The sequence below is a fragment of the Varanus komodoensis genome, unplaced genomic scaffold, assembly GCF_004798865.1.
Source record: "Varanus komodoensis strain SLA01 unplaced genomic scaffold, ASM479886v1 scaffold13_3, whole genome shotgun sequence".
Lineage (NCBI taxonomy): Eukaryota > Metazoa > Chordata > Lepidosauria > Squamata > Varanidae > Varanus > Varanus komodoensis.
The window spans coordinates 14,349,405-14,469,534 of NW_025335409.1; the positions used below are offsets into that span (position 1 = coordinate 14,349,405).

Here is a 120,130-nt window from a genome sequence, read left to right on the forward strand (position 1 = left end):
CAGAAAGTGAAGAGGAACTAAAGAGCCTCTTGATGCGGGTGAAGGAGGAGAGTGCAAAAGTTGACTTGAAACTCAGCATTAAAAAAACTAAGATCATGGCATCCGGTCCTCTCACTTTCTGGCAAATAGATGGGGAAGAAATGGAGGTAGTGACAGATTTTATTTTCCTGGGCTCCAAGATCACTGCAGATGGGGACTGTAGCCAAGAAATTAAAAGATGCTTGCTCCTGGGGAGGAAAGCTATGGCAAATCTAGACAGCATACTAAAAAGCAGAGACATCACCCTGCCAAGAAAAGTGCATATAGTCAAGGCTATGGTTTTCCCAGTTGCAATGCATGGCTGTGAAAGCTGGACCATAAGGAAGGCTGAGTGCCGAAGGATTGAGGCCTTTGAATTGTGGTGCTGGGGAAGACTCCTGCGAGTCCCTTGGACTGCAAGGCAATCAAACCGGTCAGTCCCAGAGGAGATCAACCCTGACTGCTCTTTAGAAGGCCAGATCCTGAAGATGAAACTCAAGTACTTTGGCCACCTAATGAGAAGGAAGGACTCCCTGGAGAAGAGCCTAATGCTGGGAACAATACATAGCAAAAGAAGAAGGGGACAGCAGAGGATGAGGTGGCTAGATGGAATCACTGAAACAGTTGGTGTGAGCTTAAGTGGACTCCGGGGGATGTGGAGGACGGGAAGGCCTGGAGGAATGTTGTCCATGGGGTTGCGATGGGTTGGACACGACTTCACGACTAACAACAACAACAACACTTTCATAAAATCAAAATGGTCCATTCCCCTTTTCATTTTCATGTCTTTCTTCATCAGGACTTCTGTAAGTTCAAGTAAATAAAAAATAGAGAATTTTGACCCTATCTAGCAACATAGCAGAAACGCTTGTAGCCTTCACCCAGCTCCAGCCAAAGTGCTGCAAATATTCCATTCAGATAACATTAATGCCTTCCATGGTGGATTTCTTGACCTCCCAATACTGGATAGTTGGGTGAGCACTATCTTAGGAACAGTCAGAAGCAAACAACTAAGAGAGCCATTCCAAAGATCACACATTTGACTGGACCCAGGGTTTATAAAGACATAGCCAAAGGCTCTTAAAGTTTCAGGATATTGCACCAAGACATGTGGTTTCAACCAACCAGCCAACCAACCAAGAGCTATTTAGTGCAAAGTTAACATCCCCCATTGCTCTTCCCCTCCTAATCAAATTTAGTTTTGTAATTTATACATAAACAGACCACATCTGGTCCTTCATTGTCACCTTCTGGGTAAGTAAACAATGCCCCCAACTTTAGTTTCCCAAAGTTTTCTTTCTTTCTTTAAATCAAAACATGCCTGAGATATAAAATGTGCCAAACTCTGCTTAACAAAAGCCTGTGAGGTGAACCTTTTCCTGCTGGGGGAGCAGGAAGAAGTTGTTTCAGATCCTACAGCCAAGACTCGCTGCACCCTGGAGGATCTAACTCAGTTCGATCAAATCTTTATGGGGGTGGCTAGGTAAGTCAGGCCTGTGGTTAGTATCTCTTCCCTTGTCTGAGGACTAGCAGGAATTGACACCTGCCCCTTACTTTGGTGTGGAGTGTCAGAGTATTTGGTCCCTAAGAAATGCTCCAGTCCCCTACCTTGAAGTGGAACTATTTCATGAGCCTAGAGCAAAATGCTATCAGCTACATTATTTATGAAGTTAAGCTTATGCTATGAGATTGCTGTAATAAAAGGATCTCACTAATCTGTAATCTGCTATGTGAGCTTGCTAGAATGTGTAATTGTAGGATCAGGGCTGCAGGAATTACCTAGTGTGTGATCTATGGCTATTGCTTGGCAATTGAAAGTATTCAGTTCAAGGTCTTATTCAGTTCTGTGATCAGAAGGGTCATGGTCCCACTGATGTTACTGAAACAAATAATCTAGTTTTCTTTCACTTGCAAAATCTTTTGGATGCTTTCCAAGTTGATTCGTAGATGTGATTAGCCACCTACTTTCAGGAAGCTAGAAGACTGTGGAATACACCTGCAGCACAGTGGAGCCAGCAAGCATGGGCCCATGTGTCTGGGGACTGACCCTGACATTGGTTATGAAGAATTGGAAAATGCATGTTGGCTTGGAGACAGAGGCAACTCCAGTTGATAACCACACTCTTTTTGACCAATAAGTTACCAAAATTACCTCTCTGCTCCCCAGACTGCATTGCTGAAGAACTCTGGAGAGATTTGTAACAGGCTTGCAAGTCATATTGGAGTCCTTAGAGTAACAAGCACATTTAGGGTTCACACTCTGTCACAAACTTGTGAAGCATCTATGAACAGCTGAACGGGGAGGCAAAAAAGTTCTACTTTCAAAAGGTCAGAACTACAGATGGAAGAATTTTCTGGGAGCTTATGTTCCTCATTTCTCTCTTTACAGTCCTAGTGACTCAGGCAGTCTACTTTGGTTTTGCCAACTCCTTTCACAGCAACTGCCATTAAAGGACTATTGGGGGCACATTGCTGAACACCGAGGATGTTTTTTGAAACAGCAATCTGGTTTGTGTTGCTTGTGGACATTGTATGGGTGCTTTTGTCCCAGTATTGCATATCTGAACCAGCACATGTTCCCCGATATACAGATTGGAAGCTGGCAGAGCTGGATCAATTACTTGAATTTTGAACAAAGTTTTGCTGTGACTGGACCCCACAACTACCTCTCATAGTTGGTTCCCAGCTCACTGCCTGAAAGTTGAGGTTATACCCTGTGTCAGTGGTACATAAAGGTAACACCAAGCTACAGTCTCCCCATGGTGAGACAGAACAAACTGTTCTATTTAGCCTCAGCTTGAAATAAAATCTGAAAGGTCCACAGAAGTCTATTCAGGCATTCCTGTGATCATGTGATTGCAGGAACTACGTAAGATCAACTCAGATGGATTTTGCAATCAGTGTGATGGACATCCGAAACCTCTCTCTCATCTGGAAAATAGAACCAGACAACTCATTAAATGGATTTATTAGAAATATGTAGCGATCACACTGCTGCGTAACCAGGATACCCTGAAGTCTGTGTTGTTGAAGACAAGGCGAAATTAAATACATCAGGTAAACCTGAACCTTTGCAGATGAGTTTGGGGAAACCTTCTGACTAGAAGAAAATTGAAATGTAAAGGGTTTCTATCAATAGAAACTGCTCCCATAACCACATCTGCAGTGCTTTTGGAGCCTTTTGTGTGTGAGAGAATATAGATATGCTTCCATGAGATTCATACAGGTCAAAAAGTCCCTTCACTAGGCAGTCTCTGCTGCTGTCATGAGAATTTCCACTGACTTGTCTGTCTGTTGAAGCCAACGACAGCAGATAAAGTTGAGCTTCTTTTAAAGTTTTCAGAAAGAGATAACTGATTAATATTCTGAATACTATGTTAGTTTTTCTTTCTTTATGTTGGCCTTGAATTTGCATTTTGGAGAGAAAACAAATATGTTGACTGAGTTCACATGACATTGTAAGCCCAGGTGGTTTAGTATACTATTGAAACATGGGTTCACTTCCTAGAACATGGTTTATAAGCCCAGTTATAAGCTACTCCTTGAAGCCATGGCCTGTCCTGGGGCTTCTAAACCAGCCAAAACCCTTCCACAGCTGCCTGGCAAGGGGAGGAAAGGCACGCCACACTGACCAAGAGCTCTGGATGATAACATCTGAACACACTTGGAGGCAGCTGTCAGAGCCTCTTTGTGCCATGGTAGCCACCAGCCTGAAAGGGTTAAGGCATGAGATAAGCCTTGTTCTACTCAGCCTCCTTTAGAGGAGGTTGAGCAGAACACCCCCTGCCCCATTCATTGTGTGGCCATGGTAGCAGGCAGGGCAGGGGAAAAGCCATGGTCTGCTCAGAAAGACAGAGCATGCCACTTGGGAAAAGGAGGGAGCGCCAGCAAGTTTGTTGGAACTGCCTCTTCTTTACCACCAGCCTGAAACTGCTGTAGGGCAGTCTCCTTATCCTTGCAGACCCCACCTCTGACAGTCACTGGGTGACCATTGCATTGAGTAAGCTGTCATTGGGCAGCAGGCCAATGACAGTGTGGCTCACCCCACTATCCGCCATGTGGTTGCCAGGACCCAACAGTGAAGAGTGTGAGAGACATGCTCTCATCAGCCAGGCCAATGACAATGTGGCCCAGTTCCCATCTGGTTCCCAGGTAGCCACAGTCTGAAATGGGAGCAATGTGGCAGGACAGCTCTGCTCATGATGTTGGCAGAGGCCTGAGTGAGTGAGCTCTTTCTGCCAATATCTGCAGTGGGGTGAAAAGCCCTCTCTGTGACTTTTGAAGTCAACTCTTGAGTTGGGGTTAGGGCTGTCAACAATCCCTTCTCTCTGCTCTGCTCCCCTTGCTGCTGATGTGGTGCCTCTGGGATGCATATGGGTGGAAAAGGAGAGAAGAGCATGGAGGAAGTAGCTCATGCTCCTACTGTTCCCAGTTGTCCCTTGGGCACTGCAGGACCCCCAGGCTAAATGGAAGCCTAAATTTGAAGCTTAAAGGGAGTGCTGGTCACTGCCTGGAGGAAGTGAAACTGCAAGTAGACCAGTTTTCCTTCCCCAGTGCAGCCCCTTCCAGGTTGAGGAAAACTTCGGAACAGTTTTAGAAGCTGCAATGCTGAAGGGAGGACAAGGAACTCCCATTGCTCCAAGAGATGTCTTCTCACGATAATAGATCCACCACATACTGAGGAATGCAAATGAGTTCAGGTTCAGGGGTGGTGAACCTGTGGTCTTCCAGATGTTGTCAAGATTCCAACTCCTATTAACCCCATTTAACATAGCCAGTGGTCAAGGATGATGGGACCTGTAGTCCACTATCCAGGGGGCACAGGTTCTATATTCCTGCACTAGACAAAGCTTCTTAAATGGACTGAATTGCCCAGGTGCCTATAGAAGTCCCTCCACCCAGTATTTTCCCTAATGCCAGCTGGATATAGGCATCATACCAGAACCTGTGAAGTCTCTGAAATCCCAAATGTAAAGCCACCGCTTAAGGATCATATTGGGGACTTTGGGTGGCTTCTGATCATATCTGTAGACCAATTAAATAATTCCTCTGTATAATTTGTGTGAACATTTCTGAAAATCTCAGTATATATATTTTTATAAAATAAATAGCAGCTAGATATAGAGTAGTACTGCAGAAGCTCTTTCAACCAGAGGGCTGAATTTCATTTTGGAGGAGTATGTGCATTCCAGTGGTGAGCAGGAGAAAAGGGGCAAGACAACCCCACCGCCAGCACACTTTAGCATAAAGCTCTTACTACCAGTAACTAAGCTTTAGGGAATGCATTCCAACCTTTTAGGGTGCAATCCTATGCAAGCATTGACAGAAAAATGGGCTAAAGTTCCCCATATGTCCCAGCTAGGAAGACTGGATTTCGTAATGGATAAACTTGCAAATTTGTCAAATATGGCAGATGCAAGCTTAAGATGCTGCATTATTTTTCCTGGGTCATTGTGAGAGAAACTATTGTTGGATTATGTATTTAGATCTAAGAAAATGGAGCATGTATGTTAATTCTACTGCAGTGTGCAGAACCCCATCATAGTGTGATGACTTTTAAGAGCAAAGTGAAGGGCCTCAAAGGGGAAGATTGGATCAGAAAGCTCACGTGTTGTTTCAATGGGGAGGATAGGAAGAGATCTAGTCCCCAAGACTAGAAGTACAGAACCTCAGGCCTAGAGGCCAGGTATGTACCCACTCCCCACGGGTTCCCCCAAAACCATGTCCCATTCCTCCATCTAGAATTTGCTTTTGTGGCTCTTGTGCAGTTCCCTCTCCCTCCCCTGAGATCTTGAACTTCCCTTTGGACTTAGTTGCTAGCAAGAAATTTTAAGCTGAAAATGTCCCAAGCCTCCAACTCAATCCACCATAGAGTGGTTTTGGCCTTCAAATGCCAACAGTTCCAATCAGCACAGCCAATGGTCAAGCATGAGAGCACCAGCTTAGGAAAGGTTCTCCTAGATTTCTTGCTCCTCATATGGAGATAGAATCACATCAAGTTTTATTAGACTGGAGTGCAAGTGAGGAAATTTTGTTAAGAGTTCCCTCCTCAATTTTGAGAACTTCTTGGAGGTATGGAGAGACAATCTAATAGCTTCCACTCATTCTGTGGTGCTTGCATGCTTTTTATTTAAAACCTAATGGCCCTACTTACTACACCTAGCCCTTGAAACTGGATGAGAAGAGAAGGGGATTATTCCCATCTGTTTTAGCTTTAAGTTTGACTGTGGGGCAGATTCAGTTTCCAGATCCCTCAAGTAGCAGCCATTTTAGCAATTGACAAATTCTAGGTGAAGGCATTCACCAGCAGGCCTGCTTTACTGTAAATAATAAACCTACCTGTTTCCTGATTATTGGGAGGTGCAAAACCTGAAAACAACCCTCAGTATACTGACATTACAAGATGTATAACCAAAGTTCTGAAAAGTTCAATTTGCTTGGCTATATTATGCTAATTGTACTCAGCATGCACAATACCTTGCATCAGGATGTTTCTATGCAATACATTCATTTCCAATAAATCAAACTTCAAAGAAAATTCTTGCTTTTAGACTTATTAATTTTTTATTTAAGGTAAGAGCTTCTCTAAAGTAAAGATTATAAAATGGATGAATCCAATACAATTCTCATCTTCAGAAACTGTAACAGAAGTACTAGTTCATTTTAGCTAAAAAACATCTTATACAAAAGCATCTGAACATTAGATCAAATTTGTGTAGATTATTGAGTCCAACTCATTTACATAAGAATGTTTTAAAAAGGACAAGGAGTAAAACATTTTGCACCATCAAATCAGCTATGAGCTGTTAAGTCTTCATTCCTTGAACATCCTTGGTCAAAGCTTGTCAGTCAAACATCCAAAAGTGAAAACACTTGGCATATTCAAGTAACCCTGAGTATATAGTGCAATAGCACAGAAGTCATACATGAGAAGTCCATTGGCTACATCTTAAAGAGGAAAAATCAGTTAGCAAATTATTGTGCTGGAAGGATATAAAGTTCCTTTGCAAAGGAGGAAAGCAACTGGTCTCTTTCCTAGACTACTGAGGTAGTCCAAGGAGAAGAAAGAAAGTTATGAGGCTACAGGAAAGTGGAATAACAATGGATTTCTTCTTTGTGCCAGGTAGTTTTCTCAGCCTAAGGTGATGAGGGTCAGCTGTCTTAATGTTAAGTCACAGCCTTGTGTAGGAAGCAGGTCAGTAACCAACAGGGGGCAGAGTGGAGGGACAGCAGAGGGGCCACCTCCCTCAGTCTTTGCCCTAAAGTGCAGTTAATTGAATAGGAGGACACAAGCCAGAATAAAGCAATTGTAAACAGGTGACTGACATTCATCTCCATTCGTTTGTTCGCTACATGGGGATGGGGGAGACAAGCAAAGCCCGGGTTTTTTCCCCCCTTTCTTCAATACTCGGAGGGTGACAAGAGGGGGCGGGCAGGGGAGAGGAAGAGTACCGCGGTTCTTTTCTCCGTCATTCTTCCTCAGCAGCCGGCCAGTGGGAAGCGACGGAGCCTCACCAAGGGCGCCAGGTTCACCCGCAAGATGCGCTCCGCCCTGCGCCGGGCGGCTTCCAAGCTGCGCCGCTTCCACACGTTTCCGCGCACTTTGATGGTGGGGAAAGCGGTGAGGCTGGGAGTGGCCTCCCTCCAGATTTCTTCGAGAGACCTGCCCTCAAAGGGAGTCCACGGGGGAAAGGTCAAAGCCCCCGGGCCAGGGGACGCCTGCTCCTCCTCTGTTTGGGGCTGCTCCTCCTGCAGCCCCTCACCACCGGAGGAGAGCGCCTCTGGGGGCGACGGGGCCGCGACCAGCACCGCGCTGCTGCGCTTTCTGGCCACCTTTTTTGCACCGGCGCCGCCTCCTCTGCTCTTAGTGTCGCCTCCAGCAGCAGCTCGCAGGCGCCTCCCCCTGGCGGCGGCTCTCCTCCACGGCCGGTCCCTTCTGCTCGCTGTCGCCGAAAAGCCCCCGGGCACGTCTGGCACCACGGCCCGGCAGGAGGCGTATCCATAAACGTCCTTGCTGCGGAGGATGACCGGCGAGAACTCGTGCTTTAGGCTGCACAGGAAATTCCACAGCTCGGCGTCCGAGCTCATGAACTCCGTTGACTGGGGCACTACCAGCTTGAAGGCGTCGCCCAGCGCTTTGGTGCCGTCGCAAAACAGTACCTGCGAGCGAGAGTGAACAACTTTCTCCGCCGCCGCGGCCGCCACTTCCGAGCTCGGCGGGTCCAGCCTGGGGTCGACGGCGGCCACTGGGGCAGCAGCGGTGGCAGCTGCCGCCGCCGCCCCATGGCTAGCGGCGGCTCCAGCTCCTCCTTGCTTCATCCTCTTTCTCCTCCTCCTCCTCGCGCCGTGGCGCTGGCGGCTACTACTGCGAGCTCCAGTCCTCTCCAGCGCCGCCGCCTGCCGTCGGGCAGCTATTGCGCCCGGGAAAGTGGTGTGGGATCAGGGGCCGCTCTCGATTTCTGCCTCCTGCTGCTTTCTCCACAGCTCCCCCTTTCTTCTTCCCTTTTTTAAAGCTACGTAGGAAGAGGCACTTTTTCTTTGCAATCCTTAACTTCTTCCGTTTCAACAAGGCGGAAGACACTGATCGATATCCTACCGCCTCTCAGACAGCCGGCACAAAATGGTGCTCTTTTAAAGCCCTTCGCGGGGAGGTTGCGTTTTCCACGCCTTTCCAAACCCTTGGCTTTCTTTAATTGGCCGGTTTGAATTGCATCACTCAGGGAAGCCCCACCCCCACGAACCACATCAGATCAAATCCATCATGGAAGCCATTATATTTCCTGAAGAGATGCAGGCTGAAGGAGTTGGTGGTAGCTTGGGCTTCTTGCTCTTTACATCTTTATTCTTACACTCAAGTTCCATCCTTGTCAATAGGAATTACTTCCAAGGAAAAAAGGCTAGGATTAAGGAACTTGAACATACCCAAATATTGCATCCATCATCCGTACAAGCTTGTAAGATGCTTCTATGAAATGAGAGAATTTGATCTACTTGTAAAAACATTCTGCATTTATAAATTTATATTCTTTCCCCCATTTAATGGATCAAACTATACTGAAATCAGTGGGATTTGTTTTCTAAAAAATGCACATAAGGGTGGAATGGGTGGCTTCAATATTAAATACATTTACAGGTAATTTTAGTTCAGCTCAGTAGTATTTACTGCCAGACTTGTTGGCTTAACGGATTCTTAGACTCTTCAGCTCTTTGCTTATGGCTCTGTGACTGACTTCATGCATTTCATCAGTACTAGGAGGAATGCCTAAACTATGTCCAGGTAATTGTAATTTGCTATTATTTTGTGTAGTTTGACATGCTCACAACAAGTTAATACATAAGCATAATAGTTTGATAGCTATTTCCCAAAGAAGTGCTTTGTTAGATTGGAATTTTAAATAGGATTCTGAGCATGTGCTCAGTGCTCAGCAGACCAGCCATTAAAAACCAGCTTATTTGTCAGAACTTTAATTTGAATCACTCTTGTAATATTCATTTAACAACAGCAGAAACAAAAATCTGTACACCTTGGTCACATTCTCACTGATTTCTGGAAAACAGTAAATTATAAAGCCAGTTACATCTTTAATATTGCCTGCATAGTCTTGAGTGAAACTGTAGTTCACTGATCTACCATCCAACCACCTGATGACACAGCTTTTTGTGGGGTTTATGTATCTTCTTCATCACAGTAAGTTCTCCAAATTGTTTATTGTGAATGTTTCTATTTGGTGATTGGTCCTCACCCAGATCCAGTGTTTTTTTTGTAAGAAAAAAGGTGCCAGAACTCATGAATTTATTTACCTTTTGCATGTAGTCAATCACTGTACACACACCCACACACATCAGTTGTGTAACAAAACATAACAATCGCCACCCGCAGTAAGCACTCAGCGCGCGACCATATGACCAATCACAAGCCAAGCAGTGCCACAAGCTAAGCAGCGCCATCACAACCAGTGTGGATGAAGTACACATGCATCGGACTCGACGCACAAGCAGCCCGCATGCACCGTTTTAATGATTTTGCCGCCGACCTGCTACGCTCGACAGGGCGATTCAAATCCACATGGACCAAACATCAAATTTTCAAAAGTTACTTTTAAAACTTGGAAAATTTGTTGAAAAAAGGTGCTGGAACTCTGTTCCGGTGCGTTCTATGACAAAAAAAGCACTGCCCAGATCTAAAATCTGCTTGCATACACCATCATGGCTGGCGCTCTGGAATGGTTGCAGGAAAGATGAAATTGAACTACAAATTCCAGGGCTAATTAAAAAATGCACTTGAATACAAAATCAGTATGCTTTTGCCTGCATTATGTGTTAAAAGAAGGCTGTTGGGAAACAGATTAGCTTTTTCAGAAAGCTTGTAAACCGTGACCCATTTCCAACATGTTGGTGGAGTTTATCACTAATTCTAATCATATTTACCTGAAAATCAGAACTGCAGACTTTGTTCCATATCTTCTTATTCCTTTCCTGTGCTCTGTGATGTGTATCAAGAAGTTACTCCTTCCTTCTATGTCTTCTTGATACTCCCTCAGTTACTCTAAGTCGATGCACTCCAAAACCACCTCTTTTATTTCTCCAGAGGAAACACCAGATACCAATCAGAAGCATCACTTTCATTTTTTGGTAATTCCTTACATGTAAGGTTTTTCACCCCTTTTTCATATTTTGTATCCTGAAGTGTTTGTGGAATCAAATTCTGATAAAAATGAGTATAATGACTGCAGATGAGAGGGGAACATATACAGGAAATGTACTAAAGGAAGTAAAAAGGAGAACAATGTGAGTCTTACAAGAGATGCCAATTGTGCATTAAAAAATCTGGATTTTTTAATTGCAGCTGGTAACGCAGAGATAGAGAAGAATGAACAATGTTCCTCAGGAAAGGTTTTTACGCAGTGGTCCTGAATGGAGAACTGAACATCCTGAAGATTAAGAAACAAGGGACTTTCACAATAATTCTAAAAGCAACCTTGTAGCCTCTTACATTCAACAGTGTAAATAAGCTGTGATGCAGTTTTGAAAGTTCAGTGATTGGAGGCTGTATAAGAAAATGGATTTGTATTTGCATCTCAACTTTTACATGTACAAAGAGATGCACTATTATTTGGATTCTGCCTGCATGATTATTTCTGTGTAGGTACCTTCAGAGTTCAGCTAATGTGGAGGTATATTTTTCATCATTTCCTAAAGAGGAGCATTGAGACCAGGCCTAGTGTCAGCCAGGCCGGGCAGCAACTGAGGGCCTGGAATCTCAAAATGGACCATCCCTGCTGACTCCTAAGACCCCCTACTCAGCCTCATGACTGCTTGTCCCCTGGAGAGCCACATCAGCAGAAAAGTTACTGGTGCAATTCCTCAGAGGGCCTCCCCCACTGAAATGCCTACCTGAGAGGGTACTTCCTCAGTGCCAGGCATTTTGGAGATTGGAGAGGTGTCCCAGGAGATTGCCTGTGCTGCAGAGGATCTGGCTTATCTTTTCCCAGGAGCAGCTGCATGCCCCTGTGCAGTCAAAGTTAACAGAGGACAGAGAGATGCCCCAAGAAATTTTGCATGGCACATGTGATCTCCTGGGAAGCTGCTCCAGTTTCCACAATGCCTGGCTCTGAGGAAAGACCCCATCCTGGTCAGGCAGCTGGTGGTGGAGGGCAGTGATTGGAGGGAGTTGGTGGCACTGTGGATGATTGGAGGTGAAGGGCAAAGGGGAAGCAGTGGCAGTGCAGATGAGTAAAAGGCATGAGCAGAGGGGCTGTGGGAAGCAGTGGTGCTGGTGGGAGGAGGCAGCAGTCACATGGGCAAGCAGTGGCGGGAGAGGAAACAAATGGAAGCTAGGATAGCTGAAGCCTGGGAGTAGAGGACGGCCTTAACCTGACACTAAGCAGATGAGCGTTTCAGTAAGACACACCTCAGTGGGGAGAACATTCCATGATCAGGGGCCACCTCTGAGAAGACCATCTCCCTCGGTGCCATCTTCTGAGCCTCCCTCAAGTCAGGAGAGATGCTCCATGAGGGATTCTGGTCCTGAGCCATGTAAGTCTTCATGGCTTAAAAGCAGCACCTTGAAGCAGGCATGAAACATGCAGGCAGGCAATGTAAGTGGCCAGAATTGGTCTTACGTGTTCAGACCTTCTGTTCCCTGTTACATTAATGTGAATGCTGCATTAGCACAAGTTGCAGATTCCTAACAGTCATCAAAGGCAGTACCACACAGAATACCACTGACTCAAAGGCTAACAGAAGATAGACTACTGAAGCCAAGTTATCCCTGTCCAGGTAGGGGCAAAGCCAGTCTGCCAGCCAAAGATGTTACTCCATGCGCCATGTTACTCCAAGGTACTGAGGTGGTTTCAGGAGAATGCCCCAAACTATGAACCTGCCCCTTCAGGGAGAACGCCATTCCCTCCAGAACAGGATGAGCACCCTCTATCTGGTCAGGAGGGTCATGCAGTAACAGCATCTCATTCTTGTCTGGACAGAGCTTCAGTTATTAGCCCTCATCCAGACCATTGTCACAAGAAGGCACTGATTCAGCACATCCACAGCCTCATCTGATAAAGATAAAAAGAAGTAAAAATGCTAACAGCAGTACACTCCAAAAATCTGTATGCCTTACCCACAGTGTTATCATGCAGGTGTTAATTAGCATGGGAGACAAAACCAATCTCTAAAGAACCTTATGCTAAAAAGTCTACACTGTATCACCTTCTGTAGCCATCCTTTCTAGGAGGACCAGAACCTCAGCAACTCAGTAATCCCACTCCCAGCTCAGTCATTTTAGAAGGTTACCTTGGTCAATAATACTGAAAGCTGCAGAGAGCTCAAGGAGACTCAAGAGGGTCACATTCCCCCTGTCTCTCTTTGACATAAGTCACCAAACAGGTTGACCAAGGCTGTTTTCATGCCAAATCCAGCCAAAACCACAACTGAAATGGATCCGGTTAATTGCTCTGATCAAGGAGTGTCTACAACTAGTTGTCACTTTCTCAGGAAAGGAACATTGGCCACCAGCTACAATTGTTAAGATTCTTCAAGTCCAGGAAATATTTCTTCAGAAGTGATCTCACTACTTCCTTTCACAAGGTGGCATTAATCATCTCTGTAATCCAGCTCTTTTTAAACTGCCTGCTGGCTTTTATAAGTGAAGAGGAGCAAGAATCCAATACAGAAGAGGTTGCTTAAACTGGTCCAAGCATCTTGTCAACATCCTTGTGCTGTTGCAACTAAGATCATCCAAGAAAACTGGACTAGACTGTTCTAGATTCATGGCAGTGATAAAGTCAATGCGTTGTGGTGGTTAGAGTGTTGGACTTGGGATCTGGGAGATCTGGGTTCTAGTCCATGAGACAGTCACAGACTCAGCCTAACCTACTTACAGGGTTGTTATTGTGAGGATAAAATGGAGCCATGCAAGCTGCCTTGGAACCTCACCAGAGGAAAAAGGGCTGGATGTACATGCAGTGTAATAAAAATAAAGGATTTTGGAATCAACTTAGTGACACCATGTCCAGAGGGAGATATTTTCAACATTTAGATAAGCAGAGCAATATGGTAAGAGTATTATATATGAATGAGCATCCTTTGTCCATATGGACTGCATTCGAACCCTTCCTGTGACTTTCCTCATCTATCATACAGCATGCAGATATAAATGGCTGGAGGAGTTCTGATGCACATGTTAAAATAGCCATAGATACTATCTTGTTCCCCTCGAAGAACTGAAAAGTTTAAGGATTGTTTAAATAGGGATCCATTTTTATAATAACTATGGTTGAATTACGTAACTGTATAGAATTAGGTAACCGTATAATGTTTAGAAATATTTGAAAACATTTTTGCAATTTTCTGTTGGTTGCTCCAATTAAAAGTATCATGTCGCTTGCTTTATTTCTAATGTTTCCCCTCCCCCGATAACATGGTTGCCAACCATCTTGTCTATGCTTTATATAAACATCTTTCTCTCTTTGACACAGTGCCAACATGTTGCATAAATTGCTTGCATCTGATGAAGTGCACTCTAGTTCATTAAAGCCTTATATCACAGTACCTTTGTTGTTAGAATTTAAGGTGCTGCAGGATTTTGTTTAGTTTTTGCTACAACAAAATAAAATAGCTTTCCTTCCAGAATATCATCTTTGCTAAGAATTCAGGTTGCTAACAATCTACAACTCCTCAAAAATGACTGTTATAGTGATATAGTGCTCATCTATTTGGGAAAAGGTCCCAATAAAAATATGAACACTCTGTCCTATTTCTAGGGAATCTATAGAAGAACTTTTCAATCATTCTCCACATTGAACTCTTTTTGTCTCTCTATCTTTGTAACTTTAAAAAAAATAAAATCACTTTTTCTATGTCAGAACTTTGAGTTCAATACTGGCACTTGTTTTAACCATCCTCTCATTTTTGATGGCTACAAATATAGAGGAAGGGGATGGAGGGAAAGCAAAAAAGTTGCATAAGTTGGCTGGCTAGATGTGGCCATGAGACCCGTAATCTAGGCCCAGTCTCAAGATGGAGACTGCAGACTCAGTGGGTGGGTTTGCACAACAATCCAAACTAGACTGTTGCAATCAGGTTGGGAAGCAATAGCACATGATGCATCTGGCAGATGACCAAGCATATCATGGCCAGGGTGCACCATTCCTCCTCCTCAGTCCTCCCACAGGTATTCCATGGAACACCATAGGAACACTGAGGTCCCCCCTTCCCCGCTGGGCAGGCCTTCAGCCTGACTCATGAGTAGAACTTGTGAGTTGTGGTGAGGGCTGCTGGGGGGGAGGGGGGGTGCTGATCTTGGCAGTGGCCGTTCCATTAAGCTGCCTTTGCTGAGATCGGTAGCAGCACCACCAGTCTGCATTCCTTCTGTCTGGTGCCGCTGCCACTTGGGGATGGCATTGGATTGAGGAGCTAAGCCTGCCCTGCCTCACTGAATGCTGTGGCTGCTTGGCAGTGGCAGCAGCAGACGGGGAGGGGTGCTTGGGCTGCTCTAGAATGGGCTGAGTGGAATCCCCCTGCTGCCCAGTGCTGTGGTTGCTCAGTGGTGGTGTAGCCAGACAGGGTGGGTCCAAGCTACATACTCCTTATCCTACTTTGCAGCAGCACCAGATTTGGAGTGAGGCGTCTACAGGGGAGTTACACTCTTGGATAGAGGCACTTGCCCTGCAGCCAGTTGGCCAGGGTGTCAGGGATTTCTTCCACTGTTGTCAAGCAGTGGTTTATGTTACCACTGGCCTTGTATTATCTGTCTCACAAGCCCTAAATAAATGCTGAATTCTAAACACGCCTGTTGGTGTGGCTTGTAAATCCAGGGCTTTTTTTTCCAATGGATTTTACAAAGTGATTTTGAATCGTAGCAGTTCAGCAGCAAGCATCATTAACATAGTGCTTGCAGGCTGCTTTTGTGTCTGCTATCTGCTATCTGATAGTGAGGGCGCTGCTCCCCTTGCTTCTGCTAGGCTTGGGATTGGTGTGTGTGGTCGCGGGCTTACTGCAACTTGAGTGAGTTCCGGCACTTTTTTTTTTTTACAAAAAAAAGCACTGTATAAATCTAACCCAAATAAGCCCTGGTGGGTTCACATGACTGAAGAAGCTCCCCTGTAAATCCAGTCAATTAGTAAGTGTTGCAGGCATCAGATTACACCAAGCATGCATTTTGGGGGAGAGAATCATCAATGATTGATCTCAGTTTCTGAAAACAACCCCCCTGTTCTTAACTCTGATCTTGCTCTTGGGAGAAACACATGGGTTCCTGATACAGAAGGTACGTGGAGAAACATGACATTCCAGCAAAGGAATTTTTAAGAGCTGTAGTAGTTAAAAAAAAACAAAACAACTCAGTTGAGTCCAAACTCTGTGTATAGACCAGGGGTCGGCAACCTGTGGCTCCAGAGCCACACATGGCTCTTGAACCACTCTGCTGCGGCTCCGTCGCTCAAAACACCTGCTGGCACAGCCGCTGATCTGCTAAACAAGCTTCCTGCAGGCTCTCATGTTACACGAAATGCTGCTGAAAAGATTCTCTTTGTCCCAATGTAATCTCCTTCATCTGAATGTTAAAAGCTGTGCTTGTGACCTGTCACAATTTACATCACTTGACTGTTTATCTGCTAATCAGTCACTAAACACACCTATATCTGGGACTGGGCGCCTATTCACTGAGCTTTCCCCCCTCCAACCACGGATAAATCCAAAGAAAAGAAGAATTTCTGAAGAAAACCAAATGTTTAATGGTACGTGGGTAGATTCATTTGCTTTTACTGCTGACGAACTTATGGGGTTTGCTGTTTAATGCATGCAGCCCTATAGCACTGACTTTGACTATTCAGGAAGCTGTTCTCCTATTCAAAATATATGAAGGGAGTCCTACTAGTTTATAATGTAAGATTAAAAATAACAGGTTTTAGTGACTGAACAAGAGCTGCAGCTAAATCATAATGAAGATATATATAGCATTAAGGTAAAAAACGATATATGCAGCGTTATCTTCATTTTAGATGTCAAAGGGGTTTTGCGGCTCCCAGTGTTTTCTTTTGTGTGGGAAACGGATCCAAATGGCTCTTTGAGTGTTAAAGGTTGCGGACCCCTCGTATAGACTAATGGTTGGAGGACAGAGAGAACTTCAGCTGCTGGACAGTATAGAAATTAAATTATTATGCATTAATATAATTAATTATAATCATTACTACTACTACTATTTATTGTTGTAAGCCGCCCCAAGGCATAAAAATGTTTTAATAAATAAATAAAAATAATAATAATATGGAACCTTCAGAGAAAAATATAGAAAATTTTCCTGCTGGTAGATTCTGTACTTAACTGCCAAGTTCAGAATTTACCAAAGCACATAAAAAGTAAAGATAATCATGCTGGTCCATGAGAATGAAAAAAGTCCAAAATCCACAACTGGACAATGCTTTTATTAGGCCTAATCAGCATTCCATAAACAGATACAAAATTTCTAGTTCTCCAGAACTCAGAATATTTCAACCTTTTAATTTCTTTTTTACTCCCTGCTTTTTATATCATCTTGATGGATGAAGAGTTTTGTAGAGCTCAGAATTGCACATTTTTGTAGGATTTTGATTAAGCCTAATAAAGGTAGTGCTCATCTCTAGAATTTCTTCTCAATGCCAAGCATGACTGTCTTTGCTTTCCGATGTTATTTATTTACAAAATTTTTATACTGTTCCATCATCCAGTAAGGAGATTTCAGGGTGGTATACAATAGAAGTTTAAACAAAATAAATATGGGAAAAACAAAACAAAAATAAAAATTAGTGGAATAAACTGGTAGTTTTAAGTAACAAAGGATCCTATGACTGTTTAGACAGAAAAAAACATGCTGCAATTCTCATCATTTCCCAACTAGCCATGCAGGGTGTGTGGAATGCTGGGAGTTGTAGGATTTTTTTTTCTGTTTAAATGGAAAACTGTGGCTTTGCACAGGCCAGCAATATATTCCTGCACCATTCCACTAGTAAGTCCCAATGAGTTTAATGACAATTCTTCCCAGATAAGTGTGACAGGGTGTCTAGACAATCTCTACTGAGTTACCAGTTCTGCTTGGCTCAGAAATTTAAAAGTGAATGGTTTCAGATTCATCAGTTTGTGCACTTTAATCACTAATCAACCTTCTTGCTCTTTGATAAACATATGATCAACTGGTTTCTGCTTAATGGTTATTATTTTAACATCTCATTTGTGTGATCATGTAGATGATTTGTGAAGTGTAAGGAGAGTAGACTTAACCAGTGCAATGTGAACTTTGGTCTACCATTTACTGCAAAAACTAAACTCTGTTTAGATCAGAGAGGCCATCCTAAAACTGCTCAGTTTCTGGCATCTTGCTCCCTCTCAAGCTTCACTACATATACAAAAGGCCCTCTTTTCTATACTGGTCAGGTTGCAATCATTAAATCCACTACATGTGGTGCTGCTGCAAGATTATAAAAACTGCAATTGGTAAATTATTAATCAAAAGTTGGTCCTCAGCTGGGTATATTGTTCATCCATACAAATGCTGAGCAACATTAATAACTAAATAACCATCTTATCACCTTGTACATTTCATTAGCTGCCTACATGAAACTTGCACAACAGTAGACGTTTCCTAAACTGCCTAATACCAAGCAGTGATCTCAATGAGCCTGGAATCTTTGATGGAAAAGCTCAGGTGTCAGATCTGGTTGTCTGTCTAAGCCAGACTCTCATATTACAAAATGGTATCCTTTAATGTCTTTGGCAAATGGAAGCAGCCTTACTATTGAACCTTCTTTTGTTCATTTATAATTTGATGGACATCATTAGGAATAATAATTTGTTTGATTATTATGATTATATTTTGCATTTAAACCTGATTTTACTGTTTTGCTCAATAATGTCTTTCATCCTGTAGTTCATGATTGACTTGTTTCCCTTTCCTGTTATTGCATTTGTACTGGATTCCCTCTACCATGCCCATCTCAAAAGATTTAGGAAACACTTTGGCCCTGAGTCATTGTCTGAAGGCTGTAGATCATTTGGATTCCCAGCTCTGAGGTCAGAGCTAGAGCTCCATCCTCAGTGCTGGGAATCGGACTGCGATCTCCTGTCCTCTTGCAGCTCATGTGGAAAGAACTGCAGCAGCTGCTCTTTGAAGTTTGGAAAGACATATTGGAGAAGTTGGAAGTAGGCAAGGAGAAGGAAGCAGCCAGATATGAGGTGTTCAAAAGCTGTTCCAGTTTCCTCCCCTTCCCCTCCAAGATGCCACTGGTATATGTTCAAATGTAGGGTGTGAGGATGGGAGGCAAAGATCACCCCTCCCTACACCACTCCTCTTCTGCAGTGGATGCCTGTAAGCTTCCAAGTGTGGGGGTTACAGGCATCCCAACAGGATTGCTGCCTTACAAAGAAATTTGGTAACCATACTGTTGTCTACTGGTTAGCACCATTCTCCATTTTTAATGCTAGCTGTGCTAATGCCATTTTAAATTTTCACTGCAAGTAATACTGAAACCATATGAAGTGTCACAATGGATAAGGTCTATATCCAATGGCTATAGTCACAATGGATAGAGACTTTCAGTGTTGAGATGTAGACTACAGATGACCGTTTATTTACAATATTTGATGTAAATACAATTGGTTAAAGAGCCAAAATGACATCACCTGTGCCCAGTGGTATCATCAGTTTGGGAAACTTCAAGGTTTGCAGAAATAAAATATTAGTGGGGGGGGGCCTAAGGTGGGAGCCCCAAAATAGTCCAATAAGGGCTGAGTGTGCTTTGTGGCAACTGAATGCTGACATTGTGATAAAAATGGATCAGTGGGAAGGTGGAATTGAACAGAGTGTCTGGAATCCCAAACAGGAGCACTCTACACTGCAACATTTTGTTGCAGGTCCCAATTTTTTGTACGTATAATTCTCATAGGTGTCTTAAAACTCAGTAGATTTTAAAAAACTTCTATCACAGTATTTGTGATAGAATCTACTGGTTAAAACAAGAAATCAGACGTCATTAATTTAAATTTGCAATAGTTACTGATTTCACTGGAGACTCTGTAATAGTGTTGTATATCACAGATCCCTTCCAGATGGGTAGATTTAAAATCAAGTTATTTACAATGGAATTTTATTGAGAAATATTAGGTAGGTAAACTACCAATTTATTTTTTACCTGTCCAGCAGATGTCACTATCTGTTGACTTTCTTTTTAAAAATAGATGGTATGCTCATAAACACAAGCTCCTGAGAGAATGACCCTGAAATGAATCACTTTTAGCAGTAGTGTGGTTAGTAGTGGCACCTACACATTGCTCAGAATTTAAACCCTCTCGGTCCAATTACAATAAACCTGAGCATAGGACCATAGCCTTCAACCCGACAAAGTAATCAACTGCATTTGCATTTGCATTCAAACTAGTTGGGAGCCTTCATAGCTCCAGTGGCTATAACAACCATGAAACTGCTAGTATACTTATGCCACAGCTGTGGGTAACCATAAGGCTCTGTTAACATGGCTCAATTTGGTTTCATTCTTGGATTCATATCAGTCCCACATATAGTCTGATAGCAAAGCACCAGCTGACAGGGCAGAGTTGGAAAGATTTCCATGTTCTAAACTTAAGTCTCTTTATCCAATAGAATTCAGTTTTTAAAAAAATCAATTAAAATGTTAACATGGTAGAATCCGGTTTTTAAATTGAACTTAAGCCTGCCTGTAGAAAGTTGATCCAGGTACTGCCTGTTGGTCATAGAACAGCATCTTTCCTCAATCTATGATTATTACTATTTTGTTGTTGTCATTGTCATCATCATTATTTCATCAACAAAAAATGCAACATGGAAAACTGAGACCAGGAATGAAACACCCTATCATCAATGGCCTGGTGCTGAGGACCCCCAGGATGTTGGTGGCCATCTCCAGGTCGAGAGACACCCTCTTCAGGACAGGCCTGATCGCTGCCTCCTTCAAAGGGGCAGGAACCCCACCCTCCCTCAGAGAGGTGTTGATGACCTCCAGACCCAGGTACTTATCCCTTTTTTGACTTTGATGAGGAGCCATATGGGGCAAGGGTTGAGTAGACTGGTGGTGGGTTGGACCAATCCAGGCATCTTGTCCACATCCTCAGGCTGCAACAATTGAAACTCATCCAATAAAAGTGGACTGGATGGTGCTCTAGATGTTCCCTGTTCTGGAGCCATATCAACTGTGGAGTCTAGCTCGTGGTGAATCTGAGCAATTTTATCTTTCAAGTGCTGGGCAAAGTTGTCACAGTGAGCTTCGGATGGTGCAATAAGATCCTTTTTAGGGCCAGAATGTAATAGGCCGTGCACCACCTGAAAAATCTCAGCTGGACGGTACTGTGAGGATGCAATGGAAGTGGAGAAGAATTCCTTCTTCGCTGCCCTCACTACTGTAGCATAGGGTTGATAATGAGTTCTAAGATGTGCTCGATCAGATTCATTCCCAGGATTTCCTCCACCTATGCTCTAGTTGTCTCCCAGCCTGCTTGGCCCTGAGTTCAAACTTCACGAGGAAGTGATCTGACCACAACAAAGGGGCTACAATCAAATACCTCATTTCCAGATCACCATCTTCCTGCCCTGTCTCGGACCTGGTGTTGAGGACCCCCAGGATATTGGTCCTGGGGGAATTAAATTTCCATGCTGAGACTGTTCTGGCAGCTCAGGATTTCATGGGTGCCATGACAGCCAAGGGGCTGTCTCAACATGTCACTGGCCCAATGCATGAAAGAGGCCACACTCTAGACCTGGTTTTCTTGAGCCTCTACATGTCCACAACACACAAATGGGAACTCAGTTGAGAAATCTGTCACCACCTCTTCGACCAGTGGGGAATGTCCTCAATAGTCTGTTTGCAACCCATCAGAACAGAGTATGTAACACCTACTGCTTATATGGCTTGAAATAGAAATGCTTTACACGCTTTGCAACCAGTAACAACTTTTTGCCTGAATCTGCAACTACTGAGAACATTTTATAATTCCTCCTCTTGCTATATCAAGGGGGCCTAAAACTCTCATCCATCAAGGTATACCTCACAACTATATCATACCATAGAAGACATACAGAAGGTCCATCTGTGTTCTCACACCAACTAACACCTCAGTTCCTATGAGGACCCCAAATCCTACACCCTCCAATTTGATTGATCATACCAACATGGAGTCTGTCAGTTGTCCTGCAGACCTTAACAAACCCTCAATTTGAACCATTAGCCTCCACTGATTTAAGGATGCAGTAATGGAAAACGGCATTCCTGGTAACTATAACTTCTGCCAGGAGAGCTAGTGAGCTATGTGCCCGTCAGGTCAACCCCCGGTATCTGAATTTCCATAAAGAAAGGTGGTCTGCCACATGGACCCAACCTTCCTTCCAAAGGTAGCAACAGCGTTCCATCTCAGCCAAGATATTGTGCTACCAGTATAATTCCCAGCGCCATCAACACCGATGAATGGTCACTCCACAGCCTCGATGTCCGCAGGTTACTTGCCTTTTACTAGTCCCGAACCGAACCGTTCTGGAAAACCAAGCGACTGTTCATCAAGTACTCTGAACACAACAAGGGAACACCAATTGGACCCCAACACTTGTCAAAATGGATCATGGAAAACATAAAGCAGGGATCCTCAAACTACACGCACAGGCCAGTGAGGAGGGGGGGCCTGGGCGCACGGGCTGGTGAGGCGTCGTCAGGTGCGCGTGAGGTAGCGTTGGGCATGTTTGGCAGCAGCTTGCTCGCTCAGAGATCTCCCAGTGAGTCCAAAATCATCTCCAAGCAAGCAAGCCACCGCCTCCAGCCTGCGCTGCAAGGCAGTGGCGAGCGTGCGTGCATGGGGGAGACAGGCAGCGGCAGCTTGCTCGCTCACTCAGAGATGGTTTTGAACTCACTGGGAGATCTCCCAGTGAGACCAAATCCATCTCTGAGTGAGCAAGCCACCACCTCTGACCCGCGCGGCGTGGGCTGGATGAATGCGCATGGCGGGCCAAATCCATCCCGTGGGCCATAGTTTGAGGACCCATGCCATAAAGCTTTAATACCAATTTGCTAAATTGAACTTGCCAATCCTTCCAAGAGGTCATTTGACTAGAGCTGTGGCCACCTTGTCAGCCTTACGTGCAGGCATACCTGTACAAGACTTACGCAAAGCTGCTACATGGTCCACTCCATGCACCTTTATCAGGCATTACCATCTTGACATAAAGGCTAGAATGGACTGCTCCTTTGGTCATGCCATCCTTTTGACTGTCCTTCAATAATGACCTCAGTCCTGCCTCGGAGTTTGGTAAGCCTGCTAGTCACCCATATGTGTGATGCACAGAGACCACGACAAAGAAAGGCAGGTTGCTTACCTGAAACTGTCATTCTTCAAGTGGTCATCTGTGCATTCACACAACTCACCCACCAGCCCCACATCGGTGTTGGTGACTGGGTTCATATGATGTAAAATAATTTCTATCATGTTATACCTATCATGCTGGTACCAGTTGGGGGGGGGGGGAACAGGCGGTCTCCAGCTGGACTGGCAAGTGGGTGGGAATTCTGCCCATTTATACAAGGGGGTGGGAGAATGGAGTTCCTGCCAAAAAAGTTAATAGTTGAGAGAACCTCCTAAATACAGACATTGTGCAGGTGCAGACCCATATGTGTGAATGCACAGATGACCACTTGAAGAATGACAGTTATAGGTAAGCAACCTGCCTTTCTTGCTTTTGAACAAGTCATGATATACCTAATAGCCTCCAACTTTTTAATTTCACTTTGTTTATCAATGGGAAATAGGTTAGTTTATTTTGTGCAAGTTATTTGATATTTGTACTGCCAAATATTAATTTTATAAGGAGAGGTTGGTATGATGGTTACATTTGTATCTAAACAGATAATTTGATGTTTTATTTACTTACATTAATTCTTAGTCCTGTAACTTGACCATAATAATTGTTCAGCTTCATAGTTTGTACCAGCTCAATAGCTGATTCCAATAGTGGCATGAATATATTATTTGCAAAAATGCTTATTTTATTTAAAGGGACTGACAAATAATAGTTCATTATGTCTTTTTTCCTTCATCAAATTTGCTAGGGGTTCACAATTGAAAGCAAACAGTAGCGGAGACACTGGGCATCCTTTGATAAGTATTTTCTTGATAGAAAGAAAATATTTGAAATAATTTTTATCACTAGGTTGGATCACTGCTGCATTATGGCAATAGGTTTTTCCAAGGTATTCAAAGGATTTCTCTCCAAATACTGACTTAATCCTGTAATGTAGCTCCATTCTAACTTGTTGAATGTTTAGTAGCATTCCATTCCATTCTTTCTCTAATTTATTTATTTATTTTGGAGCAGTGATGTGTTACACTGAGTAACTTCTAGACCAGGTCTGAAATTGCTCTAGTTTTAATACAATGGAATCGACTATATTTGGCATACTATAGGGCTATTTCATTCAACTTTGCATGGAAGATACTGGTAAATAGTTTATAATTTTGATTTAGAAATGTAATCGGATTGTAAGAATCAACTCACTCTGTATTCTTGCTGGGTTTTAGCATAGGTATTATTCTAGAGTTTTGACAGGTTTGTGGTATTAGGTTACCTTTGATTATATCATTAAATGAAATATGTAGATAAGGTGTTTTCTTACATTGCTTTACAGCCAACTTCTCTGAAATCTGCAGCTGGGGCTTTTTAAAATTTTTCAAAATGCTTTTTGATCTCATCTATGGTTCCACCCCAATTAAAATATGCCTGATAATTTGGGCCTCACTTGGTTTCTCAGATAAGATATTGCATTCTATCTATTGAAAACTGGAGTAATCAGCCATGTGTAGCAAAAGGAAAAAATATCTTGTGAATTGGTCATTGCTTTAAGATAGTATGTTTCCCTCATCTGTCATCTGTTTTTAAGACCAAATTTCTTTCTTACACCTATTTTTAAAATTCAGTGTGCTACAAATTTAGCAGCTCATTAAATTCACAGAATTTTTGCTCGATACACTGTAGGTTGATTACTATTTTATTTGTTTCTAGTGTGTTTAGTAGAGTCCACTTCTGTTATCTTTTCCTTACTTTTTGTGCTCTGCTTTTCTACGTTTTGGATCTTTGAGAGGAGTTGGTGTTCAGAGGGTTGTTTTGATTGGATTGGATTGTTTTAGAGAATGTTCCCTCATGAATGCATATTGTCAGTCTATATTTGACATTATTATATTTATAGAAGTCATCTAGTTATTCTTAACTTATCCCTACATTTCTGATGCAATCATAGGGTGGGATACAGTTTCCAGGAATACAATATATGCTGAGTATGCAGTATGGAAAGAGTAACTCATACTGAGGCATGATCAGACTCAATAACTGGATTTGTACAACAAACTAAACTGCTGGGTGGAGGGGGATGAGGTGACTTTATATCATCTGAACCTCCCTGCACTTCCCATGGGTGGTTTATAATCACCCCAAGTAGGCTTAGCTTATTCTTAGGCTTAGTACACTCAGTGTGGCTTAGTGTGTCATTTGTTTTCAGATGACACTGTGGCTTGATGTGTCACCTCTTGTTGAATGCTTTAGTAGTATTGCATGTTTCTCCCCTCCCCTCCCCCCTCCCTCCCTCCCTCTCTCTCTCTCTCTCTCTCTCTTTTAATTATCCTCAAGCCCCTAGGTGGCCAAATAAGGTCTCAGGGAAGAGGGCTGTCCTTATCAGGGTCTGAAAAGATGACAGATTCCTCTTGTCCTGTATATATAAGAATAATGTTACATGATGCACTAAATATAGCATGATGTAAAAACTGAAAATGTTTTCACTGTTGCAATTTGAAGGATAGGCATTTCATAAGAGAAAATAAACATTGCAAGAGGTGTTTTTGAAATGTTTAAGATGGCTACATCTAAGTCTTGCTTGGTGTATTGAGACTGACAAGAGAGAACTATAACATTCTGCTCTATACTAGACCAATAAAATGAATATAGCTAAACCAGTCATCATCTTAGGATGAATGCCCAACTCCAATTCTGTGACCCTAGAGAAGGGTAAAGTGAAACCAAGAACATTAGGAGGCAAAATATCCTCTCCTGACACCCATGTAAATATTAATGTATTCAAGGTGAAACACAATGTATAGCACAACTGTTAAGTACTTGAGACTTGAAAATCCCTAGAATACATTTTAACTGTGCCCTTGATAGAATTCACAGGACTGGTTAGGATTAATTGTTGACTGTGTTTTCACTGAGATTGCCAATCAAGTTCTTTGTTGCTGGTTTCTTATTAATTGCGCTCTTTCCCTATTTCTGCACTAGATTTTCTCCAGGACTTAGATTCATGTGCATATGGAATTGTCTGGCCTCCTGATGCGATGGAATAACTGTGGTAGTGACATCCATTTTAATTATTACTTTAGCTGGGTGTCCCCATCTGTAGTATATGTTTAGAAATCTAAGCTTTTCAGCACAGTTTTTAAGCTCCTATTGTCTCTGAAGAGTGTCAGGGCTCAAATTGATATGGGCTATTATAGCGGCATATAAATCCACTAAATAAATAAAGTCCTCAAATAGTTGCATGGGGCTGTTTTCATACTGACATTGGATATCCAATCTGGATCCTGCCAAAATGGCTTATTTTTCTGCCTTTTTAATGAAGCATACAATGGTACCCCATGGATACGCTCCTACTGCAGGTTTAGCTTGTAGAGCACTGTGAGTCCATGAAATAGCCCTCTATATTTCTTTGGGGGAAAAGATGTCAAAATCCAATCATTTTCACGTGTTCCTGGAGTCATCAAAATCTCAGATTTAGGTATCTGTAATAATTTTCAAGGTCCTCCAACTTTTCCTACAATTCTGAATTAGACCATAGTAGCTTTCTTTTTCATTCCTCTGCTAGACCAAAATCCATAGCTGCGGGTTTGTGTTTTTGCTTTTTTTTTTTTTTTGGCAATTTTATTTATTTATCACATGTTTAAACTGTCCAATAGCCCTGTTGAAAGACCTCATTTATTTACTTTTCCAAGGGTCAGACAGGGGCTTACCATTCTTGCCTCAGTTCCCTTACTTTGGAAGCTGGACCAATGGCAGCTTAACCACCTTTGTTGCCTTTGTCATATGGCTGCACTTTAGGGCCCACTGTCAGGCTTTCAGACTCATTAGTTCTAGGGCTTTTAAAAGATGAGCTATTTTTAGCTTCAGATTTTACAGAAAGTCTCAGTAAAGATTCCTCCGAGTTTCAGAAAGTACTGCCTGTTCTCCTTCCATCTTAAATGCCAATTTTGTTTAGCTATTGTGTTAGAAGAAGTTATAATTTGTATGGGAATCATATAATTGTTCCCCAATCTGATGCCTTCAGGTGTATTGAAATACAGCTTCCAACATATGCAGCTAGAATGAAATAGAACAGACCCTGCAGGGGAGAAATTAAAAACAGAATAAGCAGAAGGGTCTCCAAAAGTGGCTGGACTGATTAGCTATATTTAAAATACACATTAATCTCATGGGGGTGAGGTGGGATAGGATAGGGTGTAATCTAAAAACTGCACCTCAATCAAGTCCTAATGAAAAAAAGTCAACTACTTACAAAAATATTACTGTATTTCAGCCATCTAAATGGTGGTGGTTATACCACTTCTTAAAAAGCAACTCCTGGATCCTGGGGATATAAATAATTATCAACTTATAGCCAATGAATGTTCCCTTCCTAGCAAGGTGCTCAAATGAGTTGTGGCCAGGCAACTCCAAGCACTCTTAGAAGAAACAAATTATCTAGATCTATTTCAGTTGGGCTTTAGGCCCAGCTTTGGTAAAGGAATTCCCTGTGGGATGAGCTTTGTGAGGAGACAGGAGAAGCAGGACCCCGTTGATTGTCCTGAACCTCTCAGCACTTTTCAATACCATTGACCATGGTATCCTTCTGAGAGGCTGGCTGGTTTAAGAACTGGGGACACTGCTCTGTGATGGCTCTGCTCCTATCTGGACAACTGTCTCCAGGTGGTAGACCTGGAAACTGTAGCTTTATGCTATGCCACTTGAGCCATGGAACTCCACAGGGCTCTGTCTCTCATGCTGTTTAATATCTACATGAAACCACTAGCTGAGGTCATCCAGAGGTTTGGGCTGAAGAGTCACCAATATGCAGAGGACACTCAGCTCTACTTCTTGTTCTCATCTAATTCAGGTGAGGCAGTGACTGATCTAAAATGGTGCCTTGGCTTGGTAATGGATTGGATGAGACTATTACACTGAAACTCAGTCCAGACAAGATGCAGATGCTGTTGGTGAGTAGGCTGTCTGTCCAACTGGGAAAGCTTATTTATTTATTGGGATATTTCTAACCTATCCAATCACTATGCGTCTCTGGACAGCTTACAAATAAATTCAATAAATACAACAGTATAAAAAAATCATAAATTTTCAACCTCTCCTGGATGGATTGTGCTCCCTCTAAAGGGCAAGGTTCATAGATTGGGGGTGCTCCTTGACCCTGAATTGTCACTCAGGTTTTGAATTATTACTTTTTTTGAATTTTTGAATTCAGGTGACCTTGGTGGCCAGGAGTACAGTTCATCAGCTCAGGTTGATTTATCAGCTACATTCCTACTTAGATGAATGGAGCATAGCCACAGTCATCCATGCATTTGTAACCTCTTGCCTGGATTACTTTAATGCACTCTATGTGGGGCTGCCTTTGAAAACGAACTGGACACTTCAACTAATTAAAACAGAGCAGTGTGGCTGTTAATGAGAACTTGTCCTAGAGAACACATCAAGCTAGTCCTCTGTCAGCTGCATTGGCTGCCTGTGCCCAGGCCCAATTCCAATTGCTTGCATTAACATATGAAGCCCTAAATGGCACGGGGCTAGGATATCTGAAGGAACACCAGTCTCCATGTATCTTTACTGGACCCTTAAGATCTTCTCTGGATGCCCTTCTATGTGGGCTCCCCTACCCCAAATGAAGGAAAAGGGCTTTTTCTGTTACTGTGTCTTATCCTTGGAATGCCCTTCCTAAAGAGGCTCAACCTGCACCCTCATTACTCAGTTTTTGTCACCAGGTGATATTTTTACTTCATACCTATTTTAGCATAATTTATGGTTTTATGATGTCTTTTTACTGCTTGCTTTGTTATCATGTGGATTGTCTCTTGTTCCCATGCAAACTTTTAGTTTTATGATGGGGTATTAGTTTTAAATTTGTTGTTTTATTCTCTATGCCATTGTTGTTTGTGAGCTGCTCAGAGAGCCCTTGGGCAGCATACAAGCGTCATAAATAAATATATAAATCTGCAGCAGTTCAGAGGAGGAAGGAAGAAGGCTGAGGCACCATTAAGATGTCATAACTTGGTGGCACCAGCTTCCTTCCCTCCCTACCATCCTGGAATGTCCTTTGCACTCTTTCTCCAAGCTCACTTTTATGATCTCAAGAGGCAACTAGTGTGGTCTTTTCCATGCCAGCTTCTAGGAAAGGGGAGGACATTGAGAGCAGATCCCCAGCTCTGAAGATGTTGCTGTTTTCTAGCCTTGGAGCTGGAAATATTAATGAGCTTATAACTCTCTAGACACTGTCCATGACCCATATGGTTCTTTTTTCAGGAAACTTCCTCAGTACAAACATACATCTTCCAGACCAATGGGATTTGGCACTGGTTTGGCAATAATGTATAAAGAATCATAGTAGAGTTGAAAGGGGCCAAGGTGATCAGGTCCAATCCCCTGCTGTTGCAGGACACCAATTTATACCTTCCCACTCAGATGACTGTCCAGTTTCATCTTGAATGTCTTTGGGTTGAGACAGCCCATGACCTCTCTAGGCAACTTGTTCCACTGTCATATGGATCTGAGTTAGGATACTTTTCCTGGTATCTAGCTTGAAATCTTTCCTGATAGCTAGTTTACTGCAACTTGTGTTCATTATTCCATGTTCTCTCTTTAAGATGACTGAGATCTTGTCCTTCCTCTTTGTGACAGCCTTTCAGGTACTTGTAGATGACGTAAGTTCTGTATATGCATACTTGGCACTGTAAGAAGGAATAACAATATGTAGCATTCATTGTTGGTGTTAAATGTCATTACTTTTTAAAAACCATTGTTTTTCTCCCAGTTGGAATGAGATGCCTTTTATAGGCATTAGTGGGAAAATCTTAATTTGACATTTTTGCTTGACAGGAGCCATGTTAGGAAAACAAAACTGGCAACTCTACTGCATTATGGCAAATGCTATTCAGTGTGAAACTGCTGAGAGGTTAAAATACAATTTTTAAAATTTTGATCAGGTAAGCATAATAAAAAATTACTAGTATGAAAATTACAATGCCAACATTCTTTGCAATACATTATGCATATTTAGGCTCATGACCACAAGCCCCATGTAATTATTTTCACAAATGAAATTCAGATCAAATAAATACATCTTGACTGTTTCCTCTGATTTACATTAGCAAGCTGATTGCTGGTTTGCATGACTAATTTTGATTAAAATTGCTTCATCTGAATACCAAATCAGGGACTTTACTTTCATTAATCAGTGGAATTCTTGTGCACTTAGATAGTGTCCTTGGATTTTTATTTGTTTACTTAAACTTCTAAGAAAACATGTGTATATTTCTCTGGTCAATTTTAATACTAAATAATGCAAAACTCCACTCTGATGGAAATTTAAAGCAGCACATTGTGATATAGTAAGAATTTGAGTTGCCAACAGACCAGAAAAAAAACAGCTTGCCCTAGTGCCTTTTAACAACTTGATCAGCTTAAGTCTGTAGTAAAGCCTTTTCAGGATTCAGCAGCAGACTTTAGAACCTACTAGTATCTGAGGATCAAACTGCTATTATAGGCATCAAAAGAATGGCTGGTTGAAATAAAAAGTAACAAAGCAAAACTGGGATCTTGAATAAGAATGTTCGTGTTAGTGTGTGTGTTTTATACTAATACCAACATTGCAGACCACAATGTAACTTACAGGCACAGCTTTATGTTCCAATTCAATACTATATATAAGTAGTTTTGACTTCGCAGAAGGCAGGAATCTGTATTGAAATTGTCTGAAAGAAAAATGAGCACCACACTTTTCCTTATGCTGTCTAGGATGTTGGGATAGCATTTGGGAGGCCACAGGATTCAAAGCCCTGAATTCCTGCAAACTTGGAGAAGGACGTTGAGGGCCAAGCCCCTGCTCTACCCACCTTGCACCCACATGGAAAGAACCACCCAGGCTGCTTCCCCACACCTTGCAGGTTACAATTAGGCCTCAGAGTAGGGAGGAGGCCAGTGGTGCATACTTGGATTTATGCTGATTCTAATCAGTGTCCCAGTCTCCTTCCCTTCCCCAGTGCTAAATCTAGACCACTGAAAACAGCCATCTAAACAAAATGCTTATTAGAAAGTACCACCACTTTGGAGATCACTGTTGCTGTACCTTATTCCAGGTTCAGAGGCTCCCATGCATCAAGGCCATGGGGCTGGATAGGATTGTGTCCTAAGGCTCACCAGAAAAGGTATGGTGAAAACAAAAAAGATCTAACTGCAAATCCCATTATACAAACCATTTATATCTATTTTAATGTTTTACATTTGTTATTGATACTGACATAAAATATGAACATCACCTTTTAACATGGAATTATTCATGCAATGATTATTCATGTGTAAGAGAGATAAATAAGTAAGCAGAACTTTGCTACCAAATTCACAAGTAAACTTATTGGTCAATTTCAGATGTCTCAGCAGGACTCTAGCCTGTGCGCCTCTCTGCTACAGTTGAACTGAAGCAGACCAGAAGCTTAAACCACAGGTATTACATGATTACTTATAGTGTAGCATCTACATCTGACCACTGAGTTTTTGTAAAAGCTGAGGATGAATAATTGTTTCCCCGACTGTGCTCACAGAATCTAGTCTTCAAATGTTTGGTTTACATTCAATATTTTTTTCGTTAGACCAGCCTTGGGGTAAGGGACAGAGGGGTAATTAAATTTGGGCACAATTCTATAATCCCATGGTAGGCTAGGACATTCTGCCAGTTGTAGGCCTTTTTTCAGTAACAGCATTCACCCTTTAGTTGCCCTTTTCCCAATTCTACGATATTCTTTAGGCATGGTGTCTAGAACTGTACAAAGTATTCCACATGTGGTCATACAATAGAATTGTATAGGGGGAGTATAGCTTGGTAATTTAATTTTTGATTCTTTTCCTAATTATAGCCAACATGGAATTGGCTGTTTTCATAGACACCATTCACTGGCTTGACATTTTTATTGAACCCACCATAACCCTAAGAACTCTTTTTTGGGTGGTCAGTCACCACTCACTCAGATCCCATCAGTTTATATTAGTGTTATAATTATTACATTCTTCTTGTAACGAACCCAAGGTAGTTTACAAGTTCCTCCTCCCCATTTTATTCTCACAAGGACCACCCTATGAGGTAGGTTAGGCTGAGAGCTAGTAACAGACCTAAAGTCACGCAGTGAATTTCATAGTTCAACGGGAACTAGAACCTGGATCTGCTGAGTCCCACACCAATATTCTTAGTCACTACACAACATTAGTACACTTAAAGTTGGGATTATTAGCGTCAACCGGCATCATTTTATGCTTGCTTACACTTTGCTCTTGCCTTCAAGTGAAGGCTGCAATCATCTTCGCATTTAGTGAAAGCAGATCCATAGGAGATAGGAAGGGAAAACTTCTAAATATGTGCAGGATCGGGCTGCACCGGAGTGTATTTAATAGGAAGAGAAATCCTGTTGAGCTTATTGAGCAGCGCTTCTGAGTACGGGCCCCCTGTTCTATTACGTTGCGGAGGAGGAGGAGGCGGCGGCGGCGGCGACGACAGCGTGAAAGCGACCCGCAGGGCCTCGTCGCTCGTCCGGCGCTGGCCTTCCGCGGAATTCCCGTCGGAAGAGGCGCATTCAGCGGCCCAGCCCGCCGCGTTTCTCCGGCGCTTCCTACGCTCGCCGGGCACCGCGTTGCCCTTCTGGTCAGGGGCTGGGCGTCCCGCCGCCCGCAAGCGAAGGTGCTGTGCTCCCACTCCCGAGGGAAGTGCGAAGGGAGCCGGAGCGAGCTTGCCGGGAGGGGCCCGCTCGGGTTCAGTCCGACTGCTGCCTGTGGCGCCTCCTCTCGGGCAATAGCGGATCCGCGACGGGTCGGCCATATAAACAGCTCCGCTGAGGGGCGGAAGCGAGCTTCGCCTCGCACCTGTGAGCGGCGGCGGCAGGGGGGACGTCCGCTCGGTTTTCCTTTCGTGGCGCCAGTAAGTAGAGGGCGAAGGAGTGGAGGGGGCGTCTCTCTAGGGTTGTGCTCGACTGCTTCCTCTTTTCTCTGTGCCTGCCGCCTTGCCTTCCAGAAATCGGTCCGCGGGGAGCAGAGTTGCTCCCATGGGTGACTGGAGTCGGCAGTCTCACCTGAACACGCTGAAGTAGAAAGGTAGCAGCCTCCAGTCCACCCTCCTTCCCTCAGTACCCTTACCTGTGGGGTCGCGCTCCATTTAAACAGGGACTGACTGCTTCAAACGGGGCTGTAGGGTGAACAAAACGCTGGCTTGTTTTGCTGTAAATGGGAGTCATAGGATAAAATTAACTCTAATTCTGTTTTTATTTATCTATTTATTTTAACAACGCTGAGCCCAACTGAGGTCCACCTAGTTTTAACATTCCTCCAACTTTCTATGGGGATGTTACAGGATGGATGTGTTGCCTTCTTTTTCATTTTTAGGTATGTCTGTGGTTGAAACTGAGGACGTACTAGCAGATATTTTTGTGTGCGTAGGTTTAGAGCATAATACCTTGCCACTCCCCAATCCTCAGTATGCCCTGGCTGGTGTGGGCAACAGGAAATTCTGGGAGTTGGGATTGCAAGGCCTTTTTTTGGTCTAAACATGCATAGGATTGTGTGTTTGTGATTTTAAAAAACTAACTGGAATTAATGGGTGTTACCTGGAATGAATTAGCCATACAGTATGGAGTAGAGCAATTCATGTAGTAGCTAGGGGGGCAATCCCAGGTAATTTTAAGAAGACCACAGCTCACCTCCCAGCATGCCCCAGCCAGCCTTGTTGGGAGTTGGATTACTTCTAACAGTTAACCTCCTAACTGTTAGGATGATTGCATCCTAACAGTGTGAGCCACATAATATTGTAATGGCGTGTGAACCAACTATCTCTCCATACATGTACTCAGTAGGTGGCCCAAGGCAAGCCAGTCTAAACTGCAGCAATACTACCCTTGTTTGCAATATGTAGTAAAACAAAAATAAAAATACTTACTTCACTGGTTGCTGTAAGGGTAACAGAGAAAATGTATACAAACCATTCTGACCATTTGGAAATGTATCTCAGAATACTTGGCAGTAAATTAATTTAGTCCTGATTTCATGTGGATGTTCTGAAGGAGAAAAGCATTTTGCTCCTCTCATAATACCAGAGCATGGGGTGGTTTCATACAACTGAGTGGTGGCAGTTTCAGGATAGATTAAGGCAGGGCTTTTTTTGTCATAGAACGCACCGGAACAGCGTTCCGGCACCTTTTTTCCCAATGGATTTTACTAAGTGATTTTGAATTTGCCTGTCCGCTTAGTAGCAAACATCATTAACATATTGCCTGCAGGCTGATTTTGTGTCCTCGCCGCCTGCCTTGGAACAGCTGCTTGGCTTGGGATTGGTGTGTGTGGTCGCGCTCTGAATGCTTACTGCAGGCGGTGATGTGAGCTCCAGCACCTTTTTTTAAATTTTTTTACAGAAAAAGCACTGGATTAAGGGAAATACCTATTCACACAGCACAGTTAAGCTAAGAAGTTCACTTCCACAAGATGGAGTGCTGGCCACCATGTCATGCGCAGAGCTGACTGGAGCTGGGTGTCAGACTAGATGGCTTGGGGGACCTCTTCTGACTCGCTCTGTTTTTATGTTTCTATGTTCTAACTTGGATGGCTTTAAAAGGGGAGTGGACAGATTCATGGAAATTAAGGTTTTTGATGGCTATATATCACTTCTAGTATCTGAAACACTATACCTATGTATGCTAGTTGCTGGGGAGCATGGACACTCATGTTCTACTTGTGGGATTCCTATAGGCATCTGACTGGCCACTGTTGGACTAATAACCCCTTGGCTTGATTCAACAGAGCTCATCTTATATTATTCAATTGTACTTTGTGTGTCGAAATACCAGAGCCCCCATTCTCAGAGTGGGGGGGGGCCTTTTTTGGCACATGAAGCTAGAAGTGCCTTTGAACCTCTGTGCTCCCACCTCCAGTGTTTATAGTGCATATTAAAGTAGAGGAGGAAGAGAGCCTATGTAGATATGCAGCCATATTACTGGGAGGGAAAACCATATGTTAGTGTCATAAGTGAAATAACCATTGTCATATGGAGGGGAGATTTTGGTTGAGCACTAGCAATTGCTTAATATTTTAAGATGAATCATGGTGAAAGTAAAGTATAGCTGTAGTTGACTTGTATTAGATTTTTTTCATACTTCTGCTACTTCCTTCCATGTAAAACCGCCCATCGTTTGACGTCTGCAGTTGTGGAGTTTCTCCAGATTCCTCTGTCTTTGGGGGTTAAAGGGTAACCCATCTGTGGTGGAACCCTGGTTGCAGAATTCCAACTATAAGCAAATTTGCCTGGTATATTTTTAAATTGGCTGTAACTGTTTTTATCAGTATTAGCTATCACTGTATATTTTACTTTAATTCACTGCTGTTTTAAACTTTATCTACATTTATAAGCCACCCTGAAGGCAGTTATGGTGGTGTGATAGATATATACCTTTTAAATACCTAAAGAAGGAGTAAGAGGCTTTCCAGCTGTGGTGTGGGATACATAGGAAGGCGTCTGTAGTAATAGTTTGCTTTAGCTTTACTCTAGCTAAGCGCACCTGTGGTGGGTTGTGATTATCATTTGTTGAGTAAGATTGCTGTAGATAACTTTATAGACATTTATCTCTTTATTATTGTGTGACATACCATAAGACAGAGTGTAAGAGAGGGTAGTCATAGGTTTTCGATGGAGCAAAGTACCTACCCATATTTAGACAGAAAAAAAGTCCTACAACTCCCAGCGTCCCCAGTTAACTGTGCAAAACATGCCTAGGATTTAGAGTGGATAAAAACCCATGATTAAAAACAATTAAAATTTAAATTGGATTTTTTAAAAAATAAAATGCTTTTTGAGGAGAAATCTTTCTGAAGATAGCTTTCTGTTTAGGATACATTATAGTTCAAAGGTTATTCATCATGAAAAGGATTTTAATTATGTAACATGGTGCTGTATATTCATGCAATGTTTAAATTTGTTGGTAAATGAATTCCATTAAACCATTCACAATGTCATGTTCTTCCAGAGATTTCTGTAAGATTATTGAGCAGTTTTTCAGTCTAGAAGATATCCCAGATGCTTAGTTTTACAGTTCTCAGAACTGTGAATTTGTGTCTGCAGAGATCACATGCCTCTTTTCACAGCAAAATGCTATAAAATAAACATACAGAGTTGAGAAAAAGATCTTAATCCCATTGTTCATTTGCAAATCTATGTACACAGAATCAAAATCCACCAAGGTCTTTAAAGTGGTGTACAATTTAAAACAATGCGATAAAATCAGGACAGAATAAATTTAAAAATAAAATATTACTGAAACCCAACTAGAATAACATTTAAATCCTTCAAAGATCCCGTGAAACAATATAATTTTTACTGTCCTTCTAAAATTCAACAATGATGGGGCTGAACAGCTGGGATGATGCAACCTTTTTGGTTCCTGTTGCTGAAAAGATGTTACAGAAAAGACGATATGTCCAAGATGATATGGTGGCAGCATGTGCTTAACTTTCTCTGGTTTGATGCCTTAATTGCAGTTGGCAACTAGATTTTTGTTCGTTTTAAACCAAATAAGCTGCAGAGAAATAGCAATGTTTGCTTTGCCGTTGCCTTTTCAACTACTTGCAAAATGGGCAAAATTGACTTTGATAGGATACAATCCTATGAATGCTGGCAATTGTAACTTTTTTCTGCCTATGCATGTATAGGTTTACACCTTTAGGCACATAACCTACACCTTTAGGTGCATACCATTGCCACATTTTATTTTATTTATTTTTTGATTTATATCCTGCCTTTTTTTCCTACAAAGGGCTCAAGGCAGCTTACATCTCCTCCTCCATCTTATCCCCACAACAACCACCCTGTGAGGTAGGTTGGGCTGAGAGTCTGTGACTGTCCCAAAGTCACCCAGTTGGCTCCATGGCTGAGTGGGGACTCGAGCCCAGATTGGCTGAGTCCTAGTCCCATGCTCTTAACCACTACACCACACTGGCTCACATGTGGTAGTTTGCATATGAGCTGATAATTTGTGTACAGCTTCTGTTGTTGGAGACTGCATTGAATCTAATGAATTAATCATCTGCCTTCTTACTGACTAGTCAATTCCCCACTCTATTTAAATGCTTTATCACCCACATAAAGTAATCCTGTAGTAGATGAATTTAGAATTGGAAGGCAGAGTCCAATGTTGCTTGAATGGACATCTTCTCATTTACCCGCAGCTACCTGTGTCCTCCAACTCGATAAAGCTGATTTTGAGGGAACTGCCAGAAGGGAAAATCAACATTCTTGTGAGTACAGTGAGTTAATTAGGTTCCAGCTGGAGAAATAATTATCAGTTTAAATTGCACTGGAGGAAAAAACAAAGCATTTTTGGCTTATACTTTGTGTGTAAGGTTTTGTACTCTCATGAACTCTGCCCCCATTCTTCTGTACTAATTTAAGCACCAGTTCCTGGGCTGCTGGGTGGGATAAGCATTTGCATGACCAGAGATTGCATGAGTGTCTGGGCAATGTGTTCTTGAAACACAACTCTCTTCCTGCTCAGAGCTTAGGTGATTTCAGATGCCATTTTGCAAATATATTTTTGTATACTCTGAAAAAAATAAGTTGAAGTCATTAAAGAGTTTTCTTGAATGTAAGATCAGGTGTATAATAAAATGTTCAAAGTTGCTTAGGAATTAATTCCCACAAATGAAAACATCTGTTTCCTTCTTACGTTGTCATACTGCTTTTGGAAGGGTACCTTCAAGATACCTTCTTACAAAATGAATGTTATAGCATCACAATATTAAAGTCACAATAGAATAACATAGTTTGGGAGTAATATGTTTACATGAATAAAGGTGAATAGTATTATGTCCTTCTGTGCAACTGGATAACGACAGGAGCCTTAAGCCTTCTGATTTGAGAGGAAAAGGAGCTAGGGGATGCTGCCAGTTTTAAACCACAGGAAATGGAATTTTGACACACTTTCTTCCTGCCATTTTCATGATGGAAATCAACTTTACCAAGCTGCTTTTCTCCTCATTGGGGTAGCAGGGGTCAATGAACAGGCCTTTTCCTTAACCTCATTGGTGAGAAAGTACCTGGGAAAGGACTATTCTGATTAGACAAATGGCAGGAAGAATAATGGTTAGCTAGCCCCTCTCTTCTATTATTTCTCCACTTGGGATTGCAGAGTCTCGTCTGTTGTCAATTAAAACAGTATATCAGAGGTCTGTTTATATATCTCCCGTGAAGCATTACCTTTGTATATAATTTGCAATGCAAATGTTTCCATAAGAGCTTAGTAGTGACCCAGATCTGTGAAAGGGTGTTTGCTGATGAAAAGCTCCTACTACTATTTGTTAGAAAGCATTGTGCATCTATTCTCTTTCTCTCTGCACATCTGCTAGGGGCCATAGGATAATTTAGATTCCCAAATGTGAGGTCAGAGCTGTTGATCTACATGCTGATGTTCTCCCATCCTTGCAGCTGCCACAGAAAGAACTACTCTGGCTTTTTTTCCAACGACAGTAAATCCATCTCTGAGAGGGCATAAAGTGGCAAGGGGAAGAGATGGCGGCCTGTAAGATATGATGTATTCTGATGGCATCCCTCCTTTTGCCCTTTGAAGTGCCTCAGCTGGACAGCTGAAAATGGCTGTTCAGCTAAAATACAGAGAAGTGTAGGAAGGCAGAGATCACTTCTGCCACTCCTTTGGTTCTATATCGGATGCTTGAAAATCTCAAAATCTCAATCTTACAAGCATTGAGGGCACAATCAAAGAACAATGGTGAATGAAGGTCTTTTCTGGAAGCACACTTTTGGGGGTTCTACTTTTTTTTGACTCTGTCCTCCTTATTGGTTTATTTCTTCAAAATGCTTGTACTTGCACATTCTCTGCTAGGACTACTGTAGACTGTTCAAAGTCTCCTACAAATAAATTCTCAAGGAAGGCTCTTTTCTTGATTAAACATTATTCAGCTATCTTTATTATTCAATTGTACTGATGGCATTACATGGACTAGTTAAAAACCTGTGCAGCTAAATAGGTAAGGTATTTGATCCTGTCCAGTAATGATAGTTAGTTAGTTAGTTAGTTAGTTAGTTACTGGTTTTGCATATCATTCACAAGAGAGATCCTGTCCTTTTCCTAATCAGCAAGATTAGGCTCCATTGCCAGTAGTGTACCCTGATCATCTTGCCAGTAGCTTGTCTGACTCCTTCGGTGAGCAACAACAGCCACTGTGGCAGTGTGTTCTGCCTGGCCTTGATGGAGAGGTGTTCTGATCACAAGGGTGAGCCCCCATTGTATGAGGTCAGGAGAGGCCATTGTTTCCTACACCTTGTTAGGAGCAGTCCAAATGTCAATTGCCTCCCTGATAGGATGTTCAGCCTTGGGAGCTGGGTACAGGATATTGCTGGGGCCTTGGCAATTACAAGATTTGCTTCACATCATAGCAGCTGTTCAGCAGACATCTTAAGACATTTTTGTCTCAGCCTTTTAAATACACCATCCCTTACACATTTTATTTTTTACAAAATGTTTGCTGCCTCTGAGGCACCGAAGGAGGTTGTGCCCAATGGAAAGTGAGATGTGTTGAATTAGTCTAAATTACTGGGGTTTATGCTGCTAGTTCAGCCTATAACAAGGCTGAACCTGGCAGAAAGTCCTTGCTTCTAGAAGCCTGGTCAGTGGGTTGGATCACATGAGTTGGCTGCTGTGTTTATATTTTGTTTTGTTTTATTCCCTTACAGATTTGCTCTTGTCAGTTTTTACGTCAACAGAGGAGTTTGGTGAAGATGATTAATTATTTCTGTGAGAAAGATTGCTTTCATTTTCCTTGTGGAGCCTGTTAGTTTCCAAGCTCAGCTGTGCCATTTTTGGTTTACCCTGATAAAATAAGGTATAAACTAGGGGATGGAACCCACCATTCTGTCAAGAGTCACATTCTCTGGAGGTGCATGCTTGCTGTGTGGCTGGAGCCCAAAGTGGGTGGGGTCACCTTTTTTTCCCCCTTTAAATCCATGTTTCTCTTTTCCTCTTGTAAGGAATGAAATCCAAGCAATGACGATACGGGAGGCAAAGTACCAAGCAGCAACAGTTTAATACGTTCTGGCCAGACCGGGCACTCACCCCAAAGGTAGTGCACTGGCGGAGCAGTTTACACAGCCTCTTATTGCCTACTTCACGCGCAAAGTCCCTGCCTCCTTTCTCCCATTGGCAGGATACTGGGAGTTCACATTCTTCTCGTCCGCCTTCATCATACTACTCCTTGGTATTTTACCCCCCCTGCTCATACGTCCCATGTTCATGTTAATAACCCTCTGAGTCATAGTAGGAGGCACACTAATATGCATTAGCTTATTACGCAGCCGTACCTTGGATGCTAAGTACAAAAGTTTAATGCCATGTCTGCCAATTACATCTTGCAGTCTATTAGTTTGTGTTGGTCACAATACTCTTATTAATCACGAAGTGATCTGTATAGCTTTACCCATTCTAGTCCTTTATAAGTGATCCATAGCTTTACCTGTTCTAGTTTGTTAGTCACAGTAATCTACTTCTCACACTCTGCTTCCTCCAAGCAGGCTGCCATGGAAGGGACAAATGTGTTGATGAAGGTCTGAACATGCAAAGATCTCCCCACTCTTTTAATCACACCATCCTATTAACCTTCCCTCCACTTTCCTTTCCACTCTTCTCCATCCAAATGTCAGCATGCAATTAGCCTGAGCACTACATGAGGACAGTGTGGGTTGTCCCCTGGATGAGTGCAATAGTTGACTTAAATATTCTTAACAGTAAGCATTTTTGCTCAGGGAAGGGAAAGTTAAGTGATTTTTGGTAATGTATGTAATTCAAGGTGACACTATGGCTATCCAATAAACGTTTAAAATAATGGTGCATTAGGAAGTTCACAAAAGAGTTAGAGGCAGTGTGGTATAGTAGTTAAAAGTATAGGACTGGGACTCAGACAATCTGGATTCTAGCCTCACTGGGTACTTTGATATACTGCTCAACAGCATGTCTTCCAGAATGGTTTACAAAAAAAGCAGTGCTAAAAATATAGACAATTACAATATGATATCCTGCAACAATTTCATCATTAAAAACAATAAAATAAACACAATCACAAAGGGCCATTGTAAATAAATGTATCCCAATTGTCAACCCACCAACCATTTGTCCTTACTCCAGTGGCATATTAATGGTGCCCACATAATCTCAACTCTGCTTAACACAATAGTAAAATTAAGTTTAAATAATTAAATGAATTCAAATAATAAGCAGAACAAAATTAAATACTAATAAATAAGAATAATAGAATGCCTACATCATAAAAATGGTCATTCCACAGCAGTCACAATTAGCATAAAATATAAAGTAAAAAAATTCTAACAATTAAAGTGTTGAGAAATAAAAGGTACTGGTTGGGTGCTGAAAAGTATGGAGTGATCTTATTGTGAGGTTATGATCAAGAGGATGAGGAGAATTATGTAAGCCACTTTGAATTCCTAGGAAGGAGAAACGTTGGGTTATCAATAAAGTTTCTTAGACCTTGTTGACTTTGTTTCCTGTTTTTATATTATGATGATGTCCATAGAATGACAGTGGCCCCATTCACTGATAGCCTTAACAAATTACTAGCTGGGCAATTGTTTCTCAGACCTTTTAAATTTGATCTTGTTCTGGTTCCTCCTTCGCCCATACTAATAATTTGTTCTGCTTGTGAGCACACAGTCGTCTTTACCTGCATTTGTGGGAAATAAGTTTGCTGGAGCATGCAAGGATCTTGGGGCTGTGGCACAAATCCAGCAATTGCATTGGAAGAAGAATAGGATATTCTGCCCCTACTGTGAAACCATACATATGGATGGACACACTGTTAGTACTGAGCAAGCACTATTGTGTTGGGATAATAGACCATGTGGAGGAGCATTTCCTCTTACAAATCTATTCTGGATCAATTAGGATCCTGTGTAAATATATGTTCAGTCCCTGAGAATTAGCTGATAGTGGGATGGCCTCTGGAGCTTATCCTTCCCTGGAACATTGCACTTTTGTTCAAATGCTTGGTGCCTTCTGGCACAGTTTGCAAACCACAGTACTAATAATGGTTTTTACCAAATGTGAGACATAGTTCTCTGTTTTCAAACATACTGAATGAATTCATTTCTTGATTTTTCTCCAAGGCAACTTCTGCCACATGTCCCAATACATAGATTTCAAAAATGCATTCCTCTTTTTTCTGGTGCTATGACGGTAAGTATATATTTGACTAACAGGAAAAGCACTGACTATTTTAAAAAAAACCTATAAAACCCCCTCCACACACACAACCCAATCATGTTTATAACCAAGTTGGTTAAAGCTTCCTTCCTGGTTACTAGAGCACTTCCTTTGCATCTGCTTATGAAGACAAGAAAAGCAGAACAGCTCACATTAACAACTCTTCATGTGAATGGTTGTCATTTTAAAGGCTTAAAAACTGTACAAATGAGTCTTCTCCAGCACCTCAGTTTCTCGTTTGCAGTCAGGTAATTTTTTTTTGCTAACTGTTGCATCTTTTTGCTTTTACTTATTTGGATTTTAGAAAACTAAAAAAAGACTGTTCAATAATTTATGCTGTCCCAGTGTAGTTTTGTTATATTCAATTTCTTGTGTTAAGTTTTTCTGGCAAACAAAGACAAGGAAGGGATTGCCAAAAGGTGGATTTGTTCTGGAAAAAAGCTGCTGTTGAGCAACATAGTACCTGTTAAGGGGAAACTAAATCAGAAATGCTCTGTGTCCGTTATCCTTCATTTCCTTTGATGTAGTAGAACTGAAACCGAGTGCAAATTTCTATTTTCTTGACATCAGTAAGTCAAGATGGTAGAATTTGACTGAGACAAACTGAGAATCTTTCCTTTCCTACTTGTGATTGATTTTGTTCTGATCATCCAAGGCAATTCTGAGTACAATACAATTTTTTATGCAGTCTTTTCACTGCTATAGTTTTATTAAAACTAGAAAAATTTATACAGAAAGTGGCATGCTAAACAATAATTTAAGTATGCATAATCTAATTCGCATACTGATTAAATTAGTACAGGCATTAAAGGCATACATCATTACATTTAACCCTTGGAAATAGCTGTTATTAAGCAACATGAAGCTGCTAATTTTAAAGTAAGCCTCAGGCATTGTAGCAGATCTTCAAGAAAGAGTGCCAGTTTATAGAAAGGGTTGACTGAATTTCTTATGAAGACTACAGGACATTAGATACTGTGGTAATCATGGGGTGGCAAGAATTTATATGCTTACCATACTAGCATTTTTGGGTAGTGATGTGGTGGGAGGGGCAGGATCAGATTCCTGAGCATTAGCAACAATATTTTAGGAGCCAGAAGCAAATTTTAGTGCTTAAGCCAGATCCTTGGATCTTCCTTAGGCCAGTCTTTGTATAAAAGGCGCATAAGTTCAGCAAATGTTTTTCAAATATGATGTTTTCAAGCATTTATATTGTGCTTTTGTGTGTGTAAAGCATTTCACGTAACTGTTGAAAGAGAGGGTCTAAAACAAAACAGCCCAGTAGTGATAGTGGGAGTTCAATTTGTTGAACTTCAAAGAAAGTGCTTTAAAGCCACCTTGTGAAGAATTTTCTATTCCTGAAGTTACATAGGGTTTGTCCTGGCTTGTGTCTAGATGAATATTCTATCTGTACTGCTCCATAATCTTGAAAGTCAGGTGGTTTAATAATAAAAGAGATAACATGATAAAATGGAAAACATTAGACAAGAAACTTGAGGTTTAGGTTCACAGAGTCAGATCTGAGGTTTTTGATCAGCATAGTGTTGTGGTCCCTTCCTCTCCCCTCCCCCCATATATGAGAAAGCTTTTCTGTATTTCAGTTAGTTCCATTTTTGGGCAATAGGCTACTTAGGGAAACCTGCCTGAACACATATCAACATCCTATTCAGATACATGGACTGGACCATATTTCTCAAAATGAAACAATTTTAAATCTCATCGACTTGAATGGGAAGAAATGAAAGGGATTTAAAAATGCTAAACTCTGGCTGGTTTGTGACTGATATCATTTATGAAAGTTTAGCAGCAATAGGCTGGTGGCAGCCAGAGAAAATTGACCTGATTCTTTTCTGTGTTTTCATAGATTTCTTGAGGCATGGACAGCAGTGAGCACCCTGTTGTTATGAGAGACGACAACAAACGGAGGAGGAGGAGAATGAAGCCACACTGTACGGCAAGCACTTTGTCTTCAACAGAACAGATAACCATTGAATTTGTTCTACCCACAAGCAACATGTTAATAGATGTCGCCAGTAACTGTACAGTAGAACAAATGAAAGCACAGGTTTGGATGCGAGCAATAGAAAGGAACCAGACCTCAGATTTCTACCATAAATTCACCCCTGATCAATTTGTACTTCATTACCAAAAGAAGGGACAGTGGTATGAAATTTATGATAAACATCAGATAATACAGACCCTTGACTGTATATTGTATTGGAAGGTGTTACAAAAGAAGGTGGGGAAAATTCATGTGGTCCAAAAGCAAAAGCCCACAGAAGAAGCCCAGGAGTTTCAAAAGCAGCTCAATTACTTGATTGGCTATGATGTCACTGATGTAAGTAACGTCCATGATGATGAATTGGAATTTGTTCGTCGCAGGTTAGTCACTCCACGAACGATTGAAGTATCTTGTAGAGATCCAAAATTATATTCAATGCATCCTTGGACTACATCTAAACCCCTTCCAGAGTATTTGCTTACCAGAATTATTAATAATAACATATTTTTAAATATTCACAGAGGAACAACTAGCCAGAAGATTAAAGTAGGTATTGATGACACTCCAAATGTAATCCTTCAGAGCTTTTTCACAAAAATGGCGAAGAAGAAATCTTTGATGAACATTCCTGAAGATAACAGTGAGCTAGATTTTGTGCTTAGGGTGAGTGGAAGAGATGAGTATATTGTAGGAGAAACACCTATCAAAAATTTCCACTGGATAAGGCAGTGCCTTAAGAATGGGGATGAAATTCACCTGCTCTTGGATGAACCACCTGACCCTAATCAGGATGAAGTACAAAAAGAAGAGTGGCCCTTAGTGGATGATTTCACTGGAGTTTCAGGCTATCATGAACAGCTGACCATAGATGGCAAAGATCATGAGAGAGTATTCACTATATCACTGTGGGATTGTAATCGGAAATTCAGGGTTAAAATAATTGGTATTGATATTCCTGTTTTACCAAGGAACACTGACCTTACTGTATTTGTGGAGGCTAATATTCAACATGGGCAGCAGCTCCTTTCACAGAGAAGAACTACAGCTAAGCCATTTACTCAGGAAGTCCTGTGGAATGCTTGGCTTGAGTTTGATGTCAAGATTAAAGACTTGCCCAAAGGGGCACTGCTGATGCTGCAGGTATATTGTGGCAAAACACCAGCATCATCCACAAAGGCTAACCTCCAGTCAAATGATCCTCCCACCTGTGATCCTAAATGCAAAACCCAGCTTCTCTATTATGTAAATATTTTGATGATAGATCACCGTTCCCTGCTCCGGACTGGTGACTATGTGCTTCATATGTGGAAAATTCCAGGCAAAGGGGAAGAGCAGGGAAGCATAAATGCTGATAAACTTACATCAGCCACCAATCCAGATAAAGAGAACTCAATGGCTATTTCCATTGTTCTTGACAAATACTGTCATCCAATAGCCTTGCCTAAGCATAAGATAGCATGTGATCTACAAGGAGACAGGGTTAGAGCTGAAATGCCCAACCAACTGCGCAAACAGCTTGAAGAGATCATAGCTACTGATCTACTTAATCCACTTACACCTGAAGACAAAGAATTACTGTGGCATTTCAGATATGAAAGTGTAAAGCACCCTAAGGCATATCCTAAGCTGCTTAGCTCAGTGAAATGGGGACAACAAGAAATAGTGGCTGAAACATACCAGTTATTCGCAAAAAAAGATGCCTGGGATCGCAGCACTTTGGATGTTGGGTTGCCAATGCAGCTTCTAGACTGCAACTTTGCTGACGAACATGTGAGAGCTATGGCAGTGCAAAAGCTGGAGAGTTTAGAAGATGATGATGTTCTTCATTATCTCTTGCAGCTAGTTCAGGTAAGATGGATATGCATCCTTGCACATCTGGTGCTTGGTATACATGCCCAATTGCAACAGTACTCTGAAGACAGGAAGCAGTGGTGTGTGCTTTTCCCCCTCACAGCAGATCACGACTGCTGCAGTAATGCCATTATAAGCATATCAGTGATATTGTTCATATATGATGAGCCTCATGTCTATCTCTTGATTACTTTTCACTTGATATGCTGCTATGGAGAAGGTTGAGCTTCATGATGTGCTAAAATTCAGGCGTTTATTCCAAAATCTAATTTGCTTGAATTTTTGACATTCATGCAGCTGTTAAAGTGTGAACAGCCAGGCCTGGAAAAAATGGGAACCATACTCATTTCAAAGGAATGTTTTGCCCAAGAAATGGATTTTGGAGTAGAAACGGGAGGAATGACCTATCCTTCCAGCATTGGCTGAGGCTCCTGCATCTCCACTGGATTCCTCTAGAGGCAGAGAGGAGGGTCTTTCCTGGGGAAGGGCCTGGAAGCTCAAGAATGCTCCAGGAGGCAAATGCATCCCTTCCTGAATCTCTGCAGGCCAGAGGTTGTGCGTCCCTGTCAAAAGTGGTAATTTAAGCTCTTACTTGGCATGGGGAGGCAGAAGTCCTTACACATGCAGTTTTCCATGATGTAACTGGGAACTATAGCATGAAATAAGCTATAGCACTAGAAATAAGGGATTCAGAAATTCCACTATGCAAATGATGCTTTCTACATTTCTAGATTAGGCTCTAATGATAGAATAATGCATTTTCTACTTTCCATGCGTTATCATCACATTCAAAGTCATATGGAGAAAAAGGAGAAGCAATTCTATCAGCTTGCTTGCTTGCTTATTTATTTATTGCTTTTATATACCGTCCAACTATTAGCATCTCGGGATGGTATATACTCCTGAATTATGTTACATACAGTTGAGGCAGCCTTATTCCTTTCCAGGAGTGAATAAGTGAGTGACTACTATGTGTTTAGACCCAATTGAGGAAAAACTCCAGAATATTAGTATATAACTAGACTAAATGCTTTTGTGAGGAATGTTTAAGTTGAACAAAGCACAACCTTCCTGAATAACAGGAGTATTGGGTCTTGTTTGTCTTAAAAAGCTTTAAAGGTGCTTTTAATTAGGATTGTTCATCTTGTAGGTGGCACAGAAATGTCATTGGAAAGCTGAAATAACCCCCTTTTCCATTTACTTTTTTTATCAGGCTGTGAAATTTGAGCCTTATCATGACAGTGCATTAGCTCGATTTCTTCTAAGACGAAGCTTAAAGGTAAGTATTTGATATTTAAAATGAGAAGACATCTACACATATTGCCAAAATAAAGTCTGTTAAGAAGATGTCTCATCTTTTAATGTGTTCTTTGCCTGGCACTCATAGAACAAAAGAATTGGACACTTTTTGTTTTGGTTTTTGAGAAGTGAGATTGCACAGTCCATGCATTATCAGCAGAGATTTGCTGTGATCCTAGAAGCATATCTGAGAGGCTGTGGGAAAGCAATGCTACAAGATTTTATGAAGCAGGTTCAAGTAACAGAGTTGTTGCATCGAGTGACAATGGAGATAAAGTCTATTTCTGCTGAAAAGTATGATGTCACTCCTCAAGGTATGTATAATTTTAATAAGTACAATCTTATCTGCCATATGTTTGGTTTTTAGTTTGTTAATGAAAGCTGAGCTGCAAAGTCCATGGTGTTTTTGCATCATCAGTAGCGAGTGCAGCTGCAGTTTTAAAAACAACAGATCATTGGCTAGTTGAAACATTGAGATCAGTGTGACAGTAATGCATTTTGCTACAATTTGAGCTGCCAGGACTGTTCTTTCTATCTGGGCTTTGAATGTAGCTAATGCCTCAGGAAGGGAGGTTGCAGTGCCTGCACGCTTGGAGGGAAGGCTATGCTGAGGAAACACAACTTGGACCCAAATGGTTTAAATAACAAGAACCCCACTGTCTGCCTTACTTGGACTAGATGGCTGAGCTTATTCTGGCACCTCAGCATCATATATCCCTTGACAAAAGAGATCTATTTTTATCCTTTTCAGTCTGGGTAGCACTAAGAACTGCCAATCTGGAAGCATCTCTTGAGATCAGCATCAGAGGCCCTGCTCTCCATTCCATTTTATGTAAGATCAGACAGGCTGGGACAAGAGAAGGCCTTTTTGGTGTGGCACTAAGATCATAAATATCCTCCTAATTCCACTGGGCGCCCTCTTTCTGTTTTAGATGGCTTTGAAGCATAGTCTTTTTCTATAAGTAATTGAGCTGCTATTTTAAGGGATGTTTGTGGTCTGCTTCTTTTAAATTGTTGTGTTTTATTGATGCTTTATGACTGTCTTGATGGTGTGTTGATGGTTTATTTCACTTTGTTGATGTGTATGTAACTTGCTTTGTTAGGAAGCTGATTTTATTTTGCTCTGCTAGGAAGTTGCTTTACTATCAATCTCCTCCTAGCTACTGAATTCTGACTGTTGAACCTTTTTTTTTTTTACTCAATGGTAAATGTTCAGTAATCACACAGCTCAAACAGAAACTTGAGAAACTACAAGACAGCAAGTTTCCTGAGTGCTTTAGAGTTCCATATGACCCTGGCCTGAAAGCAGGGGCACTTGTGGTAAATACAATTCTTTCTTTAATAGTGAACTCAGGTAATGACTGAAAACAGCATTATAGCCAAAAGAGGGCTACTGAGAATCCGTGAGAGGAGGTGGTATTATTATTATCATCATCATCATCATTATCATTACTGTTACTACTATTAATTTTATTTCTATACCACGCAGTCACTAAAGCTACTGGGGGCTACTACAGAGAAAGCCGTCCCTCATGTTGACACCCTCTACGATTCCTCAGGAGTTGGTGCTTGGAGAGCCCTGGATACTGAGTGTAGTGTTTGGGTAGATTGTGGTTGGAAGAGGCATTCTGTGAAGTATTATTATCTTAACCTGTTAAAGCCAGTACTTGAATTGGGCTTGATAGCATATAATGTAAGAGGGCCACAGCTGGTCGTAAATGTTTAAACTTATGGGTTACTATTGTGGCTGTTGCATTCCCCACCAGTTGCAGCTTCTGAAAAATCTTCAAGGGCAGTCCCACTTTAAGTGCACTGTAGTAGTTTAATTTAGAGATCCTAGAGCATTTTTAGAAACCAGGCTGTCCCTGTCCTTATAGTGCATAGCAGGGCCATTAGTGGAAGCTGATAGAAGACACAGTGCCATTGAAGCCACCTGAGCTTCAGATGTCAAAGACAGATCAAGAAGAAGCCCTGAGCTATGAACCTGCTCCTTTGGGGGAGTACAACCCCATGCAGAATAGGTTGAACAACCCCCATTGTCAGAGGAACCACTCATTAACAGCATCTCAATTGTGTCAGGATTGACCTTCAGAGGGGGGTTTTTTGCCCTCATCCAGTTGTTTGTTGCAGGCAGGAACCAGTTTTGCACATCCCCAGCCTTACTTGTAAAGGATGAAAAGGTGAAATATAGCTGCATGTCATCAGCTTACTAATGACAATGCACTCCAATTTTAGATGACCCTACTAAGCTGTTACATGTAGATGTAAAATAGTATAGGAGACAGAACAGACCCCTCAGGAGGTCCATGCTGGAGAATCCATGGGGTCAAATAGTATTCCTTAGGCACCACCTTCTGGAGATGGCACTCCAAGTAGGAGTGAAACCACTGGAATGTATTACCCTCCTTTTCCCAACCAAGAAGGTTGCCCTAGAAAGATAACATGGCTGATGGCATGTTCAGGTGAATCCTAAGGCCTTCAGAAAAGAAGATATATCTTGACAACAGCACCATATCCCTGCAAAAAATGGCAGTTTTAAAAATATTAGTGAGGACTGAGAATGCTAAATGTTATCAAAGAACCATGGAATGTTGAGTGTGTTGCTGGAAAATAGAGGTGGAAAGCTGGCTGGGGCGGGAAAGGAGAGAATTCATCTGCTTGTGTTCCTGTAGAGCCTAGAGACACTATAGCTGGTTGAAAACCTTTTCATTCCATTCCCTTTATTTCATTTTTGTACCACCCAATACGTGAAGCTCTCTTTGGCAATCTCTGGCTAAACCTGAGCAGGAGTGTCCTTGTTAGGACAAGGGCAGGGAACCTCTTTCACTTGAGGGCCAAAATCAATTGTGGAGAAGTTCTCAGGCTGTATTCCAGTGTTGGGCAGGGCCAAAGGCAAAAGCTGTGGGCTGCAATTCCAAAAATACCAGCAAATTTTAGGTTAAAGCTTAAAGCTAAGCTTCAAGAGAGGGATTTCAACCTTTTAGAATGTGTGCATGTTGCAGGAGAGGGCTGCAGAAAAGCAGATTGATGGTTTGGGGAAAGGTGGTGTGCCAAGGGAGGTGACATGGCCATTTGAGGGGCCTCAGAAGGACCCATGGAGGGCCACATTTGATTCCTGAGCTGAGGTTCCCTACTTGTCTGTTAGGGGGTAAGGATATATTATGATATATTATTGCAGCTTGCTTTATCTAAAGATGTCTAAAACTGCTAGGAGACAGGAACATCAGATGGAAAGTAACAAAGCAAAACATAGAGAACCTCCAGACATACTGAAACTAATATACTATGAGGTCATTATTTGCTCATCACCAGGTTCATGACTATGTCTTCTCAATGGTTAAAGAGAAATCAGTGCTATGCAACTTTCTGGGTGTATTTCAAGATGACTGCTTTAGTTTTTGTTGTGATACATTCTAGCTTCTACTGTACCTTAAACCTCTAGGCCATGGTTGGGCAACTTGTGGCCCTCCAGATGTTTTGGCCTACAGCTCCAATGAGTCCTAGATAGTACAGCTAGCGGTAAGAGCATAATGCTCTTATTTTATCTTCTATCCACACTAGCCTGAGTTCTTTAAAAAAATGTATATGTTTGCTTGGGAATTCTTCCCAGGTATAGTTATTTAGGAGTAAATCACACTAAGTTCAGTGGGGGTTATTCCCAAATAACTGTGTATAGGAGTGCATTTGACTCACTGATGGAATAATCAAATTATTATCACAATGCACATAGTTGGTTGGTTCTAATTATTCCTTTCCTCCAGTTCCTCTCTTCAAATAGAGAAAGGTGAAATTTGGGCATAGTACATTTCATAAAGATGAGTTTGACCAAAGGCAGGTCTATTTCAAAACAAATTCTTAATTAAGTCTATTTGAAAGTAGATGTATGACTGATTTTTAATCAGTTCTGGCTATAGGAAACTTACGATTTTATATCTTGCAGATAGACAAGTGTAAAGTAATGGCTTCCAAGAAGAAACCACTTTGGCTAGAATTCAAATGTGCAGATCCTACATCCTTATCTAGTGAAACAATTGGCATCATCTTCAAACATGGGGATGACTTGCGACAGGACATGCTGATTTTACAGGTATTATCTGGGTTACATGCTATTGAAAATTAAATTCTTCCTTAGAGAAGCCCCCCTCCCCCCACTTTTTGCTCAAACTGGAAAATATGTATGCAAGCATCATATGTGGACTGCTTATAAATATGGGAGTGAGTACTGCTGGATGACCTTTTAGCTGCTGGATGATGTTGTACTGCTTTTTGTGCTGGTTGTTTTTTTTAATGGCCATGTATATTAAAAAGTTGCCATTTAATGCTATATGTTACGGCTTCTAGTCTACCTAACTAAAGATGAACATATACCACTGTTTCTAGACTTTTGATACTGGTTGTTTTGATAAAAATCAAACAGTGGCTTTGATGAGAAGGGGATGTGATGAAAACACTGTCACCCTTCTTCAGTGTCATCTGGACTCTGTGCTGTGTGATCTGTGAATCCTGGCTGAGTTTCAGCCTAAAGGGGGCACATTACCATGGTAATGTATGAGGTAGTTCAGGTAGCTTTCATTATTTTGATTGGATATTGTATTAAAAGTTCTGTACAACATTGTACAATGGTTTATGGCCTGTCTTATTTATGATTCCTTTCTTTTTTCCCCTCCTTTTCCATTTCATTGTAAATATCCCTGGTAAAAAACTTTCCTTTTGCTTCCTTCATGTCTGAATGTTCCTCTTGGGTAAGGTCAGTGCTGATTTCGGTGCTTTGAGCCATTTGGTTGTGCATTCAGGTTGAAGAATGGAACAGAGAGTAGTGGCTTGTTGCATTCTTACTTCATTTGTCCAAAGACGGAGAGCCCCATGCCTTGGACTGGAGTAGATGGTCTGGCGGTAGAAGCTTACCAGTTAATTTTGTTGTTGCCTCCCAGAATGAAAGCTGGTGAATTTTTACTTTCCTTTACAGTAAAACTTCATATTAGTGTTTTTTCTTTTAATTAGATACTTCGCATAATGGAGTCAATCTGGGAAGAAGAATCCTTGGATTTATATTTGTTGCCATATGGCTGCATTTCTACAGGAAATAAAATAGGTACTGAATTTAACAAGACCAAGGTTTCAGCAAATCTCTGTACTGGCAAGAATTGAAATACTTTTGTGTTAGACTTTGTTCTGTTACTTTTCCTTACATTTGGAATGGCATTCTAGGCCAATGAGTAAATGGAGGAAATTGACTGAAATGTTTTCTCTAAAATACCTTTTCTGTTGACTCTCGTTAGTAGAGTTTGCCGTCCTCTGAATACTTCACCCACTTCTGCTCTGTGACCTGGATGCCAGTTTAATTTTGCAGTGGTGGTTTATGCAAGATGAATATTGTACACAGTCACTTTTGTTGAAAGAACTGTAATGAGTGACATAGGTGTTTCATCATAGCATCTAATCCAGTTTGAATGTCACACTTGGATTTATCTGTGGCAGAAATATTCTTTGGTATCACCTAATTGCAGCAAATACTTGGAACGGTTTCAGTTGTTATGAAGTTCTCCCAGAGAGCGCCTTATTGTTTATAATCAACATGTTAATTGTGGTTGCACAAACAGCAAGGATACGTGTTGGCTACTGCTCACAACATGATTAGTGACACACCTTTTCTCTCCTCACTTTCTGATTAGGCTTGCCCCATTTAAGTGTTAGGGTGGATGGAATACTTTATGAACAAAGCAAAACATGGGTTGTATATAGCCCATGTAATTTAATTCAATTTAGTGACATGCGTCTGACTAATATTGGATAGACAATATTAAATTAAGACAATACATATCTTTTAATTTATAGGAATGATTGAAATTGTCAAAGATGCCACAACAATTGCCAAGATTCAGCAAAGCACAGTTGGAAACACAGGAGCATTTAAGGATGAAATACTAAATCAGTGGCTAAAGGAGAAGTGTATCATTGAAGAAAAAGTGAGTATTCCTTTTTTTGTTTGTTTGTTTCACAGTGTAATAATTACAGAAATCTGTTTTTTGCAAGTTATGGTGTGGGTAAAACTAGTGCTTCTTTTTAACATTTTCAGGTTTAGAAATTAACTTCTATCCATTCCATGCCAACAGGAATAGTTAAATAACTGTTTAAAAATTGTAGTGGGAAACTTCCAGTGAATTGTTTATTCTTGTATCAAGTATGCTGTATTTTATGACTGGGAAACCATTTTTAAATTATCAGCAGAAATTGATCAAGTGTCATGGGTTGCTGGTGTTGGAGCCAGTAATGGGCAGAGCCAAAGCCCAGATGAGCAGGGACAAAGCCCTCCATCATTGTCTTTCTAGTGTGCATCACACCCCTTCTCTCTCCCCACTCTTTGGGCTGAGATGCAAGAAGTGGGATTGGGAGGAAAGGCCATGAACCAGATGGGAGCTTTCTGTAAATCACATCTGAGTTGAAAGTTCCCCACCCCTGCTGTATATGGAGTTGTGTTTACCTTTCCGTATGACATCCTGAAATATTAGCCTTCTAATATTTCAGGTTGTGCCCCAGGTCGCTGCCTTAAAAATATCAGAAGTGGTTTATTTGGAATTTTCCAGACTTCTAAATTGTGTTAAAGGCTTGCCATTTTCTTTTGCATGCTTTATTAATGTTTCTGTCTTGTTTGATCATTTGTAAAACAGCCACAACAACAAACATTGTAGAATGTTAAGTTCATTAAGATGCCAACACTAACGTGCTGTTTGGCCTTGATGGCTTTATATAAGACTTGGAAAACAGAGATTTGCACAATTTATTTTGTTTTACAGTTAAAAAAATATTCTTGTATACCCAGTAAGTTAATAATCAAATCTCCTCCTCAACAGCTGTTTTCTATTAGTTTCAGGCAGCAGTGGACAGATTTGTGTATTCTTGTGCTGGTTACTGTGTGGCAACTTTTGTACTTGGAATAGGAGACAGGCATAATGACAACATCATGATTACAGAATCAGGTGGGTTGATCCTTACTATTTACGCCTCAGCAACAGCTATTTCAGTGACATTTGAAATAGCTAAGTCTATATTCAGTTGCTACTCTAATATGACCAAGTCTTTCATTCACCTTTCCTTTCCCTGGCCTTTTTTTCAAAATGCTGCCATTTACATCAATAGAGAAGGGACCATATATAATAATATCCAGTAGGAAAGAATTGTTGATGAATTGGAAATAGAAGATGAAAAACACCTTTGGACAAAATGGTTGTTTAGGGCAGTTGTTTTCAACCACTGGTATGGGGACTGGTGCTGGTCTGTGGGAGGTTTCTCTTCAGTCTGTGCGGGGTGCATCCCACTCACTGTGGACCAGCGTAGGGGCTGGCTGTGCTCCACCACCTCTTCCTTGGTTCACATCACTATCATGGGGTGCACTGGAGGGACTGGGAAGGGGAGAGAGAACTCAGTGGGAGCTGGCTGGGAGCCACACGCCAGTTTTGGTATTTTGTTGGCATTTTTGTTGCTTAGTTTCTGGCTGTTCTGGAGAATTTTCATTTTGTTGGTATTGTGTTTGGAAACTAATATACATAATAATGGTGCCTTCTTTTTCTGCTTCTGTGTTCCTTGAGGTGGTTTTCCTGTTTTTGCAGGTCTCCAGCTGTGGAAAGGTTGAAAACCACCAGTTTAGGGTGCAATTCAATGCATGTTTAAAATGGAAAAAGGTCCTACAACTACCAACATTCCCCAGCCAGTCACAATGATGGAAGAATTCTGGAAGTACTGGGACTTTTTTCTGTCTAAAGATGCATAGAATTGCACTCCAAATTATATTACGTGTCTGATGGCAGATGCAAAAACAATAACACACATCACCTGTGTTGTAAACTCAGCTTTTGCACAATATCATTGCAAGTCAGCCAAGCATTTTAGCCTTGGTATTGTGCATCTCCTTGCATATAAGGCAGGCTGTCTGCCTCTTTTTTTTGCTTAAAGATTAACTTAACTGAAAAATGAAAAATCACAGACTTGAAAATCAGTTGCATAACTGATTGAAGTATGCTGAGGATGTAGTGGGCACTAGAAGTGTCCTCCCACAGCCAGCTATTTTCCAATTCAGGTTGAACCACTCAAACCTTGCAAACCTATTTTTTCCCCAGACTTCACCCCCAGAAAGAAAGAAAAGTTTACAGAGCAGTGGAGCTAGTATCCACCTACTGCTCTTAGAACTTTGTCTACAGTTTCTTGGGATCCTTAAGAATGGGAAGAAAAAGGAACTGCAGAGTGCAGTCATTAGGTTATAGAAAAGTTTTGACAAAGGTTTTGACGAAGCTAGAGCTATTTCCATGGAAAAACAAGGTAAATTGGGGCCACACTGAGGTTTGGAAGAGAGTTCAAGAGGGCTTACTGTATTTGAAAGAAGGCACAGTAGAAGGATGGTTGAACATTTGTAATTAGGCTAAAAAAGTATACACAATCAAAATCTACTTTGCACCTGTAAATGGGTCTTTTTACTGATTGATTTCTTAATATTGATTTCTTCCCAAGGTAATCTGTTTCATATTGATTTTGGGCATATTCTTGGAAATTATAAAAGCTTCCTTGGAATTAATAAGGAAAGAGTTCCATTTGTGTTAACACCAGATTTTCTTTTTGTTATGGGAACCTCTGGAAAGAAAACAAGCTTGCGCTTTCAAAATTTTCAGGTACGAAAACATAATCTATGAGTCGAAATGAAATTATAAGAGTAGTGTGCAGCACCTCAGACTTAAACCTAGCCAAAATCTTCTTAGATTTTTTTTGTGAAGGAGGAACAGTTTTTCTCTGTAACAAGGCTAACCCACTCTTTACTGCATGTATTTTAATGGGACAAAATATTATTGCACAAGTGATTCTGTATCCTGGCTAGACTACTGCAGCTTCCCTCTTCTTGTATATTTGACAGTTTTCTTCATGTTACAAAAAAAAAGTAGATGATACCAGGAAAGTAGCCCCCTTCCATTTCTGCCTTCTTCATGACTCTGATGCCCTGTTTGCTTCTCAAATCTTGTGGGAGTCTAACACACTATATCAGTTTCACTCATTGTCTTTAAACAGTTGGCAAAAATGAATCCTGGTGGTTCCTACAAGTTAACTGAATCTGGAAGCCTACTTGCCTGCTTTTACTGATCTTCCCCTGTAATAAGCAGCTTCAGGAGAGACTGCATCCAAAGTTGCATGTTTGGCAACTGCAGGGCAAGAGTGAAATGGAAAAGAAGCTTGACTGGCTTCTTGCACAATTCAAGTGCAAGGAATCTGTCTCTAAATCTGTCTCTAAAAACTCTGAAGCCTCTAGGGTTCCTTGTTAGAAAAATTCAATGTAAAGGAAGTTTAATGATAAAAGGAAATTTAATCTATGGTTTTCAGACACGCCCACCTCAATTCATATACACGTGTGTGCAAAACAATCTTCTCCAAATTTATTAGCCACAAAATTCATTGTACTGGGACTTCTTGCATCCTCCTTGGGTTCTATTTTCCATGTTTCTGTGAACCCTTTCCCAATTGTAATATGTCTGTATCCCAGAGCAGGAGTAGAATGGGCACAGTGAGTACAGACAAGTGATCAGCATAGTAGCAGTTAATGTGAAAAAGCAGTTATTGACTACACACAAGACCGACAAAAACCGACTCAGAATCAACCCTAATTCAGAACTGAGGTTTTAGTCCTGTTGATTTGAAATGCTCAGTCATTTTAATATGCTTTGTTTTTTTTTTTTTTTTTTTTTTGTAGGAGATCTGTGTGAGAGCTTATCTTGCTCTTAGGAAACATACAGACCTTCTCATCATTCTATTTTCCATGATGCTAATGACTGGAATGCCTCAACTGACTAGCAAAGAAGATATTGAATATATCCGTGATGCATTGACGGTTGGCAAAAATGAAGAGGCGGCTAAAAAGTATTTCCTAGATCAGATAGAAGTTTGTCGAGATAAAGGCTGGACTGTGCAGTTCAATTGGTTTTTGCATCTTGTCCTTGGAATTAAACAAGGAGTAGAAAAACATTCTGCCTAACTATTGTGCATACAGATAACCAGCAAGGAATGTGCTGCTCCTTTTGATGGTTTTTAACTGGAATGATCTGAAAAGGCTTCCAGGGGCATTGTGGCTGTCAAAATGCAAATTTCCTTGCAGCTGTCTGAGTTTTAAAGGTACTAATACTGCAAAATGATAATTTAATATAGGCAATTTTTCCCCTATTTACCACAGGTGATAAGCTAAAGCAGTTTTTCCAACCTGGCACCATCCAGATGGTCTTGGACTGAAGCTTCCAGCCAATATAGCCATTTGCCTTGCTAGCTGGGAATGCTGGGAATTGCATTTCAACACACCTGGAGGGTACCAGGTTGGAGAAAAGCTGAGCTAAACAAAATTTAGATGACAGCACTGAGAAGGCAGTTTGTCGGCCTCTTGTTTTGTTGGCTAAATAATGTAAATCTTAGGGAGGATGGATCTCCTTAAGAGTCAGAAAAAAAATATTAAAACAGTATTTTTGTTCTTTCTCCTTAAGCCATGTAGAGTGCTATGCTATGCAAGTTAGCCAGTAAAAAGGCCTAAAACTCCCAATGTGCTCCAGCCAGTAAAGGCCTTTTTTGTCTAATCTTGTATAGGATTGTGACTTTAATTGTCTTAAGGTCTTCAGTAATACATTGTTGCCTTTTCAAAATTGCACTTTTAGGATGTTTCCCTGGTTTCATAATTCATTCCTTTTTATTGATTTGCTTATTTAATCTCTATATCACCCAATAGCCAAGGCTCTCTGGGCAGTTTACAGCAGCACGTTAAAAATGGAGTATAAAATACACCATATTAAAACATCATCATAAAAAAGCTCACATACAGAATTGTATTAAATGCATACATTTTATTTTCCATGGACTTCTGCATGGAGAATTAGAGAGAATGCCCTTCCCTTTGCAGTAATCCTGATAAAAATCCATTCTCTTGCAAAGCTGGTATTTCTCCCAGGTAGGAAATTCATCAACATATAAGCAATGCCTGTGCAAAGTCTAGAACAGGAGGCCAATGAGATTACATTGCCAGGCAAGCTGAATTAACAAATTTCTCTGGAAAACTCAATACAATGTTTTCACTTTTAGAGAATCAAAAAACATGTTCAAAGTTTACTGTAGACAAATGTTCCTAACTATACAACATTCTTGCAATTTTATTGACTGCTTTCTGTATCAGACCAAGAAGAATAGTGTTGCATCATTTACTGAGGAGAGCCATAGATTGGATAATGGCAAAAGACTTCCATTAGAATTGATTTAAGAATAGAAGGCTGGTGAGGTACATTTTATAATGATGTCACTGTAAGGTCAGTCATTCATATTTATCACTGGAAAGATGGAAAGAGTAAACTGGAACTTTAGATGAATCTTTTTGGAAGCAAAAGCAGATAGTCACTGACTGATTCTTGTAATTTCTTTGAAGCTGGAGAATTAAATTGTAGCAGCTAATTTGCACTGGCGGGGGGACGGGACTACCAAGAGTCATAGGCAGTCAAATATAATCCTTACATGTGCTAGAGCAGGAGCTGGGCAGTAACCATTTCCATGTGGAGTATAATTCTGTCCCTACTGTTGTATGATGTGTGGAAATAACAAGGGAAGCCCTACATTAATATTTTTTGCTAAGACAAGAGAAACACCCTGTGGAAAAGATTTTCCTCTACCTGAACAATGACAGTGAACTAATTTTAAATATGTCAAGCTTAAGTCATTTTTTGAAAAACACTGATATTTTTCACTGCATTGAGCTTGACATATTTATACTAATTGCAGAGTAAATTCAGTCAAATATTACCAAGTTTGTAAAGTTTGGTACTTGTTCTTTCGAAGAAACTACCCAATTCCCTGTTTTACCAAATGTTTGAAAAAAATATCAAAAGGTTCTATATTTCCTCACTACCCATTTGTTCATGTGCAAGTACATGTATGTGTGCCACAGTCAGGGAGCTACTATGACCATATTCAGCAGTTTGTATATAGATGGTGTAACTTTGATTGTGAGCAGCAGGTGCCTGCTGCATCAGATAGCCTCTTGCATTCTTCTGAGTTTTGAAACTGCTCTGCCATGCATTGTGGGGATTTATGATTGAGAAGCAGACATTCAAACGTTTACTAGGCACACAGACCTGATCACAGGATTTCCTGGATTGTGGCCCAAATCAAGAAAACTTTAATATTTTGCCAGAGTTCTTTGTATTTTACAAACTGAGCATTTATTTCCCAATATGGGAGAATTCTTTGACTTTAGTAGTGCACCATTATGAAATAGGGTCTAAAGAGAAAGTGTGGTCAAGATATCCATGAGGTGTATTAAAATCTTTTAATCATATATTAAATGTAGAATGATGCTGAGAATGTATAATTGACTCTGAAATTATAGGAACCTTGCGAAGAGTATACATTTTGACTTTGAATTGGATCATAATACTGGATACATCTATACAAAGAAAATACAGCTTGAAATATTTATTTCTATGTGTTATGTAAAATACCAATTTAGTATGCTTTACAGGATTTTATCTATTGTAAGTTCTATATAAAGCATACCTATGGAAGTGAGACTTAAGATTAACACTGGATACAAACTATAGTTTGCATATTATATACAAAAGCAACATGTCTTCTTTGTTTGCATAAGTAATGACATTGCTCAGATTTTAACAAAGTAATTCACATAGGGTATTGAAAAAATGACCTTGTGCTAACTTGGCAAGCATTTTATTTTCTTCTTTGTTTACATTGTTGCCCTATGAGCCCTGATTTTCATATAAGACTATACATCAGAAAGACTGCATTATTGGAGCTGGACTAAATGGGAAGACCTCTCCTAAACATACTTTTATAGGTTTTTAAAAACTCAAATCATTTGTACTGTACCTGTACTGTTAAGTTTAAAAATTGTGTATTCTAATATTGAAATGAATTGTATATATGAATCATTAAAGAATACTCACAAACATTTTTCTTCCATACTTTTCTTCTGTATCGATATCAAAAAGTGGGTTTATACTTTCCTATAGTAAATCAAGGGTTTAAGACATTCCACTGCTAATGTGCAGCCCCAACATAACCCACATTCCCTTCTCACTCTCACACATACACACTTGCATGCACCACCACTTCCCCACCATTAGCCCTTTAAAGGCCTCCACTGGTGCCAATGGATACCTTCATTGCAGAATGGGATGGAAGAGGGGATGGAAGTGTTGAGAGATGGAAGAGTTATCTCTGAACTCTAATGGGACGTAAGTGAGGAGGGAAGCTGGTAGACAAGGTGGAGATCTGCTGCAGGCTATATTTGGTCTATAGGCCAGAGGATCTCCATCCTTTGCTTAAGAAGTGGAAGTACACAGTGATGCTACAGTGATGTAATCCATGGCTATTTTTCCTTGAATGCCAAATTAATAGTTTCACATCAGACATAAAACATTTCTCATATTTTCCATCATGTATCTTGGCACTTGTAATTGCGTTTCAGCTAGCCATGCAAAAGGGCCCAGAACAATGCTGAAACTTTGTCTTGCCCAATGGACCTGTTATTCAGCACCTCCTTTGGGTCTTAAGACTTTATTGGGCTTTACCCATCTATAGCAATTATCTGTCTGGACATTTTATATATGGGGGGGTCTCTGACCTTCATGTTGTTATTTGAGTGGGTTTATGCTGCAAAGAAAAAGATCACATTCCTCTTTTATTGTAGCAAAATATGAAAGGGACCTTTGAGTAGTATTTAACTCAACCAAAGAGACCAAAGAGGTAAGTTGGAATGGTTCAAAGTGGGATATCTAGCAAAGCATGGTTACAACCAATGAGACTAGCAATGTTGCAAAGCTACAAAAGCATAAATAATGCATACGGTGAAAATAGTTTATATGAATGAGAAGATTAAATAGTAAATGCAATTGCCCTCAAGATCCTGCTAAATAATCTTGAGTAGGCGGCTTTCTCTCAGCTCACAGATCTGCAAAATGGTATAAAGGTGTGGGGCTATCAATAAGATACTTTCAAGGGTTTCAAAGTGCTATATAAATGGCAGTGGGGGTTTTTTGGCAAACAATATATAAATGTTAATACATAAATATTACTACAATTACAGTGGTACCTTGGCTTACAAACTTAATCCGTTCCAGGACTCTGGTTGTGACCCAAATTGGTCATGAGCCAAGTCAAATTTCTCCATAAGGGTCAATGTAAACAAGGTTGATCGTTCTGCAACTCTTTTTTTTTTACTCACAAATATTTGTAGTAAAATGACAACAACAAAGATCATGTCCATCTTCCCCCCCCAGCGATCGTGCGCGGGGGAGGGGGAAGACGGGCGCAATCACAGATGTGCTGGGGAGGAGGCGGGTGCAGGCGAACGGCGAGGTGGGCACAATGGTGGGTGCGCTGGGGGGCCATCCCCCCCAGCACGACCACTATCATGCCTGTGCAGGGAAGGCGGACGCACTTGCGATTGTCACCCGATGCGGAGTTCGCGACCTGCTGCAAAATTTTTATGAAATTTCTGTTAGCGACCCAATTTGTTCATGAACTGAGGCATTCATGAGCCGAGGTACCACTGTACTAAGTTCCACATGTGGCTATTGAATATTTGTCAAGCTGTATTTTTAAAATGAATGAGAGGGGGACAAGAACCACAAGAAATCTCTTTCTAGGTTTATTGACACAAGTCCTTTAAATGCTCAAATACTGGCAAACATTTGAAATGCAGAAAGAGCTTTCTATTAAGAGAAAGGGTAAATGTTCATGAGAAGGGATTTGAGAGGGAAGATAGTTTCTTTATATGAAGCAATTTTGACCTCATGAGGGAAGTCATTCTGTTTATAAGCAATATTTATAAAGTATGGTTTGAAGCATTTGTGTGATTGGGGGACTGATCCAACATATCTGGGAAATCTATGACAACAAAAAAAGAGATGTAGCCACTCCAGAAAGATCTCCTGGGTACTTAGAAAGAATAGCTTGAAACTGGTATGCACTGAGGCAAATATCTCAAAGTACACTCTAGTAAATGCAAAACTAGGGCTGAGCTAATTTGCATAAATTTTATGTGCCAGCAAGTTGCCTCAGATTCACAGTGACCATATGAATCAACAGCCTCCAGAATATCCTGTCATTGACAGCCCTGCTCAGATCTTATACACTCAGTTTCGTTATGGCATGAGCCAGCTCATGTTTTGAATTCCCATTCTTCTGCCTTCAACTTTCTCTACAATTGTCTTTTCCACTGACTCTTGCCTTCTTATGATGTGCCTGAAGCACGACAGCCTCTGTTTTGTCATTTTGCTTCCAGGAAAAGTTCTGGCTTGAGATTTACATCAGTAGTAAAATGGAAAAGACCTAATGCTTATATGAGAAATTTCTGTTTGTTTTTACTTGTTTTGGGAGGAAATATTGCCACCTTGAAAGTAATTACATGCTACTGGAATTACCAACTACCCTATCTTGAACTGACCAGTAAAATGCCATTATAATTAGTAACTATGAAGTTTGAAAAACCATGATAATCTCATTTTACCCTTATCTTTTGGTATGGGCTCTGTTAGACTACATTTCTAACTTGCCAGATTCTTCCCCTCCTTTGCCCCACCTTTGGCAACTTCATAACCATGCTTAAGGGACTGAACTATTCTGTCAGGAAAGGGGAAGGTATGCAGGGAAAAGTCAACTAAGGAGGTGCAGGGAAAAGATTTATATTATGCATGGTGTGAAGGAGGTGAAAGCAAGTGCTTCATTTTGTCATTATGAACCTACTGCAGAACAGTTAGGTTTATCAGAAAGAAGGACCTCACATAACACAGACTTTGTTTACAAGATTTGGTGCCACAAGGTGAGGCCGGAGACTTTGAAGGCTTTAAAGAGGGTTCACACAGATTAAGAACAGACCTATGTAAGCAATTTATCATGATTTATTTATATATTTGAGGATTTTATATCCTGTCTTTCTATGGTAGATAAAACTTGAGAAAATCCGACTATTCTTTTTTAAGAGATTATTTAAAGCTATAGAATGGCATATAGTAGATATTTGAAATAACATAGTCATGCAAACTGATTCCTCCCATAAATGTGCATATTCAGATAGGAAAAATCCTACAAGTCCCAGCATGGCTGTCTGAGGAATGTGGGATTTGTAGGACACTTTTCTGTCCAAAAGGTATGTGCCCTAGAATTCTTTGCGTTTAGTGTGTACTCCCAAAATTACAGGAAAGCATTGGCCATCTGTTTCTGTCATCTGCCTGGAAATATAGGAAGCTTTAAGTGGCCAAAATAGAGATAGCATTAAGCAGAGAGATTAAATTATGAACAGCAATTTCATGGAAGATGGAAGTGACAGGAATCATATTAGAACTAGACTATCCTGTTATTCAAAATTGCACTCTCTCTCAAGGGTTTGGGGAAATTGCATACAAAACAATAAATGAGAGGATCCGAACAAGAGATAAGTGAACTTGTTTCTAGTTCATCTCATTCCTGCATTTAATGCCATTTGTTTAAAAATCTCATGATACCAAGTTTAAATAAATTTATATTTTCTTTCAAGATACTCATTCTGACTTTGTCTTGATAGGTTTTAATTGACAATAACTGTGTGACAGCATTCAAAGGAGTGTGAAAGTTGGTGGACACCAAAGTCCAATCTGCATATGAGCCTGAGAGGAGCAACTTAGGTAATTTTATTAAGGACCTCCAAAGACTGACTTCCTTAAGCATCCTTGCTTCTGATGAATGGACCCTTATAAGCAGTGACTATTCCAACTCCCTGGAATGTGTCATACCCATCAACTGTAAGCCTTGTTTGAAATTTCCTTGAACTCCTGAGGGCAAAAAAGCTGCAGAGAAACAGAGCTGCATCTGCTTCTCTGACCATCCCAGTGCATACTGGGCTTGGACCTCAGTTCCTGACCTTGTTGCACTGAACAGCAAAGTATGAACAGAAGTTCTAATTGCATCCATTTTAATACATGAAGAACTCTCTATGTACTAAGCCCCTCTTCTTTATTAGGGTCCCTGACTGAACCTGTGCTCAAATAGGCAGAAAAACGTTGGATTCCCCTGCTAAATGATGGATGCTCAGGAACTGAAAGAGCAGCTATATTGATCCATATCAGTTTCTACCAGCTCTCTTTAAACCTTTAGGTCTTAACTATCCACTCAAGACCGAGATGCCACCAAAAGCTTTATAGTATGACAGGGATAGCTTACAACTATATATTGCTGCTGGGAGACTCCAGAAGGAACAGGGACACCCTGGATCCATTCATTGTCTTTTAATGTCTTTTATGCCATTTTAAAATAATTTTAATTCTTGTTAATGAATTGCATTATTTATTGTATTTTATTGTTTTTCTACTTTGTTGTAGGCTGCCCCGAGAGCTTTGGCTGTAGGTGGTATAGAAATTAAATGAATGAATAACTAATCTTAGCATTCTTGGTGCTGCCATACTTGTTCTTTACTGTCATGGGCTTCCTAAGTTTAGCAATATCACATTCCTTGCCAGTACAATTCCATGAATGACATACAGCAATTCCACAATGACAATCATGTCTGGAAGTGTCTGTTGCAAAGTAAGTTCTGAGGAAGACGAAGTTGTCACAAATGCTGTTTTTAGTGCTCTGAAAATACCTATGTGTACTAATTCTTGTTTGTGAAATAAACTGGTTTAGCCTAATTTAACTTTTCTGGATGAGAAACAGGAATATGTTTTAGAATATTTATCAGTTTCAGGAGTGAGATGAGGACATTCCACCAAAATATATCCAGTATGCACTGTCAGAGGAGGACTGGGGTGATCTGGGTTCAAATCATTGCTCAGCCATGAAGCTCACTTGGTATTCTTAAACCTGTAATTATCCCTCAACCTAACTTACTTCACAGAGTTGTTGAAAGGATAAAATGGGAAAGAAGAGACTCATCCATGCAACTCTTTGGAGGAAATGGAGGAGAGGAATAATAGTTCCTTCACATTGTCCAGTCATTTAGTTTCTACATATTGGAATTGAATTATAGGCATGCTTGTGTTTGTCTACATGTTTAAGAGCACAAATTATTCTGGTCTAGAATGTTGTATTAGCCTTCAGACTTGGAGGATTCTGGGCATCTGATGCCAGGCACAGGAAGCAGTGGAGGCAAGCTCTGCCCTTCAAGCCAGCTGGACAACTGATTACAGCCATTAGCTGCAGTGCTTTGTAGGAGCTGGGAAGGAGGGTGGAGTGCTATCGGGATATGTCACATATCCCGAAACACCCCCATTAGCCCTTCTGTGAGTTCATTCTCATGACCACATAGAAGCCAGCAGTGAAGGCAGAGGAGGGAGAGCAAACTGCAGATCCCCAGGTCTGAGGTTGGAGCTGTACCTCTGACTGTGGACCTGGAAATCCAAACAATCCTTTCTAAGGGACAATAGGATCACTCTGACTAGAATCTAGATGGGAAAATATTTTTAAAAACAACAGCACTGCACATTAGAAGACCACATATTCCACTGATGCAGGGAATGTTGCCTGGTAAGCAGTGGACATGGCCTGAGAAGCTGCAGTTACTCTATATCACACATCTATAGATGTGGGTTTCCCTTCCACACATTACACTGTCTTACCATGAAGCACACAATGAACATGATGATGTGCCTACTACATAATGTGTGACTCGGCCCTGATATCTTACCATGTTAAGCACCTTTACATCTTGGAAACTGGTCCAGCAAGGGAAAACATAACACCATTTCTGTCATGCGTCAACTCCATGGTGTCAGTGCTAAAAATAGCTCACACTGGTATGCTGGTTGGAGCTACTTAAACAAATAAAGAAAACATGCTCTTAGATAAAAAGTGAGGGATGCGATCTTGAGGCAGCAAGCCACAGCACCATGGTGTGTGTCCCAGTAGCACTGAATGAGTTTTGCAGTCCAGTTTTGCCAATGAATAGAATGGCAAGGTTAACCAATGAGAGCTGGAATCAATGCCACCTGCTGGTTATATTTTGATTTGTAGTTTTGTAGGACCTTAGAATAATTCTCTAAATACAGTTGACTACCTCCCTATGTTTTTTCTCTTTTGATTCTTCCTGTTGATCTCTGCCCCACACTTCTGCTTTGCTTGTTTCTTCTCTTCTGTCTTGCTTGGTCATGGCTACTGTGGCTGTATATGCTCAAAAAGCAAGGTGCTATCCCTTATCTTTTGTGGTAGCTCCAGATCCACTGTTTCTGGAAGGTTGTGCTGACCATAACTTGGTCAAAACAGGTGGAGAGAAAGCTGAACATTAGAGTCTTTCAGAATGTGGGAACACATAGGGATAGATTGAAGTTGTAGGGACATATACAATCTTCACATGTTGGAAAGTGTTCAAATTAGGGATGGGAAAAACAGGCCCTTATTGAACTCCATATCACCACCTGAACATCATCCTCATGTTAGTCAAATCATCCTGTCCCCCAACCCACCCACCATGGCCTTTGTGATCAGACTAGCAAGAAGTGTAGAAACCAGGTTCTTTGCTCAAAGGTTGAACAAGCTTGGTGTGTTTAGCCTGGAGGAAAAAATAATAAGGGAGTTATGATAGCAGTCCTAGAATGTCTGAAAGGTTGTCATGTAGAAGCTTGAGCGGACTTGTTTTCTGTTGTTCTAGAGCTGCAGTATTCAAACTGTGTTCCCCAGAACCTCAGGGTTCCATGAGAATCATCCAGGGCTTTACTCCTATGATTACAGCAAAATTGTTATTTGTCTTCATTCCTTTGTTTCATTAAAAAAGAAGTGACAAGGGAAGGTATTGATTCATTTTAATTCAGAGCCTTCACAGACATACCTTTAAAAGCAAATAAATTCATTTTAAAGTCAAAGTGGTTTCATTTCAGTGGATTCAGATTGCAAGGAAGAAAGTTCACCCTGGCTCAATACAGGAATAAAATGGATGCAGAACCATAAAAGCACTTGCAACTGTCATCAGTAACACCAAATTTTTATTTTCTTTGTGGCAAAAAGCAAGCATATTCAAGTTATTAATATGAAGTATGATTTTTCTAATGAGTTTTACTAACATTTAATATATATTCAGTACATTTATATTATTTAGTTACTAGGTAATAAATGGGTTTCTAATGCACTTACAGTTTATGTTTACATTGTATGAGTTGCATTATTGCAACATTCACTGTGACATTTTCTTCAAATAAAAGGTATTCCATGAAATGTATTTATTAATGGCTTCCATTCTGATTTTTCACACTGAGAAGGATTTATAACTCCCACTATCAATTATCATTGCAGTGACTAGAGCTGATAGAAGTTGTAGACAAAAACATCTGGAGGGCCACAAGTTGCCCAACTCTTCTCTAGCGGGCAGGTCAAAAATTTTGGCCACAGGGTAAGAAAAACTTCCTCAGCATTAAGTGACAGTGAAAGTTGGTAGACAGACTCTCTTCTCTGAAGGTATTCGAGCAGAGGTTGAGTGGCCATTGACAGGAATGCTGCAATTCCAAGATTCCTTCACTGAGGAGGGGGTTGGACTAGATCAGTGATGGTGAACCTTTTAGAGACTGAGTGCCCAAACTGCAACCCAAAACCCACTTATTTATCGCAAAGTGCTAACACTGCAATAAAACCTGAAAACTGAGATTTTAGTTTAGAAAAAACAACTCAGAGTCAGTCCAAGCAAATATATATATCCTTGGCAGCACACAGGCGGGCCATGTGAAAGCTCAGATGAGCCACAATTAATGAGTCATGGCTTGTGATGTCATCACCTGGCGCCACTACTCCTTTCGGAGCATGCACATGTCCCCTATGTGTGCTGTTATCTGATGCTTGGCTGCTGGGGCAATGCTGGGGTGACTTGGCTTGCATGCTGACAGAGGGCTCTGCATACCGCTGTGGCATGTGTGCCATAGGTTCACCACCACTGGACTAGATAATCTTTAAGGCTAATTTCAACTTGAAAAATTCTATGTTCCTAAAGCAGAAGGAAGCCTGATAAGGGGCTGGTCCTCCTCTAGTCTGAGCATTATAGGTGGACACCCTGCCCTCCCATCATCTGGTGAACGAAAGAGAACTGTTCATAACATACTGAACTTGAACCTCCAGAAGAGTTCATGAAAATCTTAACTTGGATTTATTCCTTGCTGCTTCTTTGTGGGAGGGGAGGAGAAAGGGAAGGGGGATGTGATTTTCAATATTTGAGCTGAGCAGGGGTGTTCACAACTTTTGTTTTGTTTTTTTGGTGCCACAGTTGCACCAAGGCATTTTAGGAATTCTTGCAATTTTTCTGCCTTTTAATGATAACAAGTCCGTCACCCCCAAACCTCACCAAATTAGGAGCCAGGTTTTCTTTCCGAATTTATAATATTTTTTCTCTCTAAAAAGCTGCAACCCAAGACTTGTAAGCCCCTTTCCCTTAACCCGTTACGAGAAACGTAGCCATTATTGGGTTGCCAACTGTCCAGGAGGGGAAAACAAAGAAAAGGGCCTTTAACAGAACTCAGTCTGCAGAAATCAGCAACAGGCCAAGCTTCTCAGGGCAGAGAGCATCAGCTTGAATAACTGAGCAAAAGCCGGTAAAAAAACTGGCAACACCAACCCTAGTAATGAGGTGCTAGCACGCTTTTACATGCTCACGGATACGATTTTCATCAAGGGTGCCGAATTCTCCAACTTAAATCCTGCCTCATTCACGAGGACGGAAGAACACGTCTTGCCAGGGTGCCCAAGAAAGCAGGAGCAACAGCAGCAGCTCTTCCCCGACCCCAGAAGAGGGCCGCGCCTGCCACTGCGTTTGCAACGTTGCAGCGGCAGCAGCAGCCCGCGCGCGCGGCGGAAGGTTGTCATGGTTTCGCGGGTCACATGCACGCGAGGTTTCCCCCAGCGCCGGGGGCGGGAGATGCGGCTGCAGCCACCGCCGGGACTGGCTCCTTCTTCTCCGCTGCACGGAGCCGGGGAAGGACTCGGGAGGGTCGCCGCTGCAGTCGCGAATTGCCTTTGCAGTTAGGCTGCATTTATATACTCCGCGTCCCCCACGCCGCCGGGCGTTCTCCCCACTGCACGGCGGGGGAAGGGGGAGGCACGGGACCCCGCTGGGCTCCCCGCCCCGTCCTGCCCCCGCCCCCACCGCATCCCCGGGATGAGCATCTCCGTCCCGGAGGGGCTGACGGAGCTGCTGCAAGGCTTCACCGTGGAGGTGCTGCGAAGCCAGCCGGGAGACCTGCTGGAATTCGCCCTCCAGTACTTCGGACGCCTGAAGGCGGAGGCGGCAGCTGCGGCAGTTGCAGCGGCGGGTCAAGGTGTGGGTGAAGGGGCAGGAGAAGGAGAAGAGCCGGGCGAGGAGGAAAGCGGCGGGGTCGCCCACCACGATCGTTTCAATGCAGCGGCGCCCGGCCCTGGGAGGGGGAGCCGCCTGCAGCTCGGCAGGGCCCCTTCGGAGAGCAGAGGGGTCAATTTCGCGGAAGAGCCCATGCAGACCGATTCCGAGAGCGGCGAAGGGGACGACGACGACGAGGCGGAAGAATTCACGGGTAAGCCCAGCCTCCGTCAGAATCCTTCTCCCCTCCCCGAGGGGTGGGCGTGGGAGGCAGGCGCCAGGCGGACCGGCCGGGTAGAGGGATGCTCCCGTGAACCAAACCCGTTTGCTGGGAACGAGGAGAGAGGACTGGCACACACCCTCCCACCCAGTTCACAGGTACAGGAGCAGACAACCTGCCACTGCCACGTTGGGATGCCACTCTCCTTCCCTCACACTTGACTATCAGCAGCTGAAGCTTTTCTTGGCAGTGATTTTTTTCCTTACCAGCAAAAAGCTTCAGCTGCTGATTTCTGTCTCAGGAGCCCTGCCCGTTTTAGTGTGTCTCGATTTCAAGAACTACCTGTACCTGTTCCATTTACAGGTGTTGAGAGTTCATAGTCATGGGCGGCACCCAGTCAGTAAAACCTTCACGTTGAGGTTGCCAATTCTTGGACTGACCCCTGCTCCTGTGCCTTCAAGTGAAGCTTGATTTGTGGACCTTATAGCAGGTGGTATGTATTCCCCTGAGGTCTTGGATCTCTGCAGGGCTAGTGTCCAGCTAGGGAGTAGGCTGGGGAACTTTTCTGGCTAGCTGATAATCACAGACACAAGTACTTGGCTTTTCCCAGGGCATTGCATAGGAATTACAGGTTCTCATTCACAAACTGTGCTCCCCCAGTTCCTTATGAATGAAGCTTAGCAAACGTTTTACCCTGCCTTGATAAACATTTGGCACTACTGCCCATATCTCTTTTATTTCCTTTCTTCATGGTCTGGTGCTCGCATGGCATACTGCTTGTCCCTCCTCTTTGATTTGTGGAATGCTGAAAGCTCCCCCTAGAAACTGCCCTGCAGCGCTTGCTGGCTGTCACACAGTTCAGGGAGGAGGGAGACTTACAAGATTCATTCTCAGCAAAGCAGCCAGGAGGAAGGAGCTGCTAACTGGCTGGGCTTTGTCCTTTCCCTGTTACAGCGTGGGGCTAATTGATCCAGCTCTTTCCCTTTCCAAACTCACAGGGTTGATCAGTCACAGAAACCTAACAGTGAAAAGAGCAAAGCCAAGATGATCTTGGTTTATTGAATGGAGAGGAACTAACTTTGTATTTTATTTCCTTAATTTTGAGATGAGAAGAAATTAAGATCATAGGTTTTGATTATCTGTAGTGATAAGTTCCTTTGAGCTTGTTCAAAGTCATTTTTCTTGGCAATAGTGCTCTGCTAAATCTTCCCAAATTTGGGCTTTAGGGAAGATTGCAAAGTAATAGGATTTTTCTGTATGTACGTTGGAGCTCCAGTCTCTCTCTCTCTCATTAACCTTGAGCTTTCCTTAATTTTGGGATGTAAGAAGCATGTGAAAATTAAGAAAAGCCTGAAGAATTACTTTTTCCTTACATTTTGAACTCCAGCAGTTGACTAAACTGACAATAAGGCAATGTCTTCTCAGGAAATAATGTTCCATGGAAAAGGCAGTGCTGGTGATATTTGCCTCTCTTCCTTTTTGGAAGTACACAAGAGTTTTGTAATCAGCAGCAAATTTCTTGGTGACGGATGTTGGATGGCTAATACACTGGTGACCTATTATAGCATAAGCATCAATCATTTTGGTACTGTGAAATAGTTCTAGTATATTTCCTAAAAGTTGGCTTGAGCTTCAGTAAGAAAGCGAATGAGCAAAGGTGGAGAGCATGGTGATAAAAAAAGCTGGAGAATGAATTGCCTTGGAAGGGGAGGCATCCACTCAATGCCACTGTTGAGCTGGGTTCAGTTGCCTGTTAGTCTATGTCTTAGTTTGGTTGTTCATCAAGAAATGTTTAGTTTGGTAAGATTTCTCTAAGATCCTCTTGCCACTACAGCTACAGGAATCATGATTGTTAGCACTGTTTCCACATGGAGAGCTAGCACTGGGTCATAGTTTATTGTGAGAAGCAACTTTTACAGATTGTAACGTGTGTTTGTTCCCAGGAAGCTAAAGCCAGCACTGGTTCTATGACTATGGTATTCTATGTTGCTCATATTTATTGCATCCACACTTTTAAGTAAACATCTGAAACAGCTTCCATTTTACAGCTAAAGAGATTTTGAGGTAACAAGGATTCTTAGAAACCTGAGGCTAACTGATGGATAAGAGTGGCCTTATTAGGTAGCCTGCACCTTCTCTTGATTCTCCTTGCACTCCAGTCTCTTTAAAAGATAGATAACTGAAGCCTGGCTTAACCATGCAGTGGTCTGCTCTTATTTACATTGCAGGAGGTGATCAGTGTCTTTGGAGACTTCCTTCCTTTAAAAAACAAGGAAGATGTTTAAAGAACATCTGGCAGCAAGAGGACTAGTGCAGCAGGTCACAAGCTGCGTTTTCCTCTGATCAGTTATTTCCTTTATTTATTTTTTATGCATTTGTGTAATATTTTCAATTGAATACATCTTGGAGCAGAATACAGAAATGCTGAGCTATTATGTGGAAGCACTTCAAAGGAAAAGGCATTACCCACCTACTACCAGAAGTGATATTGATGGATTTACTGTGCTTTGTATCCCACCATTCTTCCAAACTTGGCACTCAAGGATTGTCCATCAGGACTTCCACCACCTCATTCCACTACATGCATAGTCTAGGTTTATGAGACTATGTACACATTCCATAGAATAAGGTAAAATTTTGGGCTGTACAACTACCGATTGTTGATGGGAGGTTATTTGTTTGCTACTTTCCCTCCCATAAAAAACTACAGTGTCAGGGAGGACGCTACATGAAGCAGTTTTGGCCAGTTTATGATATGGAGAAAGCTTTTATATAAGTGGGGACATTCATAACTATGGACTTCTGCCTGAGGTCCAGAATGCTATTACCAACTTATTCCATGAAATGTATAGAACAGACTTCCCAACCTGATGTCTTTCAGATGTTTTGAACTAAAACTTCAGCATTCCTGGCCATTGGCCATGATGACTGGGAGTGATGGGAATTAAAGTCCAAAACCTTTGGACAGTGCTAAGTTGCAGAAGGCTGATGCAGAACAGCTCTAAAAGATGGAGATACCAGAGCCAATGATGTGATACGGAAAATTTTCTTCTACTGTGATTTTCCCCATAATTTTGAACTTTTAGAAGTGCAGTGTTTCATAGTACTTAAACATTCCTTGAGGCATAAACACAGTACTGGAATAAATACACGTGGAAGAGCAAATAGTCCCAAATAAACATTCTTAATTTTCTTTTTAAGGTGCTTATCCCGAGGAAGCACATATCTATATGCACAGCACTTCAGGTATGCTAGCACTTGCTACCTAATGGTGCAAGCTGATGGGTTACACCTTGAGACAGAAACCTTTAATCTCGGAGATGGAAACCTCTGAACCAGTGGCTTGTAGCACTGCTGCCAACAGGGTATGAAGAGTGATGGGTAGTGATTTTCACTTCTCTATGTCTGTTTGGTTGTTTTTCCTCTAGACAGACCTCTAGAGAAGGTGCAAGAGTGGAACTGGGGATGGAGGAGCCATAGGGTTTCCATGTGGCCTCAAGAGATTGGAAAGGGGGTGTCCCAATGGGCTGGGTGCAGTTTTTTCCAGAATGGCTGAGAGTGGGTGTGGGGAAGGATGAGATGCTGGAGTCCTCCTTCCAAAGTTGTAGCAGGCTCTTTGGCTTCAGACAGGGGGCTCTGAAGTATCCTATGGTCCCTGGGACACTCCTGGCTCTTCCCTAATGGGTTGTCACACCTGAAGATATTTATTAGTGTTCATTTTTAAAAAATTAAGTAAAGGTTTGTCTATAACATTTAAAGCATACTAACAGCACATACGGAGGAGCAGGTTCCATTAAATTCAATGATACTCCCTGGTTGGTATGTAGAAGATTACGATGTTCTCATTAAAAATGCCTAGTCACTTAGTTCAGTTCAATTACTATTGGAAATTCTGTTCAGATATTTATACAGTTTGTAAAATTGACATTATATGCTTTCCTTGTTAACAATTTCTTCGCAAATAAATTTAGCATGGTAAATTGGATTTTCAGCCATTTCCCCATCACCACCAAAAACACACATTACTGACCTACGGTGCAAAAGGGCATGCATGCCACCTTTTCTTTGTAGAACAATGTAGGGTGCTGAAAGCAATGTTCAAACAGTTGTGGTGGTGGTTTCCTATCTTCACTTTACTGGAACCAGTGACCTAGGGAGGTTGTGGGCTCTCCTACACTAGAGGCATTCAAGATGAAAGTGGACAGTCATCTCAGAGGATGGTGCAACTTGGTGTCCTGCACTATGCAGGGGGTTGGACCCAATGGACTTCTTGGCCCCTTCCAACTCTACTATTCTGATATTCAATGAGCCAAAGGACCTTTATGGGTAGAAGGGAGAATCAGGACTTGCAGAGATAACCTGTCAAGCAGTTCTCATAAGCCCGAGTTAAATTGTACCTTTAAAACATTTGAAATGAAATAAGTGTAAAATAATGTGGCTTTCTTGACAGCTGCCCTGTCTAATAAGGCAAGTTTCCCCTCATTATCAGTTCAGTTTGAATGCTGCAGTTAATAGTTGATTGTGTAAATCTTAAGTATGTTGGTCTTAATTGGACCATGCAGTTGTACACAGCTTTGAACTCTCCTGAAGCCTGTTATATCATCTGTGAGGATGTGGGGTGGGATGGGGAGGAAACAGCTCACAGCCTTGAAGTCAAGGTGTGCTTGAAGGCTGAGACAGAGAGACAGAGAGAACGGAAATGGATTAAAATATCTCTCTTCTTTGATGCTGAACATTATGGCTGTCAAACTTGGGACTTACAGTAACATTAAGAAGTCAGTTGATTTAACTGTTGGTAAGTGAAACCCTGTCACTTTGTATTAGTAATGGTGGATTTTACTGTATTTATATGCTAATTTCTTCTGGTAGGTGGTTGTGAGGGAGCTTTCTAAGAATTGCAAGTGGGTAGCACTGAATTAATATTTTAGGTGACCTAATTTTTATGGAAAAGCCATTGTAAATGCTGTTTGTTTCAAAACTATTTTTAAAAACATGTTAAAAACAAGGCTTACTTAGTTTGCTTTTTTATAGCTATACAACATTACCAACACTACTAATATGGAAACAAGTCAGTTGAACAGATGAAACTGTCTCTTCTTATTTTCTGAAAACAATTTGTGAAAGAAATTGGGAGTTATGTGGGTTAAATTGTGGGTTAAGAGTTAAGTTGAAGTTTTTTACATGCTTGCTTGGTAATAATTCTGATCAAATTCAGTGGAACTTATTTCTGACTAAGTATGCATAGAATTATGCTGCTCGGCTTGCAAGTATGTGAAAAGTATATATTATATCAGTGCCCTGATGTCTTTATGTAGAATATAGTCTGTATTGTTGAGTCATATTAAAGGCATTCAAATAACCTCAGATGCAGCTAGCTGTCTCTATCTCTCAAAGAGCCGTAGTGGGTTCTGTGTCTGTCTCTTATGCTTCCTCCCACTTTCTTGTGCATAATTCTGTGCTTTATTCTTTCAGTGCTGCCTAGAAAAGGAATACTTTGTTCTTCTGTTAGTTTTACATTTCATGTATATTCTTTCCTACGTCTGTACTGTGGGGGACTGATAGGGAAGATCCTGAGAAGGGAAATAACTTGATAAACAACTCTCTCCCTCAGGCACACACACTGTATTGTCTGAAGATGAAGAAAATAAATATGAGATTCTAGACTTGTAATTGCATGCATTTTCTAGAAAACTGCATCCAGACTTTTCAGTGGAGCTTGGAATGTTGATAGGATTGTACCTCCAACCCCCTTACAAGGTTGATAGGAATGTACCCCCAGTTGCAGTATGAAAAGTTACTTATTCCTGTGAATTGCTAAACTGAGATGCATATGACCATTCTAAAGATGCATATGGATGCATCTTCTGATGCAGATGTACATCCTTGTTAGTTGTAATCCATGACTTGCTGCCTGCAACTAGAGCTGGATGGGCCATAACCTTTTGGGGTGGCTTACAGTCATCTTCAGAATCCTCTTTGCTTCTGCACCACTCATGGTGCTATCCCCCAGCACATGGGACAGAGGTAAAGGGATGCCCTATTTGTGAACTTTCTTCAGAAAGAATACTTTTTTTCATATCACAGAACTACACAAATGTTAAGAAAATTAACTGCTGAAGTGCCATCAGTTTATGCCATCACTGATTAAACAGCAAACAAACCCTACTGAAACTGGGTGTACAGTTCCATGATAAACACTGGCCTATTAAAATTATATTTACATTTTAAAACCGTTACTGTCTATTGCACTTCTTCAAAAGAGGTGTAATACACAGTAGCATGCCTAGAGAATTCATTCATGTTAATATGTTCAGCATCAAATAATTGGTAATTCATGATCAAGTAATTACCACTGAAAGCCCCAATTCCAGTATCTTAACCAGAATTTTTTAAAAAAAGTTCCTAGCAAATGGGAGACTATTTTTTTCACTAACAAGAAAAGCAAGCATCTTTCTGTATCAACATCCCAATATTGCACTAAATTAAATAATACAGCAAGAACTACTGTAGCAAAATAAGAACCAAAGCTTATTTTGGTTAAACAGCATGCTTTAGCTACTTTTACAAATAATAGATGAAGGAAGAGATTCTAAATATTAGTAACAACTTTCATTATTTGATCACTAATACAATGTATTCAGTAGTATCATTAACAGATCTATTCCAATTGCTCCCACATCATAAAATGTTTTAGGTTTTAGTCTTTTGGAAGAAGGAAGTTGGAAGGGAATAGAGATTAACAGTAGATTTTTTTCCCCCTAGGGTGACATATGCATAGAAAACTACTGGGGATGAGGTCAGAGATTCACTTTTCATTAAGGGCATACGAAATAGAAAAACAAATTATTCTATTTTCTGTGGACTTATCTGTGCCATAGTTAACATCCTAGCTAGCACCATCTCTGTTACTCTTTTGAAGAAGTTGCTGCAGGAAAACATGTTTGTGTTTGAACATATATCTAGTATAATATGCATTATTAAATAAAACAATTTTCTTCCAAATTCTGTGTAATAATCATGGACTTATGCTTTAATTATGTTAATGTTTAAAGTAAATGCTGAGTTTCTACTCAGGGCAGCTATGTTATGAGCTAAATGTTAGAGATTGGTGCATCTAAGTTCTTACTGTTCCTGCATTTTGCAATACATCTGGAAAGATTGTTGCTTCTCACTAGAAACACAACTCTTGGTGTGTATCAGTTTCTATTTATACTTCATTTAAAAATGCAATGCAATCAGCTGTTACTTTGTGTTGTGTGGATTTTGTTATACTGCTTGGTTTAGAAGCAAAGCATTTTTTGAAACAACTTCAGTAAAGAAAAGAAATAAAGCACGTAAATAATGTTTTTAGTTACATTTGCATTTCAAGTCATAGAAGAGCTGGCCTGTTTCTTTTTTGGAGTTTTGATCCCTTTAAGGCTGTACTGTTTTAGTTTCCAAAGCTTAAATTTTAACCTGAGCTGTACAGTTCCAATGTAAATGCAAATCCTAGGACACCTTCAGGGAGTTTTTAGGTCATTGTTTGTCCATGTAGCAGTCTTTTGGTCATGATCTCAAAAGCACTTGGGAGAGTTAAACAACTACTAGTGAACTGTGAAAGTGCTTATCTGTGGGCAGTTTGACCTTTCTTCTTCTTTCTTTTTCTAAATTAGAAGTACTGAGGTGTAACAGCCCTGAATCCCAGAAAGTCAGGCCTGGGTCTCTAGCTCTTTAAAATGCTTGTTTCACTTGACGTTAAACTCTAGTGGCTTACAGTAGCACAATAGAGCTTCAGTTAGCTGTCCCCTGACCCTGACAGTCTGCTTTCATAGAATTAGGGAGTTTCCCTTTCTGATATTAAGATGGTGCAAGAAACATGAACATTGCACATCTGCAGCTTAGACCGTTCTTTTATCAGCCATCGCTTCTGCCAGCAAAAGGCAGTAACAAGCCTATGCTTTGACATCAGACAGATATGGAACCTTGGCCATCTAGGCAGGAATACTCCTTAATAACTCAATGTACTTCATTATTTCTAAGCACCTGTGTAAACAATATTACTCTTGTAACCATATCTTTTAACTGTGTAGAATGCTGTACACATGCTTTGAGTACCATAAGTTTGCAATCTGTAAAAGCTAGCCACTTCTTTCGTCTTCTGGTTCAAAGGGGATTTTTGTTTTTGAGGGGGATTCTGCTCTTTCTGTCTGAAGCCAGCTGATTGGAATCGTGCTTTGCAGAAGTCCCAGCTGCATGGAGGAAGAGGCTTGCTGCTAAATGTTATGGGTGTCTAGCTAGTTTATTTGGTATTATTGTAATAATAAATAATCTTCTTCTTAGTAAACCTGAAGTTGGAGTTTCACTTTCTGGGAGTCCCCCAAAACCTTCTGCCCCTGGCCAGGGCAACATTGGGGAAGGGCATTTTTTCAAGAATGTGGGGTTTCTACTGGGAGTTGAGCAGGTCAGGCACTGGTTCCTTGACTCTTGTACCCCTTTGCTGCTGGTGAAAGGCAGGGCAAATCAGAACACTGTCACCACATGGTAGCATAGTACTACTCCTGGGAGTTAGGTGACACCAGAGAGCCAATCATCTGTCACTGCCTGGTATAAAAATTCCAGAGCTATGGCTGTACAGAGGCAGCCAGCTTTTCCTGTTTGACAACACCCAAGTTGACCCCATGCCTTTCTGCCACTGGCCTGCCATCTGCCTGATGGCAGTGAAGTAAAGTACTTTTGCAATCCATCTTCTCCAACACTTGTGCAGCTATTTCAAGAAATACTTTGGGTTTGCACTATGACCCCAAACCCTAACACTAGACTGCGTGTTGCCTGATCTTTGTGTGCCTTTGTTTTAAAGGACTGAACAGGGTTTTCTTTCTGAAGTATTACTTCATTCTCGCTCTCGCTCACACACATACACACACGGTGCAGTTTTGTACAGCATCTTTCAGGAGACAACAACCTCTACCATGCTTTGTAGTCAGGCTTGGGGAAAGCCCCTTTGTGGCTTATAACAACATACTGAATCTGGATTGTGCTTGCAGTACTGTAGTAGTGTGTGAGGTCACTCCCATCAGTCTGCAGAAATCATTGTGTGTGTGCATAGCCTGTTTGCAGCAGCATGGGATTTTCAGAGTGTGCAGTTTAACATATTCTGTGCAAATACGGTAGGAAGGCAGCGTAGTGGACCAGTAGCACATGTGGCTTTTCCATTGATCTTGGGTTCAGACCCTGGAATCTCCTGTTATAATGGCTCACATGAAATGGGGCCAGGTGATTGAGACCTTAGAGAGCATGTTCTGGTACAGAATAGGCAGAATAGCAGCTAGATGGACCCACTGGTCTGACCTGGTATCTAAAGCAAGTTCATATGTTTAGGGAAAATGTTGCAAAATACTGAATCCACACATGGCAACCAATTTTTGTTTGATATTATTCTGTCAGCATTGTTGATGACAGCGCATATGTAAATCCCAGTTGCTGAGTGAGAAAGTAATGTGTGTCTTTTGTAGTTTTCAGAACCAAAGCCCTGAGAATATTGGGAGTTTTTATTTTGCTGAAGTTATTTTTCCTTTATTGGATAAATAAATAACACTCTGACAGTGATCAAAGCAGTAGTTACAACTATGGAGGAAGTCTTCAACTTTCATGGTACTGTGCGTAGTCTATACTATTGTTCTGAGTTTTTCTGAGAAAGTTAAAAAGATCATGCAGCTACTGACTGGGGATGATGGGAGTTGCAGTCCTGTGTATCTGGAGGGTGCCAGTCTGGGGAAGACTGACACAGATAAGCTACACAGCACTATTGGACCAGTGGTTTGGACATAAACAGACTGGGATCAAATTCTCTAGTTGTTAATTTCAAAAGTTAGCGATAACCATTGTTAGCTGTTACTATTTCACTGGTTTGCAAATTGATGCAATTGGGCCGGGTAATTGAAGATGACTTTTTCCTCTTGAGATTTGAAGTGTGGAAATATCTGGTAGGAGAGCAAAAGTAGTCTTAGTACTACTTTTAAAAAGTAATCCCTGATTTCTGAATCCAGGAAATCAGTTTTTTAAAAGAAGTCTGCAGGAAGCTGTGAGGAAGCTAGTTTTGGGAAAAATATATTTAAAATGATCTGTGTAGGATGACTGACTAATAAATTAGCTAAGTCATTATATGCTTAATGGAGACATGCAAGCTGTCCTCCAGATTGAAAGATTGGGGGTAAAGGACATTAGGATGAACATATGAATATTAACTGACATGCAGTGGTTGTTGCTGAAAGCGATTAACGGTCCTAAATATGTCTATTCAGGAGTGTGTCCTATTGAATCCAGTGGAGCTCATTCCCTGGTAAGTGGGAATAGGTGTGTAACCTTTCATTATGCTTTTGAGTTACTGCAAAGTTCCAAATGTGCATAATACTAGAGTGTACAATATTTATCTCACTGAAGTTTCTGGGCATTAGCCCAAGCATAAGTATTTGAGGTTACATTTCAATGTATAGTTACAGTTCCAACTTAAAAAAAAACAAGTGAGAAAAAAGAGAACTTGGAATCTATTGCATTCCAAGCAGCAGTGAGAAAGAAAATGGAGACAAAAGCACCTACAAACCCAATTTAAAGCATGTTTTCGCTTTAAAGCGGTTGCAACTCTTTCTTCAACTGCATGCCAGTACCCCCAGTTGTGTTTTGCCAGGAGGAGCCACGTAATGGGAGCAAGTGCATTATGCGGGGGAGGGGCAGCTCTTGCCGTTTTTCTTACTCCTCCACCTTCCCAGCAGTGCTGCCTATGATTTCTTTCTCTGTATAATTTTTGCCCTCCTTGGCTTTATAGCTGAGCAGGTGTGTAATGTCCATTGGAAGGGACTGTGGACTCTGAGGCAGGAAGCAGGTAAGAGAAGTGCATCTAAAGCTTCCCAGCCTCATTTTTAAAGACACTCGGGTTTTTCGCAGTGTCTGTTTTGGTATACAAAGTAGCTGCACTTTGAGGCTTCCGGTTAGGTATTCTGGTAGATATCTGGCAGCTCCTGTTATCTTTCAGTAAAAGATGCTGGAGGTTCAGAATTTTGAATGCCCAGCCCTCTTCTTTTAGAATCTAAATGCTGCTTGGGTGCACAGACCTTAAGAAAAACACAGCATATTCATAGGTGGAGAACTCTTTTGATGACGCAAGTCAGTCTCCTAGCAACGAAACAATAGCATGGCGCGCGCTTGCTCGCTCTCTCTCGCTCTCTCTCTCTCTTTCTGAACGGGTAAACTAACAATTGTGTGAAAAAACACAGTTTAATAGTGTGATTATCAAGCCTATTAACACAGAAATGCCTGCTTTTTCATCTCTGTATTTTCATGCTTTTGTTGCACACACGAAGGTTCAAAAGTAAGGTAAGAAATAGAGTGGAAAGCACGAGCAAATGCTGAGCCTCTCCCTTATACAATCACTGAACCATGAAGTTGCTGCATCCCTTTTTTGTACAGTCTGTTATCCAGCCAGTGCTTCAAATGAGGTCAGATTTTTTAAAGAGTGTTGAACCTGGATCTGAGAAGTCATTTCCCCGATGTCTGAATTTCGTCTGAAATCAGGAACTGCAGTATGCTCATTGAATTCTTCAGCCATAAGGACTTCCATGTTCATTTTATGGACCAGGTTCATGTGCCTGTTTGTTGTGAATCTCACAGGATGAACTAGGGCCAGTCACTGCCTCTGAGCACAACCTACCTCACAGCTTCATTATTAAGATTGAGAGGGGAAACACACACACATCCACCTTGATTCTTTGCAGGAAAGGCAGGTTATAAATGCAATAAATAAATGATGCTTTCAAATCTAAGTGGGAGCTCTCAGCTTTCTAAAAGAAATAGCAGGATACCAATAAACCAAGGTAGCACATTTAATAGTAATAGTTTTGTTTAGGTAACTATTAATATGCAACATAGTGACCAATTTGGTAGGAGGATATGCAAAATGGATAGGAGTAGTACTGTGTAGCTCAAGTTTCTTTTATATTACTATATTGTTAACAAGCTCATCTTTATTGAATGAAACAAATAATTTGAGGCATCAAACATGCGTACTTTTTCAGTAGATACCAATTTTGACAGGTAAGTGGAGACCTGTGAAATTTTGTGCAAAGTGCATCTGTGCACACACGTCAGAAAAATATGCTGGGGCAGGTGGAACATAGATTAAAACAGTTAGCAGTGACACAGTATAATAGTACTTGCTGGGAATCTTGGAAATAGTGCTGGACTGGATAGATCTTGGTTTGATTGAACAAGGGATTTCTGAAGTTTTTAAGCAAGCTTGTATACCAGGGAACACAGAATGCAAGTTAGTTATGCCTTAACTGCAGTTAGATTTTGAATATGCAGGCCTATTTTGTGCACAAACGCCTGAGTTATGAACAATCTGTAATTACAAATGGACTGTCAGAAAGCCTATTAATTTTTTAAAATTACTGTGGAAAATCTTAATCACCACAGAGAAAGAGGAAGCGAAATGGGTCCTGTGCCACTAACCCCCGCGAAAGTGGAGGGCTGACTATTTGTGATCAGACTTACATACAAATTTGACTTAAAGAAGAATTTCTGTTTTCTCAAGAATGGAACTCTTTCGTTTCCTGGGGACTGCTTTTATTTGTGAACTCACCTGTAGACTGTGGTGATTCTAGTAATGTTCATGCAGGATTGAAGTTGGGACACTTCTCAAGTTGCTCACTGTTCTTTCATTCCCTCCCACAAATCTGTCTTTAGCCGCTGCTCCTTTCTATCCCCCTTCATGCAGAGAGTAATCCTCAACCTTTTCTTTAATCTGCCTAATGTCTCCAATCTGCCCTATATGCACAGTGTCTACATTCAAAAAACCTAGCTCATCAGCTCATTGTGATCATGTCTCATGGTCTGTACATAGGTGCTTTTCCCCTCACTTTGAACAAGTGAATAAGTATATGAACAGGCAAGGCAGTCTTCAGTTAAGCATGGTTTCCTGTATCCTCACACCAAGAAACTATGGTTTTGAACAAGCCAAGTTATGAAGCCATGGTATAAAGTTGGATTTGGAAGTGGGTAACCAGTTGCAAATTAGTTACTGGAAGCTTGCCTGACCTTTTAATTTGTTTGCACAAAGGGAGGAGAGAAGTAGCAGTGTGAGGGGCCACAAGTCTTGTTTGTATCATCTTTCTATGCCAAATTATGATTGAGGATGGCCAGTGCTTAAATTTATATTACTTGTGATTTTTCCATTTGTGGAGGAGGCACCCTTGCAGTTGCTTTCTGTGGTAGACTGCATGATTTTTTTCCCACAGTACTGTATACACTGTAGAAGGAACTCTGGTCACAAAGAGTGAATTAGGCCTGTAGGATTTTTCTTGTCCATCCCTTTCCTTTTTAGAGGATGAGAATATGGCATTGCTTCCTATTTCAAGATTGTTTGAAGATAAGATGAAGCTTGCCATGCTTGTTTCTATTTTCCATCCGTAGGGGGGGAAATCTGACATTTCAGGGTGCTTCTAGATGGCTTGCTCCTAGTACTGCTTATCAAAAGACATGTGCACCTGATTCACCCTTCTGTGGAAAGAAAAAAAAGGCTGGGGGCAGTGTGATAACACAGGAGCATCAGAAGTGGAAAATGGCATCATCTCTACCCACTCCATAAATGAGGCAGACGATTGCACAATTGAAGCTTCATTGGAATCCAGATCTGAACTTAAAAAAAAAATCTTTACTGTTTGGTTGAGGGTACTGTTTCCTGTATCCCATGTCTAGTTTTGTTCCATTTGGGTTTGGGATGTTGCGTGGAGCCCTGGTCCACCGTTTTGAGCAGGTGTTAGGAACCTTTCCTGTTGAGGACTCCATTCCCTTGAGATTAATCTGTTGGGCCTGCATGCCAGTGATGGAGATGGTCAGAGGTAAAAGTGGGCGGTGCCACACATTTTCTTTTTGCCATGTCTCCCTCCTCTCTCCCACTTCTGCTTGCTCATTTAGCTGCTGGGGGAGGGACAATCACTGTCCTGAGGTCTGAATTCATCACTTCCTGATGGCAGTTGAACTTAGGCGGTTCGGTGCAGGTTGTCCACCTTTGAACCAGAGGAAATAGTCATCTTATTATGAACACCATTGCTGGTAGCTGGATATTCTAAGAGAGCTTGCCTAGTTAGCACAGCTATTAGTGTGCTTATGATATTTATAAGGAGAAATAGGGAAAGAGAAATGTCAAGTGAATTTCATTGAGGAGAAAACATATTTTCCATAATGACAAATATTGATGTTTCCTAGGAAACATCATAGCAAGAACTTTAAAAACAAAAACAAACCCATATATAGCAAGAGGGTTTGTATTATGTTAAAATAAGTTGTTTAAACTTCGGGGTTAGTGAATTAGTGAAATAAGCACAGCATGTCAATTTTACATGCAAATCTAAGTTTGGACATCTTAACTGTTTCTTACTGATTAGCTCCATGTAAGGTATTGTAAACCAGCCTAATTATTCAAGTGGTGCAAGTGAGGCAAAATTTTGAAGAGATGAATTCCAACACCACTAAGGTTTCTTACCTGCTGGATACATAGTACAGTTTCTTGCGTGTTGAAAGATTGAACTCTTAAATGAACAATTCTCCGTGAGGCAAAAAAGCACCCTTAAATGTCTTGCATCTTGCATGGTGTAGTGAGTCCTTTCTCAGACTGGATCAGTAGTTAAGATTATAGGGTCAAATCTGGTACAGTCCGGAAGCATGTCAGGAATGGGGCTAGGTCAATGGAATGTCTTGTATGTAAAACCAGTTGCTGACCTGATGTCTAATGTAGATCTTTGCTTTTCTCTTTTTCCTTTTCTTAGACATTTGATTTCTAATTTTTAAACCATCTTTTTAATGCTTTTTTCCTTGACTGCTTTGACTATATTCTAAGTGGTTTGAATACCCTGGATGACTTCTAAAAGCAATAACTATCCCTTCACTTTTATGTTTCTATAAGGCCAGTGTTATAAAATTGTCTTCTTCGTCATCTTCGGTATGATCTTATTTTACAAGCTGAGCCAGGACTGCAGAGGTTGGTTTGGTTTTTATTGGATATTCCCTTGTTGCCATTGTGATGTCTGTGCTTCAAGGAGCTGTTGTGGTTCTTTAGAGCAGGACAGAAAGTAACTCCCAGTGGACTAAAATATTTTCCTCTCCAGTGTTTTCAAGGAAACTGTCAGCAAATGCATTCTCTCAGATCTGTTAAACAGAGAAGAAGGGTAATTGTGTAGTGGGAAAGTTCTTGTTTTTTATTGCAACCTCTTGAAAATTTCAGAACAAATGTAAAGATAATGAGGAAGTTGTTTAAGTTTGATTTCATCTTTTAAATGTCAATTTCGCTTATCATTGGCCAAATCAGATGGAAATCAAGGTATTTAGTTTTTGTTCATGTTTTCAATCCTTTTGATTTAATTTGCTTCCACGATAAGCTAGTCAAGCTAGGTGATATATTGTTGATTGGAAAGGGCTGAATGGAGTTTATTATAAATTACTTTTAGGGTACAATCCTTTGCATATTTAGACAAAAAAACTGGTCAGAAAATATAGATGTATTTGCTGTTCTGTATAACCAAAGATTGTTGTGGTATTTTTAAAGACCAACAGATGCATTATTCACATAGGGTGGCCAAACCAAGGGTCAGAGTTTATTTTGCAGCTTGCCATTCACTGCTGTGGTTGCCCAGGGGCATGTGCTTGCTGCCCCCCCCCCCCCCCCGGTAGGCACCCACTTGCTGCTGCCTGTGGGGCCACTTGTACCTCTCAAAGTTCTGACATTTACCGTATGTGGCTCTTCCGTTGAGCAACTCTGGCCACTCCCAGGGTGGATAAAAACCAATGATTTAAAAAATAAAAACAGTTTTTAATTTTTTTTTACAAAAAATGATTTTGAAGGATAAATCTGTCTAAAGATACTTGTCTATAAGATACATTACAGTCCAAAGGTTATTCATTGTGAAATAAGGATTAATTTAATTATGTAGCATGATGCTGTATAGTCATGCAGTGTTTAAATTTGTTGGTAAATGAATTCTATTAAACCATTCACAATGTCATGCTCTTCCAGAGATTTTTGTAAGCTTATTGGGCAATTTTTCTATGTAGAATATATTATCCCAGATGCTTGGTTTTACAGTTTTGTGTCTGCAGAGATCACATGCCTCTTCTTCATTGCAAAAATGTTATAAAATAAACATACAAAGCTGAGAAAAAGATCTTAATCCCACTGTTCCTTTGCAGATCTGTGTACACAGAAATGACTGCTTAACTCTTAAGTTTTGAATAATTCAATGCACAGAAGAAGTGTGTTGGGAGTGGAATAGGCCTGCACAAGAAGCTAAGTGCAAGGAGGGAGGGGCAAGCAGTAAAAATGTAAGTGAAACCTTTTGAACAGAATATTCCACAAGTCTTTTTGTGTATAGTCTGGGATTTATCATATAATTCTTTCCCTGGAGGAGAAACCTATAATGGCAGCAGGCCATACAAGAGATCCAGTTTGAGAATATTTTACTGAAGTTCTTCTACCTACAGGTTAGGTAGGCATGCATGCAAATTATGTAGAAAACCATGACTTAAATCTGACTAGTGAATTTAATCAATCAAATCAAATCCACCCCGGCCTTCCCTGACATGTGTGTTGAATTTTGCTTTGCCCAGAGCTCACTTGGTCACCGTCCATACATTCCAAGAACACATAGAGGGGAATTTCAAATATTCCTGTCTTTGACAGCCTCCATCCAGATCAATCTGAAGGGGGCAGAAGGTCTGAAGTTGGAGTCCATGTGCCTGATCATTTGGAGGAGCAAGTGTGTGTTTATCAGAATGCGGGCAGGTTCCCTGTTACAGATGTTCTGCTCAAGGTACCATGGAATAGGAGTGGAGTAAACAGAGAAGGGCGTGTTGGAGCAGAGCCCTCGCATGAGGCCCATTTCTCCCTTCCATACATTGTTGAGAAATGCAGTGGAAGTGTTGGTGTTTTTACAGCGTGAGGTCAAGCCATGCAACAGATTGTTTCTCAGGAAGAACAGAAGTGTGTATGAGATCCAGTCAAATGAGGGAAAAAAGACTAAGCAAGAATAAGTGTGCCCAACTCCCAGTGGGTCATAAATTGGCAAAGCAAAACAAATTCCTAAAGAGGGATCGTTCTTTTACCTGGTGAGCCAGCCACTCCCCATTGCTGTTGAGCCTGTTTGGTAATAGATAAAAGTTACAACTCCACAGTGTAGCTTACTTGGAATATTGCAGGTTGGGGTCAGGATGATTCGAAAAGAGAGTGGTTTACAACAATCTTGCCGTGTAATCTAGTGGTATTATGCCCCTATATTCTATGCTTGAATGAAGCCAAGAAAGTATCTAACAACAATTCAGCTGTCATGCCCATTGCTGCTGTTTTCCCATTGCTAGGCTTAACTTTTAAAGACCTGACTGGAGTTGGCTCAGAGAAACTTAGGGAGATCATTATCTCATATGTTTTTCAACTGTATTTTTAAGTTATTCAATTATGTTTTATGGCTTTTAAGGGGAGGTTCAGTTATGGCTTTTGTGTATGGTGGTTGTTAGCCACTGTGAGGCACTGTTATGCCATGCGGCAAGACATAAATTTCAAAATAAATTTAGCGAAAGGAAGGCACTATCAACAGAGCATTCAGTAGCACTGAGGTACTGAATGGCCTATGAATGCAGTCCTATGAGAGTATGAGGGCAATGAGAGTACAAAGGGGCAAAGCAGAAGTAGGAAAAGTATTACAGGTGTTGTAGAGAGTACCTGAAAATGAGACTGTGATGGATAAGACTGTGGTTTAGCAAGGAGGGTGTAGAGTTATTAGGCAGTGGGAAACATGGTGAGCCTGTACAGAATGGATGGTCTCCACTTGGACCAGAATGGTACCAGACTATTGGTGCTTATAAGAAATGTGGGAGAAGAGCTTTCACAATGAACTCTGGGTAAAATAAGAGGAGCTGAAGAACATCCAGTTTTTGATACATCATCCCAAGGGAATGAGGGTGATGGTGATAAACAGGGTGAAAATAAGCCATGAGCAAACAGTGGAACACAATAGCTATTCCATGAGCCCAAAGGACTATAGAGAAAAAAGCACATAGAGACAATTGGAGAGGGGCACAATGTGTAGGTGTTCCTGTGCTATTGCTAGAAGCCTCTAAACTAAGATGGGAGGGTTGGTGTACATGGTTTAATGGAGAATACAGATATAATGGAAATGTAGAGAACCAGTTCAATAAGCTTTCCTGTGGTTACAGAATCCATAGGAAGGACAGAATCTACATGGGGTGTGGAGGGAGTTTGTTTTGTTCCTCAAAGAGAGCATTGTATGAAACAAACTGAAAGCTATGACAGGGGCAAAATCTTCTGCAGAACTGCTACAGTGACAATACCAAAATAATTCAGTACTTGGGGCTTGTTAGAATCTCCCTGATGAGAATTCTCAGGGTGACCTTGAGAGGGAGAAGGAGATCAGGGAAGAATTTAAAGGGAAAAAATGTAGTAATGGGCAGCTTCAGTTACCCTTGCAAAGACTGGATAAGTGCATGTTTCAGTCATGACACGAGAGTACAGTTTCTTGATAATATAAATCCAGCCATAAAACTACAGCCCTTTTGGGTTCCTCAGATGGCCATCACCCTGCCCACTTGACCACTGATCATTTAATGGTTTCTATACTTTTGTGTAGGTTTGTTTTTTGCTATTCTAAAAGTTTGAAATGCATTTTCTAAAGCTTAGTTATATGCTGTGAAAAATTAAAGTTAAAATATGATAATATTTTTATACTTGTGCCCTTCAACCTTACCCACCACTGGAATAAAGCCCTCGAGAGCCTCTCTGAAATGAAATTAAACCCTCAGGGAGATAAAGTTGCAGTGCAGGTGCTCTAAATGACTGTTCCCTAGAATACTTGGGTGTGGTACTGGCCAGGGGAAAGATGACCTGGACTTAGGGGTGTAATGACAAATATGATGGTTATTGTGAAGTACTTTAAATCTGTGCCTGGACTGCTATACAATTGAACTTATAAGTGAAAAAGGAACTCCCAATACTATTTATTTTTTCATTTATTAGATTATTAGATATTAGATTTATTACCACCCCATTTAATGTCAGAAAAAGGAGACTTCTCCAAAATGAGGTGAAAAGGGATTTGAAAAGGAAATTCAGTAGGGTCAAATTGGTCCATAATTCTTGGGGATACTCAAAAGCATATTCACAGAAGCCCAGAATGTTTATTGTAGTTCAGGAAAGGTAGTCCAACACCAGCAGGTCTTTGTTCACCAGTGCTGTCAAGGCAGTTATTATAAAAAAAGTAGGTTTCCTTCAGAAACTGAAAATCTTATTCAAATTAAAAGCACAAACCTGCACAAAAGGAATGTAAGCAAACTATAAGAGGATTTTGAGGAGCATATTGTTAATAAGACCATCAATTAAAAATGGTCCAGCCAGACAAGGAGAATGCAGGAACATTAAATATTTTAACTATATTTTATGTTTTAAATTGGAAACCACCCAGAAAGCATTGGTTATTGGGCTGTATAAAATGCAATAAGTAAATAAATAGGCCTTTGGTAAGATCAAGTACAACTCTTCTTATGCTATTATGTTCATATGCCTCCAAAGACCAATATTTTGCACATATTCCTTGGACATAATTTAACTATTGAGCACATCTGGTATTTCATGAATACTGTTGAAATTAAGGAATCTTAAACTGTTGAGCACAGAATGGAACTAATATAGACATGCTATGAGTAGTTTATTTTCTATGTTGCTGTCCCAGGACTATTTCTTGACACACATGAATGCCTGAAGCATCAGAATGTATGCAAGGTGTAATTTTAAAGGCACATGAGGTTTAGTTTTTGGTTTAACTTGTTTTAAAGGAAGACTACACTGAAACTAGTGTGATATCATTTATGGTACATCTTGTAAGAAATTACTTCTGGTATTAGACTGGTGATTCAGTGTTCATAGAAACTGAATCTCAAAGTTGTTGGCTGGTGGGGGTCAACATCCACATTTTGATGTGGATAGGGTTTCCTTTTTAGCATTAGTCCATATTCCTGTTAGCTACAGTAGAGCTTGGTGTCATTTGTGAAATGATGTGCAGTCTGGATCATAATACAACCAGATGTTAAGATGCTTCAGATTCAGAAATGTAGGGTCAGACTTGCAGATGAATTTTTGAAGTTTTTGCTCCCTGTGGCTGTCCCTGATCTTGGGCAGAATGTCATAATGCTCTTTCAGCTGTCTGCACCCTTACTCATAGCTCTTAAGGGATTGCAATATGGTTGGCTTTTAATAGTATATGACCCCTCCCAGCCTGAACTTCTGTTGTTCAATACATTGAGTCTGTCTTAGCAAGCAAATGACTGATTACTTTCTTGGATGAAAGTGCATCCACAGTCAAGCTGCAATGATAGCATTGATTATGGAATTCTTATATAGGCAGAGACCATGGAAGGGAGTTCCAGAGGGTGAGCAACTTTTAGCTACACAGATGAGAATGTGTCAGAGGAGCAAAGGAGAGGACTGCACTTCACATGACTTAAATTCCAGAACCTTTGGCTACATATGCCTAAAGCGTAAGGGATGGTGTAAAAAAGTTGTAAATAAATAAATATCTCTAGTTTCTTCATATGTTATTCTGAAGTAATGTTTTGAGAATTTGTTTTGACCATTAATTTGGCCTTTCATTTCAGCATGGATTTGTTCACAGTATGTTAAATCCTGTTTTCTTCCTTTAGCATTGTGAATTCTCTAACAAAATTTATTTTCTTTTTTAGCTCCAGTGATAAATCGGTTCACTAGACGAGCATCAGGTGAGTATGCTAAATTTGCATGTTCTCAGTGACCTACTCTTTGAACATCGTTTCCTAGTATTTTACAAGTGCTTATACTGCCTTTCATTAAACTTAATCTGCTGTGCTTTTTTTTTAAAGAAAAAATCAAAATAGCTGTACTGTGTCCCAAACTTACAAGAAAAGGTGGATGAGCTGCCTTGGCCTTCAGGAGTTTTGAATTGGCCATTGTGGATCTACCATATGTGTGTGACTTCTCTCAACTAGTACAGGCATGTGTCTTCATGCTTACATACACAAGAAACTACACAAATTGTTTCTCTTGAGCAAGTGAACATAAACACATGCACATTTTTTCTTCCACAATTATTTGCATAGTGATCAACTTGTGAATCCAAAATCTTTCTCCATGTGGGTATCCTATCTTTTTCCCCAATATAAGAACCTGGTGTAAAGTCTCCCCAGGAAACAAATTTAGAACTTTAATTATCTGTATCAGTTCAGATGATATTCCCAAATACATGCAAACAAATGTTCTTCAGTACATGCAAATAAAAATGTTGAAGAGCTTCATAGATTCATGTCTTCTACCCTGTAAATTTTGAGCTAGGCCTCTTCTGTAAGGTCTGCAACTTTTCCAACCCTGCCATCCAAGTCAATTTACAAGCTTTATCCTAGCAAGGGAGCTGTCCAGGAGAAAGGACAAAAGAGATGTGTGTTTCAACTAAAACTAAGCTTCAGTTAAATAACCTGATGGGGAATGCTGATGCCCAAGTCCTCCTTGGCTTGTCATTAGAACTCCAAACCAGAACATGTTTCCTCCTCACAAGTAGGGTTTCAGAGTATGAGACATGCCACCAGATGTGCACTGAGTCTCTGGTTCTCGGTCTCTATGTGGGGCTGCTGCTGCCTTTGTTCCTGGGGTCTTTGGGGTGACCCAGCATGCCTGAACCATTAGATGGGGCCAGTTCAAACGCTTAGGTTCTTTAAAGCTACAGACTCCTTAAGTGGAACATAGCTCTCAGTGATGCTCTCAGAAGGGCAACGAGCATCTGACTTCCCCTGATTTCCACACTAGGTGTACGGTCAGGATCTGCCTCTTCCTCCAAGATCTCAGGTTTCGGTCTGCCATGCTAAGAAGGTGGTAGGACACAACAGCAACTCATGTAGCAAAGAATTCTGTTTTGAGTCTAAGAGTAATCCATTAAAACTCTTTGTAAATGACTTTGCAATTGCAACAGAACTCACACTTAAATCATTTGATTGAACTAAGGGTGCGATCCCATGCTTGTTGAAACAGGGAAAAGTCCTACAATCCCTGGGATTTCTCAGTGTGAGGAATGCCAGGAGTTGCACGACATTTTCTTTCCAAATATACATAGGACCTTGCCCAAATAGACTTTTATCCCATCTTTTAGAGTACTTGAACAAAGCAATCATTAAAACAACAACACTGTAAGAATTTTAGATTATATTAAAGCAATAAGCTATCAAAACAATAACATTAAAATAACAGTAGCAATTAAACCCATTTTTAAAACTGAGCATTATATTAAATTAAAAGCAGATCTTTCACAAATGACAAATATAGAACACCCTAAATTGCCAGTAACATTGTTTCCAAAACTTCCATAATGATGAACTTAAAAGAAAACCAAGCTTGTCTGATGGAATAGACAGTTGGTAGTCTAAAATCCTACATCTCCTAAAATCAGAAAGTTTGTAGGAGTCCTTGCTTGGAACTGTTGCATGGAAACATCTTGGAGGAGAGTTACAAACAACCTTGCATATACATCTTCTTCCCTCTCTGTCTTTAAAATCTTATTTGTGATCTTTTTAATATAGTTTCAGGCCAGCTTTTTTCTGTGTTAGAGGAATGCTTAAGGGTTACTTGCTTTTTTCTTGGCAGAGCTACCAAATAGCTAGAGGTTAATTGTAGAAGCATCTGCTGATAATAATGTGAGTTGTTAATTATTTAGCGGATATTCCAGCCAGCCTGCTGTGACTATTAACCGTTTTTGTAAAATATTCTGCATAGCCTTAATGGGCCACAGCAGCTGTGATGGCACAGTTCCACACCAGTCAGTGCTTTGCAAGCCCATGCCTCCTTTTCAGCAGCACTCTTGTCCACCCCACCTCTGGAAGCACAAAATAATGCTTGTGGTTAGCTGCAGAATGCACATGCTTAGAAAACATTTAAAATATGAATATGGTGTGCTGCATTGATGTCTCCTTCATCACATCTACAAAAGTCAAGGTATTTTCATATCTTTTACATATGAGTATCAATGTAAAAATAAAAATAATGTGGAGTTAATGAGGTTTGCTTACTAGATGTAGTCTGAAGCCATATTCATGAAGGTAAATTGGGTTGGGGGAGATGTTATGTTCCCAATCTTGAACTGTGGTTAAGAGATTGGGGTGTGGGATTATGTGCTCCCTCCCTTGTTTTTCCACCAATGCTCTGCCAGTTAAAGATTACGGTTAAGGATTATTGACCTTGTCTGTGTAACACTAATCAAGGTTGCCCACATTATTTGGTTAATCAGCCCTTGTTCAGGGTGAGCTTAATTAAGAACATTAGGAAATCCATGCTGGATCATCTAGTCCAGTATTCCATACTCATGGTGGCAAACCAACTGCCCACAGAATTCCCCAAGTGGGATGGGTGCAAGACCTCCTTCTGCCCAAGCTCCTCAGTGTATGCAGGCAGGCCATCTCTGGTAAGGGAGAGCGCACATAATCAGCACAGCTAGTAGCCATGCATATCCTCCTCCCTCATGAATCTGTCTGATCCCTTTTTAAAGCCATCTCCACTTCCCATGATAGCAAATTCCATAGTTTAACTATATGCTGTGAGAAGAAGAACTTCCATTTATCTGTACTAAACTTCCCAACAGTCAGCTTCATGGGATGACCCCGTGTTTGAGCATTATGGGAAGAGGAGAAACATGACTTCCTATCTACTCCACTACACCTTGCATTATTTTAAACACCTCTATCATGTCTTCTCTTTTTCCTGGGAACAATCCCAGTTGTTGTAACCACTTCTTATAGAGGAGCTGCTTCAGCCCTTTTGTTGCCCTTCTCTGTAGTTTTTCCAACTTAAAAATGTCCTTTCTCAGGTAAGGTGAGCAGAACTGAACACAATATTCCAAGTTAAAGCACCCCAACCATTTGTATAAGGGAAGCAAGATTTTGGCAGTTCTGTTTTATATTCTCTTCCTAATTATGCCTGGCATGGTGTTTGTCTCCTTCACAGCAGCTGAGCACTGGGCTGACATTTTCATCAAGCCATCTACCCCCACCCCAGGATCCCTTTCTTTCTGAGTCACTGCCTGCTCAGATCCCATCAGTGTATACTTGAAGTTGGGATTTCTTTTGCTCCAACAAGCATTACTCTACACTTGCTTATGTTGAAATAACATAAGCATTGTGTTAGCATTACCCTTGGTCAAAATTGGTGAATACATACATATTCCTGAACCACGATTTAGGCTACCAAGGAAGCATAGGAAGATTTTCCATTTAAAAGAGGAGGCGTTTCGGGGAAAGATAGAAATTGGAAAAACTGTACTGCACTGGCCCTGTACATATTGCAGCTTCTCTGTAGTTAAAATATATAAATTAATGGAAGACCTCAAATTCTTGTTGTTTCCATGCTGAACAAGTTGTTTGCATTTATTGTGGATTATTGAGACCTCATGCCAATGTTGTTGTCTTCTAACAAGCCTTTGATTGTATAATCAAGCATAGTTAAGCTGTACAATATTATTGGTAGAATATTTCTTGGATTGCATTCACACAAACAATGTGACATTAAGTACTTGTGAAAGGGGATTGTTTAAATAAAAAGGTTTGTTTATTTAAGTTGCATGTTTCTATGAGGAGAGAACTGTGGGGGAGCTAAAACTGCCATTTTAGTTGTGTAAGCAGCATAATATGTGAAGAAGTTTTGATCAGAAATGCAGATATATTAAAAAAAATCCTCTTGATTTGGATGGGAAAGGGTGGATAAAATGATTCTAATCATTATAGCAGAGTTCAAAGTAGCTGAAATTAGTGTGATTCAGATTCACTTTAAACTGTTCATATTAGCTTTGTCAAGAACACATTTGTCAAGGTCATTTAGCAAGTTGCTGTGTCAAGGTTTACATGGTGGAAGATAAAAAGATATTGTGATACACTTTATTCTTATTCGCCCCATATTACACACAAGAAGGCGAAGATTGAAAGCTTGTACAGCTGTAGGCTTCTATTTCTCTCTCCCCCTACTATTTTCCTAATGGAAAATTAAAAACCTAATTAAACAGGATGAGTACTAACAGCTTTTGAGGAAAAGCTTTGAAAGCAAAACAAACATGAAATGGCAGCCAGCGTTTCTAACATGACGAGTATGGTTGCTATTTTTTCATCATTATTAAATTTTGCAAATGTGCTTCAGTAAGATTCAGCAATTTGTTTATTCTAATCATTGTTGAGATATCACTACCTTTGTAACCATATGATCTCTTCCCTGCCTTTTATTGGCATTTATTCTTACTTCGTTCAGATAATTAACTTCTGTGTAAACTCTACAAGACGGTTTGTGTTCTTGTAACAACTCATACTTCTTTCGTTTCTTAAGTAATTACTGTCTGTCTTCCAAATAAATTCATATTGTATTATCTAGTTCTGGATTAGTTGTTTAATTTGTGAGTGGCTTGTAAGTGTGTGTGAAGAGCAGTCCTCTATACTTGTGCAGAAACCCCTTCCCAAAATTGAGGGCTTTGGAAGTGGAACCCCATAATAAGATATGATCGGGTTAATGTCAAAAGGATTTTTTTGGCTTATTTTCATACCCCAGCCCCTAAGAGAGGAAATGACTAAGCAATGGGTGGTTGGGGGGAATAGGTGGGTTCTGGGAAGGGAGTGTGGCCATTTAGAGAACTCTGAAGGACCAGATTATTTATTTATCTGGTCTTTATATCCTGCCTTTTTTTTCCTTTCAAGAAACTCAAGATGGCTTACATTCTCCTTTTCGTCTTCTTCCTCCTGCTCTCAAAGTTATCCTCAGAACAAAAATCCTGTAACTGGGCCAAATTCACCCAGTTGTCTCCATGGCTGAGTGAGGACTAGAGCCCAGATCTCCTGAATCCCATTCTTGAACTCTTAACCTCTATACCACACTGACTCAGGAGGAACAGATATGGTCCCTGGGACTGAGATTCATCACATCTGAGTTAAAAGGTAGCTGAGCTAGGAAATATTGCACAGTGGGAGTGGTGTCACTGCCAAATGGAGTAGACGGCCCTGGATAGATGGATCAATGCCTTGACCCCATATATATGCTCTTTGGGCCTGTATATGTTTGTTATAACCCACAACCCCATATAGTATAAAACTGTCTGGATGGGTTCTTTTAATTGCTAGAAGGAAGGGGATTTGAGAAGAACATATAGTACAATAGGAACAACTGGAATAATATGTAGAGTTCTTAATATACTGAAGACATTAGTGAGGAACAATTAATGTTCAGCATTAGGCAGAACACAGAGTGATGTGGGCAGCTCTTTTGGATTATGTAAAATTATTAGGTACAGAAATAGAACTCAGTCTCTAAGAGTCTAGATGTGCTATATGCTTGTGGTGTGTACAAAAAAGCCTCATATTCCTTAAAGCAAGAAATATGAAGGACACGATTTGTCCTTGATAAGAATGCTTGGAAGAGTGGCAGAAACATTTTACATTCTTGCGCTCCTTTAGCCAAGAATTTATTTATTAAACTTGTATTCCATGCTAAGAGTCCTGTAGGATTATTAGTAAGCTTCATGACTGTATCAGATATTTATAACACATGGACATTTGGGATTGGGAATATCTCCAGAGGAAATAAAATAGGAGTTTCAAAACGTATATCAGCTACAGTTTTGAATGGCTTCCCTTTTGCTCAAAGGGGATAGTGAAGATAAGAAGGGGGCTCGCAGAACTGCTGCCTATTGCTGATCAGTCAAGCCCTGATAAGGGATTAGCAGTACTGTAGTTTGACTGCAAGTAAGAAGTCCAGCGACTTTTTTATTGTAGGAAAGTTTTGCCACCAACATTGCAACTATATGTTGGAGGAAATATGAAACATACCAGTTAGAATGTTTGGGGAAGTGTTGCTTCTTTTATCTGTGGGGATAAATGGGATTGCTTCCTACAAATAAAATAATTTGAACTCTTTCAATTTTCGGTTCGCTTAGAAATTATATATTTCCAATTTACTCTAGGTTTGGGGACCAAACTAGAGTATTTTTTGTCTTCCATATGTTTTTGTTTCAACAACCTTGCTTCAGTTGTTTACTGGTTCAGTAGGATAGGACAGAAACTAGAGATCTAGATGAAAAATTGTGTTCATTGAAATCTGATGGCTGACAAGATCACTAACAGAGACAGGGAACACATGGAATTTTATAGGAGTCTGGTAACCTTCAAACTTGTTTCTTTTAAGCTTTAGACGCTGCTTTATGTCATCTGGAACTTGTGTAGTTTAACTTACAGACAGTCTGCATGTGTTAGTGAGAGAAAGAAGAGTAGCAACATATCCGTAGCTCCCATCTTGTCTCCTTACTGAATAAAAAGAGGGCACAAACTTTTATCCAATATATTCTCTCTCATGATGCATGAAAAAATTTTGTCACTCAGTTCAGATGCCCCATGGTGATAGAACATTTCTCTTTGTGCAGGTTCATCAAGCCTCAGATAAGCTACTTATCCATGTGGTACCTGCTTACATGCTCTGTAGTAGTTCAGGAGTAGGGAACTTCTTTCAGCCCGAGCATCACATTCAGCTTTGGAAATGCTCTTCAACCTTTTAGAACAGAGAAAAGACTGCAAGATAGCTTTTAACTCACAAAACATTTGGTGGCTGGGGAAAAGGGAGTGCGCCAGAGAAGGTGATGGGACTATCTAGGGCTGGATTTATTTCCTCAGACTGGAGATTCTCCTTTCCTGAGTTAGGTAATTCATGTTTTTCTTGGCTGTATAGACAACCATAATAAGTTCTGATAGCTCAGATCTCACATGTGAATGTTTCAGCCCCCGTTATAAACATGCTCTGATACAGGTTATAAAACTGCTGGAATTGGAGATAGCAGCCTGTTGCACAACTTTTATACTGCTGAAACCAGTCATGACATTGAAAATACTCTGAATAATCATTTAGAGCCTCTAAATGCAATAAGAACTACAAATATTAAAATGGAAATCCTGGTAAGTGTTCAGTGCAGATGCTGTATTAGTGTTAGGGTTTGGTGCCATAGTTGAAGGATAGACTAAAGAAGAGAGGGGGAGAGTCACACTGAAGAAGAGCAAGCAAACCTACATTCCACTCCAGTCCTCATAGCTCAGGAGCACCCGATTGATATTTTCTGTTCCCAAAAACAAAATCTTTTCTTCCATACTAGGTTACTGAAGGCCTTCTGACTCTCTTTTAATAACATGTTTTCTGAAAAGTGTTGCTTCATGCAGACTTGAATACTTTAATTTCTTGGTGTTTGATAGAAGAATTTCTTTCAATTATACAAAAAGAAGCATAAAAAGACATTTGCCTAACCCTACAAACCGAGAAAGCAAAGGATCACCTGTGGCAAGTTCAGCCTTTCTCCAGTCCCACATTCTTTCTTCATTGACTGTGTTTTCATCATCCCTGCTTCTGAAGGGAATTGTGGAGTGGAAGTTTCAAAGAGAAGTGTAACTATTTTTGTTGTTCCACCAAACATAATGTGTGAGTAATTACTAGGAAACAAATTCACTAATTTTGCTTTTTGAACACATTTTTAATAGGCGTTTCTAAAGGATTTACAGGCAAGTCAGGGTGAATATGTTAATATGCAGATGGTGGGTGTCAAATGAAGTCTCCATATCGCAGCCTCATATTCCCTGTAAACAAAGCAGAGTCATGGAGACTCTCTGTGAGATAGCAGCCATCCATAGGGCTACCATTTTTAATGTATTACAGCTGGGAGTGGGGTAGGGAAAAAAACTTGTGTGGGAAAGCTATTTGGGGCAGTGTTCTTATGACTGATGAAATATGTGGTGTGTTCAGGCTCTTAGATCCAGGAAGCCCTTTTTAAAAAATTGTGGCTAATGAAAACTTGCTACAAAATAAGCCATTGAAGAGTATAGCTTCAACACACCTTGTGGCAGGCACTGCCGTTGTCCAAGCTTTTGAGGGCACTTGGACAAGCCACACTCAGAGAGCCGCCTCTGTCAGTGAGTCTGCTTTTCCTTCACCATTGTGACCAGTTGCTGTTGCTCCTCATTCTCTTTCTGGTCTTTGCTACCGCTTGCTAGAAAGGCAGAAACTGGCACACAAGCAGGCAGTGATATATATAAAGAAAAAGTGCAAATACCCATCACTCACGTATTTTATATTGTGTTCTTTATATAAAGTGAGCTAAGTGAGGAGAAGATGCTGAGAAGATTCTGGGCATAAGATTTCTAGTGGCTTTTGAGAGCTGAAATTTTGTTCAGGTACAGGGAAAGGGGCTTTTAATTCATTTTTACCATGGCTATTTGATAATATTTAAGAGCTCAGTATACTTTTCTGCCCCAGGCTTGGTTGTCTGAAAGTCACTCAAGATATGGTTAATCTTATTGTATGAATGTTTGAATTCTAGAAAACTAAGGCACTGTAAAGTTTAAAGAGTAACCTTGTGGTCCCTGGGAAAGCAACCCAGGTTCACAGAACTTTTTGGGTTACCCCATCTGAGATTGTAGGCATAGCCTTGGTTTGGGGACTACACTTCTAAGACATTCTTTAGAAGAGCTGTGAAATTCATTGTCTCATAAGAAACTGATAAAACATATTGTAAGAACAATAGCAATGGGTCACATGTCTTTAAATCTCCCTAAGGGTGGAAAATTGATATTATTCCCCCACTTCCCACACATTCACTAGTCTAAGAAGATATGTAACATTTATTTTCAATAATATGGAAGGCATTGCAAAAAGGTAAGAAAGTATATTTTAGCACAGTATGGTAAAATTGTGATGAAACATAGATCTGGACAGATCTGATCTGAACATGGCACTGAGCAGATTTACTGTCTGGAACAATTCATGCAATCTGCAAACTTATTATTTGACATAGTATGTGAATGTAATGCAACAACTGTGGCCAGTATATGCAAAATACAGAGAGTATGACTGTGTACACCAGTTGCTTGGGAACATGGAAAGGTGCTGTTGCTATCATATTCTGCTTGTGCATTTCCCATGAACACTTTGTGAATTGAATGCTGGATTAGATGGACCCCTGCTCTTGATCCAGCATAGCTCTTATTAATTTAACTAAATGTATTGTTGTGGTTGTTATTTATACTGTTGGATCTAGATTTTAGATCCAAGTGTGCAATCCTATACATGTTTAGACACAAGAAGGTACTCTGCTTCCCAGTATAACCCTGCTATTAAAATCAGATGGAAGACAAGTCAGTATATTACTAAGTTCTCCCTTTTATTCTCATGAAACCTAAGTGCAACTAAATTATACCATGTGACTACCTTGCACTTAAGTCCCATGTTTTCAGAGGGGCTTACTCTTGGTTAGTGTGAATAGGATTGCAAAGTTTGTCTGGATACAAACTTATGTACATTTGAAAATTCTGCATTATCAAAATGAAAGCAAAGAGTTGGTATGCATGTGTGACACAGGTGGAAAATTACAGAAAGGTTCTCTGACTTCAGATACTCAAATGAAGAAGCTTGTTAAAATCATCAGTGCAATATGAAGAATTTCCTTTTTCTCATCTGTATTTAATAGTGTACGAATAATGAAATTCTTGTTGACTCGGTTGCTTTCCCCATATTTGTCCTGTAATGAATCTTCTGATTATGTAAGTGTTCTTATGCATTATTTATTGGGCATTGAAATTACCTTAATTTTTCAATCTATCAAGAAGATGATTTACAGTAGGAATAACATTACCTCTTCCGTGACCTTAGAGCCACCCATTTCCATTTTCATTAGTTTCTAAAGTAATCTTATTTCCATTTGTTCTTGTGGTACAAGACCTATTGGATTGCACTGATTGATGGAGGTCTGTCTAAATGTCACTTTGCACAACAATAGCTAAGGGCCTCATTTCTCTCCTTACAATAGGCATCATGTGTAGAAGTGCATTAGATTGTGCATCTGGTTAGGTGATAATGTATTACATCTTTGTAACTTTTTCCAGGAGTACCAACCAGAAACACAACACAACTCATTATGGGTTTCAAGCACATAACTGCAACACTTAATGCAGGGTGGATTGTTTGATGGCAACAAAAAACCCTGATAACCATGGCTGCTTATATGGATTGTTGAACCTAGAATGAATTGTCATGTTGTCTGAACATGGAGACCAAACCCATTGTGTCAAGGAAGCCCCTCAGCAATGGTGGCAAAAATCCCTTGTTGAACTTGTCTGAGCCACCACCACTGATAACTGCCCCACCAGTGTCCAAGCAGGTCTGTGTCCCCATGGGGATTGCTTTTATCTACTGTGACTTTATTCCCTTTCTCCCACTTTTATTTCAGAGATCACTTTTTCTGCTCAGTGGGCTGCCAGTGACAGCCCTTTTGAAGTAACTGTGTGAGATAGTGGTTCACCACCTATTTTTTTTTAAAGTATTTATTTAAGAGTAAGACATTTGCATAGGGTGTTGTTGTTTTTTGTTGTACTTGCATAAATGTGGAAGTGCAGATGTGCAAGGGTTCGAAATGAAAAGCCTTGCTTGCAATGTCCTGTGAAGTGTCTGTGGTCAGGGTGTAGCTGGCATTACAGGGAATGTCCCTGTAATCAGGGACATTGATTCAGAGTAGCCACAAGTAGGTTTAGTCTCTGTGTTCTCTTGACAGCTGTCAAAAGGTGAATGTTGCTTTTAACCCACTAGTCTTTCTTGCTTTTTGTTAGCTTTTGTTGTATGTAACTCATCTTGGTATAATGCATCTTTCCACCTTTTTCTGAGGCTCTAGGTGCTTGGGAAAGTGCAAGTTACCTCCTTAATGAGAGCATTACTGAGATTCATAACTATTAATGGGAGCAATTTTGATAACTAGCTATTAAAACTGAGGCTTTCTTTTAAAATAGGAATTTTAGAGAAACAGACATATAGGTGCATGCTCATGAACCTGTCAAAAATTACTGACTAGCACTGGCAAAAACAGCTCTCAGTGCTCCACGCTGCCATAAATGGGGCGACCTGCACTGAAAGTGAGTGCGGTGTGGTGGTTAGAGTATTGGACTGGGAACCTGGGAAATCTGGGCCTAGTCCCTGTTTGCCCATGAATCTTAATGGGGGACTTTGGTCTGGTCAGTTACTTTCAGGTCAACCTACCTCACATGTTTGTTGTGAGGATAAAATGGAGCTATGTAAGTTGCCTTGGGTTCCTCACAAGAGGCAAAAAGGCAGGATATAAACATAGTGTATTTTTTGTTGTATCATCATCATCCATCATCATCATTTTCTACTTTCCTGAGCATGCAGAGACTCTGGAGAGTCCAAAAAGATAGCGGACATTGAACAATGTCAGATCAAAACTTAAAACTTAGAGCATCTTTCTACAAATGGGATGAACTGTGTGCTACCCTCTTTCTCAAGCAGTGTCTTCTTGCAGCTTTGTTTTGTGCTTGACCTTTGCTCAGTGAAAATGAGGTAACATATTTGAAGCCTGGCTTTGTCAATGTCTGTGGGTATTGCCTGCTTCAACAGCTGAAATGTACTATGGCACTGACAAGGCAAGGCTTCACATTTTGGGTAGCCCAAGTGGTGCACTTCTGGAATGTCAAAATACTGACCAAAGTAAAATAATGAAAACATTTATGCACATTCTTTATGCAGAACAAAACCAAGTGATGGCCACTTAAGTTCACTGCTTAGGCACTTTGGAAGGGTTGTTACTCTGGAGAATATGAAAAGAGATTTCTCAAAAAGTGGAAGAGATTGCAACAACTGGAAAAGGGGTCGCAATCACAATAGAGAGAGGGGATAAGTCCTGCCATGCAAGTCCCTTGGATAAGTGCTGAAGGAAGTTGGGGAAAACTCATGTTGAGCCTGATAATTTGTCAGATACACTGTAGGTTGCTCATGGAGCAACCCACACTATGTAGCTTATTTCACAGGCTGGGCTTCCATGTCTTGTGAATGCACCCATCAAGTTGTAAATTAGAAACTAGTCCATGTAGTGTTGAGAATGCTTGTATCCTCTGTTATTCAATCTATCCATTCAAGAATAAAAAATAACATGTAAAATAGGTACTCCTGCATATACTCATGGATTTAAATAAATAGAAATGTAATATTTCTGGAGTAAGGAACTTGCTTAAACAAACAGATTGCCTTAATGTACTGCTATCCAGATAGACAAGGAAATATCTTTTTTCTGTGGAAAATTATTGGCTGAACTTTTTGTTATGGAATATGTGCAGTCAACTACCAGATGAGAGTTGTAAGCAAAGAAAGAGAACTCTAGCAAAATACTCGAACACAGCTCATAGAACAACATGGCTTGGTTCAGTTTTCAGAACAATGATTATTTGACAAGCAAATAAATGATAAGAGCAAACCAGAACAATTTTAAAGGATGACTGAAGGTTCATTGATTGATTGGAGATACCTGTCTCTTATATGCTTCTTATAAACTGTAGTTTGGACACATCATGAGAAGGTGAGGTTCAGTGGAGAAGACAAGGAACCTAGGGAAAGTCCAAGGTAGAAGAAGAGGAGGAGGAGGAGGAAGAAGACAACCAAATATGAGTTGGATCAATACCATAAATGAAGCCACATCTTTGAGTTTACATGCACTGAGTAGGGCTGTGAAGTACAGGCCATTTTGGAGGGCACTCATGCACATGGTTGCTAAAAGTCAGAGATGATTTTACAGCATGTAACAAGCATGAATAGAAATCTAAGAAATAAACTGATAGGAAACACCTGCAGGTTATAAACACAATAGATTATAATAAAATGATTGTGCAGATGCTGCTGTCGAAAGCCCAGATGTTGGCAGTAATCTCTGCTCTGTTATGCATCCCCATGCCTGGTTAGTTAGATCATGGCCCCTATCATGGAGGTTCCATTTGGTGACATTTTGGCTAATAGTTGTTCATAAGGTTTTTATCACCTGAAATGGATCTAATCCTGTTTTGAACCTGTCCTAGGGCTAGGCATTCTGTTTTGTTCATTCTAGCAGCCTCAGCTGCTTCACACTCAAAAACAGAAAGGGTGGTAGGGACAAGAGCTACTTGCTTGTGGTTCTCATTCAGACTGCAGTGCATCTGTTTTCCTGACCAAAACAAAGCAGATAACAATGCATGATCAAAGAGCCTTCTGGTGTGGCACATGCCGGCCTTAATTTGGCAAGACTTGGCAGCTAGCGGGTGCCAGCTGTTCTGGAAGAATTGGGCAGAGGTCTCTTCAGTGGTCAACCTCCTGCCCTCATCTGATACACAGCTTGAAGGACATTTCAGCAATGTAGGTTTTTCAGCTGAGTTACGGAGTCGAGGAAAAACAAAAGCAAAATTTTATTTAAGTGTGATTTGTACAAAAGGTCCTAGTCCTTCCTGAAGCTTTTAGCACTCAGGTGGAAGGTAGTGCAGGGGGTTGCAGATTATTTTAATGCTAAAAGCTTTCTGAGTGATTTAATATTGCAGTTCACAACCCTTTGTGTGATCTGCTCATGACATGTTAACTGCACCCTGTTTCTGATACTCGGAGTCCATTTAAAAAATCAAAAATATTTTGAGGTTTGAGCACAGTATGGGTGCTGTATGTCTCATCATTTTAGAGATGGATATTGGGACATTTTTGGATGTGCTCCATGGATGAACCCTAATAGTAGAAAGGGTCTCTCATGCAGCAGCAGGAGACAAGACAATCCATTGAAGGCTCATGGGACAGTTATTATACAGGCTGAACCTTGGAAACATTAAGCTCTGCATTGAAATTTCTTTTAGTGTCTGGACAGAAGCCTGATTTTACATTTCTGTACAGCTCCAATAGCCAATGCAGTCCAGGCAGTGCACAAAAGTTAAAACTATGAAATACAACAATATGATTATGCAACTTTAAAAGTGTAAAACTACTATGTTAAACCAAAATATAAGCAAGCAGCCATAGAAAGGTCTAAAAATTAATGCTGCAGTAAAATTTTTGACTGATTTCCCCCACTGCCTGGGCAGGGAGAGAATGCTGTAAACAAAAATTTCTAGTGTGTTTAAGAGCTCTTCATAATACCTGCTTTCATCTCTACACTACTTCCTAGACTGACCACACAGCATTAGTTATCCCAGCTCAGTTTCTGCTGAGCTGAAAGCCAGTTGTGAAGAGGCCCACTGTATTGCAAAAGAAAGCAAGAGGTGGGGCAATTTAAAAGTAAAAAATAGGTGGAAGAATCCTTCACAGCTTCATTTGTTGAACATGGAAACAGTTACGCCTCTTTTGCAGGGAGGGAGGAATTTCACAAATGTACAGTACAGGATTCAGGACAGTATAGCTAAAGATACAATAGAAAGGTCTGAACCTGGTGCCAAAAAGACTACAGTGTAGGTGCCGGGAGAGCCTCTCTGGGGAGGGTGTAACATGACTGAGCTGCCACAATTCAGAAGGCCCTCTCAGTAGTAGCCACTGACCTTGGTTCATTTGGTGGGGGCACCTGCACAGTAATAACTGGGAAGAGAGTACATCTTAAGAGTATACATTTCCTCTTCACTCCTCCACTTCCCAAAATTAGAGTTAAAGAATCTGGTCAGAAAATGGGGATGCTGGGGTCCCAGTATAGATTTAACCAATGATGAGCCATGGTGCCCATGGGCACCAAATAATATAACCTGCCTCCACTTTTGGATTGTTGTTTTGTGTGAACCCAGTGAGCATGGGATATGCAGGGATTATTAACCCTTTTTGTTCAGCCTTTCCATAACCCATGTGCTCTGAGTTACCATGACACAACAACCCCCACGCAGAGCTGCATATTGAAAATGGTGATTGCCCATGCCCACAGTCATTGCAGTCCCACCTTTGCTGGGCTTGTATCAGGCAAAAAGCCCCATTGATATAACATGGTATCAGGTAGGGTTTGTATCACTGCATTCACATTCTTCTTAAGCCTAGAGAAATTCCTGCACAGGGAGCATTTCAGAACAATGTTTCTGTAACCACAATTAAGAAAGAAAGGGTTTTGGTAATTGACAGGATTTCTAATGGTCTGACAGATACCTGGTTTATGTAAACCAAAGAGTGTGCTGGTTGTATCCCAGTACAGATGCACCATTTGTAATAACTGTAGGTAACTCTGTGTGGACCTCTTTTCACTATCACTGCAATTTTTGCAGTTCTGGGTACCCATCCTTTAGGCTGCTCCATTCATTTAGATCATCACAGCAGAGCAAACAGCAACACAAACAAGACACTTTAGTAGAGCCCTCTCCTTAGGCAGCTCATGCCCTAATCATGAATGAGCTAAACTACAGTGAACCGGAAGAGAGGTTTCTCAATGAAAGATTGTCAGAGTTGTTATTTACATAGTAGCATTGGTTAAAGAGCCCTTTGTTTCTGCCTCAGCATGCATGACAGTGGAATCAGCTGCTGACAAACAACCCTTGCGCATGTTGGGTAGTGGCCTTGGTGCACCCCCAAAATTCCTGTGAGGGCATAGTTTTTGTATGAGTTAGGTCAGAGTGAACACTGTACATTGTTTACATAGAACTGAATAAATTTCCATGACCTGGCAGGACTAGTGGCTGGAGAGAAATGGGAAATTAAGGTTTATATCTTCTACCATCAAGTCTATAATTTGGTAGGAGGCAGGGTGGCCCTATATTATTAAAAATATAATAAAACCTTTCAATAAACAATAAGTAAGAAAAAATATAGAAATATAGAAAAGCATACAAGGAGCCAGAGTATGTTTGGCCTAGTGAAAGGAAGATTTAAAGGGAACTGTACAAAAAGTATTCTGTTTCTTTAGTTATTTGATTTACTAATTTCAAATATGAAACCCTGTTTTTTAATTAGGATATGCAAGGCAGTGAACAACAGCATGATAAAATCCAATCATTGATATCAGTTCTAAATAATTCCCATACTAATATTATTAATTAATATTAATCTGAACAGTAAATGTTGAACATACATTGCCGTTTGGGAAGCAGCTTATGTTTTTATTGTTTTTAGTGTGTGCAGAAGCTTATAATCCAGATGAAGAAGAGGATGACACCGAATCAAGGGTATGTCAGTAGAGGAAATAAATATTTTTATTCTTGGAAAGAAACTAAAAGGAAGAACACATGAATTAGGCTTATGCGAATGGGGTGGCATACAAGTTGTCCAAATAAATAAATAAATAAATAAATTATAAGGATATTCCTTTTAATGTTGTATAACATACATTGTAACATTTTGTAAATTCTAAATGAAAACATTTTTCTTTCAAAAATAGCCTTTTTTGTAATTCCCTTTAATAGCAATGGAGGACATTTTAAGTCCTTCTTGGAGTTTGCCTTTCATCTGTGAGATTTAAAAATCTAAAATTTTCAGGTATTTCCCTGACAATATATTATAGCTTGCTTTAGAGCGTTGATTGCAATCGGGGAAGGGTGGGGCCCTGCGTAAGCTGTTCGACTGCAATTCCCAACATGCTTCATCACTGCAGTCGAACAACATCTGGAAGGCCAAATGTTCCCCATGCCTGACTTAGATCATCCTTTGTGTATGGCCTTTTCTGTTACTGCTTTTCTTAAGACTGCCCTAAAAAAGAAAAAAAAATACAAATTGTAATGATTTCTTGCAGGTTATTCACCCCAAAACAGATGATCAAAGAAACAGACTACAAGAAGCTTGCAAAGATATTCTCCTATTTAAGAACTTAGATCCGGTAAGAGTTGACTTTTTGTGCAGTGAAAGCAGAAATTAATGAGATGCATCTTCAAGTGAAATTCTGGTATTAAGCATCATACTGGGATTTTCATTCCTTGAACAACAAAGCGTTGTGAAGGTCAATGTTAACATGGAAAAGCTGCAGTAGTGCCTTATCAAATAATAAAATATTAATTACACTTAAAGGATTTGAAGTTATATTCCTTGCTTATTTAAAGTTAATGTTTATAGTGTGTGAAGTTTGAAGTGTACATGATAGAAGCTTGAAGTTTATATGATAGAAAACATTATAGAGTGACACTGATGTTTGGGGGAGGGTTGTCCATATTATTTTAATTACTGTAGTATCTGAATCACACTTTAACATGCATTTTTTAAAAATACTCCAAATACAGTCGAGATCCAGTTTGTAAAGAGCCAGCTAGGGATCATAAGTGTGCAGAAGGCTTCTGTGTCCCTGTGCTTAACTGTATGAAGAACTTGTTGTGTAAGAAGATACACGTGAAGCCCTCAGAAGAATAATTATGTCCAATGGTCATAGTGCAGTGGTAGAGCAGATGCTTTGCATGTAGAAGGTCCCAAATTCAATCCTCAGCGTCTCCAGACTCCTGTCTGAAACTCCAGAGAGCTGCTGTGCTTTAGCATACACTGGTCTTTTGTCGCCTGGTGCCCTCCAGATGTTTTGAGCTGCAGCTCAGTATTTTTGACTGTTGGCTAGGCTGGCTGGGGCTGATGAGAGTCGAAGTCCAGAACACACGGAGGGTGCCAGCTGGTGTAGACAATGCTGAGGTGAGTGGGCCTAAGTGGATCGATGCTGAGCTACGTTTGTCTACTATAGGGATTATTACAGTTTGTTTTGTACTGTGGAAGTCCAGCATCCAAAAGGCACTAATAGATAACGAATATGTGTTTCAATTCCCACTCTGTGTCTGTAGTATGCATATAACTATGGAGTTAACATTTAATACTTTGCCTTCTCCAAGGCATGAAGCTGACTGGCATGCATCTTTATTATGGCTTCTGACTGTGGCTTATTTTCAGAAATGCTCTGGTTGTGGGAGTGAACTGAGAACAGTAATTCTACATTCTTTCAGCTGCAGGTGAAAGCATCAAACTATCATTGAATCTATTGTTGATCTGGGTAGGTGGAAAGGCTGGTAATCCTTTCCTTTCCTCTCCACCTACATCTCTTTCCTTGCAGCTGGAAAAACCAATCACCAACAGGGTTGGGTGTGCTCAGGAAATGATGGCCTTCCATACAGCTCCTGGCTCTGTCTCAACATGAAATCCCTGCTTGCCGTGAACATTTGGCACAAAATAAATGTGTATAACAATTTGTGGAAGATAATGTTTTCCTTGGCTTCTTACTAATTACCATCCTGATCACCAGACTTTGGAGGTGCATCATTATGCTGTTATTTGTTTGGCAACATATTTTATAGCTCTGTATCTACACAATTTCTTTTTGTTTGGAAAGCTGTGCAAAAATTATTCCTTTAAGAGAGAGAGAGAGAGAGAGAGAGAGAGAGAGAGAGAGAGCTCCTCACACCGTTGCCTTATTTTGAAATAAGCTTGTGAGAATTTGAAATACACAGTTACAAAATCTTGAAAGTAATTGCCTTCTTCCATTTTGATATTAAATCTTTTTTAATCTGAAACAAGCAAGCAAATAAAATAATACTCCTTCATATAAGATTTTTCTTAGAAAGCAAGCAAATGGTGACTTTCTGATTAGTCAGAAACAGTTTGCTTCCAGTATTCAATCTATTAGCATAAGATGGAACCAGAGTGTCATCTTTACTGAAATATGCTAAGGGATTTTGTGCCAAGAGCTATGATGAGGAAGCTTCTGGCACCCATTACTTAAGGTCCTAGAATATTTGCAGAACTTAAATGCCTGGAAAACAAAATAAACAGCATCAAATGTTTTCAGATCATCTGCAACAGCATGTGAATAAGCTGAAGGGTCAGTGTGAAGGAAGAGAATTGACCTCCATTTTTCATTTACTTTTGTTGTAGGATATTAAGGAATTGAGTGTGTATGTGAGTCTGAGTGTAAGAGAGGGAGCAAGGGAGGGAGGGAGAAAATCAGTCATTGGTTGCTGACTGGGAGCCAATAAGGTAGAATGAAACAAGTCAGACAAGATAGTGTGATAAGTAGTGGGAACTCAAGGAAATAATGAATAGGTGAGACAAGAGGTTGAAGAATGGTGGGGGGGGGTATGTTGAGACATATGATAAACTTCCTACATGGGTGAGGAAGAAGATGGCCTGTGATCTGTTGGCAGAAGGAGGGTGCAAAGGCCAGGAAATAGGAAAACTGAGCCAGAAAGTAGGGATGCATTAGATAGTTGCATCTATCATTTTGAGAGAGCTTCTGCATTTACAAAAATACACAGAAGTGAAAAAAATCTTCCAAGTCTAGCTTTTTCCATCATTGCAGCATTATGACGGGAAAAACTACACCTGATGATATTTTTCCTTTAAGGATGCAGTCCTGGCTGGAGAATGCTAAAAATGTAGGACTTTCATTCCAACATGCATAGGATTGAAGCCTAACTCACTTTTCTTAAGAATCACGGAAGTCTTAGTTTCTGCATCTAGAAGCCATTTAATTCCATAAAGTTAATGGGATACAGCAGGGACGATGGCAAGTGTGGCTCCTGCTGTTAGACAACCAATATTCAGGTGGAATGAATATATTTAGGAAGGTCTGTTGGTGGGAACTAGCTATGCTAGCCTCCCCAAAGTTATAAATTCACCAACCCTTACATATTGAAAAGTAGCTGTTTCTTGACTAATGGCAGGATTTTTCCAGTTCTGGCTGATATGCAAGATTGAATCAGTAACCTGACTTCACAATACATTTCTCATATTCTTAATTGCAAATTCTAAAGAAATCAAATAATTATATATGATATAATATAATTATGTATTTTATCTTACGGGGCTCATTCGAAGAGACAACTGTTGTGCTTTTTGTTTTTGAGGCATATGTTACTGAACTCCTTCCTATAGTGGTAGAGTACGCACACTGCCTCACCTCTGCACACCACCTGTGAGGATTAATAAAAAGATTTTGTGCATATGCTCATAAGCACAAAAGCCCAGGCTATATAGTTCTTTTCCCCAAAAAGCAGGGGGTGGGGAAAGGAGGGGTAGACTGCACTAATAGTCATTGTGCAATTCTGCCTGTGTGTGTCATTCTTCCCTCTGCTTTTTACTATGTCTTTGGATTCCAGCCTTCAGATCCTTGGTTTATCGCAGTGGTTCTTAAACTGGTTTTGATTTGGGTTTTACATTGAAAATCTGGACCCATTTCAGTTCATCTTCAGACCTGGGTACGGTACTGAATCTGCCTTGGTCACCCTGTACGATGTCCTGTGCAGGGAGAGAGACGGGGTGTGTCCCTGTTAGTTCTCCTGGACCTCTCAGTGGCTTTCAATACCATTGACCATGGTATCCTCCTGGATAGGCTGGTGGGATTGGGAGTAGGAGGCACTGCTTGTCAGTGGTTCCACTCCTATCTCAACAGCCGATTCCAGAAGGTGGTGCTGGGGGACTTTGGCTCTGCGCCATGGCAACTTTGTCACGGAGTACCACAGGGTTCCATTCTGTCCCCCTTGCTATTTAATATCTACATGAAACCACTGGGAGAGGTCATCAGGAGGTTTGGGCTGCAAAGTCATCAGTATCTGATGACACCCAGCTCTACCTCTCATTTTCACCTAACCCAGGTGAGGCAGTGGCTGTACTGAACCGGTGCCTGGGCAAGGTAATGGGCTGGATGAGGGCCAATAAACTGAAGCTCAATCCAGGTAAGACGGAGGTTATGTTGGTAGGAGATTCGAGCTCCTGGGTAGGTGACTTGGGCCTTGCCCTGGACGGGGTTGCACTCCCTCTAAAGGACAGGGTCCACAGCTTGGGAGTGCTCCTCGAGCCGGAGCTGTCCTTGGAAGCCCAAGTGACAGTGGTGGCGAGGAGTGCTGTCCTTCAGCTTCGGCTAATTTATCAGCTGCGTCCCTACCTGGAGGAGGATTGCCTAGCAACAGTAACACACGCATTGGTTACTTCCCAGTTGGATTTCTGAAATGGGCTTTATGTGGGGCTGCCCTTGAAGACAGTCCGGATACTTCAGATGGTTCAAAATAGAGCTGCCAGGATGCTGTTGGGGACTGGGCGTTATTCTCATATAACCCCAGTCCTCTATCAGCTCCATTGGCTTCCCATCGAAGTCCGGGCTCAATTCAAGGTGATGATTATTACCTATAAAGCCCTAAACGGCTTGGGACCAGGATACCTAAAGGAACGCCTTTTTCCCTATTTGCCCTCCCGCCCCCTGAGATCGGCAACAGAAGCCCTCCTCCGAGAACCTTCTGTGAAAGATGTTAGGAGACAAGAGTACCCAGAGGAGGGCCTTCTCTGTGGTGGCACCCTGACTGTATGTTTTTCGGTGCCAGGTTAAGACCTTTTTATTTAACCAATATTTTAATATGTTTTAATATTGAATTTTATTATTGTATTTTATTTACTTGCAGCCAGAGTGGGTCATCAGTTTATTTATGCTGTAAGCTGTCCAGAGACTTAAGTTATTAGACGGCATACAATTTTATTTAATAAAGAAAGAAAGAAATTGCAATTCCAAACTGCTTGAGCTTTGTAGACTATTTTTTGTTTTTTGTTTTTGTTTTTTTGGTAAGGGGCTTACAACGTTTCTATGGAAGCTGCTCTTACTAGCTAAAAGGCAGCCTCGGGTTAAATAGCTAATTCGAACAGAAACATGAGTTACCCCTTCAGAATAATTGGTGTGAACTTGCTCTCTCTTGTGGGCATTCTCTCTCTCTCTCTCTCTCTCTCTCTCTCTCTCTCTCTCTCTCTCTCTCACTCTCTCTCTCTCTCTCTCTCTCTCTCTCATATTTCTGTTTTTGCTGGGACTTAGGGAGCATCTCTTTTAGGGATCTCCTCATGGGTGTCGCTCTTCCACAGTCCATGTGAAAGATCACCAGGAACCACTGGTGGTCTTATGGATCTGAAGCTTGTCATGGATGAGAAACACAAGCCACAGTAGTCTAGTTACACTGGGAAGTTTTTCAATTCTGTTGTCTTCTATTTTTTCAAAGAATGAATTTATGTTACTTGTTTAAATCTAGATGGGGATATACTTTTGACTGTATAAACCCTCTTGGGATATATTGATGGTTTTTAATACAACTGAAAGAAAGAGTTAAAGTATGCTTACTTCAAATATTTATGTTGATCCTGGGACTTCACAATGAAATGAACAAGTTACTTCATTTTTACTGTATTTAGGAATATTTGTATTGAGCTACAAGACAGGAAAATATTGAGATAGTAACAATAGTCCACAAAGGTGTTTTGCCCACAGATGTAGCATATATAATATTTTCTGTATGCCATTTTGGCTAAATAATAGTTCCATGTTGTGGCAAACTGATGCAATTGAAATAAAAGAACACCCGGGGGGGGGGGGGGGGAGGGAGGTTTAAAACTGGTGAAATTGGCCACGACTATTAGATTTTCAGTAATATATTATTGCAATCATTAGGTTAATATAACTTGAGTGCGGTGTGGAAGAGGGGCCCCAGAAATACTAAAACTAAGTGATCTCTGCCCAGGCTATATTTTTGACTCTGAAATGGACAAAAATGCAATCTTAAAAAAACAAAGTTTGTGGAAGAGGTTCTCCGGGTATGCTGTCGTATAATGTAAGCCAAAGACTGAGGTCCACTACAGTGATGCTGTATATGTCAGAGTTAACAGAGAGGAAGGGAAGGGAAATTTACACTGCAGTGGGTAGGTAAGGGAGCCCATCTCTTCATTTGGGTTGTGTCTGTACCAGACCCGAGCCCCATATAAAAACAAATACAAAAATTCAACCTAGGCTTGTGGGCGTAGATGGATGCAACAGTCCTTGTGTACTGGATGGCACTGGGAAAGCCACAAAAGTCAGTCTGATTGCAAAACAGGCCAAGCAAAGGTCATGCGAATCAAGCGTGAGGAGCTTGCATTTCAGGATAACATTTCATATTATTTCCTCTGCTTTTGTATTCCTGATTAACAGGAACAGATGTCTCAAGTATTAGATGCCATGTTTGAAAAACTGGTTGAAGGAGGGGAGCATGTCATTGATCAAGGTGATGATGGGGACAACTTTTATGTAATTGATCGGTAAGTTATCTGTGTAGTGATGTGGAGGGGCTGAGATTGCACTATTACATTGGAGGGAGTCTACAGTTTTTGCATTATAAATCCTGGGTATGGCAGAAATCAAATGAAAAGTTATAGGTTTTCCCTATGATAAAATATAGTGGGCACAACCTAGTGAACTGTGTATGGCTTAATGCTCGGTGATTTCAGTAACATTTTATCTCGATTGTACAAACCAACTTTAAATGAAGGAAAACAGATTCAAATTTGTCCCAGTTTTGAGGACCCTGTGGATCTTACACATATCTTAATTGTTGCTGCAGTTCTACATTGTACAGTGGAAATTGTAAATCACTTCTTAACAAAAATGTTTGAGTATGGCTATAACAAATATTGCACTGTTGATAAAATGTTAAGTTTGGAGGTTGTTTTTCTTATTTCTGGTTGTATCACATGTATTTTTGATGGAAGTGATACAAGAATAATTCCATTTTAATCTTCTAGCTATTATGTATCTTAAATTCAGATCATGCAGAAATCATGCAGAACTCATGCAGAAATGACTGATCATTCACACTGCATATTTTACAGAGGGACTTACGATATATATGTGAAATGTGATGGTGTTGGAAGGTGTGTTGGGGCCTATGACAACCGTGGATGCTTTGGTGAATTGGCTTTAATGTACAATACACCTAGAGCAGCTACAATTATTGCTACCTCTCCTGGTGCTGTGTGGGGTTTGGTAAGTTTCTTTATAACTTATCCTATTACCTCAAGACAAATACAGGCAGTCCCCAGGTTATGAACAAATTCTGTTCATGAGTAAACAGAACTTTGTCTTTTAAGTTGAATGTGTGTGGAAGTTGGATCAGGCACAGTTGGCCCTCCACATTTGTGGGAGTTAAGGACACACAACCTCTGTGACACTGGAAAAACCACAAATATCTCTAGTCCCCCTCCGCCTCCTCTTTGCAGCAAGGAAATGCTGGAAAGATTTCCCTCTCTGGATGGACAGGGCAGGAAGGTATGCTTTGGAGGCCTCCCTCCTTCCCCTTGCATTTCTTCTCTTTCTATTGTGATGACTATTTTCTGCAGTAAATGGCAGTTCATTCATAAGTATGGGTTGTTTGTAACTCAGACGTTCATAACTCGGGGACTGTCTGTAAAATGTTTTTGAAAGAATATATGAGACTTGCATCATGATGACTGCATGGACTGCAAATAACCTGTGTACTCCACTTTCTGTTCAAAATCCATGCGGTTGTTACTATTTCCCTCAGTAGGAGGAAAATTGCATCCATTGGCTGTGGCCATGAAGACTATACTGATTGTATCCATAGCTGGGATGCAACCTTGCTAAAGAAATGCTCATTTATTCATTCTAAGAATTGACTGAACAACCCCTCAGTTAAGTTTCAACTTTTAAAATGTCCTGCTCTGGATGCAAGTAAAAGCAATGTGTCTATATTATTTGCTTTTTAGATAAGGCATAACCTGTACGTGAAAGAAGGGAGAATGCCTCTTTCGGGCTATCTAGTTTAACATGGATTTGTATTAGAACATTTTTAACTTGCTGTCACAGTTGGGAGACACCTTTTTAGTCAATGAAAAACTTGAAATTGTTTAACCAATTGATTGCATTCAAGTACATTCATCTGGAAATAAGCCCCACTGGACATTTTAAGACATTATTTTAATAAGCATTTATAGGCCTGGTCTGTGAATATTGTAACCTTAATCAGTAAGCTGTTGTATAACAGTGACCAATGTGCCTAGTTAAGGATAAGTTGAATGTTCCCATATGATCTATGGTATTCCAGCCCACATTCTTTTTTATAGTAAGAAAACTACAAGTTTTTATGTGGCAAATCATTGTATAAATTATTGTGCATTTTATACACTTTAAATTACAATCTTGTTTTCTTTTTACAGGACAGACTAACATTTCGAAGAATCATTGTAAAAAATAATGCCAAAAAGAGAAGAATGTATGAAAATTTTATTGAATCTTTGCCCTTTTTAAAATCTTTAGAGGTAAGTCTACTTATATTTTTTTACACTTTTTGTATTTGCCTAATACGATAAAATTACATGGTTTCTTGGTATTATTTTAATATTTTAAAGTTGTTTTTCTTTAACTGAAAAAGCAATGTATCATTTTTGCACCCAAATTTATTTCAATACATTATATTCAAAATCTGAAATAAAATAGCAAGTAATGCTTTGAGTACCTTGGTAGTTTTACTAGCCTTCATGTTCCTGTACTTCAGTAGTTCTTATGAAACACAGTATTTTCAGGGACCTGTCCACTGTAAATCATCATGCCAAGCATCCTGAAAGGAATTTCTGCAGAGTTATGATTCTTCACTTCCAATTCCCAACCTTGAACCATTTGAAGTTACATCTCTAAGGAAAAGGGCAGGCTATGATGGAAAATACATACCATTCCCGGCCCCCAAGTGAATGGAATTAAAGAATACCAGTTGTAGTTAGAGAAAAGCTGTCAGCAATGTAATAGTAAGACCAAAAGCAATGGGCAAAATGGTGGTTATAAGAACAAGTATACTTGTTGCTGTCTGTGATATGTTGGAGATTTTGCATGGAAATTAGCATGACCTGCCTTCCTTTTGTTAAAGCTTTCTGAAAGACTGAAAGTGGTGGATGTCATAGGCACCAAAATATACAAAGATGGAGAACAAATCATTGCTCAGGTATGTCATTTGTGTCTAGTTTATTCAGTCATTGTAAGTTATTTTGAGTTTATGTGGAAGTGGTTTGTACATAAAATTGCCTTGGGACAATTTGGTAGAGCGACACCTGAGACTACTATGCAAGGACAAAAACTGGGTGTGCAACTAAAAGGCAACTGTCTGCTGAAAATTAAAATTCTAGGTGTTATAAAAATTATGTAAACACTAAGAATTAAAGTTAACAAGACTTAGCAGTGCAGATGGGCAATCATTCTGCATATTCCAAGCCATCACTGCAGCTTCTCATGTTGTGTGAACTTGGTAAGCTGGGATTGTTAGTGTGGTTAGCAAACTAATCACAACCCAGTAGGTGATTTGTTAAACATGGCAATATCTTATTTTTGCAGGGTCAAAGTATAAGAGCCAGTGTAGTGTAGTGGTTAAAGTGATAGACTGGGATCTGGGTTCTAGTCTCCACTCGGCCACATAGCTCACTGGGTGACTTTGAGCCAGGAATGTTGTGATGAAAAGACTGAGAGGTGAAGGAGTATTATGTAAGCCACCTTGTGTTTCTTGAAGGAAAAACAATAGGATCAGTAAATAGAGTAAGTCAAGTCTCCAAACATAGTCTACAACTCACTGTATCCTGGGGTGATTTTGTGTATTGGGTCAGCAAGTGAGTGATGGGAGGGTATCTCTATTTACCACAATGTATGAAACCATATGATGGACAACCTGCAGTTTTGGTTTTTTTCTGTTTGTTTTTAAAAACATGAATGATAGCAGGCTTCTTTACAAAACAGCTTCTTTATAGGCTTTAGTAATACCAAACCAATCTGGCCTTTAGCAGCCACTGAGAACAAACAGAGCCTCATCCATTGGTTTATATAAGTGGTCTCTTCACAGCTGGGTTTTTATCAGGCTCCCTTTTTCTCTGGTAAGTTTACAAATGGCCATTAAGGAGAGTGGGTCAGTCTTACGTTTTATTACATCTCTATCCAACAAAAGAATTACTGGCCCAGTTCAGACATAACACTAAAACTTGCACAAGGTTTAGGCTTGCACATTCCCTTCTCTGTTCTCCTCTTTGCTCTTGTGCAGGAAGGAGATAGCAAAACCTTCCAAACATTTTTTTTAACAGAGCATACCATTGTTCTCCATGACACCTAAACTCTGGTTTGTTATTTAACAAACCAGCATATCAAACTGTAGCTCAGACAGACCGTGGTGTAGCATTATGCTCAAACCAGCCTATTGTCTCTAGCTTGAAGCCGATGCTCTATGTCATCCCTTGGCAAAGTAGCCTATCTTTGTTCAGAACAGGAAGGACAAAGTAAACTATCTTTTTCTTGGCAGAGTCCTTGAGAATAGCCAGCAAACAAATGCATAATAAAAGTATCGCTGCTTTTGATTCTGTGCCTGTTTAATTTTGTGCAGCACCTGAGAGAACCTGAATATTAGTACATGGTTTATTTCCACCAGTTCTCAGAGAAAACCATGTGAAGAGAGGTCCTTTCTGGATGAGTTTCAGACAGCTGAAGCCCTGTCATGCTGCTGCATTGGCTTGTCCTTTCAGACACTGGCTGCTTCCACTTCCTACTTTTTCCCACATTGATCTTTGAAGATTGAAGGAAATAACAACTGAATTACATATTATGTCTCCAAAACTTTGCATGGGAACAGACCCAGCAGTCTGTTAATGGTTCTTGTTTTGATTAGCAGGATGTGGAAGCTGCTCAGTTATTTATGATGAAAGGAAAGGATCATTTCAAACTGACTGTCTGATCATTGTTTTGAATTAAACTGTTGGAAGTGTTTTTTGTTGCTGTTAGTAATAAAACTACTAAATAATTCCATTTATGTTTCTGTTACTGAAAAAAAAAAACAGGGAGACATGGCTGACTCTTTCTACATTGTTGAATCTGGAGAAGTGAAAATTACAATGAAAAGAAAGGTACAAAATGTATTAAAGTACAACTGAGTTTTTATTTTACTTATCGTTTTCAGTAAAGAGCATGTATGCAACTTGACTTTGTTTACCAAAATATATTGAATGTTAGTGTGCTTATTACACTTTGTTTGGTAAATGCCTGGGTGCTTTGTTTTTCTTCCATGCCTTTTAGGTTAAACAGGATATAGATGAAAATGAAGCAGTTGAAATTGCCAGGTACACTAGAGGGCAGTATTTTGGAGAACTTGCTCTTGTAACTAATAAACCTCGAGCTGCCTCAGCATTCGCACTCGGCACTGTAAAGTGCTTAGGTAATACAAAGTTATTTTTTCTGCCATTTGCTTTGTTTCACAAAACAAGGAACAGCATGATTTCTGTTGGCAAGCATATGCTTTCTGTACAATATGCTCCCTTAAACTGTAAAGCCAAATTTCATTTCATCCATAGCATTCATTTCTGTTCCTTGTGCCTGCTGTTATGCTATCAGATGTTCTACTCTGCTGACAATATGATGAACCCAGCAGTATTTCAGCTTTTCTCAGTAATTGGTCAAACATGGTAATGTGCTGATGTTTGACATAAAACAGTCCCCAGAAAGTATAAAGCTATTTATTTTTCTTCATCATGGTCTTTGTGCATCACAGTGCAAGACCTAGATTGGAAGAAACTTCCATAGCTAAGTGTAATGGAGTATATGAGATCCCCTCAGTTTCTTTGCAAGCTTTAAAGGACGGTATATTCCCCAAACAATGGATCTGTAATTAAAATGATTTGAACTTTAGAGCACCGCTTTTTATCTCACCATATAATTTATGTTGAATAAAACTTACCATGATAAGAAGATGAAAAGTATTCAGGGTTAAAGTGATAGAAATGTAAAAAATATATCACTGGAAATTAAACTCTCTCCCTTTTATTTAAGAAAAAAACTTTACAGACTGACACAGAGAAAGGAGTGTAAATAACACCTATGTTTTAATTGAATTCTTTGTTACTACTGATCTTGAAAGCTCTGGAAAAATAGCTAGTTCTACATTTAAAATGCTTTTGAACATGATCAGAAATTTCTTGGCTTTCATTTCTGATGCACTGCTTCAGAAGATGCTCAGACTAGATTCAAGGAGAGCTTTTTGGGAAGTGTAGATACTGCAGTAGGAAAGAGGGCAGGTCCCAGCAGGTGCATGGAAATACACACATGGCTGTGTCAGATTTCGCATGCTCTTTTCACTTGGGCTGATCAAATATGGGTTGCCTTAATAATTTTACTATTATTATCTAGAACTTGACAAAGTAAACAGTGGACTTTTCCTACCCACAGTTTAAAAGACATCATTATATTCTGTCTCTTTCTCCTTTTATATTTTAGTTATGGATGTACAGGCATTTGAAAGGCTTTTGGGACCTTGTATGGAAATTATGAAAAGGAACATTGCAAACTATGAAGAACAGCTAGTTGCTCTGTTTGGAACAAACATGGACATAGCTGATCCCAGTGCATGAAGTAAAGTATGAAACCACAGGATTCGTTTATGAAAAATAGCACAGTAGTGGTTAGTCCACTGAAAATGTGTCTATCTTCCTGTAGATGCTAAGCATTTTTCTGTGAATTAACAGTCTTTGGTTTTTATTTTTCCCAATTTTATTGACCTTTTTGGTACACAGCAGTTCAGATGTGTCAGCAAGTGGAGTAGAGACATCATTGTGTTGGTCCAACTTTGAAGAAGAATTGAGCCACCAGCACCTCAGCTTTTAGGAAATAGTCCTGCAAATCAATCGCATAAGCCCTTTGAGTTCAGTGGGAATTCATCATTTTGTATGCAGTTTTTAGGTTATAACCATCTAGTACTTCTAAAAAACTCCATGCATTCT

The 120,130-nt window shown here is 40.6% G+C and overlaps 3 protein-coding genes and 1 long non-coding RNA gene across 12 annotated transcripts; 2 read left to right on the forward strand and 2 right to left on the reverse strand.

Moving 5' to 3' along the window:
- Positions 1-6,563: 6,563 nt before the first annotated feature.
- On the reverse strand, positions 6,564-8,798 carry CCDC71L (coiled-coil domain containing 71 like). The gene has a single exon (XM_044423519.1). It carries the CDS (start codon positions 8,335-8,337, stop codon positions 7,498-7,500), a length of 840 nt encoding a protein of 279 aa, XP_044279454.1. The 5' UTR covers positions 8,338-8,798; the 3' UTR covers positions 6,564-7,497.
- A 16,586-nt stretch (positions 8,799-25,384) lies between these two features.
- Positions 25,385-31,049, reverse strand: LOC123020013. Its single transcript, XR_006414007.1, has 2 exons — positions 30,474-31,049; positions 25,385-29,532 (listed from the first exon to the last, which is right to left on the reverse strand). It is a non-coding gene; the product is annotated as an uncharacterized LOC123020013 (long non-coding RNA).
- Positions 31,050-32,641: 1,592 nt separating this feature from the next.
- PIK3CG (phosphatidylinositol-4,5-bisphosphate 3-kinase catalytic subunit gamma) lies at positions 32,642-60,227 on the forward strand. Of its 9 annotated transcripts, XM_044423336.1 has the most exons (14): positions 32,806-32,938; positions 37,052-37,120; positions 39,573-39,721; positions 39,867-40,093; positions 43,973-45,958; positions 47,175-47,240; positions 47,349-47,574; positions 48,477-48,580; positions 51,201-51,347; positions 52,262-52,352; positions 53,096-53,226; positions 54,126-54,237; positions 55,763-55,920; positions 56,988-60,227. In XM_044423336.1, the coding sequence occupies exons 5-14, from the start codon at positions 43,985-43,987 to the stop codon at positions 57,267-57,269; spliced, it is 3,291 nt and encodes a 1,096-aa protein (XP_044279271.1). In that variant the 5' UTR covers positions 32,806-32,938; positions 37,052-37,120; positions 39,573-39,721; positions 39,867-40,093; positions 43,973-43,984; the 3' UTR covers positions 57,270-60,227. The 9 variants fall into 9 exon arrangements, with proteins under 9 accessions (XP_044279269.1, XP_044279273.1, XP_044279271.1 ...); XM_044423334.1 differs by lacking the exons at positions 32,806-32,938; positions 39,867-40,093 and adding an exon at positions 32,642-32,765; XM_044423333.1 differs by lacking the exon at positions 39,867-40,093.
- A 9,156-nt stretch (positions 60,228-69,383) lies between these two features.
- PRKAR2B (protein kinase cAMP-dependent type II regulatory subunit beta) lies at positions 69,384-119,868 on the forward strand. Its single transcript, XM_044423507.1, has 12 exons — positions 69,384-69,599; positions 69,684-69,774; positions 90,550-90,585; positions 106,748-106,800; positions 107,364-107,447; positions 113,532-113,638; positions 114,209-114,362; positions 115,553-115,654; positions 116,257-116,331; positions 118,199-118,264; positions 118,434-118,572; positions 119,628-119,868. Exons 1-12 carry the CDS (start codon positions 69,384-69,386, stop codon positions 119,759-119,761), a joined length of 1,257 nt encoding a protein of 418 aa, XP_044279442.1. The 3' UTR covers positions 119,762-119,868.
- Positions 119,869-120,130: the final 262 nt, after the last annotated feature.

Coding starts and splice junctions, on each gene's coding strand:
- CCDC71L (XM_044423519.1), bottom strand. CDS start 8,337: ATGAAGCAAGGAGGAGCTGGAGCCGCCGCTAGCCATGGGGCGGCGGCG.
- PIK3CG (XM_044423334.1), top strand. CDS start 43,985: ATGGACAGCAGTGAGCACCCTGTTGTTATGAGAGACGACAACAAACGG. Junction 47,241..47,348: donor TTCTAAGACGAAGCTTAAAG/GTAAGTATTTGA, acceptor TGGCACTCATAG/AACAAAAGAATTGGACACTT. Junction 52,353..53,095: donor TTCTACAGGAAATAAAATAG/GTACTGAATTTA, acceptor TTTAATTTATAG/GAATGATTGAAATTGTCAAA.
- PRKAR2B (XM_044423507.1), top strand. CDS start 69,384: ATGAGCATCTCCGTCCCGGAGGGGCTGACGGAGCTGCTGCAAGGCTTC. Junction 69,775..90,549: donor CGAGGCGGAAGAATTCACGG/GTAAGCCCAGCC, acceptor TTTCTTTTTTAG/CTCCAGTGATAAATCGGTTC. Junction 90,586..106,747: donor GTTCACTAGACGAGCATCAG/GTGAGTATGCTA, acceptor TATTGTTTTTAG/TGTGTGCAGAAGCTTATAAT.